The following is a 144,179-nucleotide window of genomic DNA, read 5'->3' on the forward strand; positions in this document are numbered from 1 at the left end:
ATCATATTTTTATTCTCATGGTTTGTTCAAGAAAATGGAACACTGTTTAGAAAACTGGTACCTGGTAGGCATAGAGTTCTTCAGCAGAAGGGGTGTCAGGGGTTATATGCAAACAACCTTCTGCCCCTTGCTATGAAAACTGGTAAAGTAGTCCTTAGAACATCCTACTAGTTCACTGAAACTGATGAAATGATGATGACACCTTGGGAACAAGTGGGGCAGAGGACACAGCTCTACTCTATCTGGAGAAAAAAAAACACTCAGAACTTCTCTCCCAGATGTTACTGATTCTAAGAAAATCTCTTTGAAGCTAATATTTCATAGCAAGCATATTTTTTAGCAAACATTCTTCTGAAGAAGTGAAAGGCTTTTGAGACAAGTTGTCTAAGAGTGGAGGCAGATCCCACTAGGAAAAAAGGCCTCTTCTCAGAGGATATATCTTTAACATTACTTTTAGGAATTGGTCAGCCAGGGGTTAATTTGCCCATTTGAATTTAATGACATCTGAAATACTGGATACCTGGACCGGGGTTGCAGAGTCGGGGTTGCAGAGATAGGATCAAAGTTATGACCTGTACCTAATGCCACAAACCTGTCCAAAATTCACATATATATATTATTAGTAAACATTTTGAAAGCCTTTAAGAGTATTGAACTGAACTTAGTTTCTAAAATCTCTCCTTTACACCTTTCAGGATCAAAGAGACAGCCTGTCGGGACCAGCATGCAGAAATTCTCCTTGAAGTAGGATTTATGGAAATGTTGGGAAAGGCAGATGCTCAATTGTATTGGTAGGGGAAGCCATGGCCTGCATGGCCAGTACATAAATATTGCAATGACAGTCAGTTCCGCAGCCTGCAGTTTAATTAAAAATAGGGGAGAGAGGATGAAAGGCATATACCAGACTGCAGGTCCATGGGCAGTTGAGTTCATTTACCCCTCTACTAGTTGGTGTGGAAGGAGTAGTTGAATCTGGGAAATCTCTGGTTGAACAGAGTAGCAAACAGATTGATCCGAGACCGACCCCACACACAAGTGATCTGATTGAAAATGTGGGATGAAACAGTGACTTGTTTGTGATCCAGAAAGTTCCTGAAATGGTAATCTGTTCTGATCTTAGAAAAGATATACCGCTTCTAGGTCTAGATGCGTTTTTTTCTGCCCAGGATGTTGTGGGCTTGTGGAGCAAATGTGGTCAAAGCCATAATAGACACCTGGGTATCCAACATGTTGGAAAATTTTCCCCTGCCTTACATTCTCGCCTCATTGCAAAGGACCACCAAACCCTTTGAGCTGGAATTTCTGGTAACAGTGATCCAAGGCAATAAAACTAATGGGTGCAACTGAGTGAGAGACCTCTTCTGCATCTGCCACCAGAGACTCTTGAGCATATGTGGTGAGACCCAGATAATCTGATACATGTTAATATAATCCACAACAGGTTCATACGCCAAGTCGCCATAATTTAGGAGGAGGAGATTGTGCTCTGAACTTTATTACCCTCATAGCAGGAACCTTCTGAAATGGCAAGGAGATTAAGCTGTTGAAGATGTCGAACTGGGCTCCCAGGTAATACATCTGCTGAGTGTAGTTCAGTCAGCTTTTCTTGTAGTTGATTATTGCACAAGCCCTACTCTCTGAAAGGAGCTAGAACTGCAAATGAGACTTTGGTGAAGGTCCTCAGGGAGGTGGAAACATCAAGCGACAGGCTCATAAATTGGAAGTGAGCTTGCCCTATTGCGAACCTACAAAAAGTTTGAAAGGCGGGTAAGATAGGAATGCGCAGATGCGCATATTGCAAATTTACGGAAACCATACAGTCTACTGGCTGCATGGCTAGAATTATAGTCTGTAGAGTACCTCAAGATGAATAGAATTATTGAGTTTCTTCAAATCTGTTCCAAGCCTCTGATCACTATTTCTTATTGACTAAAAAAAAAGTGGAGCGCAAAAGGACTGATGACTTCTGAGGAGACATTAAAACATTGGTAGGAGTGAAAGAATATGTAGTAGGGAGCCATTTGAAAGTTGCTAAATTGCCAAACTTGAATATCAAGACCACCCATAGGCACACTTAACAGATAAAGGACTGGGACTATACCTGATAGAGGCTCAACCCAGGCGGTCATTGCACAAGTACATTTGTAAGGGCTTGTATTCACTGGTCTGCAGTTCAGAGGTCTGAAAACAAAAAGAACAACAGGAGGGTTTACACTCAAACTTTTAAGTTAGTTACAGCTCCTGTAGTCAGGAACAAGGGAAGAGCTCTAAAAATAGTATGTTGCCATTTAAGCACAAGAAAAGGGAATTTACTTTGTATTGGAGTGATTTCCGCCCACTTCCTGTTGTAACTAAAAGACAGTAAGTGAAGGGAAATCTCTAGAGGTCACAGATAGCAAAAAGGACAGCAATTTTAAGCTTTCCCTACTAATCCAAAGTGGGAAAAAATGTGACTTTAGATATACTATAATTAGACTCACAATGAAAAAATGGAATACATTAATGTGTATGAACAGCCAAAACATTTTTTCTTGGATAGAGTAGGTAGGGTTAAAACCCCTGTCAGGTTTTTACTGTTATCTAGGGCTTGGTTAGAGAGGTTTACTCCCACTTCCTATCCAGCTGCCAATGTTTTACCAAACAGGAAGTGAAGAGTTATTCTCCAACAGCAACACAGACAGAAAAAAAAAGTTTTTTTTAGCAGAGAGCTGACAGATGTTTACTCCTGTCTGTGTCCCTGTTGCAGATTTTCCTTAATTCCTGTCCTGTTTGTTAATATAACAGGAAGTGAGGGTAATGATGCCCCAGATAGAAGTAAAAAGCCTGACAGGAATCTTGTAAATGGATAAAAATGTTCTTACTTCATTAAGCAGTCTTTCACATTGTTTTAGTGCATTAACACAGTCCATTTATTTTAACTGCCCTGTCAATGCATCAAAGTGCACTGAAAAATGAAACACAGTGTACCACAATGTACAGGTACAATTTACTTTACTGTACACCGATCAACCATAACTTATATACCTATGTGACAATGTGCACTGCAGTAACACATGGTATAACTTGGGTTTTTATTGCAATGCATCTACAGTGCATGAATTATGCCTGAAAATACCTCATTTTCGACCCTTGGATGCCATTACTAGGGCACTGTGCTTCTCTATGTAATGCAGGCAGACCATGGCTGGAGGAAAGGGCCTGCAGGGTGCTGTACACAGATTCCTGGACCCATCACATCATCCTGCCTTAGTAATCCTCTCAAGTATCCTCGGCCCTAATGCAAGCAGTCGGCTGACTCAATGGAGGAATTAGGTTGATACCATATTGCCTTGATGGGTGAATGTCAGTCTGGAGAAGCCAGCATTCCTAGGAAGTCTAGCATTGAATGCAGACTACCTTATGTAGCACCCACATGTGATGTTAAGTTTGACATTCAATGAATAAAAAAGGTTAGCCAGTGACAGTAAGGCTGGGTAGGAAAAGCTAGATGATGCTGGACATCCTGCATGCAGGAAATGAGGTGAGCTCTATCTGACTTGTTGCAGCTTCTGGCGCATGCTGTGGAAGCTCTCAGTCCCGGTTCACACAGGGGCGGCACGACTTGCAGGTCGCCTCACCGAGGCGACCTGCACACGACTGCCACGGCAACTTGCAAAACGACATCTGTATAGAAGTCTATGCAAGTCGCCCCAAGTCAGCCCCCAAAGTAGTACAGGAATCTTTTTCTAAGTCGGAGCGACTTGCGTCGCTCCTATTAGAACAGTTCCATTGTACAGAACGGAAGGCGACTTGTCAGGCGGCTAGGTCGCCTGACAAGTCGCCCCTGTGTGAACCGGCACTCAGTGTGCAGTGAATCAGAGTAAGCAAATTTAGCACAGAAAAAATCCTGTACAACTATGCAAGATTAAAGGTAAGGCTGGAGTTTAGCTTTAAGCATTGACATGCATACAGGAAGCCCAGCCTACTGGCTTAAAGCTTCAATAATTCCCAAACAATAACATACTCAAGGTTGTCAACAGCTGCTTTTTCTCAGATACAGTTGGTTCTAAAATCTATTAGAACTGAGTTTTATCAAATTGCCTCACCATGGCCACCAAGATGATTTACTTTTATCTTTGAGGATTGAGTCTGATTGGCGGTTCATAAAGCAGAGGCTAGGAACTTGCAAAGCAAGTAAAACTAAAAACTAAGTGTTGTAATTATGGGAAGGATAATATTGTCATACAAATGTATATTGCTATCACATGAGTTATTCCATATACACCAATAAGAAATCAGCTTTTACCTGTTAAGTGTTAATGAATCTTAACTAATACTGTTTCCATGGGGTCCTGCACAATGTCACTTATTGTTCCTTCATTAAGTAGAACCTGTGCAATGCTTTACTGGAGCAGAGTAATGGTTTACTTGAGAGCCAAGCCCATTAGTAGCTAAAAACACACCTTCTCCAAACTCCTCCACCCTGTTTAACTGCAGAAGCCTTGAGAATATGTGCTGTGTGAATGCCAAGTATGTCTGAGTTTCCATTTACACAGGGCTAAGGACCTTCTCTCTGCCCCTATGGGGCAATTCTGAGGCCCAGTGATTAGTCACTATGGAGCTGAACACTATATGATTTTAGCATTTTATGATCTGTTACATCCAAGACCTGCTTCGATCTGATAGACCACATCTAATATCCTTCTTCTTGTAGTTATTTGGAATGAAAAGTATTCTAGATAGAACACTGTGTTTCATTGGAAAACTATTTAGACAACAGTCTTCCAGGAATTTAATCATAGTTAATAATATATAAGAAGAAACTTGATCTGGACAGTTAATCTCCTAGAGCTACATTTTTGCGGACAGGTGCTAGGTGACATTCAAAGACAAACAGTTTGTTAGAGGTCCTGTGCTTACACAAATACCTTCCCACTAGAAAACACTTTGACAGCTTAGAGGCTTAAATTAGACCTGCTGTCTATGGACATATGACAGTTTTTATCTTGGTTGGAAATAATGTCTTGGTAGTGGAAAAAAAGCTTGGACAAAATTAGAGAATAATTGGAAACATAGAGGTTGATTCACTGTGAAGTTGCACAGTGCTAGTAGATTTTACCCAGAGTTTAGTGAATGTGGCGAAATCTCACTTTTCAAAGAATATCCAATCACATTCAAGGAAAACAAAAAGGAAGCTTGCACATGTATGGATGAAAGGCGTCAACGGAGCTTTACTTCATTCACTAAGTTCTGGAGAAAATTTCCCTACACCATGCAACTTTCCTTGCAAAGTTAACAATCTATATGCCCTTAGTAATAGTACCTTGTATTACAGAGTTATCTCTGATAGAATAAATAAATTCATGTGGGAAACCATGTTACATTTAAAAGCAACCAGTGTAAGTTAATTTACTTTTTTTTAGATTTGGGAATCTGTTCCATTGAGTGGGTTAGGAATTAATGCTTCTCTCCAGGCAAACATTTAAGTACATGGTACTCAGTATTGAGTAAGGATAAAACACTAGGAGGTTTAGCTGTGCCAAATTTTAAAAGGTATTATAATGCTGTACTGTTAACACAATTGGTGGAATCAAATGAAAAAAAGATGGGCAAAAGTGGAAAACACATTAAGTAAAGCACCTCTGGGTAAAGTTATATGGATTCCGCATCAGTATCGAATGTTAGATAAGGGCACAAATGTTTTAACACAGAAAGTATTAAGGATGTGGGATTTAATTTACAGACAGGCAAAATGGGATTTACTGGATTAGAGATTCTGTTTCATTGAGTGGGCTAGGGATTAATGGTGAACTCCAAGCATTTAAGTACATGGTAGAAATCCATATGTGTGAATTGTTTTACCTATCAAAAGATTTGTAATTATTGTAATTCAAGCACCCCTGACAAACAACCTAGTCAGATTCTGGACCATTATACAGACTACACTGCATATGAACAGTCCTCCTTGATCTGCAGACTACAATGCATTTAGCCATAATAACTTGGTGGAGGACCCACCCTAGCTAGCGACTAGATCTTTCTAGAGACTACAATCCATATCAACCCAGTCAGTAATTGTTCAAAAAATGAATGTCATATTCATATATGTATTGTGCAAAGCATTCAAGCTTTAAATGGCTCAAAGTGCTGATGCTCTGAAGTTAACTCACAGTCGGCACACATCAAGATAGATTTAGTTGTATATTATTATTAAATATTAATGTTGCATTTAAAAATACATTTAATGATTGCTTGCAATTAATATAGATACTGGTGTTTTTATATATGTCTGGAATTCTAATTTAAAAGTAATTAGCCAGACTCTGGTCTCCTTGCCTTCCTGGATTTAGTTGTTTAGCCAGTTGTTGATGTGTTTTGTCATTTCATCCATACATTCTGTATGCTGCAGGTTTGGTGCAATAAGCAATGGCACTGTGATCTCACCTGTAACAGCCAATCGGCTTTAGGTTTACTGAGTACATTCAGCTAAGAGAGAGATTCTAACTACCTGCCTTGAGTTACTTTGGATTGCTTTACCCTACCTAATAAGATCCATAGGGGTTGGTTTACTAAAGGCAAATAGACTGTGCACTTTGCAAAGTGCGATTGAACTCTGCAAGGAAAATTTTTAAAAAAATGTATTTTTGCTTGTACATGATTGGATGATGGAAGTCAGCAGAGCTTCTGCTCATTTACTAAGCTCTGGAGCCACTGCACAGTCTATTTGCCTTTAGTAAAGCAACCCCAGAGTGTTTAGCCAGTAGTATTTTTAAACAGAACTTCAAAAGATTTTGGTATTTAAAAAACAATGATTATAGTGATAGCAATAGTTATCCTGGTCCTACATGTATCAGAGGTTCATATACAGGTGCATCTCAAAAAAATAGAATACCATCAAAAAGTTAATTTATTTCAGTAATTATATTCAAAAAGTGAAACAAACTCATATATATTATATAGATTCATTACACACAGAGTGATATATTTCAAGCATTTCTTTCATTTAATTTTGATGATTATGGCTTACAGCTAGTAAAAACCCGAAATTCAGTATCTCAGAAAATTAGAATATAACATAAGACCAATAAAACAAAAAGGATTTTTAATACTGAAATGTTGGCTTACTAAAAAGTATGTCCATGTACAGTAGGCACTCAATACTTGGTCGGGGCTCCTTTAGCATGAATTACTGCATCAATGTGGCATGGAAGCGATCAGCCTGTGGCACTGCTAAGGTGTTATGGAAGCCCAAGTTGCTTTGATAGCGGCCTTCAGCTCATCTGCATTGTTGAGTCTGGTGTCTCTCATCTTCCTCTTGACAATACCCCACAGATTCTCTATGGGGTTTAGGTCAGGCAAGTTTGCTGGCCAATCAAGCACAGTGATGCCATGATCATTAAAACAGGTATTGATACTTTTGGCAAAGTGGGCAGGTGCCAAGTCCTGCTGGAAAATTAAATCAGCATCTCCATAAAGCTGGTCAGCAGAGGGAAGCATGAAGTGCTCTAGAATTTCCTGGTAGAGGGCTGCACTGACTTTGGGCTTGATAAAACACAGTGCACCAACACCCGCAGATGACATGGCTCCCCAAATCATCGCTAACTGTGGCAACTTCACACTGGTGTGAAAACAAAAGAGAAACTCCTGCGCTGCTGGCGGACTCCTAAACTAACAAGGGGACACTGCTGCAACACCTATAGTACTGCTCCAAACAGACAAAACAAAACTGAGTTATGGGGGGGGGGAGTGGTGGTTGCTGTTCATATGCTGTTCATCTTCAGATCCTCTGAAGAAGTCACGTGACGTGAAGATACGCGTCAGGAGCACGGGACGTTGCCTACACAACAGCTGATGTTACGAGCACGGCGCTCGCGGAATTTTATACCCCCCAGCTATCACCTTGTGTAAGTTTTTAGCGATCTTATTTATGTTAATAAAAGTGTTTTATACGGGATTACGCTATATGCGGTTTTCTTGTCTTGATACCACACTACCTATATGATGTATGACGGGCGGTGAGCCACAGGAGGAGTGAGATGGTAGAGGGTCCTTTGGCCAGCGTTTTGGATTATAGGAGTTCGGCACTCGTGGTTTGAGGCTTGCGCTCATCTGTCACAAGTGAGTGCAACCCCCCTTCCCCCCTCCCTCAGCCTGCCTGTTTTTATTTCTCAAACGGTATCACACTATATGCTGTTCATCTTTTTTCTTCGCATATGATACCACTACATTTGTGAGCTATACCATTTGCTGCAACTTCCTGGATTCCATCACCCTCTGGGTGCCTAATACTTATGCTGTATACCTTACAGCTGTAAGGTAAGGGGCCTGTGCACACTGAGGTGCCCCCATCGCAGATCACCCCTCTACCCCTGACACATCCATTGTTGTGGTTTTGGACTTTACTCAGAAGTGTCACATTGGTGGCGGGATTGTTTTTTATATATTTTTATATATTATCATTGTTTCACATGTTTTAAGTTTTATTTATCATGTTTATTAATGGGATCTATTTATATTACTCTACTCACCTATGCACTTAATATTGTATTCACCCATTGTTCACCATTTGCTATTATCTCATTGGCTTGTTTGCACCTTCATTATGTGCATTATTTATTTGGATGCCATTCTATTTCCTTCATGCTATACACTTATTTAGTGGTTATTTTAATCACTCATCACAGGCACTAGTCAGTGGGCTATTGTCATTTTGTGTGTTATAGACCCCCTTTTTTTGGGTTACTTGGCATGTGTGTTACATACACTCCAGTTTAGTATAGTCCCCCCCCCCCTTTCTTATCCTCTCCCCATCACAGCGCAACCACCACTCCCCCCCATAACTCAACTTCACACTGGACCTCATGCAACTTGGATTCTGTGCCTCTCAACTCTTCCTCCAGACTTTGGGACCTTGATTTCCAAATAAAATGAAAAATGTACTTTCTTCCGAAAAGAAGTCTTTGAACCACTGAGCAACAGTCCAGTCCTTTTGCTCCTTAGCCCAGGTAAGATGCTTCTGAAGTTGTCTCTGGTTCAGGAGTGGCTTGACACAAGGAATGCAACAGTTGTAGCCCATGTCCTGGACACCTCTGTGTGTCATGGCTCTTGAAGCACTGACACCAGCCGTAGTCCACCCCTTGTGAATCTCCCCCAATATCTTGAATAGCCTTTGCTTCACAATCCTCTCAAGGCTGCGGTTATCCCTGTTACTTATGCACCTTTTTCTACCACACTTTTTCCTTCCACCCAACTTTCCATCAATGTGCTTGCATACAGCACTCTACGAACAGCCAGCTTCTTTAGCAATGTCCTTTTGTGATTTACCCTCCTTATGGAGGGTGTCAATGACTATCTTCTGGACAACTGTCAAGTCGGCAGTCTTCCCCATGATTGTGTAACCTACTGAACCAGACTGAGAGACCATTTAAAGGCTCAGGAAACCTTTACAGGTGTTTTGAGTTAATTAGCTGTTTAGGGTGTGAAACCATGAGTCTACAATATTGAACTTTTTCACAATATTCTGATTTTCTGAGATACTGAATTGTGGGTTTTCACTAGCTGTAAGCCATAATCATCACAATTAAAAGAAAGAAATGCTTGAAATATATCACTCTGTGTGTAATGAATCCATATAATATGAGTTTCACTTTTGAATTGAATTACTGAAATAAATTAACTTTTTGATGATATTCTAACTTTTTGAGATGCACTTGTAAATTTTGCCTTGTTTTAAATTGTCCTTATGTCCTTTATTTGTTTTGTTTTTTTTTTTTTTTTCTTTTTTTTTTAAACATTTTTGCTTATATGTACACTGTATAGCATCAGCGTAGGAAGTGTGGGGGATTAATCTTCAAACTATCCTAATTATTAAAACATTTTAAGCTTGCTGCACTTGCAGTATCTAAATAGAAATGAGAACACTCAGGACCACAAACCGAAAACATCAAATCTGGTTGCCATCTGAATATTTGATTAGCTCTGGAAGTTCAAAGAAATATATGCCAGCTAAGCAAAAACACTGACCACAGGTTTTTACATGAGTGCTTAAATATAGAATTTACATACATATTTTAAATTATTATATCAAATAAACTGCACATTACAATCAACTCAGCTATTTCCTTAATAGCTGTCGCAAATTTGAGCAATTTTTACTGAGCTGATATAGTGAAAAAATACATAAGCACAGGTTAACTTTAGCCAAAATTACCAGTAGTTCCGGAGATAGAGCAATTTTTGACACTCTTGGTAAAAGTTAGGCTTGGACCCACTCAGTCTTACCTCTAGGCTTCTTGCTCCCCGCATTCAATTTGCATAGTAGGAGATTGTGACCGGCTCTATATGTGTGAGACGGATGCGGCTCATATGTGAACCGAGCCTTAATGTGACAGGTGACTTCACTGGCCTAAGGGGAACTGTAGGGTTCCAAAGTGGAACCATGCTTGATTTTTTAAGTTGAGGCTTTCACATAACTTCATTTGTATATACCTATGGATTCATTTTGCTGCTCTAAACTTTGCTTATGCATTTTTTCATAGTATGCTTGTATAGCTCTACCCCCGCAGGGGCCATTTGGTATTTTGGAATCTCTGTGCTGTGCTTTGTCTTAAGCAAACAACTTCAACCCCTTCAACACACCTGGTTAAGTAATGAGATGCTGCAAACACTCATATGAATTTAAGTATTAGTATACTACCCACAACTATACAGTATTTATTAAAGACACTGTATATAGTGCCATCAATTTACACAGAGCTTTACATATATACTGTATATTCATGTCAGTCACTGCCCTCAAGTGTGGGGGGAAACCGGAGCTCCCGGGGGAAACCAATGCAGGCAGGTAAAAGAATTCTGCACTATGGAATTATAAGGTAAATATATACCAGTCACCCAATAATTTACCTTAGGGTAGAATATATGACTAAGTGAATGGTGATGTGGTGCTACAATATTCCTAATTTTACTATCAAAGCAAAGGTAACATTTTTAAGAAATGTGAATCTGAAGATGCAAACTACAAACACCTCCCCCATCGATGCCTTATTGTTCACTTGCACCTATAGTGAATAAGTGTGTGACTATATTCTTATCAATCATAAAAAACATTAATAGTGCAAACTACAATGCACCTCCCCCTTTACTTAAAGGGTTAACTGCTAAAAAAACAAAAAATGTATACCACTCCACTGTAAACTCCTTAGTGGATATATACATTATATATATATATATATATATATATATATATATAGTAGCTCACAAAAGTGAGTACACCCCTCACATTTTTGTAAATATTTTTTATATCTTTTCATGTGACAACACTAAACAAATGACACTATGCTACAATGTAAAGTATATATATATATATATATATATATATATATATATATATAAATATAATGATTAAATAGTGAAACTACAAAACACCTCCACACAAAAAATAAAAAATAATAAATAATTACACTTAGTCACAAATACATGTGTGATGTTGTGAGATTTAATCCACGCTTAGTAACATATACTGTATCTATCAGTCTTTAAAGCATTCTCTAAAATGAGACCCCCCCCTCCAAAACCGCACTCACCAGAAATATATGACTCCTTATTTCTAAGTCAGTTGAATACATGTTAACTCCTTTGGCTCTAGGTGGTGTCTGCGGACTCCTCCTGGTTCACCTTTAGGACCTCTTTCTCGCTCATCACACAGTGTGACCATGCAGAGTAAATGAACAAGGGCAACCCTCCATAGTGTTATATCATACATTTATAAAATGAAAAGAATAAAATTGTACGTATTGTGCATTATGCGGGCAATGAAGCTTTGCAATTTCCACTATCCAGGATGCCCTGCATACCAGTAGTGACAAAACTGGAAGTGATGCAAGTGGCTCCACCAAACGCATTTTGTCATTGTCATCAGGCTTGGTAGAAGAATCTACATGCACACTGTAAACTAACTGATGTAGTTACTAGTCTATAGCTTAGCAGCCTAAATCACCATGGTACTAAGCTAGATTAACCTACTAACAGCAGCATCAGTTATGAGCACTATAAGCAGTGAACAATATAAGCAATGCACAGTGTAAACAGTTGATGTCTTTGCAGACGAAACGCATCGGGTGTATGATGCTACCCTAACCATCTGTCTACTGCGCTAAACTTATCTCTTTTCGTTTGTATGAACTTTGCTTTTACTCGAATTTTTATTGGAACTTTTTATACAATAAAATTTCCTGGTAATCCAGAATTTACACTATGTGGAGCCTCTTTTCTCCTGTTTCCTCCATCTCAATTACATGAGACTCAAGTGATCGCTGGAGGACGAATCCGGAGTACCGCTCAGGATTTGGGACCCTTCCAGGATTCTTTTGTCGTGGACCAAGAGCAGCTGTAACCTTACCGTACCTAACGGTGCAAGCTCGTATGACTCACCGCCAACGGCCTGTGAGTCCACCACGTCCGGTAAGGGCATTTTACATTACTTTTCTGCCTGGTCGAGTATTGGAAGAGTCCATCGGAGATAGGAATAGATGCTACTGTGATATTTACATCTATGCTCCAGGATTTCTCTGCTTGATTTTATGAACTGTCCAATTCCCCAGGGACTTGTCATTTATCCCCACCCCATTTCACACTATACATGCTTGTGTTTGATCTGAGGGTTTTGGATAATTTTTATGTGTACACATAATTCACATCGTTTATTACACATGATTTGTTGCTAGCATTGTTTTTCTTAGAACACTGGATCTCCCAACTGGTCCACTGTTTTTTTCTGCGAGGTCTAGCAGGACCTAACATCTGATATACACATAGGTGTGCTACATGATACACGTTATATGGTTGTTAATTGGCACACTATAGCGCTACACTTTTTTTCTTTTCATTTACAGTGTAAACAATGAACAGGCGCAACAGTAAAACCCCACAGTAACTCCTCTACAATAGATGATCAACAGGTGTCTCAAAGTACACTCTGTGTATATTCCCCTGATTGTTGGTATAAATTTATGTATGAGAGCCATATTCTGGGAGGCAGCTGTTCAGTATCTGGTGCCTGACCTGGAAATTCTAGCCAGCTAATTTGTGGGGCCCAGTCTGTACGGTGGTGCACCTAATTACCTATGTCCCTTTAAGCCTACATGCAGGGAATTCATTTGGGAGCTACTAGGCAAAGAGGCAGTCTCCTCCTTTCCCAATCTGATAAACAGTGGTAAAGTCAGCACATTCTCAGCAGCTCACTAGTCCTGACCCCCAGTGCACCTTGTCCTGGACACTTGCCCTTCTCTGATCCTCCGAAACCCAGTTCGCAGTGAGTTAGTCCCGCAGCACTCTGGTCCTTTAGTGGCGCTTTCTCTGGTCTCTGCACACCACGCACACAGTTGTGTACAGCTCATTGCTGCAAAGTGAGCAGTTTTCCCTATCACCCAGGAAAACTGCTCATCCTCCTTTCCTCTTAAAAGTCTCTCCCTGGGAATTGTAGTCCATTGACCCATTCATGACCATGGTAAGGTCCTTTCCCAACCCACATCTCCCATAATTGGGTGCAGCCTGTAGTGAGTCATTTTAGTTTCTCAAGTCCCACCAGCGTTCCATGGTGAGAGGTGGCTGAACGGAGCTGAATCCGGCATAAGAATCCTGTTTAGGTATATAAGGCGGCTGCAGCACAGTGTCCTTACAGCTGTTCTCTATCTCTAGGCAAGCACTTGACTACACTTAGAATTACCCAGGTACATTACAGGAGAAGACGCGTAAAACTGCCTCTAGCTTTGAAACAATGTAGCAATAACTTGTTATATGGAGGTAACTTGAGATTTTAATAAAATGCCTTTTTTTTTAATTTTTCTAGAATTAGTGCATGGTGTGGCTTGAATGCCTCTAGAACTAGAATAAGTAGGACTCCCATGATGTATGGTGTGTTCTGGTGGCTTGTGGCCAGTGACATGGTCTCACTAAGTACCAGTCCATCTTCAACAAAGCACCCTTCAAGGGATGATGCCCAAGAACCCTAGTGGCCCCCAAATTTCTTTGCTGCAAGCAGGCACCAGGTCACGCCCGCCAGGATTGTCTTACCAGGGGTTTGCAGGAACAGAGGAGCAACACCTGCGCATTCCCGTGCCAGGAAAACACAGACCTGTATGGGTCTGTGTAAATTGACCCTTACACAGCTCTGCAACACTTCACAGTCCTGCCTGGCAAGAGAGGGGACCTATGTTTTTTTGCCGCTGGTCAGAAACCCAGTAACCCTCAGCCTGAAGCAGCAGACTGATAATTTCACCTATCTGTAATTTTTCTGTCTCCTATCATCAGTATGCTACTTGCATTGCAGCAGAAGCGATTGGCTCATTGTGCTGCCTCTCCCTCTCCCAGTCTGATCTCCGCTAGTTACTGACTGCAAATACCATGTCAAATTTAGGTACACTGCTTAGACTGTAAAAAAAAAAAAAAATGCAGTAAAGCCTAACTCCATCTTTTCTTTCACTTTAAATAGTTTGTTTGGGCCAAACTGACCCAATCAAACTTTTTCTTATATTAATTGATGCAGCTCCTCTCAGCACTGCATAGGTGTGCGTAGCCTACTGCATTAATGTGTGCACTCCAAAGCTCAAACACACATGTGCAGTAGAGCAGTGGATATGTCAGAAGGACAGGGGCTGGTGTTAGTAGGACAGTGGATGGTGTCAGTCAGTAGAGCAGTGTCAATAGGGCAATGGACTTTGTGAGTAGGGTAGAGATTGGTGTCAGTAGGGCAGAGGACGGTGTCAGTAGGGCAGAGCCTGGTGTCAGTAGTGCAGTGGATGGTGTCAGTAGATTTTTATTATTTAATTTTGTTATTTTTTTTACAATTTCTTTAAAAATATTTTTTACAACTTTATTGTTTTACAAATTTTTTACAATAATTTTTATTTATTATATTTATTTTATGGTTAAAAACACTCACAGGAATCAAATGGTAAATAAGTTCATCAATTTTCAAAGCAAGATGTCCTGCAGAGGGATTTTCTTAGCACGATCATGTGTCCCACCACAGGCCAGCGGCGTGGATTGGAATGTCCGGAATGCAGAAAGAACCACTGCGCTGCGGTGAATGAGGTCACATGGAGTGGTGTCACCCGGTGATGTCACTGGGTGACCCCACCACTCAGTTATTTAAAAACTGTCAGACGGGGGAGCTTTGGACCCCCTATCAATACAATCACTATCCCCCTAGGGGTAGAGGGGGTTATCCAGGCCAAAATAATTACAGAGGGGATTTTCAGAGGAGGGGATATGGTGGCCCCCCATTGAGAGCGAGAGGGGGACCCAATCCAAGGGGTCGTGGGAGAGACTAATATCCTCCGGATGGGAGGGAGGAGGAATGGAGACCATGGTGTCCCATGGCACCTCCTCCACCACATCAGGAGGGAACAAGAAGAGAAGGACCAGAGGATGTAGCGGAAGGAAAAGAGAAACCTAACTGAAGAAATTTTCAATTTAAGCAATGCCATTTTTTGAGTAGATGAACTCAAGGTTTTAGAATTGGGTCTTAAATTTGCCATGGACAGAAATTTAAATAATGGTATCAAACATTGATATGTGATATACAATGTAAATATATCTCAAAATACACATAAATAAGGTAATTAAGTGTATATAAAAAACAAAATTATCAGAAAATAGTGACATAAAATTTGGGAATTAAATCTCCGAAGCATCCGTTAGGATGTGCACCTCTAGCACAAACATAAAGATAAAAATACAGCGCTGAGAAAGGATAAAACTTGGCAGTGTAGTGGTGTCAGCAAGAGGTCCCGACGTGTTTCATCCTACCGGACATCATCTGGGGTTGTCAGATGATGTCCGTTAGGACGAAACGCGTCGACACCGCTTGCTGACACCACCACACTGCCAAGTTTTATCCTTTCTCAGCGCTGTATTTTTATCTTCACAAATGTGAGTGTTTTACCTTCAATAAATACGCTTCATAGCTTTTTTATACAGTATCACGCTATGTGCCTTCATATTTTCTCCTTACATGCTGTGGATACTTGATTGGATTTGTCCTTACCATACATACCCTCTACAAGCACCTTGGCTACCCTTATTCCATCTCCAGGGATCTACAGCTATACAAGCTTAATTGACACAGTGGGTGTATACCCATCCATGTCCATTCGCTCTGGTAAGCCCCCACTTTTACCTACGGTGGTGGATCTGCTATTAACACTTGAATATCATGTTATTTACACTTCTGGGTGTTTAACATTGTTACATCATACCGGATAACTCATGGATTCACTCATGCATAATTATTTGTGCTAAATTTTGCTTCATAGCTTTTTTATACAGTATCACGCTATGTGCCTTCATATTTTCTCCTTACATGCTGGTGATACTTGATTGGATTTGTCCTTACCATACATACCCTCTACAAGCACCTTGGCTACCCTTATTCCATCTCCAGGGATCTACAGCTATACAAGCTTAGATGACACAGTGGGTGTATACCCATCTGTGTCCATTTGCGTGTGCAGCAGATCGCACCATTGCTGTTTGCAACCTATGTCTGAAGAGGATCAAGCGTGGCCAGAACAGCAGCTGCTTGGGCACCACATGCTTGACCAGACATATGACAACCTGCCATGCAGTCTGTTAGCAACAGCACTTGAAAGACCCACATCATAGAAATAGGCGGACTTCTCCTTGCTCTTCATCTGTGATCTCCAACCCTTCTATACCTCCAGTCCTCTCAAAAACCTGCACTGAGAGGAATGAAGGTATAGCAATAGGTGTCCCAAGTACTTGTAGCCAATCTGCTAGTAGTACACCACCAATTGATTTTAGCAGGCAAATTTCCCTACCCCAGTTGTTGAACCGTAAAAAGAAATTTGGACACAGCCATCCACATGCTCAGCCACTAAATGAAAGCTTGGCCAAATTGCTAGCACTGCAACTGCTGCTTTTTCAGCTGGTAGACTCTGCCCCCTTACGTAAATTTGTGGAATGTGCTCTACCACAATGGCAGGTTCCAAAACGCCATTTCTTTTCATGGAAGGCCATTCCAGCTCTCTACCGGCATGTAAAAGGCAATGTTTTGGCCTCCTTGGACAGGGTGGTCAGCAGTAAGGTTCATATTACTGCTGACTCATGGTCCAGCAGGCATGGGCAGGGACCTTACCTTTCCTTCATGGCGCACTGGGTAACTCTGCTGGCAGCTGGGAAAGATGCAGGACAGGGTTCGGTGTTGTTGGAGCTTGTTCCGCCACCACGATCCAAAAAGCTAGTGGTGATTCTGCCACAGCTCTCTCCTCCACCCCTCCTCTTTTTCTTCCTCTATGGCCTCTTCTGCAGAATTGTCCTCTGAACTAGTAGTGCTCTGTAAGTGTTCAAGAGGCTGTGCAAGCAGTCAGGCTAAAAGATGCCATGCGGTGCTTAAGTTGGTCTGCCTAGGGGACAGGAGCCACACTGGGGCAGAGATTCTGTCAGCTCTTTCTTGACCAGGTACCCAGGCTTACAAGATCCCTGAGGTAGGCCAGAAAAGTTTGTGGTCATTTCTGCCGGTCATACAATGCCAGTGCTCAGCTGACTGACATTCAAAGTGAATGCAACTTGCCCACCAACCGCCTCATTTGTGATATGCCCACCAGGTGGAACTCAACGTTGGCAATGCTGCAGTGGCTGCACATACTGCAGAGGGCCATCAATGAGTACCTGTGTGAGTATGGCACCAGGACAGGGTCAGGGGAGCTTGGCTTATTTTCGACATGCCAGTGGCTACTGATCAAGGATGCATGCACTGTCCTGTCACCATTTGAGGAGGCCACAAGGATGGTGAGCAGTGACAATGCATGCATCAGTGACACTGTCCCTCTAGTCTTTCTGCTGGAGCACACGCTTCATAGAATCATGGACAGGGCACTTGACGCAGAACAGCGGAAGGAAGAGGAGGACTTCCTTTCCTCTCAAGGCCCCCTTTATCCAGATAGCATTCCTGCGGGCCCGCCAAACACACAGTAAGAAGAGGAGGAGGATTATGTCAACATGGATGTAGAGGATAACACTCAGCAGCAGTCTTAAAGGGAGGGTTTTCAGTGCCCAGAAACCCAAAGAGTTGTACATGGCTGGGTGGAGGTATTTATGGCTAATGTGATCCTTAGTGACCCAGAGGACTCAGAATCAAATGTGTCTGCAAACTTACGCTGCATGTCCTTCCTGATTCTGCAAAGCCTGCAAAAGGACCCTAGGATTCGTGGTATCAAGGAGAGGGATCATTACTGGCTGGCAACGCTTCTTGATCCACGTTACAAGGGTAAAGTTGGAGAACTCATCCTGCCTTCATAGAGGGAGCAGAGGATGAAACATTTTCAGGAAGCCTTGAAGAAAGGTTTGTGCAATGCATTTCCAGACCCTGGGAGGTTACCATTTCCTGGTGCTGGACAACGTGTTGCAGAGGCTTTGTTCGGTCAGAGGAAGAGCGGTGGAGAAGGTGGCCTGCTGACCGATGCCTTTAAATAATTTTTCAGTCCTCAGCACCAAGGTCTGATCTGTTCAAGCAACCATCGCTAGCGTCTGCAATATATGGTGCAGGAATATCTAGGGGCAAGAGCAGACTTGGGGACCTTTCCAACATAGCATCCACTGGGTTACTGGGTTTTGAGGATGGACCACTTGCCAGAACTTGCTCAATATGCAATCAAGCTATTGGCCTGTCCTGCATCCAGCATGCTTTCTGAATGCACATTCAGTGCTGCTGGAGGGTTTGTAACAGATCAAACAGTGTGCCTGTCCACAGACTCCATTGATGGGCTCACATTTATAAAAATTAATAATTCCTGGATCAGCAGCTATCAAGCACCTGATGCTGATGTAACTGATTGAATTTGCTATGGATCTGGGATCCCTTGAAAACTGCCTATGCTGCCTATCCTATTCCTCCTAATATGTGATGATGCTAGCTTCCAACAATATTTTTGGTTTAGGGCATCACCACCACCACCCAAGGCCCAATTTTTCGGACCCTGTTTAACACAGGCATGTTATTACAATTTTTTATATATTTCACAGCAGGGCCCGTTCCTGCACCCGGCAAGAGTATCTGTGAGGGGTTACAGTGTTGTGGCACCACCACCACCACCCAAGGCCCAATTTTTCTGCCCCTGTTTAACAGGGGCATGTAATTACAATTTTTGATATAACATTTCACAGCAGGGCCCGTTCCTGGGCCCAACAAGAGTATCTGTGAGGGGTTACAGTGTTGTGGAAACACCACCCAAGGCCCAATTTTTCATGCCCCTGTTTAACAGGGGCATGTAATTACAATTTTTGATATATTTCACAGCAGGGCCATTCCTGCGCCCAACAAGAGTAACTGTGAGGGCTTACAGTGTTCTGGCACTACCAAAACCAAAGGCCCAATTTTTCTGCCCCTGTTTAAAAAAACTGTCATTTTTTTAAACTTTTTTTTGCATTGATACATGTCCCCTGCGGCAGGACCCAGGTCCCCAAATACTTTCTATGGCTATAACTTGCATATAAGCCTTTAAAATAAGCACTTTTTATTGTTCACATTCGCGTCCCATAGACTTTAACGGTGTTCGTACAAATTTTTGGCCTGTCCGCATATTCTGCTGCGAACTGAACCAGGGGGTGTTCATCTCATCCCAACTCTTGAACTTTAACCTCTTTTAAAGAGATTTTTACCAAAATAAATTATCCTTAGTTAATCATGGTTAAATGTTTAAAAATGCTATAATTGTTTAAGAAAAAAATATAAGACATCAATGATAAGTTACCCTTAACATGATGATAGTTAAGGTAGGACTGTCAGTATGGAAAAAAAGATAATATATTATAAGTACCGTATATGTGTCAGATCTACAAGTAGTTAAGTTGCTTCAGGTTTTGAGTTAAATCATTTTCATATATTAACATGCATGACTCCTTTGCTCTAAATCATAATTTTCAGACTTACTGTCACAATTTACACATACCATAACATAATTTGGTAAATCCAGTACATTCTGATTTTCCAGTGTAAAAAATGTTACATGTAAAAAAAAAAAAAAAAATCTATTTTCACACTTAAAGAAGATCTTCAGGCTGTATGAAAAAAATTAAAGTCAGCAGCTACAAATACTGTAGCTATTGTCTTTTAATAAAAGAACACTTACCTGTCTAAAGATCCAGTGCTGATCGGTTCTTCACTAGTCTGCATGTCCCCAACACTGGCATGTTTACTAAGGGAAGCTGGCTGTGACTCCTTGCGGCTTCACAGCTGGATTCCCACTGTACATGCATGAGCCGCTCTGCGATTTGTGAATAGTCCTGTTGCCTTTTGGGCCCTTTGAGATGTCCCAGAAGACAGCGGGCAAAAAGAGGGGGTGGAACTTCCGCTCAGATCACAGAAGTGGGAGCAAATACCTCTCAAAACCAGGTACCTGCTACCCCCCCAAAAATGAAATGTATCCAAAAGTAATTGAGGACAGGAGAGGTAGAAAAGCTTTAATGTTGTATGTAGTTTATCCAATCAGTGGAGATGTGAGGTTGACCTGCATTCATAAAAAACTTCACAGAATTGGAATGCAATATGGCCTGATCAAAAGAGATTTTTACAGAAACAGAGATATAATTTTAAAAACTCACACAGTAGGAAAATATTTCTAGGGGTTGAAGTCTCTATCTGGCAGATAGTTTACACATGAAAGAAATACAACACTGTTGGTACTTTTTCAGGAGTAAATATACTGCAAAGAAAGATACATAGATAGCCGGTCACAATCTCCTGTCATGCGAATTGGATGTGGGGAAACCCTCATCCAATTCGCACTAGTTTGAACCCAGCCTCAGGGTGGCATTGGCTGGTTCGAAAGAAACTGAACGATATTTGGCCCGTGTGTACTGCAGCCGGCTCGACAGAAGACAGCCTTTCGGCCAGCTCCTGTAGTAGGGGCATGACTGAAAAAGGTCTGCCAATGGCTGAAAGCGCTGACAAGAGTGTTCTGGTGGTGGGGGGGGGGGTTCGGGGGCGATCGCTGTGCCATTGTTGGATAGTTAGTACAGCAGCTCCTTGTAAATGTCAGTTTTCTTTTGTTCAGCCTGCTGGCTGAATGAAATAGTAGCATGTACTAGGCTTTAGAGTGGTGATCATGGATACCATGCCAATGCCATAAGGCTGGCCATTCAGGCATGTCATTTGCAAAAATATACATAATCCGAAATGGTTTTGTGTACAGTAATGTGACAAAAATGCCTCTTGACCATTGTAAATTTTAGTTCATTGGGTACAAAATGCATTTTGTTGATTATATATTGCAGGAGGTTCTTATGGGTGGTTACTAAATGCACATGTTACACTTTATTACTGTGAGGCATATTTATACATTTTAGGTTTAACCCTGGCACACATACCTATGACTGGCTCCACAAGATAAAGGTGTGCTGGCAACATTTTTTCATCAAATTGCTGTGGCACCATCCATTGGTTGCTCCAGTTCAGTGTGCAATGGAGATATATCTTTGGATCTAATCTCATTCATTGCAAGCTGCAGATGACAAATGCCTGTGTATGTAGGCAACAATTTGTATGGAGTCAAATATGTGCACAAAAAATTACTGTAAGTGAAATTAGGAGCATTGGGGTTGATTTACTAACCCTGGAAAGTGCAACATCTGATGCAGCTGTGCAAGGAAGACAGTCAGCTTCTAACTTCAGCTTGATCAATTAAGCTTAAACAAAAACTGGAAGCTGATTGGTTTCTATGCAGAGCTACACCAGATTTTGCTCTCTCCAGTTTTAGTTAATCAACCCCATTGAGTCTTTTATAGGAATCGGGAGTAAAAAATATAGGAATGGTAAAATCAATGGTTCCCCATTTGCAAATGACCAATGTTGAAAACTGATTGGGGCTGGAGCCTGACTCAAGTTATCTACATATGTATGATATTGATCTTTAATAAATTCCATTAATAACTGTGTATACATACAGGCACTGCCAAGCTTTTGCCTCTTGCAGCTAAGCCTCAAAAGCATTTTGTTATCAGGGGCAAATACAGTATATTACCTGTGTTGCTGGGGCCCAAAGGACAGTGATGACCATTATGATGGATTCCCTATCCAGGGCCTTACCTTTTTATTGCTGATTTCGTCCACTTATTGGACGCAAAATATCTCATCTCAGTAGGAGCTTTTTCACACGCATGGTTGAGGGGCAGTAAAACCCCGTGGTTGAACTGTGCTTTAGGCTTCATGTACACTAACCTAACCATTTTTTTGCCAAAGCTCCTAAACTGAATTCCATGAAAGCTTATGTGTCAACGTACACATATGCTTTTAGCAGAGTTTAGAAGCTTCTGCGTTTAGGTGAACTTCAACCTCCCTCTCCTGAATGTGAAAGAATTGCGATCAGGATAGGAACGTTTTGACTGCCGGCTGTGGGAAAATGCAAAACATAGCAAAATGATGGCAAAATCGCTGCATAAATGCGGCACATTTTTTGCTGCAATTTTGCCACATATTGTGTTTTCCCGCAGCCACGTTAAATGTAGGCTAGTATACATGAATCCTTAGAGTTAATATACACCAGAATGCATGCATGAAAGAAAGTTGTGTTAGCATACAATTTATGATGTTTCAAGTATGTGTTTCTACTGGCTTGAATAGCAAGGGGCACAACAATGGACCAAAAAAAAGGCATGCAGGACTTTGAAAAGCACAATTAAATAATGGAAAAAGGGATATTAATGAATGTGAGTGTGTACCAGAAGTGGATGTTTTATGTAATTGAAAATGCAAAAACGCAGGACAAAACATCTGGTTTGAAGGAGCTCTAATCACTATCACACAAAATCATTGCAGCAATACAAAACTAATAATCAGCCCCAGAAAAGCAGAATAAATGTTTTAACGAGGTTATGGTTTTAGACCATAGTCACAAGTGTGCTTAATATGCATGAAATAGGATAAAACTGGTGAAATTAAAGATAGAAAGGGATTTAGAAATATAAACAGACAGTAATCTCCAGACTGGATCTCAGTGCCAGACAGCAGAGAAAAGACTAATAATTCCGGCATGCATGAAAAACATCATAATAGAATGAGCACACTTAAGTATGTGTATAGTCAATGTTTTTCTTTTTATTTTAGTGAGAAAATGTTAAAACCCCCGCTAGGTTTTATTAAAGAATAAGTCCAGCCTAACACTAAAATCACTACAGCTCTAGGCATCCACGATCTAACACTAACCTATCTAGCCCTGTAAAGAAGAAATCGCTATACATACCTTTTCTGAAGCCAATCTGACCCGGTCCCATGCTGAGCTGTCAGCTGTGGATTCGCTGTGGAGGTGGGTGCAGAGGACACAGCCCACAATGGAAGCCCCATAGTAAGTGTATGGGTGATATCACTTCCCATTCATTTCACAGCAGTTGTCGGCTGTGTCCTCTGATACTGATTTCTTCTTTACAGGGCTAGATAGGTTAGTGTTAGATCATGGATGCAGGGCTGTCTTTAATATTGATTGGACCCTGGGCAAACATTTTCTTGGCCCCTCCCTCTACACTGACCACCAATGTTAGGGGGGATTTACACTGACCACAAGTGTAAGGGCAATTCTGCACTAACCACCAATGTAAAGGGAAATGTACACTGATTACCAATGTAATGAATAATTTACACCGGCCACCAATGTAACGGGGGATTTACACTCGCCACCAATTTTTGAGGGGGCGTCTACATGGACTACCAATGCAAGGGAGGATTTATAACTGACCACAAATGCAAGTTTGGATTTTTTTACCAAATACCAATATAAAGAGGAATTTAAGGGGGACCATCACACTGGCCACTAGTGTGAATGAAGGATTGTACACCAAGCCCCAATGTAATGATGTTTACACTGTCCACCAACGTAACTGAGACATTTAGCCTGCATTCATGTTTGTGTGTGTCAGGAACGCATGCAAAATTGCTTTCCTGACACCACAGAAACATGCTGCTCTTTAGCAGATACATAGCAGTGCCATCAATTGTTAATGACACCCTTGTGCATCTGCTGAGATGTGCATATTCGCATGCACAAAAAATTAATGGTACTTTGTGATGTTATTTTGAAAAAGGGTTCCACCTCCAATTTGCTTACCTTTGCAGAACAGGCTGATGTTAGGCTTAATGACTGCAGTTGTAGGCGGGACTTTCAGTCATGCCCCTTTACCTCCCCAGTGAGCAGCATTCAGCAGAAGTGATGGTGAATATACCTCGGGGGGGGGGGGGGGATGATATAGATATTAATGCAGCCTCTATTTACATATCAATGCCGATTAATTACATGTAAACCCAGGGTCTGCAGGTGAGTCATCTGTACACAGGAATAAGGCAGAGCTGGGTAGCATTAGTAACAGACCTTCACACAGATATTGGAACACAGCACGGGACTAAAACTTCAAGGGACAGGGGATGGGATAGTTGTCAAGTATGGGGCAGCTGCTTTGGGCCCCACAACAACGATGCGGCCCAGGGCAGCTGCCCCTTTTGCCCTGCCTTAAAGACAGCACTGCGTGGATGTCTATAGATTTAGCAATTTTAGTATTAGGGTGGACTTCCACTTTAATGTCTATGTCCCCATTTGGGAGACTGACCTCTATTTGACCTAATGACATTTGTCGTCAGTACAGAAAGCAACATGAAATTCAGTTAGAGTTGTCACAGGAACAGAAGCTGAGGAAAACCCCTGTATCTATGACTGACTAAGAGGGGAATTCCCCTTATAGCGTCAAGAATGTTGTGCCAGCTGACCAATTCAAGCACATGCACATGAAGCTAAATGGTCAATTTAAAGCTGAGACCTGGCCAAGCTCCTTCCTGAATACCCTGTGTATTCCTGTGTATTCCTGAATATCCTTCCTGAATATACTTCTGTGATCTGAGATTCAGAACTTTTGGTTGCCATTCGTTACTGGCCCATAATCCACCAAATTTGAGCTGAGATTTTCCTTATCTGCCTGTGTTTTCTTATTATCTTTATTAAGAACCTTGACCTGGACTTTTCACCAAGATTCTGCTTACTGATAGTGGTTGGCCAACCTGTCAAGGTTTAATTCTTCAAAGACAAATCCCATTGAAGTCTATGGGTGGAGGTGGAGGGGTCTCACCCTTTATAGAGCTAATAGGCAAATGATTATAGAAAAAAAAGCATGGGCAGGTGGGCACTGCCATGGGGGACATGTACTTATGCAAAAAAGTAAAAAAAAAATACTGTATAAAGTAAAATTTAAATATAAAAGAGAAAAAAAAACAAATGTCAACCCTAAAAACAAAAGCCAACTTTTTTTGAAGCCTAATGCCGCGTACACACGGTCGGACTTTACGGTAGACTTTGCCCGGCGGACTTTTTGACGGACTTTACGACGGACTTTCTGAATGAACAGACTTGCCTACACACAATCCACCAAAGTCCGTCGAATTCATACGTGATGATGTACGACTGGACTAAAACAAGGAAGTTCATAGCCAGTAGCCAATAGCTGCCCTAGCGTGGCTTTTTGTCCGTCGAACTAGCACAACAGACGAGCGGACTTTTCGACCGGACTCGATTTTGACGGATTGATTTAAAACATGTTTCAAATCTAAGTCCATCCAACTTTTGAGAAAACAAAGTCCGCTGGAGCCCACACACGATCGAATTGTCCGACAAAATCCCGTCCGCCGGGCAAAGTCTGCCGTAAAGTGTGTACGCGGCATAAGTTTATGTAAAAATAAAAACATTCAAAGAAGCTGTAGTATGGCGGATTCGGCAGGAAAGAGCGGGCATATTCAGGCTCTCTTGGTTAGAGCTCCTGATGGTTAGAGCTCCTGATGGTTCCTTAGCTGTATTAACCCCTTCCACACCAGAAGATTATGGTGCCGGGGCTCGGGGGGATAGTACAGAGAAAGATTTCTACTGAAAGGTGAATAATCAACACATGGAACACAATATACACACTGTGTGTTTTGTCCTCTGTACTGATTTTTTTGTTTTTATTTTTAGTTAACTTGGGCTTCTTTAAAGGGAAGACTCAGGACTGCAGTTACCATAATGGCACTCATAGACCAGGGCCTAGGCAGGACTGTATTTATACTTTCTACTTATAGACCTGTCTTTTGCCACTCCCACTTATCCAACTCATTAGCTAGCCTTAGTGTCATACTAAACACACACTATAACACTACGATCACATTTTACCTACCCTGATAAGTTTCCTACTTTGTTTCCCTCTTCTGAGGACATCTATGACTAAACATATAACCTGTGCATAAGGGATATTCAGAGGAGTCAAAAGCCTCATTATAGTTCAAAAAACACAAAACACTTCTTCTCTTTATGTTGGTCTGTACAATTAAAAAGTGCCAGTGAATACAAGTAGACCACAAGCTTCCTCTAACAGCACATTCTAGTTTTGACTATAATTCTCAAATGTTCCAATGGAAGAGCTTCGTAAAAGGGCATTGCCTTTCAGGCATGCATAGGACAGCCTGATCAAGTTGCCTGCTCTCTATTGGTAGTATATGACAAAAATAATATGTCTGTTACTGTTAGTGATAATATAAAACCTGAATAATCTCACAACTAAACCCATTATCTTTAAAAGTGTGTGCAATACCAAACTTTTTTTTGAGGGGGAAAGGTTAAAACCCCTGTGACATTTTATTGCTGTTTGTGTCTCCACTGGAGAGATCCATCCTCTCTGCTTGTCCTTTGATCATTGTCACTGAGTCAGAAGGTAATTCAAAAACCTAAATTTTCCAGTTGTCACCAGATCAGGAATTAAGAGGAAATCTTGCATTAGGAACAACTGTCTAATGGTGGCCAATACACGGGACTAGTTTATATACAATCATATGGTTGATGGCTTTGCTGTCCAGGAGGTAAAGAATGATCAGAAGACTGCAAAGAATGTTTGATGTGCCATACACTTAATGATTAGTTGACTCTATGTATTTTTCTGCAATCAGATTTCCTATCCAGACCAATCAGAATCATTTTGGTGAAATCAAATCAAAAACATCCAAAGCGAAAAATAAAGGTTTTAGATATTCATACTTGAACATCTAAGCTGTTAAAAGGGTGGTTGGACCAGTCTGCAGGTAAAAACACCCTGTAACTTCAGCAGTATAATTACAAAAAAATGCAAGGCAGCGTGGAATCCAAACTGCAACCTCAGTGAGCCATGATGGGAAATACGAGAACCTTGAGTGTTATTCCAGCTCTGTCAAATGTGTTCTATGCCCCACACAAAGCCAACAATGACATCATCCTTCTTTATGTCTGACGTAGTCAAGAACTGCTTCTTTCAATCCTTTATTTTTTTTTAATCCTTATTTATTACATTTTTTACAGAATACAAGTTTATTAAGTTTCAATAGGGAGACATAGAACAGATGCAGCCATTAGGATTCCAGTCTTAATCTGATATCAATCAGAGTATTCATGATTTGAATTCTTCTTAATTCAGTAAAGCTCACCCTATGAATTTTCTTTTTTTACAGACATAAAGATATTAACCTGTCCCCAGATTGATAATGAGATATGATACCACATACTCATATATCTGATTATAGAGGAGAGAAAACAATATACCACTTGTCTTTAGCAATCGAGAACATAGATTATCTATAACATACATTTTTATTCTCAACATCAATATTAAAAACATATATACGATATAATATGTGCTTACATAGAGGTGTTGTGATATCAAATAGGTCTCCAAACTCTTAAATGAATGAATAAGTAATTCCTTTCATCCACTAGTGCTTAGAAGAGCCCCCCTTACATCCAGGATTTCCCCGCAGTGTCCACTCCTTACATCCAGAATTACCCAGCAGAGCCCCCCCCTACATCCAGAATTGTCCAGCAGAGTCCCCCCTTATCAGGGCCGGAACAATGGGGGGGGGCACGAGGAGCAGCTGCCCTGGGTTCCTGTGGCATGTGAGGTGGAGAGGGGCACTGCTAAGAGAGTTTCTGCCACTACAAGCTGACAGGAGTAGTGACAGTGGCATCACTACTCCTGTCAACTTAGTGTTGAATGACATATGTCAAATCTGGAAAGGAGGAGGGAGCTGGGAGAAGGTGCGGGATGTGCTCTTCCTCCTCTCTAGCTTCACACTCCTGTCACTGTAGCGCTCTGGCATTGGGACTGTGAAATCAAGACTTTACAGCTTGCTTACCTGCTCCCATCTCCTCCCAGCAAAGAATGTGGTCAGGGTAAACAAACTTTGTAAAATTCGGATCTCCAGCAGTGTCCTCAAGCCGTGATCCTATTCCACTTCAGCAAGGGCATCTCCCCCTCCAGCTAGACATCTGCTACTCCTAGGCTCCTCCTCCGCTCTGACGTGTCAAGATGAGGAGTAGCCTAATGCCGTGTACACATGGCCGGACTTTTCGACCAAACTTGTCCGACAGAACGAATCCGTCGGACAATTCGACCGTGTGTGGGCTTCATCGGACCTGCAGCGGACCTTTTCTGTCGAAAATGCGACGGACTTTAGATTTAGTCCGGCCGAAAAATCCGTTCGTCTGTATGCTAGTCTGATGGATGAAAACCGACACTAGGGCAGCTATTGGCTACTGGCTATGAACTTCCTTACTCTAGTCTGGTCGTACGTCATCATGGTCGAATCCGTCAGACTTTGATGTGATTGTGTGTAGACAAGTCCGATTCGACGGAAGTCCGTCGAAAGTCCGTAGAAAAGTCTGACGTGATTCGGTCCATCGAAAGTTTGGTCGTGTGTACACGGCATAACAAGAAAGCATCACACACACATGTGCCACTCTGTATCTGAGGCATTTGTGTTTGAGAGAAAGAAGAACTGCACTGGGGTCAGGGTAGAGAAATTTGTGCTGAGGATAAAAGTATTTGTACTAGGAGGGGGAAGGTGATGGTTACTTCTAGGTGGGGGGATGGGGGGGGGTATTTGTGCTATTGTGAAAGGAAGGGATATCTGGGGGGGAGGGTTTGTGTTGGGGGATAATTTGTGCTAGGAGGGGTAATTTGGGGGGTGATGGGGTAGGATTTGTTCTAGTAGGGGTCATTTGGGGGATGTGCTGGGGGGGTGCTGGGGGGGTGATTTGTGCTGGGGGATGATTTGTTCTAGGAGGGGAAATGGAGTGGGATTTGTCCTGGGGGATGGGGGGAAGATGATTTTTGCTAGGAGAGGGAATTTAGGGTGTTGTGCTAGAAGGTGTTATTTGGGAGGGGGGATTTGTGTTATGAGGGGAAATTTTGGGGACTTGGGGGTGCTAAAAAGAGGGTTTTGGAGGGGGGGTATTTGTGCTAGTAAGAATGAATGGGGGTATTTGTACTAGGCTAGGGAAATTTGAGAGGGAGGAATTGTGCAGGGAGTGGGAAATTGGGGGATGACGGGGTAAGATTTGTTCTGAAAGGGGAAATTTGGTGGTTAAAGGGGGTAAGATTTATTCTATGAGGGGACATTTGGGGGGATGTGCTTGAAGGGGTGATCTGGGGTGTTTGTGCTGAGGAGATGAGGGGAAAGATTTGTGCTGGGATAAGGAGGAATTTTTGAATTTTCATTTGGTGAGAATTTGCCAGAACTTCAGCAGTCACATCAACCAACCACAACAGGGGGGGGGGGGCAATCTGCGCTTAAAACTAGAGAAGGGTCATGGCTGGGTGACAGTGGATTCACCGATCTCCATATTACACAGACACAGAGGAGATGAGGGGAAAGATTTGTGCTGGGATGAGGGGGAATTTTTATTTGGTGAGAATTTTAGATTGCAAAGGGAAATTATGCTTAGGGCTTAAGCATGCCGATTAGTGTTCAATTTTTTTTGTAGAGGGCGGATTTTTGCTGACACATGATGCTTATACATCTTGGGGGGGGGGGGGGCGCAGTTTGGCATATTGGGACTAGCTGTCCTTGTCCCGGCACTGCCCCTTACATCCAGAATTGCCCAGAAGAGTCCACCCCTTACATCCAGAAGTGCCCAGCAGAGTCCTACCTTACATTCAGGAGCACCCAACAAAGTCCCCCCTTACATCCAGGAATGCCTATCAAAGATCCCCTTACATCCAGGAGGGCACATCAGATGCTTGGGATGGGGCAATCGTGTCATTGGTTGCCAGAACTTTAGCAGTCACATCAACCAACCACAGAGGGGGGGGGATCTGCTCTCAGAACTAGAGAAGGGTCATGGCTGGGCGACAGTGGATGCACCGATCTCCATATTACACAGACAGGGTTGTTGTGGGTCAGATAAAATCTTGCAGAGGGCTAGATGTCACCCTCTAATATGAAAAAAAGCTGCAATGCAAAAGCTAACAGCCCAATAACACCCAGAACATAAAAGACAAAAAACAGAACAAGAAAAGAAAAGGTGCAAAAGAGACACAGAAAAAAACTCTAAGGGAGCCCCGTTTTTAAGAAGGGGTTCAAAAAATTTTTTTTGTAAACAAAATAAAACATTGGCACCCTCAAATTATGTGTTACACATAACGAACATGATAGCCATGGGAGAAGAATGACATTGATAAATAGCACATGTGAAGCTGAAGATGAACTATATAAGACAAATGGGAACTAACGACCCACATGTATCATATATTCCTAACCAATGTCACCACAAAGCTTCTAATCCACTCCCTGGTCATCTCCTGCCTCCACTACTGCAACTCCCACCTCATTGGCTTACCTCTAAGGCCCCTTTCACACTGGGGCGGGGGCGTTGTCGGCGGTAAAGCGCCGCTGTTGTAAGCGGCGCTTTACTGTCGGTATTGGGCCGCTAGCGGGGGGGGTTTTACCCCCCCGCTAGCGGCCGAGAAGGGGTTAAAACCACCGCAAAGCACCTCTGCAGAGGCGCTTTGCCGGTGGTATAGCCGCGCCATTCCATTGATTTCAATGGGCAGGAGCAGTGAAGTAGCGGTATACACTCCGCTCCTTCACCGCTCAGAAGATGCTGCTGGCAGGTTTTTTTTTTTCCCGTCCTGCCAGCGCACCGCTCCAGTGTGAAAGCCCTCGGGGCCTTCACACTGGAATTAAAGCAGCGGCACTTTCGGCTTGGTTTGCAGGCGCTATTATTAGCGCAATAGCGCCTGCAAACCGCCCCAGTGTGAAAGGACCCTAAATAGGCTATCCCCACTTCAGTCCATCATGAACGCTGCTGCCAGGCTCATCCACCTCACAAACCGCTCAGCGTCTGCTATACCCCTCTGCCAATCCCTCCATTGGCTGCCACTCAGCCAACAAATTCAATTCAAGATACTAACTACAACTTACAAAGCCATCCACAACCTGGCCCCCAGCTACATCACTAACCTAGTCTCAAAATACCAACCTAATCGTTCTCTTCGCTCCTCCCAAGACCTCCTGCTCTCAAACTCCCTTGTCACCTCATCCCATGTTTGCCTTCAGGATTTCTCCAGAGCCTCTCCCATCCTCTGGAATGCTCTATTCCAATCTGCCCAATTTTCTCCTACTTTATCCACTTTCAAACAGTCCATGAAAACTCATCTCTTCAGAGAAGCCTATCTGGCCCCCACCTAACAACTGTACATTTATCTTCTCCATCAGCACATCCCCCACAGTTATTACCCCTTGTATCTCTTGACCTTCCCTCTTAGATTGTAAGCTCTAAGGAGCAGAGCCCTCCAATTCCGTGTATTGTATTTGTACTGTTCACCCTCAAGTTGTAAAGCGCTGCGTAAACTGTTGGTGCTATATAAATCCTGTATAATATTAATAATAATAATAATAATAATAATGTATCATACCATTCACATATATGAATAAACATAAAAGCGTATATAGTTATTCATATAAATGGGAAACATCCCATTCAAAATTCATACCAGCTGGTTTCCTGGTATTGAAAAAAAAAATCCAATATACCTCTCTCTTACATAACCTCCTAAATGTATCCCCGCCCCTAATTGGCATAACTATTTTTTCTATTGCCTGAATAACTAGACTGGGTACATTTTTCTGATGTCTATCATTCCAATGCCTAGCAACATTAGTTTTTCTTTTTGTATCCAGTCTAGTTATTTAGACGATAGTAAAAATAGTTCTGCCAATTAGGGGCGGGGATAAATTTAGGAGGTTATGTAAGAGAGAGATACAGTATATTGGATATTTTATTTCAATACCAGGAAACCATGAATTTTGAATGGGATGTTTTCCCACTTTTATAAATAACTATATACGCTTTTATGTTTCCCTCAACTCTATTCTTAAGCAAAACCTGTACCACTCTGTGTTATTTGAGGCTAGGATGGAGGTTCACCTTCCAGGAGGACAATGCCCCCAAACACACTGTTTAAAGCAACACTTGAATGGTTTAAGGGGAAACATGTAAATGTGTTGGAATGGCCTAGTCAAAGCCCAGATCTCAATCCAATAAAATCTGTGGTCAGACTTAAAGACTGCTGTTCACAAGCGCAAACCATCCAACTTGAAGGAGCTGGAGCAGTTTTGCAAGGAGGAATGGGCAAAAATCCCAGTGGTAAGATGTGGCAAGCTCATAGAGACTTATCTAAAGTGACTTAGAGCTGTGATAGCCACAAAAGGTGGCTCTACAAAATGTTGAATTTAGGGGGTGAAACGTTATGCACATTTACTTTTTCTTTTATTTTGTCCTATTTGTTGTTTGCTTCACAATAAAAAAAAAAAAAAAAAACATCTTCAAAGTTATGGGCATGTTCTGTAAATTAAATGATGAAAATCCTCAAACAATCCATGTTAATTCCAGGTTGTGAGGCAACAAAACACGAAAAATGTCAAGGGGGGGTGAATACTTTAGCAAGGCTCTGTATATCTGTAGAAGGTGTTATGCGATTATCTGTATCATATCTATGCATCCAATGAGGCTTTTTTAGATTTTTGTGCACTATACAATTTTTGAATGTTTTAATGTTGTAAATAAAATGTATGCTTTATTCTAAATCTGTTTTCATTTCATGCAATGCCATTAAGGTGGTTGTACACCTTGTACAACCACTTTTACCTATAGGTAAGCCTATATTAAGGCTTACCTGTAGGTGCTGGAAATATCTCCTAAACCTCCACAGTTTAGGAGATATTTACGAAAAAGCCGAGCGCTGATGACTACAGCGCATGCGCACTTTAGAAAGGGCACATTGTGCCGTTTCTAATAGGGCCATGCTGTAACTGGCAGCAACCGCGCATTCGCGGGAGTGATGTCACGCGACTCCGACCAGTCACAGAGCCGGAGTTCGCGGCCCCGGAAGGAAGAGGGGCGATGATGGACGCTCCCTGCTAGTGGGGACAACGGTGACATCACAGGCTTCAGTTTCAGGTAAGTGACACACAATGGGCTACTATGCGATGCATAGTAGCCCATTATGCTTTACCTTTGCAGGGAAATAAAGAGGAAGTAAAACCCACAAGGGTTTACTTCCTCTTTAAAGTTCAGTACTAGCAGGGTAATTCCTTACAACCCCTTTTTCTACTAGAGATTTGGATGTGGCATGGGTAAAGGTTTTCCTTAAATTGTACAATTAATCATGCTTATTTTGGAAGGAAGAGCAATTGCTGTTCAGTGATACAGAATGTATATGGTATATAGTGGAATGTAAAGGGTAGATTTAGGGTGTATATGTTGGATTGTACCTTGTACATTTTGATATCACAACAGTCTCATAGATGCGTGTATTTTATGCATGTGTTTTATCATGATGTTGAGAATAAAAATTGATGTTTTTGATAATTGATATTATCTTTATTGAGGACAAGTACAACATTTTACATAGATATGCATACACTGCACATATAGCACTATATTACATTACTTTCTTATTATATAACTGTAACATTTATAATTTCTCCCTTGCAATACCCCACACATTCTTTTCATCTGAATTCATGTTAAATTCCTGCAGGTTTATTTATAACAAGTATATCATGCCATCAAATCTACCACTCTACTTTTATTCACTTTCTGGCAGTCTTTGGCAGTTTCACATGCATTCAGTCTCATGACACTCAGCTTGTATTTAAAACATTAATATTCTAACAAAATGTTTGAGTAAATGTCGGATTTATAATATTATGGATATACATTTTTGTAGATCTTGAAATAGTTCATGTAATCGGTTACTGTGTAAGCGGGACAGATAGGTCAGGCACTGTATTACCCTATATGGGGAGCTGATCTTATGGGATGACAGATGATAGACGTGTCACCAAAGCACAGGTGAACAAACTTTAACACCAAGTCAGTCTGTTACAGAGATGCAAAAGTAAACCTTCCAAGCAGGATTATGTGGCATGTGGTTATACAGCTGTTGTGGCGAAACAAGCGCCCAGTCACTGTGTGGCAGGGCATGCTGAGCATTATAGTCCCCCCAGAAGCTGTAGGTTACCTATGCCTGTTAAAGGAGGATAGATGACATCTGCCAGATATGTATGTCATATGGAGAGATGGGTATGTGTGTGAGACTGATGACATTATCAGTCTATGGGCAAAGAACTGTTTAGCATACTGGCTTGCAGAAGATCTGCCATAAGATAAGTAGCTGTCACTGCTAACCCCCCCCCCCACTGGGACATGATTATAGTTTGACTGTCATGCTAATTCTCAGATTAGGCATTCTGATTTAATTCTGACTTCCCTTGTATACTTTATCCAGTGTGGTGGCCAAAAGTATTTGCCATCAGTTTTCCATGACTCTAAGAAGTCACTGAACTGGTATGCGCATGCACCTAGTTAAAGTGGAGTTCCACCCAAAAATGGAATTTCCACTTTAAGTACTCGTGACCCCCTGACATGCCACACTTAGCATGTCATTTTTTTTGGGAGGGGGGAGCTGGTACCTAGTTTTCACAGGCACCCAGCTCCCACTTCCGCTCATGGTGTTGTTGTGCCGGAAGGAAGTTCACCTCTCCCCCCTCCCGCCCTGCAATCTTCTGGGACATGTCACAGGTCCCAGAAGATTGCCGGCCATTCATAATGCCCAGCGCGGCTCGCACAGTGCATGCCCAGCTGGGAAGCCACAGCCGGGTGCCCACATCTGCAATGCCGGCGCTGCAGATAGGAGGGGGAGAGAAGTGAGGCTTCGGGCGGCCGCATTGCTGGACCGTGGTGAGTGAGTGTTTGTTTAAAACCATGTCCTCATATTAACAATATACTTAAGACCCCTTTCACACTGGGGCAGTTTGCAGGCGATATTGCGCTAAAAATAGCGTCTGCAAACCGACCTGAAACAGCCGTTGCTGTGTCTCCAGTGTGAAAGCCCAGAGGGCTTTCACACTGGAGCGGTGCGCTAGCAGGACGGGAAAAAACATCCTGCTAGCAGCATCTTCGGAGCAGTGAAGGAGCAGCGTATACACCGCTCCTGCCCATTGAAATCAATGGGGCAGCGCGGCAATACCGCCGGCAAAGCGCTTTGTGGTGGTTTTTAACCCTTTCTCGGCGGGGGTAAAACCGCCCCCCCGATAGTGGCAGAATACCGCCGCTAAAACTACAGTAAAGCGCTTTGCGGTGGTTTTTAACCCTTTCTCAGCCCCCCGCTAGCGGCCGAATACTGCCGCTAAAACGACAGTAAGGCACCGCTAATAATAGCCGACGCACCTCCCACCCCAGTGTGAAAGGGGCCTCAAAGAGAAGTATGTTTTTTTTAAATTCATACTTAACTGGGTGGATGGATCATCAGATCGATGCTGCAGCTGTCCCCTGCCATCTCTGCGCTGAGAACCGAGCCACTGAACACCGCCGATGGCTCAGTTCTCACTCCACCCCTGAGCAGAGCGATGCTGACTGTCAGTCAGCATCACTCCTGGTCTGCTTCTTCACACTCATTGGAGCGATGAGCTGTGGAGGGGCAGGGAGAGGCCGTCTCAGCGGCTTGCTGAGACTGCCATCAATCAAGGCAGCTAGCGGATCCAGACTTGGGAAATCAGGATGACGCGCTGCCTTGACTGATGGCAGCGATGTCAGCGCAGTGCGGACTTCAGACTGCTCCCTGCTAATAACGGGTCACATTAGTGCAAAACAAATTGCACTCCTGTGATCCTTAGGAGAAGCCCAGCCTAACAAGCTCAGGTGGGACTTCACCTTTAAAAAACACACCTAATTGCTCCTTACTGTAAATTTATGCATGCTTGTAATGTCCTCCATGAGCTCCCAAACCTCTCTTTTTCCCCTCACTTGTTTATTTGGATGGATCACTGCACATTAGTTGCAGTCATGTGCACTGCTCTATGCACACCAAAATTCCCATAGTACACTGGGGGTTATTTACTGAAGCTGGAGAGTGCAAAATCTGGTGCAACTCTGCATATAAACCAATCAGCTTCCAGGCTTTATTGCCTAAGCTTAAAGTGGGAGTAAACTCCCATTCATAATTTTTACCTATAGGTAAGCCATAATAAGGCTTACCTATAGGTACTGTAAATATCTCCTAAACATGCACCATTTAGTAAATATTTATTGAACATGCAGCTGGTGGTCACCATGAACAAACCACACCCGGGCCGTTCCTATAGAGTCCTGTGCCATAAATGGTGACTCCTGCGCACATGTGTGGGAATTACGTCATTGCGGCTCCGGCCCCTCACACAGCCAGAGTTTGCAAACCCAGAAAGGAAGACTGAGTGAAGATAGAAGCACCTTCAGCTGTGCATACTAACACAGTATTCCCTTGCCTTGCAGGTTGCAAAAAATAAAAATAAAAAACAGCAGTTTATTACCACTTTAATTGAACGAGCTGAAGTTAGAAGCTGATTGGTTACTATGCACAGCTGCACCAGATTCTGAGTGCACTAGTTAGTAAATCTCCCCCATTGTCTCTAGTCCATCTTTTGGAGGGAGCAAGGAAGAGAGGGTGACTACATTACTACATACAGAGGTACCATGGAGAACGTATGATGCCACCCTCTAACAAGAAGTCAGATCACAACAGTAAAAGGAATTCAGAGACTTGGAGAAGTCTGAGAGCAATACAAGGTACTTTTTGAATTAAGACTATACAGTTTACTTAAATATAATTTTCTTTTTTTCTAAATCAGAGTTTACCGTCACTTTAAGGCAGAACTCTTGGTCGGCTCGGCATACTTGTACTGTGTCAGTGATTTAGATTGCACTGAAGCCTTTGGAACATCAGAACAGCCAGGTAACTCAAAGCAAGTTCTAAAAAAGCAGGGTTCATCAACGGTGGCTCATGTAATTTCTCAGTACGGGATTTCTTTAAACATAGACTGCACTCTCATCCACAACGATGCTGCACTTTTGCTTTCTGCCTAATTTACCCTTCCACCTGGGAAGCTATTAGGTTCGGTTTTCCCCAAAGTCACGCAATTTTGCCGTGATTTTTTGCTGCGACTTGAAGCAATGCCTGTGTATTCTTGAGGTCTATGGACCTCAAGTTGCATCAAAGTGAGACCAAAGTAGTGCGGGGACTACTTTGAAGTCGCTGCGACTTGAAGTCACACAGATATGAAAGATACTCATTGGAAATCATGGGGTACGACTTGTCATGCGACTTTTCAGTCCCAAGTCGCATGAAAAGTCGCACTAGTGGAAACCAAGCCTTAGAGTGTGCAATGACACCAGCAGATTTATTCAGTAAGAACAGCATACACAAACACTTTACACATTGCTGCAAAGTTTCTTTCTACACATGACTCCTTGCATCCTTAGATCTTAGGGGTTCGTGCTGGGACTTGTAGTCCTTCACTTTTGGGGGGTCACGTCCTTAGATCTCAGTGGTTCATGCTGGAATGTGTAGTCCTTCAATTTTGGGGGTGACATCCTTAGATCTCAGGTGTTAATGCTGAGATCCTCCCAAAAGTGAAGAATTGCAAGTCCAAGCATGAACCCCACAGAGCTAAGGACATGACACCCCAACTAGTGAAGGACTACAAGTCCAAGCATGAACTCCTGAGATCTTAGAATGTGACCCCTTAGATCTCAGGTCCCATGGTTATTCATGCTTGGACCACATAGCCATCAGAGACCCCAAACAGCCACCAGAGACCCCTCACAGCCACAAGAGACCACACACAGACACTAATGACCCCACATAGCCACCAGAGACCTCACACAGCCACCAGAGATGCCACACAGCCACCAGAGACCCCACACAGCCACCAGAGACCCTGTACAGCCACCAGAGACCCCACACAGACACCAGAGACCTCACACAGCCACCAGAGACCCTGTACAGCCACCAGAGACCTCACACAGACACCAGAGACCTCACACAGCCACCAGAGACCTCACACAGCCACCAGAGACCCTGTACAGCCACCAGAGACCTCACACAGCCACCAGAGACCCCACACAGCCACCAGAGACCCCTCACAGCCACAAGAGACCACACACAGACACTAATGACCCCACATAGCCACCAGAGACCTCACACAGCCACCAGAGATGCCACACAGCCACCAGAGACCCCACACAGCCACCAGAGACCCTGTACAGCCACCAGAGACCCCACACAGACACCAGAGACCTCACACAGCCACCAGAGACCCTGTACAGCCACCAGAGACCTCACACAGACACCAGAGACCTCACACAGCCACCAGAGACCTCACACAGCCACCAGAGACCCTGTACAGCCACCAGAGACCTCACACAGCCACCAGAGACCCCACACAGCCACCAGAGACCCCACATAGCCACTTGAAAATGAAGAGGTGGGACACATTTAGATGGGGGGCCCCCAATTTTAGTCTTGCCTAGGGCAGCACAAAACCAAAGTACACCACTGACCCCAGGGGCTATGTCCTTTGATACCCTTGGCCCACAGGAAGTAGGTGAATGCCACTGGGCATCATTAAACCCAGAGAAGGACTGGCCATGGATCACAAAGTGGTAAGTTACCAGGACAGTGTCAGAGATAGGGTGAGCATTGCTGAGAAAGCAGGTTTTTATTTTAACTACTGTATACAAATAGATTTAATAAAATTGATATCAATCTGCAATTGGGTATTAATTATTTTCTTGCGATTTCCACTGCGTGGAGTTTAGCTTTAGGCAAGCATGAAGTGAAGTTCTATAAAATATAGGGCTAAAGGCTCGTTCGCACCATACCTGTTAAGCTGCAGGGCATGTAGCAAATGATTGTTTTCTATATGTCCTGATCACACGCAGACATGCCGCCTTTTTGTTTTTCACAGTGCAACTAACCGTACCACATGTTACTGCACCACAGCTCGTTGCAACCCACTGCAGTTTGTAGAGTTAGAAGAAGTGTCATTTAAAAACATTTCAAGAAAGTAAAAAAAAAAGTAAACAATGTGATGCATTGTAACAACACATAGCATCTTCCTTCGCTACCCCTACATAAAACACGCTTGCACGCATGTGTTTTTAAACCATGACGGAGCCCTTAAAGGTCCTGTCAAAAATATGCAGTCAGTTGTCAGAAATGGGCAACAGAGCTTGTCACTCTATGTACAGAATAAAAGTAAAATAAGCCTACCCCACCCTGTTAGATTGTAAGCTCCTATGAGCAGAGCCCTTCTAACCGTCTTGTGTTTTATTGTAACTGTACTGTCTCCCTTTATATTGTAAAATATTTCACAAACTGTTGGCACTACTTCAATCCAATATATTAATATTAGGAGTATTTGCTGATGGCTCTGTCTGCAGACCAGCATGGACTAATGCAGCTGTTTGCTTACTCTTGCTTAGGTTTACTGCTTTAGGTTTGTTGGGATTGTCGTCGTGCCTTAGGGAATTTCTCTCTGTCTGTCAGTCTGATCTGTCTATAAGATCAGTTCATAAATAAAAAAGTTCATAGCTCCTTCCAGCATCCACAGAAGTCCCTTGTGTTTGCATCAGGTCCTTTCCAGGAGCAGAGCCTCCCACCAGCAGAGCCTGAGCTGCGCCCTCCTCCCTCCCAACAAAAGAAGGAGGGAGCAGGCATCCGACCTTACTTTAAGGTTCATGCTTCCAGCATTGCTTATTCACTACTATTTTGGATCACTGCTCAGATTGTACTAAGTGGATGCTATGTGATTGGGAAATGAAATTCTGCTTTAAACTTTACACATTCTCTTATTAATATGCCCAACTACACTGCTAGCTGAGGATACCTATGCTTTACATTGTGGATTCATTTTGCACAACTAACTTCAATGGATTTGGGGTTGTGTTTGCACTTATGATTTCTATACAGCGTTTCCATGTGGATGCAGTGACAGCATACCATACAAAACCTGCAGGACTAAAACTCTATCAGCAAAGGAGATAATAAAAATTACTCACTAACTTTTATTAACTCACTGATTTTGTTACATAGAAGATGGACTGTGACAGGCGTGTGTGATAATATTACCATCATACAGGTAATTTGTGATTTTTATTTCCAAACGTATTTGTTTTCCATTACTTGCACACTGAATGGGTTAGACTTAGCAATTTTGTACAGGTATTACAGTTATTTACTATATTTGGATATAATAATGAGCTGAGCTGTAAATACTGTAGACGATTGAGGTTTTCGTGGTTCATAAGATTTAAAACTATCTTCATTCATTCATTCAAAAAAATGTAATTAAAGATTGCATTTAATAAAGAAAAGTATTTCTGTGTAACAGGTACATTAATGCATCATGCTAAATTCACTGTCTATTGTTGCATTATATACCATTATATTATGTTATTATACATTGTTATATTTTTTTTTTATTTATTATTTTATTGCAATTTAATGTGATTCTAGTGTGTTTTTATTATTTGTTAGTATAGAACACCTGCAGTAATAGTAGTTTAGTAATATTACTATCTTATCAATATATCATACCTTTGTTATTGTACGTTATATTGTTTTATGTTACAGTAATAGGTCTGCATGTGATACGTATTGTAATAAATTCAATTCTAGAGGGTTTTTTTTTTTATAGGAATAGAGAGCGGTAGCTTTAGTACCACTATCTTACTAATATATCATATAGTTGATATTGTACAATATATTATATTGTGTTACAGTAATAGGTCTTCATGTGATACATATTATAATTGCATGTAGAGGATGTTATTATTAGTAGTATGGAACATTTGCAGTATTGGTAGCTTTGGTGATATGACTATCTTTCTAACAATACACCTATCACTACTGTACAGTAACCCATCAATCAGAAATCAGCGCCAATTAGTTTGCTACCATAAAGCTCCTTAGAGCCTCTTTCTGAATACCTACTATCTAATATTTACTGCTTCATACTGCTATTTGAATTGTTATGTGCCATAAATTACTTTTTTGCTATAGGAAGATAAAACCTTTCATTTAGGAAGAAATATTCTGTATAATCTGTTGAATGACAATTGCACAAAACATTTAAATTTTTCTGTTTCTCTTTGTTTAAGGAAAGTGTTAGTGAAGAGCAGGGAAGGGTTAATAAAGTTCATTAGAGCCCAGTTAAGTAGCAAAGTTTGCTAATGGGAATCATGTGTCAGTGAGTGAGATGGCAGGCAGGGGGCAGGTGTGTCCACAGTCTACATGCTGACTCTATCCAGACAGAGAAATTGGACAGTAAAATGGGATAGTAGGAGGAAAAAACTTCTTCTGCTGCTTATGTAGCTGGTTAAGTCATCAGCATATCAATGTGCTGCTGTATTCTCTTTAGTTGGAAAACGTTCAGGAAACTCTTGCCAAATAATTCCGCCTCCTACTGTATTAAATCAAACGCCTCCTTGATGTGTCAGCAGAGGGAGGAAGATGACGGTACCCATGTGCAAGGTGAACGGACTTCTGCTTTTAATCACTAGACCTGCAAAGCCTGAGCTGTGAAGTCAAGCCAAAGTAACCTGCAATCGGTATATTCATCAGTGTCTTTCAGCTAAGACCAGGAAACCCATTTTTATAGGAAGCATGTGTATACGTTTAAGGAATGATGATATCTCCTGGTGTGGAGGCTCAACAACCAAAATTACAAAATTATATTTTTTTTTTTATTAGAAAGAATTAGCTTCTTAATATTTGCATGGTTTTAAATTTGGGTGCCCAACAGAAATATGAAGACTCATTTTCATTTATATAACACTAAATATATTAGACCCTTTGTAGACACCATCTAGGAACTGCTAAAATTCCTTCTCAGATAAGACATAAACTAAACAGTTTCCAATATTGGTTAATATTGACACTTTGATCCCCCCGTGTAGTTACCATGTGTTGGGTTCATGATGCTTTCAGAGAACTATTGTGCAAAGCATGACCTAATACTTCTAGCAAGCACTAAGTGATGTGCATATATTTATACTGATCCTATTGCCAACTGCACCAAAGATGCTTCCAGATATATTTTAATGTCATTCAATGCATTTCGATGTCTTCAGAACTATAATGACCTAAAGGTAACATTTTGGCACCTGGTTGGCTATTAAATATATTATGTACCACAAATCTTTTTTTTTCTTCATATTATCGAATATTGTCATTGTAGAGTGGAAGGTAAAACGTAGTCAACATAATTGTTATTCAAATTCTTAGCAGTGTTTCTGTACATATAAATAGTCCGTGCAGTTAAATGTTCCATGGAATAATGCCAGTTTCTAGAGGTGGATGCTAGAACCTCAAGACTGCAGTATCATCAGGATCATTCCCACAATCGAGGCATGCCTGGTCACCTCATGTATGGCTTGATGATCATTTTTGCTATTGTATTAAACATAGGATATGTACAATTGACAAGCTTTGCACTGTCATATCTGTCAGTTTCTGAGATGGGACTATTATGTTACTATAGTAATAACCCTAAAGCATCATAAAAACATTGCATGTTCATCTGATGCTAGGGTATAGTCTAATAGTAGAGGACTGCAGACTTAATGCAGAAGAACATATTCCAGATGTGATATGCACCAAAAACAGTTACTCTGGCCTATTGTAATATCTTTGACTCCTTGCGGGGGTCAGTTTTCTATAAGGATGCTACAAATCATCATAGTATCACAAGGAAATGTGATTTAAATATATTTATACTTTAAATAATAACACCAAATTGTCCTGTTTATATCTGATACCTTTCTCTGTTGACCCACTACAGTTGTTGGTGTACAACTTCCCTCTGAACTTAGTTGAGGACCTGCTTGAGTATGATTTCAAGTGCAACCAGTCTTAAGTACAAACGATATAGGGTGTGTACTGTAGGTTTGTTCATAAGTTGAATTTGTTTGTAAGTCTGAACAGGTACATTTTTTAAGTGTAGCTCCAACCAAAAATAATAATTTTTGAGTTCTTTGGATAGCATAGGGAAGAGTTAACACCTGTAACATTTGCTTTGCTGCCTGTGCCCCTGTTCAGAAGATTTCAGCTCACTTTCTGTCTCTGTGACAATTGGGTTTTGAAAAATTTGGGTTGTTGTGGAAAAACATGGATTGGTGATACAGCTTCAGAGGAGACACCTTTTTCCCATGATGACAGAAGTGAATTTCTCTTCCTAGGGGTAGATTTCCTCTCACTTCCTGTTGTCTCCCTCCATTTGTAAGTAGGAGTCGTTTGTAAGTCAGATGTTTGTAACCCAGGGACCACCTGTTATTGAATAGATGATTTAATTAAGTGGTATCACTTTTTTTTTTTCAATGTTTCTTTAGGTTTAAATTAGAAGAAGTTCTTTGGTAGTTGGACTAGGGAATTTATCAGCATATGTAACAAAGTTAAAGGGAATCCCGAGTGTTCAAGGCTGTTGAATTATTTTACTACTGCATGCACTGTAAGTGTTGCATAGCAGGTCAACAAGAGACCTGGTGAAACCTGGCATTGTTCAAAGCAAGGTTTTGATAGGCCAAGGAAATGTGGGTTTATTAGTTCACAAACCTTTTTGGATGCTAAATGTGTTATGTGTTTGTTGTTATTATTAGAGATGAGAGAGGTTTCAAAAAAAAAAAAAAAAAACATCCACACACATTGGTTAAACCAGATTGGAGCCACTGTCATCAAACCATTCCTATCATAAATAGCTTTTTTTTTTTTAATGTTCCATTTATAATATCACCTAGTGTCTTATAGCACACAGGCTGATAAACCTTTCCCAATATTAGTGCTATCCAGTTGGCTTAGGACCGTGCTTCACTAGGGGAAGGAGACCACAAAAATCTTCTTCCCACTAAGCTTCTCTTTCTAAGATGCTGGCTGATGCGTAAGGTTCTTTTACTCCTCAAATAGCCACTCCCATGCCTGGTTACATAAGCCATGGAATTTACAGAGTAAGAAAGAGTTGCTTACATTTTATAGTAAGGCATGGGAACAGAGGTGCGGCGTGCCCTTATTGGTGATCGAGATTCTGAATGGGAGAAACCTCATACCATATAGGGAGAGCAGCAGTGAAGAGCCTTAACTACGATATATTGACTAATGCCAACACATATAAGAACCCTTTACTATATAGTCTTGTCTACAGTTGGTGTGATTTTTTTGGTGTTATCCATGTACAGTATCTCACAAAAGTGAGTAACCCCTCACATTTTTGTAAATATTTTATTTTATCTTTTCATGTGACAATACTGAAGAAATGACACTTTGCTACAATGTAAAGTAGTGAGTTTACAGCTTGTATAACAGTGTAAATTTGCTGTCCCCCCAAAATAACTCAACACACAGCCATTAATGTCTAAACCGCTGGCAACAAAAGTTAGTACACCCCTAAGTGAAAATGTCCAAATTGGGTCCAAAGTGTCATTATTTTCTGTGGCCACCATTATTTTCCAGCACTGCCTTAACCCTCTTGGGAATGAAGACCACCAGAGCTTCACAAATTGCCACTGAAGTCCTCTTCCCCTCCTCCATGACGACATCATGGAGCTGGTGGATGTTAGAGAACTTGTGCTCCTCCACCTTCCATTTGAGGATGCCCCACAGATGCTCAATAGGGTTTAGGTCTGGAGAAATGCTTGGCCAGTCCATCACCTTTGCCCTCAGCTTCTTTAGCAAGGCAGTGGTCGTCCTGGAGGTGTGTTTGGGGTCGTTATCATGTTGGAATACTGCTCTGCGGCCCAGTCTCCGAAGGGAGGGTATCACGCTCTGCTTCCGTATGTCACAGTACATGTTGGCATTTATGGTTCCCTCAATAAACTGTAGCTCCCCAGTGCCGACAGCAGTCATGCAGCCCCAGACCATGACACTCCCACCAGCATACTTGACTGTAGGCAAGACACATTTGTCTTTGTACTCATCACCTGGTTGCCACCACACACGCTTGACAACATCTGAACCAAATATGTTTATCTTGGTCTCATCAGACCACAGAACATGGTTCCAGTAATCCATATCCTTAGTCTGCTTGTCTTTAGCAAACTGCAGGCTTTCTTGTGCATCATCTTTAGAAGAGGCTTCCTTTTGGGACGACAGCCATGCAGACCAATTTAATGCAGTGAGCGGAGTATGGTCTGAGCACTGATAGGCTGACCATCCACCCCTTCAACCTCTGTAGAGATGCGGGCAGCACTCATATGTCTATTTCCCAAAGACAACCTCTGGATATGATGCTGAGAACTCAACTTCTTTGGTCAACCATGGCCGGGTTTGTTCTGAGTGGAACCTGTCCTGTTAAACCTTCTTTGGTCAACCATGGCCGGGTTTGTTCTGAGTGGAACCTGTCCTGTTAAACTGCTGTATGGTCTTGGCTAACGTGCTGCAGCTCAGTTTCAGGGTCTTGGCAATCTTCTTATAGCCTAGGCCATCGTTATGTAGAGCAACAATTCTTATTTTCAGATCCTCAGATCCTTCAGATTCTCAGAGTTATTTGCCATGAGGTGCCATGTTGAACTTCCAGTGACCAGTATGAGAGAGTGAGAGTGATAGCCCCAAATTTAAGACACATGCACCCCATTCACAGCTGAGACCTTGTAACACTAGCGAGTCACATGACATCGGGAGGGAAAATGGCTAATTGGGCCCAATTTGGACATTTTCACTTACGGGTGTACTCACTTTTGTTGCCAGAGGTTTAGACATTAATGGCTCTGTTTTGCATTATTTTGAGGGGACAGCACATTTACACTGTTATACAAGCTGTACACTCACTACTTTACATTGTAGCAAAGTGTATTTTCTTCAGTGTTGTCACATGAAAAAATATAATTACACAAATGTGAGGTACTGTATGTACTCATTTTTGTGAGATACTGTATGTATATATATTGCTACTATTAATTTTTTGATGAACAATTAACAAGTGATTGACTTTGAATTTTTTTAACATATTTCAGAAGGCTTTTAGTGACCAGAAGTTACGGTATTTCAATCAGGCTGTATCAGAAAAAAACATGTTGCATTTTATTTATTTATTTATTACAGGTACTTATGTAGCGCCATCCATTTACACAGCACTTTACATATATATTGTACATTCACATCAGTCCCTAAGGTCCCTAACTCACATTCATACATAAATATTTATACATAAATATACTAAGGCCTTTCACTTGTTTTTTCATATTAACATGGTAAGTTTGGCTACATGTACATGGGCACATTTGCCCATGCAGCGCAAAGACACTGCTTACTTCTGTGTCTGTGTGTTTCTGTCCTAGAGCTGTGTACTGCTGCCAATTGACATGAATGGGTGAAGGCTGCTGTATTCAGCTTTGCATCATTATTTGTATAAAGTAGTACATGTGAACATATATCTGTGCAGTGCATTACTTTACACAAATAGCAGTTCAACAGCTCATTGACATCCAGGACACTAACAAATATGCATATTTGTGCATATAACAATGTGCATATAGCCTTTGACGATCACTGAAGTCCTTTATGTTAGTTCCATTCCATGTGTGTTTTCTTGATGTGGTCTGGCAAGGAACTTATACAGTGGTAGAAATTTTTCATCTTTTTCTTGATTCTATTTCCCTTTTAGTACCATTCAGGATTGTTTTGGCCTTTACAGCATCTGCCTGGCATTGACTGCCATTATTTAGGATGTTCTTGTCTGCTATTTAAATCTTTTTTAGTTAAACTTCCCCAAGGCTTATATTTTTTTAATTATATTTGTCTTTGTTGTATAAGTATGTCTTAAATTTATTAACCCTGCAGATGAGGAAATTTCAGGGCAGGGTTGTAAGGGGTAGACTGTCATCTTTTTTGTTTTAATAACCTGAGGTCAGTTATCATCTTCTTGAAAAAAAATAGATCAGTTACTGTGGAAATTCATGAAACCCCTTCCAGTTTGACCACAGGTCATAGAAGTTGTTTTCTCTTCGGACTAGTAATGCATTTGTATATATTTGACATGTAAAATTTTATTATGTGAGAAAATATATTATCCGTAATTTATTCCTGACATATATAGGCCTGTTGGATCTGTTCTGTGATCCTCCCATAAAGAGCTTGAAGACATCTTTTCACAATTAATTGAATCTGCTTTCCAGCTTCATTCTTTGCTACATGTCTCATCATCATATATTATTAATTACAGAAGTAATTATGAATTATAAACAAAAAAAAATACATTACAGTGCAACTTCAGTATTTTTTTTTTCATTTTGAAAGCAATATGAACGGGCTTAGAATCTTTTTCTTTTTTTAATTGGAGCTTAGAATCTCTATTAAAGTGGCAGTAAAGGCAAAGTTTTTTACCTTTATGCATTCTATGCATGAAGGTAAAAAACCTTCAGTGTGCAGCTCCCCCCTCAGCCCCCCTAATATTTACCTACCTCCGATCTTGATCCAACGATGTGCAAGAGATCCGGTGCTCTCTTGGGTCTCTCCCTCCTGATTTTCAACCTTGTTGACGTCAGACATTTGCTGACGAAACGCATTGGGGGAACCTCCATCATACATCATGTGGAATGCAAACCGGCATTCCTAATGTTTTAATGCTGGATTTTGTCTACTTAAATGTAAGTGCATTACTGTTGGTTTTAAAATAAAAGTAAATAAATTAAATAAAGTAAAAGTAATACTACACCATGATAGCTCTCTTCTCTCTCCCCTCATCTGTAAACACATGCTGAGCTATACTAGGGTGCTAGAGTGCCGTGTTATACATCTCTAGAGGATCTTCTTATTAGGATATCTGGGTGGATGCTAGCAGCAATCTGCATTCGGATGTGTGGTGATCAGCCTGTGAATTTCCAGGAAATACCCCATTGCAGTTTTTGACTCCCTGTAATAGGGGTCAATAGAGCCTGGTGAATGTGCTGTACATCTATATATTGGTGGAAAGGACATTACTTTGTCTTCAATCTTGGATGATGATTACTTCTCTTTAACTGGATTTTATTAGGACTTTATTTTATGGACTATCATAATACAATATTTTTCTATACGTTTTGGTTTTTCATATTTAGTGACACCATTCACATCACCTTTGATGGAATTTTTGGAATGGAATGTTTATTACTTCACTGTGACTATATGTTTGCTTGTATATATTTGGGCGTGCAGTTTATATGAATCTTATTTAATCATTTATTGCATCTCCCTCCTGATTGGCTTAGATGCAGCAGCAGGGCCATTGGCTCCCACTGCTGTCAATCAGTGAGGCGGGAGTGGGGGGCAGGGTTGAGTCAGGCTCTTTGTGTCTTATGGACGCAGAGTGGCTTGCTACTGGGGGCACTGATCAAGGTGGAGGAGCCAGGAGCCCCTGCCGGGGACCCGAGAAGAGGAGGATCAGGGCTGCTCTATACAAAACCATTACATAGAGAAAGTAAGTGTGACACGTTTGTTATTTCTTTTTGATAATATTTTTACTTTACAATCACTTTAAGGGAGTTGTAAAGGCAGAAGGTTTTTTTACCTTAATGCATTCTATGCATTAGGATAAAAAAAAAAAACTATATGTAGCAGCCTCTCCAGCACCCCCTAATTACTTAGCTGAGCCCCATCTCTCTTCAGCGATGTCCACGAATGTCTTAGCCATCCAGGACTCTCCACCTGATTGGTGGAGACACATCAGCAGCGCCATTGGCTCCCACGGCTATCAATCAAAGTCAGTTAGCCAATCAGGGGAGAGAGGGGGCGGGGACAGGTCGGGGCTCCTTTTCTGAATGAACACACAGACCTGTGACTCGGCTGGTTGGTTTGATTAGCAAAGATTGGTCATGACATCACTTCCGGTTTACTCAGCTGCCAATGGCGCCAATTTTAAAAAATGCTTAGTATTACAAAACGCTGATTTTGTCGATTTGAATACTTTTAGGTGCAAAGGTGGGATTTGGGGTCTTATAGATCTAGAACCCTCCATAAAGGGTACCTGTCACCGCCTATTACTGTCACAAGGGATGTTTACATTCCTCGTAACAGCAATAAAAATTATCAGAATTTTTTTTTTTAACAGACAGTGTAAAAATAAAAAAATAAGATTTTTTTTTTTTAAATTCTCCATGCTCACGTGCAGAGGCAAAAGCATATGTAAGTCGCGCCCACAAATGTATACTTTGTTCAAACCACACATATGAGGTATTGCCTGCGATCGTTAGAACAATAGCAATAATTCTAGCAAAAGATCTCCTCTGTAACTCTAAACTGGTAACCTGTAGAAAATTTTAAAGCGTCGCCTATGGAGGTTCTTAAGTACCGTAGTTTGTTGCCATTCGTAGTTTGTGTGAGCAATTTCAAAGCATGACATGTTCGGTATTTATTTACTTGGCATAACATCATCTTTCACATTATACAAAAAAATTGGAATAACTTTACTGTTTTTTTTTTTTTTAATTCATGAAAGTGTTTTTCCCAAAAAAATTTGTTTAAAAGACCGCTGCGCAAATACCGTGTGACATAAAATATTGCATCGATCGCCATTTTATTTTCTAGGGTCTCTGGTAAAAATATATATTTAATGTTTGGGGGTTCTAAGTAATTTTCTGGCAAAAAATTAGTTTTTTAACAACAAATGTCAGAAAAAGGCTTAGGCAGGAAAGTGTTATGGATGAAGTAAGATTTTTATTTATTTTTTCTTGTAACTATAAATGTTCAATATAAATAAACACCATTCCCTTTATCCATTAGATGGTTAACTAGTTCCAGTCTTTTTGCGTTTATTAAAAGTCAGCAGCTACAAACAGTTTAGCTGCTGACTTTTAATAAACACACTCACCTGTCCCAGGATCTGGTGATTTTGCATGCCCAAACCCTTGATTCTCTCCCTCCCCTCGATCCTCTCCCCGGTTTGCAGCTTCACAGCTGGGTGTGCACTGCGACTCCTTAGTGGTCGGGCAAACTTCTGGGACCTGTGACATGTCCAAGAAGACTGCAGGGAGGCAGGGGGAGAGGAGAACTAAAGGTTGAATCGCCTAAGCGGTCTGACCGGAGGTGGGAACGGGTACCTGTCAAAACTAGGTACCCGCTCCCCCCCCCCCCCCAAAAAAAAAAAAATACATGCCAAAGTGTGGCATATGAGGGGGAAGGAGTGCTTAAAGCGAAACTTCCCCTTTTGGGTGGAGCTCCACTTTAAGGGACAGTGACTAAGAAGCTTGATTTTGGAAACTGTGAACGGGAGAGAGCAAAAACACTATGAAGTCTTCCATATTAACAGTAATATATGACTCTTTATAAAATGTGTACTTTTCATAAGCAATCTTAATATGTACATTATTTAGTACAGTTTCACATAGAAATAATTTTACATTGTTCTAAATGCTCTGAATTGCTTTCAGATTATTTTTGTTTGTTCTAGGTTACTGTACTTCCCATTCCATAGTATATTTAACTGCCCCTGAAATGATAAAAAAAAAACTATAAAAAAAACTGCAAATAAAAAGGATGTTTTGAAAAAAGAGAAGGGTGATGATGACAAGTAAGCAGTACTTTCCACAACATATGCTCTTCTTACAGTGTGTACCAACTGTACAATGCAGTGATGCTGAAAACAGTAGCTTTCTGTACACCATCTGGCAGACAGTTTATGAGAAGCTTGAACATTCTTCACTTTTAACAGTATGATCATGCTTATTAAAAAGCTGCATGTGCCTCTGCTGATGATTGGTCAAAGCAGTTGTGGGAAATGGAATATGGGGATCTTCAAAGCTGGAATACTAATTTGGCAAATGAAAAGGTGCAAAACCTTAGAAGGAAACAGACTTCTGACAAGATTATGTAACAAGGTGTCACTGTATTTTCTTTCATGTGACTACAACCCAAGTGTAATGCTTGCATGTTTTTTATGTCGAGATTCCATTTACCTAATCCTCCTCACTCATTGTAATGTTTATATATTGTACATCTGGAAAACATTTCATGTTATCCTAGAAACCTGCTGCTATAATGTAAAGCAGAATACAGTTATTATGGAGGCATTGAATGGTAAATATATATATATATATATATATATATATATATATATATATATATAGTATACAGGGCTTTTTTAGGTGCATAGGTGCAGGAACTCAAGCACGACCCCCTTAAAACCCCCACTTACACCCTCCAAACCGCATCAAATAGTGAATGTGGACAAATTTCACTAACAGTGGGAGGGTCTTAAAGGGGCGTTAAATACCAGGAGTGCATTACGTACAAAGTGTAGAGTTTGGGGGGGTGTTACTGTAGAGTTCAGGGATGCGCTACATACATAGTGAAGCGTTCAGGAGTGCACTATGTACATAGTGAAGAGTTCAGAAGTGTGCTACGTACATAGTGAACAGCTCAGGAGTGCATTATGTACATAGTGAAGAGTTCAGGGGTGCGTTAGGTACATAGTTAACAGTTCAGGGGTGCTCTATGTACATAGTTCAGGTGTGCACTACGTACACATTGCAGAGTTCAGGGGTGCATTACGTACATAGTGCAGAGTTTAGGGGTGTGCTATGTACAGAGTTCAGGGGTGTGCTACGTACATAGTTCAGAGTTCAGGGGTGCATTACATACATAGTGCAGAGTTCAGGGGTGTGCTATGTACAGAGCTCAGGGGTGCGCTACGTACATAGTGCAGAGTTCAGGGGTGCACTACATACATAGTGCAGAGTTCAGGGGTGTGCTGCATACAGAGTGCAGAGTTTAGGGGTGTGCTACACACAGAGTGCAGAGTTCAGCCTTCTTCCCCAGCTGCTTACGTTTGCATCCCCCCTCCACATTACACTTTCAGGTCTGACCTCCGCATACAACCATTCCCCTCCACTGCGCCCATCTTCTCTCCCCCCTCCTTAAAAGCTCCACCATCTCTCACTTGTCTTACTTTTGTTGCGGTATTAAACTGAAGCACCCAGTCAGCTCTAGCACCTCCTCACCCACTGTAGGTGGCTCTGCCACTCTCACTTGCAGGGAGATAATCCAGTGGGGGTGTTGGCATCCGCACTGCACCCCGGACACCTGCATCTCCCTTGTCCCCATTCTGCACTCAGAGGGAGCTGCTCAGGAGATCAGATCTATGGGAGCCATTGGGCGACAAGCTCAGCAGATCAGATCTATGGGAGCCATTGGGAGACAAGCTGTTATTTGTAAACACAGAAGCCAGACTTCTGTGTTTACTAGTGATAGTGATGAGCAAGGAGCAGAGGGCCTGAGCCAAAGGTGGTGGAACTGAGTTCCACCAATTTCCAGCTGAAAAAAAGCCTGACTATATATATCTTGAGAACTTGCATCAAATGTAGAGCTTTAAGGACTCTCATTTCTTATTTTTCTAGCCCACTTTTATTAAAAGAAAGAGTTACAGAAAATACAACACATGAGTTTTCTCTTACTGGGTTTTCAGCATTTATCTTCCATCAAAACAAATGAACATTCAGCCTCCAGGCTTATACATGCAGCACTCCTGCTATGGCATTACCCTTTAGGCCTTTGTCTGTCTCCCACAGACCATCTTCCTACGCAACTCTATGCACACAGCTAGCCCTGCTGCACTGGCTCCCACCTCTCTCCTAGGTGGAGCTCTCCTGACTCCCAGGCAACAACCTTCTGTCTGGCGGGGTGGTCATAGCCCAGCACTCACCTGACCAATTAATGTGCTGGTGGTTCTGAAAAACCTGGACCCAAGATTGGAGATCCCCCTCCCCCCAGATCACTTTGAAATCTTCAAGCTTCAGGTACCAAAATGGACTTTACGAAATGCTGAGGAAATTGATAAGCCATTTTCCTGTGCATGACACCCGTCTGGTTGGGAATCCTAGGTCATAACCTCTCTCTAGACCCTGGCAGGGCAACACTCTGCCACTATGTATATATATATATATATATATATATATATATATATATATATATATATATATATATATATATATATACAGTATATGCATATTGTACATGCAAGATATACAGTCTTAAGTTATAGAAGTGCTTTGTTGCATTGTTCATTGATTTATGCATTTTGTTAAGGGCTTACTAGTGAATGGAGCATGTAGGGTCAGTTAATGCCCTTGCTAGTATTTATGTGGATGTTCAATTAGATAGCATAAGTGTGCCATTTTCTACATTTAAGGCATTACCTTTGATCTTTATTGGAGCATGTCTAAAGCTGGCTGTATGTGTGTAGGGCAAAATCTTAGAGATCTGATTATTCCGCGGCCATACAAAGTATCTTTTTTATGGATGATACTTTCAAAGCATTTCAAGATGGCTGTATATTTGCACTAATGTAGTCCTCATTGGACTTCCCCTCCCCCTTAACTATATCCAGATGAAAAACCGGGTAGCAGTTGGCACAGATTACTAAAAAAATAAAACTTAAAGGAAAACTCTAAAGTAGACCATTGTTATCAGTAGAGAGAGTAAGGGGATATTTTCCTCCAAAGTAATTGGGATCTCTTCTAATGGGGACACGCATTCCAGTGATAACTGTCAGTGATGGGCTTCTCACTTTTTAGATGTTTCTACTTGTTTTTCTGCCATGTCTAAGGGACAGGAAGTAAATTAAACATCTCTCCAATGGAGACACGGACATACTTGCAATACTGGCAGGTGTTGTAACCCTTCCCCACACCAATCAAAGATAGAAAAAAAAAGGTTTAGGCTCGATCTTTACTTGAAACTATTAGGGCTGGTGCAAGGATTTTGACACCCTAGGCAAAACCTAAATTTTGCCGCCCCCCCATTGGCTCCACCCCTGGCTCCACCCCCTTTGCAATGCCCATGTATACCCCACCTTTTTAATGAAGCGCCCATCAAATGCAGCCCACCAGCGCCCATCAAATGCAGCCTCCCCAGCACCTATCAATGCAGCCTACTAAAGCCCATCAATGCAGCCTCACCAGCACCCATCTAATGCAGCCTCACCAGGGCCCATCAAATGCAGCCTAGAAGCGCCCATTAATGCAGCTTACCAGCACCCATCAATGCAGCCTACCAGCACCTATCAGTGAATGTTTGCTTGCTTCCATTCATTCAGAGTCGGACACAGACACAGTTCTCCTCCGCTGCTGACACAATGTGCGAATGAAACGGCTGCTGCCTGCTGATGCAGAGACTTAGTTGCTTGCTGCAGAGAGAAGAGAGTAGAAACACCAGTGGCCAGGCCCCCTAGGAAGCAGTGAGCCCTAGGCGGCTGCCTAGTTTGCCTTGTGGTAGCACTGGTCCTGGAAACTATGTAAATGTGGCAATTATTAGTTTAACAGGGAGTTATGGACAAGACAAACACACATATAGAAAAGCTAATTCGTAAGTGATGAGATTGATTGTAGTGGGAATTTGGCAGACCTGGTAAATCCTATACTATAGTAGAAAATGTGATTCTTCAGTTCTCCTTAATATGCACATACCTATTTGCCTGATCTGTGTAGAAGAACATAATCCTCCAAAGTAATTTTTTATATGCAAATTTAAAGAATTGAAGAACTTATCTATAAAAAGAGACAAATCTGACCAGTTCTTAGTAAATTACAACTTAATTCAACTCAATCATCCCTATTTATAGGGAATTGTAGGTTTACACTAAATGGATTCCACCTAATGTCACCTTTTTATAATTATTTAGATCACTCTTTCTCAAACAATTTGCCATGGAGGAACCCACAGAAACATTTTTAGGTCTTAGGCAAACCCTAAGGCCTCATGCACAGGATGTTTAATTTAACTCTCCTAGAAGCCAGCAGGCCTTAATTAGCTCCATAGCTCATGATAAATTTGTGTAATCAGCAGGTTGTAAGGTGCTTTAAAATAAAGAATGTGGTGTAATAAACTGTATCTAAATCCAAAAACGAAATGTTTATATTTGCAGTTTACCAATTCTCAGATGCGGTGACTGCATTTGTTTTCTTTTTTCTTTTTTTTCCTGGCCTTTCAACTTCCTTTAACAGACCAAGCTGTCCAGCAAAAGTGGCAGTCAATTGGTTGCGAGAAACTATTTAACACTGACAAGAGTGCTTACAATGGTCAGCTTTTTTTCTTTCAGGTAAAACCTTTATCCCAAAAGGGGAAAAAACAGTTGCTGTAACTATTTGAAAGTGTTAGCTGAAGTTCGACTTTCATTTATTAGTCAGGTCCACTTAAATCTGCTAGTACATCTAATGCTGCCCTCTTTCCAGATTGACAGCGTCGCTGTCCAAAGATAGCCTGCCTCTATCTTTTTGAGGTGCAAACAAAGGAGTAGAGAGGACCTTTGATGTCACGTACCCGGTGGAAGAGCCTGATACGATGGGGAAGGCCTGTCTTACACCTCTGACTCGGGGCCCCTGATAAAATAAACAGGAAGCGCAGGAATGCAGAGTGGCACAAGTGCCGGGTGGTCTTGCTACAGGGCTGGACAGGATCTCCCAGTCAAGCAGCATATGGTCGCCAGTGAATCACAGCAAGCAGAAATGTGGGGTAGCAGTCAATTAGCAATAGGCAGGAGCAGTCTGGCACTGGTGATAGCAAATAGGTGAACCACAGTTGGGTAGCAGGCAGATGGAGAAAATGCACTGGTGGATAACAGGCAGATGCTTGAAGCTTGGAAATCAGAGGGTCAGAGGAGCTAGGTCATATTCAGGCAGACGGATGAGGTACAGATGTGGAACAAGAAGCAAAGTCACGGTACAGCCCAGGTCAGTAACAAATCAGCAAAGTGACAGTAATAGGCACAGGCAGAAGCAAAGTTCAGGGACAAGCCAGGTCAGTACAGGCAGAGTTCAGGAGCAGACAAGGCAAGTTGGGTCAATAGCTGGAGACAGATGCAGAGTAACAGGTTGCAGGTTTGTATGGGAATGCTGTAGACAAGACAGCACTGATGCTGAGTATAGTTTAAATAGTCCATTTGGCACCAACATCTGTACACACCAATGCGAGCTTATGCATATCTATGCACACCAATGTCCATACTTGTGCGAGCACATCTGCATAAGCAAGTGCTCATCTCTTACATGCACAAGAAGAGCCGTGAACAGAAATCTGCCCAGGGAGCCATCTTGTCTGCTGGCATTCCATTTCTGACAATTGGTCACTTCTCAGACTCAGTGTTTGACATTTTTAAAAGAATGTGGGTAAAACAAAGGTAGGGCAATTTGTGTGCACAACATTAACATCATGCTATAATAACAAATTTACCCAAGTTGGCACTATGCACTAGCATTCAGTATAGAAGCTACCTTCAAAGTACATTTACATTGCCTCCCCTATTCTTGGTTGAATTCTCCAAAGAGCCTGAGATGCCTATGTTAAACTTTCTTATGTGAAGGGAAATCTCTGGATAGAAAACTGAAGAAATAAAAATTAAGTAAAAAAATATGCTTTACGCATGAAGGGCTACAAACCTAGTGATACAGCTATAGGAGTCAGTGTTATACCTCTTGGTCATTCCTCTAAAGTTAGTGATGATGGAGTATTCACTCAGTATAACTTATGAAAACCATCTGTGCAAATGCAAAATATATGGTTTATTCTAATCTAATACTACAAATGCTAGAACACATAGCATAGCACTTTTATGTAAGGGGAAGGAAGACTATACAAGCACACAAGTACACCCAGCTTGGAATTTTAGATACAGTTACTATCAATAAAGTGAGATAAATATTGGTGTGAATTGGAAAAAAAAATAAAAAAGCTGAAAGATCAGGATCACGGAACCAGCTATGTGCAGTAGCTTAGTGTCAGATAAAGGTCATGGATACTGTGAAAGATTTAAAGACTGACATTTTTACAATTTTTCTCCATTAAATTTTTATTGAGGTCTTCAAACAAAAGTGCAATACACAGGACTAAACATAACGTGTCCAAATCGGTAATGTACAATAGAACATAGGGCTAACAATTATGTACATCAATCAACACACCATCAAAGAATAGAGTTACAGGGAAAGTAAAAAATAAGTAATGGCACAATGGGATTGGGTGTCCTGGGGAGAGATGGAGAGAGAAAATGTTTTTTAGCCTGTGGTATCCCACATTTTCTTCTATGAGATTACTGTACCATAGTCTCCAATCATTTAAGTCTGGGTGAGATCTATTCCATGGTCTCCTATTTGAAGCTCCATGTACCCGTGGAATCTATAAAAGGTTGCATAGATATTCTACTCCCCAAGTCATCCAATTAGGCTCTTGTGTCAGTGAGAATAAAGGAAGGAATAAAAGGAGTCAAAGGAACTGTGAGAGGAAAAAGAGAGAAAAAAATGAGGGAGGCTTGAGCAGGAGCAAGGGGTTGAAGGCGTCATGGTGAAGTAAGCCCCAAACGGGATTCTAAAGCCTATGTGGTCTGTACTGACATTTCCATTACCTCAGTAGTTCCTTATGTTAATCATATACATAGTTAAAAATTTGAGGTACTTGTATTTGTGTTTGTTGTCAAGGCACAGTCATATGATGAAGAAGATATTGCGTGGGTGTGAAATCCAGCCCATTGCTAGAGAACACAGATTTATTGCAATGCACCTCTGACCAGCATCATTGTATGTGCAGGCATTACCACTACACGTGCACTGGCATGCACTTCTAGACTAGAATGTGTATCAAATACCAGTGAATGCACTAAACTATTTAGATCAGTGTACTAAAAACTTTATAAATGTCTAGAAGCATACATCAACAAATAAAAATGCCAAAAAATGTGAATATACAAAACAGTCCACACACCATGTGTATCTGGTGTAAATTTCTGTCAAGACGTCACTTCACACTTGTGCCAACTTCTGTGTTCCACCACTAGGGATGAGCTTCGAGTTCGAGTCGAACTCATGTTCGACTCGAACATTGGCTGTTCGCAAGTTCACCGAACAGCGAACAATTTGGGGTGTTCGCGGCAAATTCGAGTGCCGCAGAACACCCTTTAAAAGTCTATGGGAGAAATCAAAAGTGCTAATTTTAAAGGCTTATATGCAAGTTATTGTCATAAAAAATGTTTGGGGACCAGGGTCCTGCCCCAGGGGACATGGATCAATGCAAAAAAAAGTTTTAAAAATGGCCGTTTTTTCAGGAGCAGCGATTTTAATAACGCTTAAAGTCAAACAATAAAAGTGTAATATCCCTTTAAATTTCGTACCTGGGGGGTGTCTATAGTATGCCTGTAAAGGGGCGCATGTTTCCCGTGTTTAGAACAGTCTGACAGCAAAATGACATTTCGAAGGAAAAATTCCATTTAAAACTACCCGCGGCTATTGCATTGCCGACAATACACATAGAAGTTCATTGATAAAAACGGCATGGGAATTCAACACAGGGAAACCCCGAACCAAAATTTAAAAAAAAAAATGACGTGGGAGTCCCCCTAAATTCCATACTAGGCCCTTCAGGTCTGGTATGGATATTAAGGGGAACCCCCGGCCAAAATTTTTTTAAAAAATGACGTGAGGTTCCCCCTAAATTCCATACCAGAGGTCTGGTATGGATTTTAAGGGGAACCCCGCTCCAAAAAAAAAAAAAAACGGCGTGGGGTCCCCCCAAAAATCCATACCAGACCCTTATCCGAGCACGCAACCTGGCAGGCCGCAGGAAAAGAGGGGGGGACGAGAGTGCGGCCCCCCCCCTCCTGAACCGTACCAGGCCACATGCCCTCAACCTTGGGAGGGTGCTTTGGGGTAGCCCCCCAAAACACCTTGTCCCCATGTTGATGAGGACAAGGGCCTCATCCCCACAACCCTGGCCGGTGGTTGTGAGGGTCTTCAGGCGGGGGGCTTATTGGAATCTGGAAGCCCCCTTTAACAAGGGAACCCCCAGATCCCACCCCCCCGTGTGAAATGGTAAGGGGGTACTTACCCCTACCATTTCACTAAAAAACTGTCAAAAATGTTAAAAATGACAAGAAACAGTTTTTGACAATTCCTTTATTTAAATGCTTCTTCTTTCTTCTATCTTCCTTCATCTTCTTCTGGTTCTTATGGCTCTTCTGGTTCTTCCTGCGGCGTTCTCGTCCAGCATCTCCTCCGCGGCGTCTTCTATCTTCTTCTCCTCGGGCCGCTCCGCACCCATGGCATGGGGGGAGGCTCCCGCTCTTCTCTTCATCTTCTTCTTTATCCTCTTCTCTTCTTCCTTCTTCTCTTCTTCTCTTCTTCATTTTCTTCTACGGGCCACTCCGCATCCATGCTGGCATGGAGGGAGGCTCCCGCTGTGTGACGGCGTCTCCTCGTCTGACAGTTCTTAAATAACGGGGGCGGGGCCACCCGGTGACTCCGCCCCCTCTGACGCACGGGACATGATGGGACTTCCCTGTGGCATTCCCCGTGACATCACAGGGAAGTCCCGTCAAGTCACCGTGCGTCAGAGAGGGGCGGGGTCACCGGGTGGCCCCGCCCCCGTTATTTAAGAACCGTCAGACAAGGAGACTCCGTCACACAGCGGGAGCCTCCCTCCATGCCAGCATGGGTGCGGAGCGGCCCGGAGAAGAAGATGAAGAAGAGAAGAAGGAAGAAGAGAAGAGGATGAAGAAGAAGAGAAGAGCGGGAGCTTTCCCCCATGCCATGGGTGCGGAGCGGCCCGAGGAGAAGAAGATAGAAGACGCCGCGGAAGAGATGCTGGATGAGAACGCCAGAGGAAGAACCAGAAGAGCCAGAAGAACCAGAAGAAGAAGAAGATGAAGGAAGATAGAAGAAAGAAGAAGCATTTAAATAAAGGAATTGTCAAAAACTGTCTCTTGTCATTTTTAACATTTTTGACAGTTTTTTAGTGAAATGGTAGGGGTAAGTACCCCCTTACCATTTCACACAGGGGGAGGCGGGATCTGGGGGTCCCCTTGTTAAAGGGGGCTTCCAGATTCTGATAAGCCCCCCACCCGCAGACCCCCACAACCACTGGCCAGGGTTGTGGGGATGAGGCCCTTGTCCTCATCAACATGGGGACAAGGTGTTTTGGGGGGCTACCCCAAAGCACCCTCCCAAGGTTGAGGGCATGTGGCCTGGCACGGTTCAGGAGGGGGGGGCCGCATTCTCGTCCCCCCCTCTTTTCCTGCGGCCTGCCAGGTTGCGTGCTCGGATAAGGGTCTGGTATGGATTTTTGTGGGGACCCCACGCCTTTTTTTTTTTTTTTTTGGAGCGGGGTTCCCCTTAAAATCCATACAAGACCTGAAGGGTCTGGTATGGAATTTAGGGGGAACCCCACGTCATTTTTTTTTTTTAATTTTGGCCGGGGTTCCCCTTAATACCCATACCAGACCTGAAGGGCCTGGTATGGAATTTAGGGGGACTCCCACGTCATTTTTTTTTTTTAAATTTTGGTTCGGGGTTTCCCTGTGTTGAATTCCCATGCCGTTTTTATCAATGAACTTCTATGTGTATTGTCGGCAATGCAATAGCCGCGGGTAGTTTTTAATGGAATTTTTCCTTCGAAATGTCATTTTGCTGTCAGACTGTTCTAAACACGGTAAACATGCGCCCCTTTACAGGCATACTATAGACACCCCCCAGGTACGAAATTTAAAGGGATATTACACTTTTATTGTTTGACTTTAAGCATTATTAAAATCACTGCTCCTGAAAAAACGGCCATTTTTAAAACTTTTTTTTGCATTGATCCATGTCCCCTGGGGCAGGACCCGGGTCCCCAAACACTTTTTATGACAATAACTTGCATATAAGCCTTTAAAATTAGCACTTTTGATTATTCATGTTCGTGTCCCATAGACTTTAACGGTGTTCGCGCGTTCGAGCAAACTTTTTTCCTGTTCGCATGTTCTGGTGCGAACCGAACAGGGGGGTGTTCGGCTCACCCTATCCACCACCAGTGTACAGATATACTCTATACAGTGTACAGATATACTCTATACCTGAAAGACATGATCCCTAGAGCATGAGGTCAAAAAAGCACATAAAGATCAGGAAGCACCTATTTTTTAAGTAGGCTGATAGATATATAGGGTTCATTTAGGAGGCATGCGGAAAGTTGTTGCAATTGCAGAATTGACCCCCACTGAAAAAATGTCCTGCCAATATTCTAGGGGATTGCCAGCATTCCACTAGGAAGGTTTTGGACATACCAGGATAGAAGTCATGGTTCAAAGTTATCGTAAAGGTTCAAAATGTATTTCTTATACCTGCTCTGTGTAATGGTTTTGCACAGAGAAGCTCTGATCCTTCTCTTCTGGGGTCCTCGGACTGCGCCCCTGCCCCTCCCCCCTGCCGAATGCCCCCATAGCAAACCATTTGCTATGGTAGCACTTGTGCAGTCTCACTCCCGAGCTGCGCTCTGTGTGTCCATTGACACTCTCTGCTCACTGTCTGTGGCTCCCACTGCTGTCCCCGAGCCTATGGAGAGGGAAAGAGCAGAGAGAGACACAGCTCTCATACACAATTCTGAATGGAGATGGGGTGGGGGGGTGTTGGGTGGGAACTGCACACAGAAGGTTTTTAAACTTAATGCAGAGAAATGCATTAAGGTAAAAAACATCAGCCTTTAGTATCACTTTAAGCGTTCTGGGATTGGACCCAAAGTGGAAGAGATGAGATTCAGTTGGCAGTCTTGATGGAATGAGTAAAGTGTGGAGTCTATAAAGATATGGTCGTTTACAGCTTTCGAATGGAGTTTGAAGGAGATTCAGACCTTCTTAATATTTGTTCATATACATGTCAGTCTTCACAGCTTGCCGACTGGCTCACGCCGATATACGTCGGCAGAAGGGCACAGACATATTAACGTAACTGTACGTTGCCCTTCAAGAAGCAGTTTGTGGGCGTGCGCCCACCGCGACCTCTGTGAGTGTGATTGCGTGTCCCGCAGACTCAATGTCCGCGGGAATACCCGCGATCGTCTCGCGGAGAGGAAGAATGGGGAAATGCTGATGTAAACAAGCATTTCCCCATTCTGCCTAGTGACAAGGACACTGATCATCGCTCCCTGTAATAGGGAACGGTGATGAGTGTCGTGTCACACATAGCCCCTCCCCCCACAGTTAGAATCACTCCCTAGGACACACTTAACCCCTACAGTGGCCCCTAGTGGTTAACCCCTTCACTGCCAGTCACATTTACACAGTAATCAATGCATTTTTAATCACACTGATTGGTGTATAAATGTGAATGGTCCCAAAATAGAGCCAAAAGTGTCCGATCTGTTCGGCATATTGTTGCAGTCATGATAAAAATCGCTGATCGCTACCATTACTAGTAAAAAAAAATATTAACAAAAATGCCATAAAACTATCCCCTATTTTGCAGACGTTATAACTTTTGCACAAACCAATAAATAAACGCTTATTGCGATTTTTTTACCAAAAAAAGTAGAAGAATACGTATTGGCCTAAATTGAGGAAAAAAAAATTTTTTATATATTTTTTGGGGGTATTTATTATAGCAAAAAGTAAAAAATAATGTGTTTTTTTCAAAATTGTGGCTGTTTTTGTGTTTATAGCGCAAAAAATAAAAACCGCAGAGGTGATCAAATACCACCAAAAGAAAGCTCTATTTGTGGGGAAAAAAGGACGTCAACTTTGTTTGACAGCCACGTCGCATGACCGCGCAATTGTCAGTTAAAGCGACGCAGTGCCGAATCGCAAAAAATGCTCTGGTCTTTTGCCAGCCAAATGGTCCGAGGCTTAAGTGGTTAATGATATATTGCATTTCTGTTTGCATAAGTCATCAAAATATAAAAATATGACTTTTCAGAGGCTAACTTTCCTCACTACTGGCAATAGTTTATATTTTGGCTCAAAATAAGAAGCCAACCAAAAGTGAAGTGCACCTTTCCAAGTACAGGTAAGTGTTAACTAACTACATTTGAACTATACACATTTGTGGAAAAAGGACTGGTTTTAAACACTCTTGTGAAAAAATGAGTAAATGTCAAAAATAGATTTTAAAAGGAAAAGACACTTTGGCAATGGACTTCGTTTTTCCTTTGGCATCTATGAACAAAAAGGAAAACTCTCACTGTAACAAATTAAAATTGGCCAAAATCCAGAAACAGAGTTTTATGAAGCTTAATAAGGTGTAGCATACTTGAGATGTGACTTTGAGCCATCCATAGTTTACAGAAGCTCAAATCATACCTCATTTGCAGACTTTTAATTTATTTTTTTGGTGATTCATAATTTTTTTTAGATATTTATTAAAGCAGTAAAAATCAGGATGTTCATGAGGGAAGCCTACAACAGAAGTTTTTATTCTTTGAATCCTGAGTTACAGATTACTTCCGCAACTCATGATATATCTTGTGGTAATGCTTCATAGCCCCAGAATTGGTATGTTTTGGGTCAGAGAATGGTAGGGTCCCTGTTCTCTCCTATACACTAAAGTAGTGACTAATTTGTTGGGATTCTCTTTATACTCTGTGGGTTTAATGTACTAAACGCAAATAGACTATGGACTTTGTTAGAAAATTCCCCTGCATAGTGGAAATTCCCTATTTGTTTTATGAATATGTTGAAAAGTTTACTTTGCAAAGAATCACGTGCAAGTAAAATTATATATACACACACACACACACACACATATATATATATCCTCCCATGCTTGCCTCCAGGATTTCTCCAGAGCTTCTCCCATCCTTTGGAACTCCCTACCCCAATCTGTCCCACTGTCCCCTAAATTATCTATCTTTAGACGATCTCTGAAAATGCTTCTCTTTAAAGAAGCCTATCTTGCTTCTAACTAATACACTGTTTTACTTTCTCCATCAGCTCATCCCCCACAGCTATTACCTTTTGTATCAATTGACCATCCCTTTTAGATTGTAAGCTCTAATGAGCAGGGCCCTCTGATTCCCCTTGCACCGAATTGTAATGTAACTGTAATGTCTGCCTTCATTTTGTTAAGCGCTGCGCAAATTGTTGGCGCTATATAAATCCTGTATAATAATAATAATATATATATTTATACTTACTGGCCACTTTATTAGGTACACCTTGCCAGTATCGGGTTGGACCTCCTTTTGCCTTCAGAACTGCCCTTTGGAGTACAGTGAACTCATTGTTATATTCACAAAACCAGTTTTAGATGATTTGAGCTTTGTGACATGGTGCATTATCCTGCCGGAAGTAGCCATCAGAAGATGGGTACACTGTAGTCATAGAGGGATGGACATGGTCAGCAACAATGTTCAGGTAGACCGTGGTGTCCAAAGGATGCTTAATTGGTACTAAGGGCCCCAATCTGTGCCAGGAAAATATCCCCCACACCATTATACCACCACCAGCCTGAACCGTTAATACAAGGCTGGATGGAGCCATGCTTTCATGTTGTTTAACCACTTCAGCTCCAGAAGGTTTACCCCCCTTCCTGACCAGGCCATTTTTTGCGATACTGCACTGCGTTACTTTAACTGACAATTACGCAGTAGTGGGACGCTGTACACAAATAAAATCAATGTCTTTTTTTCTCACGAAAAGAGCTTTCTTTTGGTGGTATTTTATCACCTCTGCAATTTTTATTTTTTGTGCTATAAACAAAAAAAGGCAGACAATTTTGAAAAAGTACAATATTTTTTACTTTCTGCTATAAAACACATCCAATAAAGAAATGTAAAAAATCTAATTTCTTCATTGGTTTAGACCAATATCTATTCTGCTACATATTTTTGGTAAAAAAAAATCCCAATAAGTGTATATTGATTGGTTTGCGCAAACGTTATAGCGTCTACAAACTATGAGATATTTTTATAGAATTTTTATTTATTTATTTATTACTAGTAATGGCAGTGATCTGTGTCTTAGAGCGGAACTGCGACATTGCAGCGGACAAATTGCACGCTAAGTGACACTTTTAACACTTTTTTGGGGGACCAGTGACACTCATACAGTGATCAGTGCTAAAAAAATATGCACTGTCACTGTACTAATGACACTGGCAGGGAAGGGGTTAACATCAGGGGCGATCGAGGGGATAAATGTGTCCCTAGGGAGTGCTTTCTAACTGTGTGGGGGAATGCTTAAACTGTGGGAAGACAGAGATCCGTGTTCTTGCTTAGTAGAAACACAGGATCTCTGTCTTCCCTTGGGACCAACCCGTCTGGCACCAACAACCATGCCACATTCAAAATAATTTAAATCCCCTTTCTTCCCCATTCTGATGCTCAGTTTGAACCTCAGCAAGTCATCTTCACCACATCTAGATGCCTAAATGCATTGAGTTGATTAGCAATTTGTGTTACCGAGCAAATTGGGTGAACAGGTGTACCTAATAAAGTGGTTGATGAGTGTATATATATATATATATATATATATATATATATATATATATATATATATTTTGACCATGATTAGATGATAGAAGTCAGCAGAGCTTCACCTAATTCACTACGAGAAGGAAAATTCCCTTGCAAAGTGAAAATTCTTTGGCTTTGGTAAACAAGCCCCTGAGTCTTCGGGGGTTCAGCTTATACATAGATCTTTATAGATCTTTAGTTAGACCTCATTTAGAAAATTCTGTCTAGTTCAAAAGATCTCACTTATAAAAAGATATTGATAAGATAAAAAAAAGTTCAGAGACGAGTAACAAAAATGATGAAAGGTCTGAAGGATACAACATATCAGGAACTTCAGGAACTTACTATGTAAAATCTGAAGGAAAAAAAGGGAAAGGGGAGACTTGATTAAAAACTTTAAATACATAAAGGGTGTGCATAAGGTAAAAGAGGGCAGTATTTCCAGTATAAAGCGAATATCAAGAATATGGGGGGAATATTTGACCTCAAACTAACAGGAGGAAAGATCAAATTTAATCTTGTGTTGAGATTTATATAAATAATATCATTATAAAAAAAATGGGCTGACTCAATGGGCCATGTGGTCTTTTATCTGATGTCAATCTTCCAGTTTTCTATGTTTTTAACTGACAAAGGTTAGTGAATGAGGTGAAACGCTGCTGACTTCCATCATCCAATCATGAGCAAGCAAAATTACATTTTTATTTTCCTTGCACTTTATGGGATATTCAAAGGAATGTCACCACATCCACTAAGCTCCAGGGAAAACTCCCCTGCAAAGTACAAGTTCCTTTGCAGAGTTTACATCCGATTTGCCTTTAGTAAATCAATCTCTTTAAAATCTATTTCCAGGCAAAATTTATAAAGCAAAAAATTATAAAGCATTAAATGTATTTTTAAATATAACTTTTTTACATATGCACTTTATTTGTCAGTGTGTTAGCTCTCTGTAATCACCTGCACTTCCAAGACTAGGAGATCAAAGCACAGCACAATAGGAACTCAAATATTTGCTGTTCCTACTTCACTGTCCAGACAGGAGTCTGGAACATGGTGTTGTTTTAATGCAGTGGAGGTCCAGGCTGGGAAATATGATAGGGTGTTGTGGAGAGGTTAGATTACAAGATTGTCTAAAAAGAAATAGTAACATTTTCCCAGGTAAAAATTTTGCATTGAGTATGCTAACTTTTTATCTAGCTTCTTAGAATTTAAGGTTCTCTTTTATACTTTTCTTCATTTTAGGGTCCATGTTACTACTAGTTAACTCTTTGCTCCGTGAATAATATACTAAAGCAGACCTTCCATAACAATGGAAGATCTGCTTTTCTGACAACCTATTGTTAATAAACATCAGTGTGGTTTATGACACTTCTAGAAGGTAAAGATGATATCACTGTGCCTTGCCCCTGTCTCCTGTAAACACTGGGTGCTCCAAGTCTTACCGATAATGCACTTCTGCAATGTGCTGGAGCATATTCTGTTTGAATTGTGAGGGCCTAGCCATTCAGGATGCAGGGGTGAGGTGGTGAGGCATACAATTCAGCCTTGCATCCAAGGAGCCCAAGAAGCTGGGGACAAGTGGAGTCCCTTTTTGTTTTTAAATAAGATTTGCATTAGTTTGCTGTTGGTGCAAGTTGATAAAGAGAATGGACTTCCAGAAAAATGTATACAGCTTTTCTTATTTCTAGAGCATTTTCCATCTTCTTTGTAAGATTTCCATATAATTGGGAATGCTATAGGTGGAATGAGAGCATGCAAAGTTGGAAAACTTAAATTTCCAGCAGGTGGGTGCTGAACTATGAAGGGACATTGTCACCAGTGGTATTCCCAAGAGATATAAAATGTCAGGAAATGGTTCAGTCAATCAGACTCTAAAATATCAGTGTTCGATGGACTAATGCTATAATTTGTTTTGGAAATGAACATATATTCCAACTATATAAGATCTGAATGTTTGTAACCTGAGAAGTCCCAGAAAAGGCAGATGGTAATAGAAGGTTGCACAATATACAGTGGCTGTACATATTGCTAGATGAAGTTATCATATCAAAGTATTTTGATCTATTTTATATTTTTGATGATATTTTGAGAAAAAAAAAGCAAAAAGGGAAGAAAGCAACAGGCTAAGGTAGGAATTACACACCTAATAGGTTATGAGGAGGTTATGAGAAATCTAACTGAACACTAATGCCCCGTACACACGGTCGGACTTTGTTCGGACATTCCGACAACAAAATCCTAGGATTTTTTCCGACGGATGTTGGCTCAAACTTGTCTTGCATACACACGGTCACACAAAGTTGTCGGAAAATCCGATCGTTCTAAACGCGGTGACGTAAAACACGTACGTCGGGACTATAAACGGGGCAGTGGCCAATAGCTTTCATCTCTTTATTTATTCTGAGCATGCGTGGCACTTTGTCCGTCGGATTTGTGTACACACGATCGGAATTTCCAACAACGGATTTTGTTGTCGGAAAATTGTATATCCTGCTCTCAAACTTCGGATCGGAACTTCCATCCGATGGAAAATGTGTGATGGAGCCTACACACGGTCGGACTTTCCGACAACAAGGTCCTATCACACATTTTCCGTCGGAAAATCCGACCGTGTGTATGGGGCATAACAATACAGCAGATAGCATGGTTGTTGTTAAAACCTAGATTCACAATATTGCGACCTGCTCTACCCACAAAAATGCAGGAAAATAAGTCAATGACCCTTTCTTTAAATTGTGTATCATGAGCCACATGGTGCTGCGGCACCATGTGACTTGGCATGAATGAAAATGCAGTGCGGGTGCCAATACGTGGGGATGCCATTGATGATTAATTGAACCCCTGCACATCTGCTAAAGTGCAACACGCTTCTCTGTGGGTTGGAAACACCCTCACAAATATAAACCTAGCCTAAAATATTGCTGGTATTAGATGGGCGCCTGGTATCTATGAATAATGACTTCTCTTAACTTTACATATCCTGCCAATTGGACTTAGTCTTATGGTCTGCTGTTTATGCCTTTACTGTTGATGCTGTGAATGGTGGATATCTTTAAGACTTTGGCAGGTTTACTGGGATTAGTATTGTGGTCTACATACTTTTTCCAATACTTTCAAAAGATTTTAATGCACCCAACTTTGAGGGAAAATATGTAAAAAAATAAGTAAAAAATAAGCAGTATAAGCATAAGTTTTAACAAAAGATCTGTGAACTTCCTGCCCTTGCAACAAGTGCGAAGTGCTTAGATTTTGACTCTCAATAGTTTCTTTGAAACATTTAAATGATTTCAAATCTTTTAGTCTGTTGCATCTCTTTTAAAGCTAGCATAGCATATTGTCATCATAAATTGGACTCCTGGTACATTGAGATCTTTCTTGTCAGAATTACAATTTATGGCTTGCAGAACGTACCCATCAGTTTTGTATTGTGTTCTGCAAAAAGATCTTACTTTATCCTTCAATGGCAAAATATCTTGAAATACTACCTTTTCACTCTGTCTCCTGGAAACATTTTGTTTAGGGATCTCCTAAATTAAGTTTCCCATTATAATTCAGATTGTGTAATGGTACTAGACAGTCATTTCAACCTTTCAAAATAAAGAGAATGATTTGGTCTGTGTATGTGGAGTACAAATGTGACAGCAGACTCAAATATTTTTCTTTCAACATTGCATTCCATTTAGGTTACAGTAGAATGTCTTCCAGCGATATAACAAATGTGTACATATCTTGCCAATCAAATACAGTATAAGCTGCACGTGTTAAATAACATACTATAAAAGTGATAATTGCTAAATAAGGAATTTACATTTTAATTTATACCTGGTATGTACTTGTAAATTGCATGCTTTAAAATAGAGGATATCAAGTTTAGGCACGATAAGTGGCTCATTTGATTATGAAGCTCTTAGTGTGTTTTGGAAGTGTCATATTTACAGTTTATTACCCTGCCAGTACCAAGAGATTAGGATAGCGAGAGCTAAATGTGACAACCTAAGCTGTTATCAGTCATTTCAATAAAAAGAGGTGCTAAATACATTGGAGCTATTAATTGGCAGGAATAAATGCATAACATCAACCCATTTAAAGAATAAATACATAAAACTGTTCAACTAAAAAAAGAAAAACGTCTACCTTCCTTACTCTCCTAATTCACATCATAATGTTGCTACATGGCCAAATGTGGTATCTGTATGAGACTGAGTTATGTTGTAAACACTTAGTTTTGCTAAAATTTGGAGCTGCAAATGCTTCTGCTATGCTCTACAAGTGGAAACAGACACACCTGATCCAATTAGATATACCAGAAATCTATGAGAACCGTTATGGCTACATATTTGGAAGTCAACCAAGGAAACATAGAAAAAAAAAAAAAAAACAAGGATTAAATGACTCCATATTGCAAACCTTCCATGGAATGTCCATCATACAGACTGCCCCCAAATGCAAACTGACTAAAAGAGCCATTGAATTTTTTTTCTCAAAATAGGCTCTGCTTGATGCCCCGTACACACGGTCGGATTTTCTGACGGAAAATGTGTGATATCACCTTGTTGTCGGAAATTCCGACTGTGTGTGGGCTCTATCACACATTTTCCATTGGAATTTCCGAAACACAAAGTTTGAGAGCTTGCTATAAAATTTTCCGACAACAAAATCTGTTGTCGGAAATTCCGATTGTGTACACAAATCCGACGCACAAAGTGCCACGCATGCTCAGAATAAATTAAGAGAGGAAAGCTATTGGCTACTGCCCCATTTACAGTCCAGACGTACGTGTTTTACGTCACCGTGTTCAGAACGATCGCATTTTCCGATAACTTTGTGTGACCGTGTGTATGCAAGACAAGTTTGAGCCAACATCCGTCAGAAAAAATCCATGGATTTTGTTGTCGGAATGTCCGATCAATGTCCAACCGTGTGTACAGGGCATTACAACGCTTTCAGGAGGCGTTAAGCTGGGCTTGAATTTTAAGCATCCTGTTCTCCCCGGTGACACAATCACATCATTCTCACCTCCCTGATGCATCTGAAGCCAGGGCAGAGTAAAGTTTTTTGTTTTGTGGAGAGGCTGTCAGTAAAGCGGACCTTTCATTTAAATGAGGTTCAAAGAGAGTCTAATGCTAAGCATCACTCCTAAACTTGGTTAAAACCATGGGATGGTGGATCTTCTGTGGTTTAACTAGTGACCATTGATCCTGAAAAGGAGAGTAATGTCAATTACAAAATGTAATATTTGTTACCACAACAGGAAGTATAGGGAAATCTAACAATGGGGACACCCATTGTGGTGACAGATGTCTAAGATGGGATTTTCTCTTACAATGGTTGTAAAGGCAGAAGGTTTTGTTTACCTTCATGCATTTAGCCCTTCTTAGGTTGTATATTCATCTGAACCCAAATTTCAGTTCAAGTCGCTCTGATAAATTAAAACATTTAACAGTTAGCTAAGCTGATGAACCAATAATTTTATGGCATAAGATGAGTGATCCTTCACTTACAGGAAACATTGAGAATGATTTTGTTACTCCAGACCTCACTTATCTTCCTTTAATGGATCCCATGAGTAGGCTTTTAGATACCTTTACCACCTTAAAAATCTTGGACAACTTTCTTAGCAAGGGTGTACTCTATTCTAGGTCTAGTCCCTTAACTCCACTGTTTGGTAGTACCTTGTTTCCTCTGACTCTTTTCCCAGTTTATCTCCTGGAAGAGCAGTAACAAGACCCTTTTATGCCATACCTTATGAAAGGGAAAACATCTTTCCCTACCCCAGATACTCCTGGCTTGTCATAACCTGTCCATTGCTTGGCTTATGACAAAAATCCCAAATGATATATTACCTTGGGACCATGTTGCCTTTGGACTTTCTGACCAGATCCCACACAGACTTTGAGTCATTACTTTACCCATCCACTAAACCTGATCATTCTTTATCACTAATATACAAATCCTACTATAGGAATTCTATCCATGATGACCACATTTTATACCTAAATTGGAACATGAATTAGGTATCTCTCCCAAAGAGCTAGATTGACACAAAATATTGGCATTTACATACAAAACGTCTATTTTATTATGTGGGCAAGAGCATAGTTACAAAATTCTATCCAGATTGTATCTCTGCGCTTGAGTTTTACATCATATGGATCCATTCATCCCTGATGTTTGCTGTAGATGCTTACATGACCCTGGTACTATGACACATACTGTATATATACTATATATACTATATATACATACTGTATAGTGTTCTACTTTAAAAATAAATTGCTCTATCAGAATTACGCTATGGCTGCTTTCTCTTTACCCCTATGACCTGTGATTTGGGTTGGTGTGTGAGTGGAGGTACGCTGCACAGAGGGATATCGCTGACAGGATTCTGGATCCAGCCTTCACGCGCTTGAGACGTTTATCATCTACTGAGATATCAGGAGGAGTGTGTCGGTGTTAGTTGTCCAACCTGGATGCAATTCTGTGATGTGCCTGTTTGCGTTTGCCATCTGGTAAGCGCATATTTTTGGTGGTGGAGCATCACGGTGTATGGTGTGTTGTGTTTCCATTTTCCACTTGATTTTCACGGAGAACTGTTGGGGGACTCTTCCCATCCCTTCACTGGACCTTTTTCTTCTTTTTCTATATTCACAGACTTTCTTATTATGTATGCACCGTTTAATGCGATTTGATGCTTTTTTTGTGATATTTGCATATATTAAGGTTTTATGCACTTTTTATCTAGAATATAGCGCAGTTTTTTCTTTGTTTATGTCGAAGTCAAGCTTGGAAGTCTAAAGCCTACCTAACTCCAGTCAAAGATTTTTTATTTTTTTTGCTTTGGATACAGTGAGTAAAAGCTAAAGTTTCTGTCAGATCTTTATTTCTCCATGTGACCCTACTGGGGAGATTTTCCCTTATTTCCTGTCCCTGTGCCACCTGTGCATGGGTGGAAATAACAGCATTGTCAAAAGTTTTAGCCCTTCCTTAGTGCAATTAAAGTGCATTTTTCTTTTTTTTCTGTGTCTCTATTGGAGAGATCCTAATATCTTTACTTCCTGTGCTGACAATAAGGTTAAAGACATACAAAAAACATTATAGACACTCCAACCTTTCCCTTCTCTATCCAAAACAAAACTAAACATCTTTGTTGGGGGTTGAGCTTTCCCAAGACAATGGGGTTGATTTACTAAAGGCAAATAGGCTGTGCATTTTCCAAAGTGCAGTTGCTCCAGAGGTTAGTAAAGGAGCTAAAGCTTCACTTTGCAAAGAATACACAATCACATACAAGGAAAAAAAAAACAGCATTTTTGCTTGCACATGATTGGATGATGGAAGTCAGCAGAGCTTTTACTTATTTACTAAGCACTGGAGCAACTTGCAAAGTGCACAGTCTATTTGCCTTTAGTAAATAAACCCCTATAGGCTTGGAATGTACTTTAAGTGAAACATGCCTTGATAAGATAACATAATCCAATTTTCTAACTTTATTCACAGAACGTACTACTTCAGTAGTTTTACGGAGTACAATTTTTTAAAATGCATTATTACTGAATATGTAAGATTTTTAAGTGGCTTTATTACAGGTGACACAAATTGCTTACCTCATAAATATTCAGGAACTATTGATGTCTGAAAATATTCTAATTCAAACCACACATAGAAATAACCTATATGCAATGCTGTACCCCGAAAATGTTAAAATCTTTAAATCTTACACATGCTAGCAAATTTGACATTTTTTTTGCAAGATAACAATACTTTTTAATCAGTCTGCAGTCATGCAGTAAATAGATTAATAGAACACCAGTTTAATATGTACACGTATATTTTTCCACTTGATAATTGGATGGATGGCTGTTGTTACTTGTCTAAGCGAACATAACCTAAGCCCAAAGGCAAACCATTCTACAGCTCTACTTAGATTACCTCATTGGGGAGCTCAGACAATCAGTGAGTTCTGCTACATATGTGCATGGGGGCCTTTCTTTAAAGACATAATTTTTTCCTTTCACTAGTAATACTTTTCAGACCTGAAATTGGCTCATTCAACTATGTTGTGAATAATATTGTGAAAAGAACAATGTCTTATTATTATTATTAGATACCTTTAAGCTTATATCGGCTCCTGGCAACTACATGGATAATGTTTCTCCAGAATGATCTGTCTTCTTTTGGATCTTAAGTCGTCACAACTGCTTAAAAATTCCTTTCACTGGATGCAGTCACCTTATTTGTGGCCACCCTTATCCTCTTTTTCCTTCAACTTTTTCCAAACATATATAACAGAACTCTTTTAATGGTATATTTAATGGACTATTATGAAGCAAAGGTTAGGGTTTACTTACACTTTAAGGCAGTAAGTAATATTTTAGGGCCAGTAAAAGGGTTACATTTAAAGGTTAAGTCAAGGGTTGTGTGTCAAGGAGGAGGATATGTGTTTTTTGGGGGGTTTTTTGGGGGCTAGGATTAGGTTAAGTGTTGTAGTCAGCATAAGAGTTAAAGGTCAGGACATGTGGGATACATTTCGTGTTAATTCTTTTTGGCAGTGAAATTCAAGAATTGCAGTGGTCAGTACTGAAACCAACATGCTGATGGATCCTTTATTTGAAAGCACTCAAAAACTAAGAAAAACAAATAAATATACAGTTAAAATGTATATTGGAGAACTTATTAATCTGCCAAATGATGTGTTATTCTATGCAGCCTGTCCTGTTATCTAAGTACTGCTGCCAGATATGCTTACTAGACTACTTTTAAGCTTTGAAGCCTGATCTAGAACCTCCTTTAACCTGTGAATGGACAAAAATGTAGTCACCCTGTGCTCTTCCCTATTGAGGCTGTGTTCTATGAACATTTGACATATACATCAAATGATATAAAACTTGGTATAAGAATCATGATGTGAATATGATATTTAACTTCCTATGGATTCTGTATTTAAACATCTTGGACCATAAGAATCTGATTATGAATAAAGGACTGTTGGCTTTAAACCTGTGACACGCACCTAAATACAGCTGCTTTGGAATGAAATGAATACTGATATAAGTAGATGATTGCACAATCGTCTGTAGGTCAACTGGACAAGATGTATTTGTATCCCAGCTTGACTGAGTGTGTGCCAAAACTTTCACCTAAGGCCCCAGGTATTATATCTTAAAATAAAGCTTTGCTTTGCCCATGCTGATCAAACCAAAGGGTTTGCTTTAATAACCTCTCTCCAGCAGATCATTTTGCTCTATTTAGCTGCCTGTAGCAAAGAAAATGTCCATTACTTCCAGGTATGGAGAAACATGTGGCTACTTCCCCTTACTGTTATATGACTTGTTAATTAGCCTAGATAGCAACACAGAGAGAGAGATAGAGTCTTCAGCCATGCAGTCACTAAGACTCACTAATGACTTTCCCAGGGCTTCCATTCCTTGCTCTTTGCAGGTGACTGGAACACTAAGGGAGCAAAGTAATTATGTGGTGCTCAGAAGGAAGGCAAGGAATTGAACACTCTAATTTTACAGACCCCAGGAACAACACATGCCCCTGATCATTTTGTTCTTTCTAAATTGTCCCAAAAGCATGGCCAATGACTACAGAGAAAAGATACCAAATAACACAATAAAAGCAAAGATAAACATAGATCATCAGTAATAATGCAGCCTTCATTAACATATTGACACATTTGTAAGCAGGTGCTTACTTGCATCTATTTTTTTAAGTCTCTAATATAGCTGACCTAGTAAATTCATTATTAGGTTTGTGAACCTCTAGCCCCAGTTAGATTAATTGTTAATGAAGAAAGTATGGCTTACTTGGTGGAGAGAATTCAGGTTGAGGATTGGACAGAATAGGTAATAGAAGATTGTGATGAATCCCTTTTTCCAAACTACTAGGTTACTCAAGCAAGCACCAAAAAAGCTAAGCAATTACATAAACAGTTGCCCTGTTATACATATGATCTTTAAATATGGTCATTAACTCATTATTTCTTCTAGATATAACATGGGGGGGGGGGGGGTCAGAAGAACAGATGATAACAGAGGTATTATATTACTGAATTCCAGAAAAAATTGTCAAGTTGAGTGGTCACTAGTGGTCAGTAAGGGCCAGTGCCACCAATTTTTGTCTGCTTCAGAACTGCTTCTCTGTCCATTCAAGTCTATGTGGAATACAAATGCCATGCTAAGGTACAAGGGAGGTTAATTGCTCCTGCAATGAATTCTTAACGATCTCAGAAGTGTCTCAAACTGATGTCAAAGACACACTGCATTTTCCCATCCAATCTTGGTGACCCTAGCCCTAACCCTCTAAAAAGGACCATAAGACAATCAGAAGAGATTCTGTTTTGTTCTGTTATAATTGGTAGGGCAGTAATATTACATGTGATAGAAGGTCTTTTATGCCCAACATGCTCTAGAAAAAAACTGGAACTTTGACTTATATTTGCATTCAGGGTTGCAAAACAATTATGCTTTTTATGTCGTTTCTGTAAATGCAGGAGAGATAGACACTTTACAAGTTGCAGTAAATATTACATTCCAAATGCATACCTAAGTTCCTCCTCCTATTTATGTTCCTAGTTTGATATGGGAGCTGTCCTAGGTTATGACTTTTAACTATGTCGGGACAAAGGAAAGAATCTCTACACTGACACCTCTTCTGAAAGAGGTGTCAGAGAAATCTGAAGTCACAGTAGAAGAATATTTCAAATAATATTTATGTAGCTTGTCAAACTGTACAATAGCTTAATAATTCTGAAAAAAACATAAATTGTGCAATGTAAGGATCTTTCTTTCCAAGGAAATAGGGATTATTAGTAAATATTGTAAAAAAGAATGAGCTCTAAATTTGCTCTTGTGTCAGCCACAGATTTATTGAGTATAAGCTGTTATATGCTTAACAATAAGCCATCAATATTGTTTGCCCATAGGATTTCACTTAAGTCCTGAAAATATTAAGAGTACAGGTGTACTTTCCAATTTCCAGGAAATTACTTAACCTCCCTGGTGGTATGATTATTTCGGATTTTAGGTGCTGAAAGCGGTACAATTATTTTGCATGGAAATTTGGCGTTTTATATTGTAGGTCTGTAATTCTTAACAATAACACACTTAAATCTGTCCAAACAAGAGTCTAGTAGATATCCCGGGTATGATAAAGTTTGAAACACAAAAACATAAATTATAATATAATAAATAAAAATAAATAATTAAAAAAAAATAAAAAATGAATAATAAAATAAATTTCCCCACGATTCACTATCGCTCAATTCTGCAAGTGTTCTAATTTACTATCGCTGTTTTCTAGCTGGTCTAAAGCCACTTTTGATGTAAAGGGACACTTTTTGGTTGCTATGGACAATCTCCAGTTTCCAGGCAGAAAGAACAGTATATATAACATAAAACTGCATGCAGGGCATAGGACAAAGCACTGGGGACAAAAGGGATGTGAAATAATTTCATACAGTACTGTAATCTGTAAGATTACAGTACTGTATGTGTTATGATTTTACACCTTTTTGAATTCGCCGCCAGGCTCCGCCCCCTGGCACAGAGAGGCTTCGGAGGAGGACGGAGCCCGCAGACACAGCGGGGGACATCGCAGGATCCCGGGGACAAGGTAAGTAAAGCCACACCAGGATCCTGCGATGTAATCCCGAGTGTGGCTCGGGGTTACCGCTAATGGTCCTGAATTTTAACCCCGAGCCACACTCGGGAAAACCGCCAGGGAGGTTAAAGTGTAGATAAAGGCAACATATTTCCTTTGTATTTGGATACATACTTTTAGGTATTAAACACCTGTCAGTTATTTAAGGGGTTATTTACTAACAGCAGATCGTGCAAATGTTGGTGCAGCTCTGCAAAGAAACCAATCAGCTTCCAGGTTTTATTTTCAAAGCTTAATTGAACAAGCTGAAGTTACAAGCTGATTGGCTACCATGCACAGTTGCACTAGATTTGGAGTGCACCTGTTTTAGTAAATCTCCCCCAAAGTTCTATATAATAAAGAAAGTGGAGCACAAGTGTGTGTCACATAATCTATATCTAAACATAAAAATTCTGTATTAAAAACTATGGTTGACATTAAGGGGGTTATTTAGGAAAGGCAAATCCACTTTGCACTACAAGTGCAAACCACAATTGCAAAGTGCACTTGAAATTGCAGTTGCTGTAGATCCGAGGGGGACATGCAAGAAAAATAAAAAAACAGCATTTTAGCTTGCACATGATTGGATGATAAAAACAGCCGAGTTTCCCTTCATTCCACCCCTCAGATTTACAGCGACTGCACTTTCAAGTGCACTTTCAGTGAAATTTCAAGTGCACTGTGCACTTGTAGTTTGCACTTGTAGTTCAAAGTGGATTTGCCTTTCGTAAATAACCCCCTAAAAGTATAAAGTGTATTGGGAATCTAATAAAATAATGTGGAATGCAAAACACAGAAATAAAGATATATAAATAAAAATGTAAATAAGAATAGTCTGAAGCCAAATTTTATCAAACACTTGACTGCCAAAAAAAAAATAAAGCAAATATCTATTGTGGATCAAAACAATAGTATTGTAATAAATTGAGAAGAATTCACGTGGAATAACGGAGAAGTAAAGCTTGTTTTTCATTCATAGAAGCTGTAGTATGACTTCTATGAATGAAGCAGCTGGGCGAAGATGTTAGGCATAGTTAACCCATCTTGATGAGAGCTAACAGAACAGGCATCAGCACAAGGAACACATTTTACTGGCTATTATTGATGTGCTGACTTTAGATTTTTTTTTTTGACTGCACATCTGCACAGGTTTTAAAATATACAAATTTTTATTTCTGGAACTTTCATAATGTCACATATTATTTAAAAATTCACTCAATTTCACCTGTAAAAAAACTTTCCTTTTTTATACCCGCAGGAAAAAAATGAAGACATTAACCAGAATGTTTAGCCGGATACATTTATGGTTATTGCCAGTAATTATTATAACCTTAAGATTTCCGCAAAGTGTCTTATCCTGTCCTCACCCATGTGCCTGTTATGTCAACACTGAAGTTCATTGCACTTTTCGATCACTAGCAACAGTACCAACAAGGATACCAAAACATGTGGAAAGGATTAATTTGGGGTATGTATAAAAGCGTTATCTTCATTTGTATCCTAATTACAATTTTATCAGCAATTTACATATACTTGGTAAAGGATGAATGACATAATCTTAAAGTTGCCACCACTGTTGCACTCCCTGGAGCAATCTTCCTTTAAAAATATTCTTACCTGAAACAAAACTTTCTTTGATTTCCCACTGGGAGAACATTTGCCACAAAGCACCAAGTAACACTAAATGATAGCCTTATTTTCTGAAAATAACCCATACACATCCACTACTTAATAGCCCTGTAATCTATTTTTTCATTAAATCATGTTACTCTGTCTTTCTGGCTGTTCCTGCAATGTGAGTAATCGAACCTCTCCTTTTCTCTCTCACTTCTGTTTGTTTGGAATGAGCAGTGCATGCTAATTTCGATCATGTGCACTGCTCTATGCACACTTCAAATCCTATAGTCCATAGACCCTAGTCCATCCCGGGAGTGGGCAAGAGAGGGTGGCTACATTCCTCTACAGTGGAACCAAAGAGAAAGAACGTAGGCACCCTCTAACAGGAAGTCAGATCACAACAGCAAAAAAAGGGAATTCGTAGATCTGGAGAGCAATAGAAAGTACTTTGTTGCGTTAAAATGTACATACTTGAATAGAATTTTTTTAAACCAGAGTTTATTGTCACTTTAATTTCTACCGTGGCAAGACACACAGGTGTAATAAATTTAAAGTGTACTTTTTTTTGTTTTGTTAAAACCCCTGTATTCTGGTGTCTCTTTCCCACAGGGGATAGTTCCTTTCATTTTCTGCCTTTAAGGCCCAACATAAAATGGAAGGAACCTTTTTAAAAGAAAATTCACATTCTAGACAGCTGTCACATGAACAGGTGTCCTCACTGGAGGGGTTTCCCTTGCCTCTTGCTCCAGTAAAAAATACTAGAATTTTAAATATCCCCTCATATTTTGCCTCAGGGATAATGGTGAGCAGGACAATAGAGATTGTTATTCTCCCTGTTGGCGACAGAGTCAGCAAAAAAATTGAAAGGGGTTTTTAAGATGTAGGTTTCAACCACTGCCAATCTAGGGGCTTGTTATGGTAGTGGAAACAATTTTGGGTAATACAGGCATACCCCACTTTTAAGTACACAATGGGATTTATTTACTAAAGCTGGAAAGTGCAAAATCAGGCTCACTTCTGCATAGAAACCAATGAGCTTCTAACCCCAGCTTGTTCAATTAAGCTTTGGTAATAAAACCTGGAAGCTGATTGGTTTCTATGCAGAAGTGAGCCTGATTTTGCACTTTCCAGCTTTAGTAAATAAACCCCATTGTGTACTTAAAAGTGGGGTATGCCTGTAACTTTCTTTAGTGTCATAAAAGGGACACCAGTGGGGGCTTTAATTTGTTATCCTTTAAATGGCATTGGGGTTGATTTACTAAAGGCAAATCCACTTTGCACTACAAGTGCACTGGAAGTTCACTTGGAAGTGCAGTTGCTGTAGATCTGAGGGTAAGATCTGAAATGAGGGGAAGCTCTGCTGATTTTATCATCCAAACATGTGCAAGCAGAAATGCTGTTCCTTGCATGTCCCCCTCAGATCTACAGCGACTGCACTTTCAAGAGCACTGCAAGTGCACTTGTAGTGCAAAGTTGATTTGCCTTTAGTAAATAAACCCCATTGCTTGTTTGCCTTTTATAAAAAAAAGGGCACAAAAAACTTAGGGTTCTCATAGTTAGCCCATTGTACTTTTCTGGCTTATTAAAAAACGGTTTAACAAATCACTGGGCCATATGGGTTAAAGTTACATTTACAGTAATGTAATGAATCAATATATTTGATTTCAGCTCAGCACCAACAGTTTTTAACGCACAGCTCTGGTAGCTAAGCACATTAACCTCTACTAAGACCCACCCTTTCACTTTCCCTCCCTGTAGCCTAACATTAATCTTAAACACTAACCTCCTCTCTCTTCACACTAACCCTCAGCTAAAATGAAGCAAGTTTGAACCCACTCTAATATATAAGGAATCCCTTATTTGCATACTCATGACTCCTTCAATATGATTTTATGTGTTGAAGACCAACTTTTCTTGCATCAAAAGATTACAGTGCTGAGATCCTGGTATGGAAATCTGCTGTTGTGATCATGTATTTTAGACTTACTGGTTCAAATTATTTTTCTAGCCACATAAGCTAAACCAGTTAAAGGGCCAGGACAGAAAAAAATATGCAAAAAACATATTTTTTCCTTCATGGTCCTGCAAGTGGAGAAAAATACCTGTTAATCCTGACATAAATGCCACCCATAATTTTTTTAGTTGTAGAATGACATCAAAGAGCGTTTGCTTAAAGCAGAAATAAACCTCTACAAAAAATGTTTCTCAGGCCAAATGTACTTGTCTGCACAGTATATTAGCACATCATGGCAGACTTACCTGGCTGGTGATCCCCTCCAATGCTGCACTGTCAGTGCTCGCATTAGGCACGATTTCCTTTTGAGCATTAGGATTAGGGATGAGCCGAACACACCCCCCCCCCACCGTTCGGTTCACAGCAGAACATGCGAACAGGCAAAAAATTTGTGCGAACACCGTTAAAGTCTAAGGGACACGAACTTGAAAAACCAAAAGGGCTCATTTTAAAGGCTTATATGCAAGTTATTGCTATAAAAAGTGTTTGGGGACTTGGGTCCTGCCCCAGGGGACATGTATCAATGCAAAAAAAGTTTGAAAAACTGCAGTTTTTTCAGGAGCAGTGATTTTAACCACTTCAATACCCACCTATAGTAATATGACATTCGCAGATGGGATCTTCTCCCATCCTGGGCGGGTGTCATATGACGTCCTTGGCTTCCCGGCGGTGCGCACGCCAGTCGTGTCACCGAGGAGCTGATGCGTGTGCACGGTGGCTGCGATGTCCGCCAGGCACCTGCGATCGCTCTTGACAGAGCAGGAATGTGGATCTGTGTGTGTAAACACACAGATCCATGTCCTGTCAGGGGAGAGGAGACAGATCGTGTGTTCCTAGTATATAGGAACACCGATTGGTCTCCTCCCCCAGTCAGTCCCATCCCCCCACAGTTAGAATCACTCCCTAGGTAACACATTTAACCCCTTGATTACCCCATAGTGTTAACTCCTTCCCTGCCAGTGACATTTATACATGAATCAGTGCATATTTATAGCACTGATCACTGTATACATGTCAATGGTCTCAAAATAATGTCAAAAGTGTCCAATCTGTCCGCCGCAATGTCACAATCACAATAAAAATCACAGATCACCATCATTGCGATTTTTTTTTAACCAAAAATATGTAGAAGAATACATATCGGCCTAAACTAAGGAAAAAATATATGTATTTTTTTTCAATTTGGGATATTTATCATAGCAAAAAATAAAAAATATTGTGATTTTTTTTTCAAAATTGTCGCTGTTTTTTTTGTATATAGCGCAAAAAATAAAAACTGCAGAGGTGATCAAATACCACAAAAAGAAAGCTCTATTTGTGGGGAAAAAAAATTTAAAAAATGTCATTTGGGTACAGTGTTGCATGACCACGCAATTCAAAATATTACAGCGCTGAAAGCCGAAAATTGGCCTGGGCAGGAAGGGCGTGAAAATGTCCAGTATTGAAGTTGTTAATGCTTAAAGTAAAACAATAAAAATTAATTATTCCTCTAAATATCGTGCCTGTGGGGTCTCCTTAGTCTGCCTCTAAAGTAGCGCATCTTTCCCATGTTCATAACATTACCACAGCAAAATGACATTTCTAAAGGAAAAAATTTAATTTAAACTTGCTCACGGCTGTAATGTATTGTCGGATTCCGGAAATATAGATAAAAATCATTGAAAAAAATGGTGTGGGTTCCCCTCTCCAGTCCATAATAGGCCCTTCAGGTCTGGTATGAATATTAAGGGGAACCCCGCACCAAAATTAAAAAAAATGGCATGGGGGTTCCCCCAAAATCAATACTAGACCCTTATCCAAGCACGCAAGCTGGCAGGCCGCAGGAAAGGGGGGGGCAATAGAGCGCCCCCCCTCCTGAACCGTACCAGGCCACATGCCCTTAACATGGCTAGGGTGCTTTGGGGTCCCCCCAAAACACCTTGTCTCCATGTTGATGGGGACAAGGGCCTCGTCCTGACAACCCTGGACTGTGGATGTGGGGGCCTGCAGGTGGGGGGCTTATCGGAATCTGGAAGCTACTTTAACAAGGGGACCCCCAGATCCTGTAACTGGGTGACCCCGCCCCTTCTGACATCATGTGACATCAGAGGGGGGTGTGGTCACCTGTTTACGTCACTGGGTGGCCCCACCCTTGGATATATAAGAGCTGTCATTGCAAAAAGGCTGCAGTCGGTGGGACGCCTTCCATCGAGGCAGTTTTTCCATTTTTTTTTCTCGGGACTGTCGGGGCTGTGATTGCAGATGAATTTACATTGCAAGACACTTTTTTTTTAATAAAGGAATTGTGGGGGCTGTTAAAGGGGGCTTCCAGATTCTGATCAGCCCCCCCGCCCGCAGACCCCCACAACCACCGGGCAAGGGTTGTGGGGAAGAGGCTCTTGTCAAAAGCACCCAAAAGCACCCTCCCCATGTTGAGGGCATGTGGCTTGGTACGTTTCAGAAGGGGGGCGCTCTCTTGTCCGCCCCTTTTCCTGTGGCCTGCCAGGTTGTGTGCTCGGATAAGGGTTTGGTATGTATTTTGGGGGGACTCCCATGCCATTTTGTTTTAAATTTAGCACGGGGTTCCCCTTAATATCCATACCAGACCTGTAGGGCCTGGTAATGGACTGGGGGGGAACTCACGCTGTTTTTTTCAATGATTTTTATGTTTATTGCCGTTTTTTCAATGATTTTTATGTTTATTGCCGGGATCCGACAATACATTACAGCCACAAGCAATTTAAATTTACATATTTTCCTTTAGAAATGTCCTTTTGCTGCTCTCATTCATTACAGTATGTATGGCCGCTATGTAAGCAGCCTTACATAGTGTGGGGCATGGACTTAGCCCCCTGAGCCATGATTGGCCAAAGGCACTCTGCCTTTGGCCGATCATGGCTCTCACAGCAGAGCATGCTGTGACTGGCCAAAGCATGAAGGTCAGGTGCATGTTTTGGCCAATCAGCAGCTGTCAATGCACTGCGATCTCGCAGTGTATAATAGAGCATTCCACTTGCACTCGAATTTCCCGCGGAAATTTGTTCCTTGTTTGCTTGTCCAAATTTGTTCGGAATTCAGCGAACAGGCGAACACCCGATGTTCGAGTCGAACTTACGTTTTACTCGAACCGCGGTCTCATCCCTAATTAGGACAGATGTCACATCATCAAGGAACAGACTGATGTACATGTACGCTGAGCCCTATCCAGTTTTCTTTTTATCTGAACTAAAGAACACCTCTCCTTCTTCTTACCTCCACAACATGGGGGTATTTTGTGGTTCAAGGAAGTGAGCTAGGCAGAGCTGAAATGGCTTTATGAGTTAACATTGGCAGAGAGCATAGGACACAAGACAGCTCTACATTTCCAGCAGGATCAACAACTACTTTTCTGCACTTGTCAAACAAAATACTTCCACTATTATATTTAATAGACCAAAAGAGAAAAATAGTTCATTGTTAGAATTTATATGCACTCTAATTTGAGATTGTAACAGCAAGGGTGAAAATAATACTCCTTCAACAGAAACAGGATCCACTGTTGGCAATCACAAAGCTGGGGACCATGGCAGGGAGATGCCATTGCAGACATTCCCAAGAAAGATAAACCAAAAGTAACCTAAAAATCGTACTTGTGGAATATCACATTTTGGTGAATTGACGTTTCAAAAAATCCAATACTTCCTGCCTGAGTTTAGTTTGCAATTGCATTGAACTTTTAGAATAGGAGATCTACATTTCTCAAATATACTATCTTCTGTTTCAGCTTTAACAGCATTCAATCCATACCTGAAAATTCATTTGTTGGACTTTCAAAACTGGAGATGCTTTTGATTCATAGCAATGATGTGCAAAACATTCCCAATGGTGCTTTTAGAGACCTGAATTCTCTACAGGTAATATGCTTGACTTACATTAAATGTCTACAAATGTAAGTAAGTAAAAATGTCACTTTAGTTCTAACCGGATAATAAAGTTCACAAAGAATCTGTTTAAACTGGGTTCAGTGTATCCTTATAGCTTGCTCTGGTGTAGTACTGTAATGAGGTAATGTGCTTGGTCAATATTTATAACACTTATATCACTGTATTCCTACTCCTTTCCCTGTGGGTAGGTTTACCTTAAAATCTTTGTTTTCTGTGGCATAGGAAATCAGTTTAGAAAACTACAAGAGTTTGGAGAACTATAAAAGTGTAATATACAGAAAATTTGTACTATGAAATGTTAAGTCTTAAATGGAATTTACATTTGAGCATCTACCAAATGGTCATACAGTTATTAGAAGTTTGAAATAGCTAAAATTTTGGAACAGATATGAGTCCAAAGAGCAGACAGTAAATGGTACATACTCCTTTTTTCAGATTTCAGAAAAAAAATTTTTGTGGCCCAAGGATGCTCCCAACTTGAGTACATTGTATACACAACCCTTGCCTATGTTCACACTGCCATTGAAAACAGGTATTTGAGGGGCAGTTTTAATGCCCTTCTAACACCTATGCAAATGATACTATGGACAGCACACAGTGCTGTTCAGATTATCAAAACACGAAGTGTTAGCATTGCTTGGCATCGCTTTGCTTCAAAATGTAAGCCTCATATCACGTCAGGAGGTGTTTAAAGCCCTTCAAAGCCTCCCATTCAAATCTATGGTAATGCTACGCAGGAGGAATATAATGTCCCACAATGCCCTGTAATAATAGAGGAGAGCATAGAGTGTCCTGAAGTCACTTCCTTCTATGCACTTCCAGTTTGTGCTGCTTGAAGATGGCTGACATCAACGTGCCTCTGCTCAGCCAATTGTTCATACATCAGCATCATCTGCAGGAGGCCAAGCATGAGAAAAAGCACAGTAAAGGAATCCATGCTGCTGCCTTCCCTGCAAATGAAGTGTACACAGGAAACATTCACCATCACAAGCCACACCTCAAATTGTTTTTTTCCTGTAATGTAACTTCCCTTTAAAACCACGCATAAGGCATTTGGGGGGTGTTTTTAAAGTGTCATTAATGCTTGTAAAAAGTCACTTTAATGCCTATGCTAAAGCACATTAGTGCTCAAGGAGTGTTTGTGTATAAGTTAAAAAAATGAGTCAAGTGTGAACAAGCCCTTAATGTGGACACTACAAATACAAGATTTGCTTGTTTACTAAGCCCACCTACCCCAATGTCAAATTGCTGTACTAAATAAGTTTGCTGATATACTTATCTTACCCCTGGCTTCTGCCTCCTGTGCCTTGGACTACACAGCATTCCGCAGTATCTCATCATGAGGATAGTGACATCAACCACCACTTGACATGCATAGGGTGGAAGGAAAGGTAAATATATTCTGTACCCATAGATTTCTTTTTTATTGTAGTGCAGGATTTTGGCATTGCATCCCACAATGCAAAATGAAACTTTTAGCAGACAGTAGAATAAAGCAATAAAACTTTGAGGAATGTATTTGTTTACACAGAGCTGGCTCCATGGGGTATAAAAAAAGTATATGCATGCAAAAAAGTATGGCTCCCTTCCACACCATCAGCGAGGTGAGGAGATGCTGGAAAATAAGGAGATCTTGTGCATCAAGTTGCCATCTCTTGCCCTGGAGTAGTAATGAAGAGTTCCCTTAGCCTTGCACTATGACTAATTTAAAGGGGAAGTTTAGTTAAAAATATAAAATTTGGCTCTTCTGCAATAAACAATTCTTACCTCCCTTCTATTAAACTCTTGCAAATACACAGCTCACTGTACAATCCCAGCATGTGCCATGATTAATTAACTTCCATTCACATTTTTGGGATGTATCCCAGCCTGATCAAGCAAGATGGCCAAAGATCCCAAAACTGGAAAAAGCTGGCAAGAACATGTCAGCACCAGTGATGAAGAGGATGTCCCATGACTGGAGCAGAGGTGGGTATAGTTCTGTTTTAAGTATTTATTTAAAAACTCCAACACTGCTCAGAAAAAAAGTTTAAACAAGTAAATACAATTCTGGGATTCATCAATATCCAGTATGCCCAATACCATTGTTCATGGACATCCTAAAAAGAATAACTAAAGAAAAAAACATTTCAGACAAACAGAAATAGAGGGAAAGACAGAACAACACATACATAGGATGCAAAAAAAAGGCTAATTTTGTACTGCAATGTAATTGTATTGTATTATTATTGGTTTAACCATATTTATTTATCTCTGCAGGTTTTCAAAATGAGCTACAACAAGCTGAAAGTGATTACCAGTCATACGTTTCATGGACTTTCTAGCCTAACAAGATTACACATTGACCATAATAAAATTGATTCCATCCATCCTAATGCATTCAATGGTTTAACAGCATTAAGACTACTTCATTTAGAAGGAAACTTACTTCACCAGCTTCATCCCAACACCTTCTGCACTTTCAGTTTTCTGGACTACTTCCGACAATCAACATTAAAACATCTTTATTTATCAGATAATATGCTACAAACACTTCCAGCTAGTATGATTCAAACAATGCCATTGCTGGAGAATCTGTACCTCCATGGGAACCCCTGGGCCTGTGATTGCCAGTTAAAATGGTTACTTGAATGGGATGAACAATCAAACGGTAAGATTTTTTCAATATGTATATTGAGGGCCAACCTCAAGCAAAACTAATCTTTTATTCCTTTACTCTTTAAGAGATTAGGTTTTTTAAAATATGTATGTCATTTTATTAGATTTGCTGACAGCCATACAAAACTTTAATACCTCTGGTCCCTTTCTCACCACATATAGCAGCTGTACAGCAAAATAAAGTAGGGAAACATTTTGGTATATATATTTACCTTTAGTCCAGCTTTAGTACTGCAGGAGGTGATGTCATGCTGCTTTCGGTAAGATCCCAGAGAATTCTGAGTACTCAACATGTTGCCATAAGTTGCTGCACCACAGTGCATGATTGTGTTTTTGCAAGATTACGGATACTCCATATTTCCCATTAACTCGCAAGAAGAAGGATGACATCACCCCCACGTAGGCGCCACAGACAGAAACTGGGAATGATCTTCCGACAGGTATTTTCTTTTTTTTTTTTTTTTTAGCTTTTTGTAGTGGGGGAGGGGCCCAATTGTATTAAAGTAATTGTAAGGGTTCATTTTTTTTTTAAATAACAAACATGTTATACTTACCTGCTCTGTACAAGGGTTTTGCACAGAGCGGCCCTGATCCTCCAATACTGGGGTCCCCCGGCAGCGCTCCTGGCTCCTCCTTTACATCGAGTGCCCCCATGGAGAGCCGCTTTGCCTGGCGGCATTGGTGCGGGCACGCTCCCGAGTCCTGCTGCTGCATCTATTGACACAGACAGCAGGACTGGGCCCCGGGCTCCCGTATCACTGTATTTGATTGACAGCAGCGGGAGCCAATGGCTTCTGCTGCTATCAATCTATCCAATGAGGACTCGAGATAGCAGATGAAGCTGCTGTGCTCGTGCTCGTCGCTGGAAAGATCGGGTTCAGGTAAGAAAAAGGGGGGCTCTGAGGGGCAGCTGCAGCATAGAAGGTTTTTTACCTTAATACATTAAGGTGAAAAACCTTGAGGGTTTACAACTCCTTTAAGTGGACGATTTTAACTGTAACATCTACTATAATTGACAACCACATACACTAAAACTTTTTTGCCTTTAGGTTGGAGAGAGTGAATAATATTCTAAAGGTCAGTCAGGTTTTTATTTATGTACTCCCACTGCAAAGTTTGCCTCTCATTTTCTGTTCCAATGACACACTGTAAGGTTGATTTACTAAAGGATTCGAGAATGTTAATACAATAAATTGAGTACATTTTCACTTCAGTTATCCAATGATGTACAGTTAAAATATGTAAACAGGCATTTTCTTTTCACACTATTGGATAATTAAAAGTCTTTTTTTGTGTGAACATTATCAAATTTTTTAGTAAAGCAGCCTCTGCGTGCCAGTGTAAGACTAGGGGTTGATAAAGGCAAATAGACTGTGCACTTTGTAAAGAGTAGTTTCGCTATGCAAGTGCAGTTGCTCCAGAGCTTAGTAAATTAGGTAAAGCTTCACAAGGTTTTACTAGGGAAAAAGTGAGAAAGTATCCCACACCCAAAAAACTTTTTGCTATTGGTTTCATTTTAGGTAAAATTTGGTGATATTTGATGTAACTAGGCAAGGTGGAGGACGTACTGCACATGCAAACTTTACTTCCTGCTTTTGTGAGGAAAAACTAATATAAATTATATTAAAGCAGTTGTATACCCGCACATTTAAAAAAAAAAAACCCTGCAAGGCAAAGGCATAATGAGCTAGTATGCTAGAAATGCTTACCTCAGAACAAAGCCCCCGTATCGGAGCCTGGTCCACGCCGAGGGAGCTGACATCTTGCCCTCAGTGTGTCTTCCGATTCCCGGCTCTGGTGCTGTGAGTGTCCGGAGCCGCAATTACGTCACTCCCACGCATGCGCGCAGGAGTTTTCCTCCCGGCAAGGTCAGTGGGGCTGACATCAGTGGCTGCATGCAAAGGGAATATCTCCTAAGCCGTACAGGTTTAGGAGATATTAATTTTACCTACAGGTAAGCCTTATTATAGGCTTACCTGTAGGTAAAAATGTCAAATTTGTGTATACAACCACTTTAAATTATTTGAAATATTTCTAAAATGTTCAGCTTGCCATAACTTCATAAAGTAAAACTCCATGTCTGGGGTATGTGGTAACTCCATGTCTGGGGTATGTGGTAACTCCATGTCTGGCGTATGTGGTAATTCCCCATAGTTATTTATATTCCCCACACTAATTTATACAGTGCTCTAAAAGGTGATTTTATTACATTACTTTTTAAGCTGTTCATATTAGAAAGTTGATAGATTTTGAAATAGCAAGCTTTATATACACCATGTGATTGTTCGCTTTGCACAGGAAGTTGTATTTTGAGGAGAATTTCCATCAGAGCTAGTGAATGTGGTAAAATTTTGCTTAACAAAGAATACCCAGCTATGGGTAAAAAAATACAGCATTTTGCTTGCTCATGATTGGATGATAGAAGTCAACGGAGCTTTACCTCTTTCCCCAAACACTGGGGACAATTCACTTGCAAAGTAAACAGTCTATTTACAGTAGGCAAACCAATCCCTGTGAAGACTGTGACTACATATTCCAATATGAAAAAGATAATGATGTACTTGTTTTCATTTAAGAGCTGTAATTCTTTGTTGAGAAATACTGTACTATATATATAACATGATGTAGAGCAGGTGCTTTTAAGTTCAAAGGATGTAGTTAACCAGATAATTATGTCTACATGTAGCTTGTATGCTGTTCCTGCTTTGAAGTCTCTATGTCTTTGTATTGATGTATTGTTTTTACTTATCCAGATGTGGGATATTACATTTGTTGTTTCATATCTCTATAGGTGTTTTAAAATGTAAGAAGGATAGAGCATATGAAAACGGACAGCTGTGCCCAATGTGTTCTACTCCAAGACATCTCCAAAATCAAGAAATTCAGGGTTTGAAGGATATGTCCTGTTCGCGTCCTTTTATCTCCTCCCCATTCAGGATAAATAGCAGTGACACCTCCTCTGAAGATGATGATAATGATTTGCCACCATTAGAGCTAAATAAGGGTTTTATTGGACATATAATTTTAAATATGACAGATGAACATGGGAATACAGTCAACTTGGAATGTCAGATGAAAGAAACAGAAGACTTCAGCAAAATACAATGGAACCAACTTCATCCAGAAGAGATTGACATCAATGCAACCTTTGCGGTGGATTTTGAATGCCCCATGACTCGGGATAACTATGAAAAATTATGGAAACTAATAGCTTATTATAGCGAAGTTCCTGTTAAGCTGGAAAGGGAGTTGTTGTTTACAGATAGCTCCAAAGTGACTTATAGATATAAACAAAATTTAGATCATGATTCATATTATTATACAGGAGTAAAGGCTGTAATTTCTGCTGAGCCAGAGTGGGTGATGCAGTCTGTTGTCAAACTTCAGCTGAATAGAAGATTGAGCACCTCCAAGAAAGTTACTCTCTCTTTTTCTACACAACTTTCACAATCACTTCACACAAAAGATATTCAATATCCAAAAAACAGTTGGGTTATGATAAACAGGAATGATCGGACCAAAACGTCTTACAGTGTTATCAAAGGACAAGTTTGCCAGTTGAACTGCAATGTAAAGTCTTCAGAAGCCCCTACATTTGAATGGACTCTACCAGATGGGACAACAGTAAAAGCTCCACATAATGACCCTAATAGTAAATATTCAGTAGCAACTGGTGGCCAGTTGGTAATCAAATCAGCAGATTTTTCTGATTCTGGCATGTACCATTGTATTGCCCGGGTAAAACATGAGGTAGTCACCTTACCTATCAGAGTGGTTGTGCAGCCTCCATCAAATGAGATCTCTGAGAACAATGTCAAGGTAGTCACCAAAACCATTGGTGAACCTATAACTTTAACTTGCAATGCACTCGCCAATCCAGATGCTGATGTTAACTGGATTTTACCAAGCAATAATATTATTAATTCAGGGACAAATAAAACTGGTGCATATTTTTTAAATAATGGTTCCTTATTCATTTCAAATACAAAGCTTACTGATAACGGTCTGTATAGATGTATTGCTATAAATCAATATGGAGAAGACCATTACAGTGTGCAAGTGGCAATACTGAAAAAGCTCTCTGAGCAACTAAATAAGGTGACAATAATTAAAAAGCGGCCTATTGTAAAAGTATCAACAAAAGCAAAGTATGATCTAATAGATGATGATAGGGGTTCAGGAGAGAGAGTTGAAGAGGAGAAAGATAAGTATTACAATGTACAGGACAAGGTCAAATATGGCAAAGATAAAAGTTCTTCTGTAGGACGGGGTGAAGGCAAAAACAACAGAAAAGACCGTAAAAAAATGAATACATGGAAGAATACAGAAAAATATAAAGAGAGTAATGTGGCAGAAGGGAGAAGGAAGTTTGAATCTAGGAAAAGATTAATTGGAGGCAATAAGCAAATTGATCCTAAGCAATGGGCCAGCATTTTAGCCAAAGTCAGAGGGAGAAATATTCTAAAAACCACAGAATTCCCTCTTCTGACCAGCCCAAGAGCAACTACTGCACCAGCAACCACTCACGACCTTACACCTCCGTCTTCTCTTTCTAAGCCATCATTCATTACAGAATCAGCAATTGTTGAAGAAGCATCAGCTGATGAAGATGAATTATTATATATAACATCTTCACCACAAGTAACCATAAGGCAATATGATGATTTGACAACATCGCCAGCTGATATAACTACAGTAGGGACTACAGAAGAGTCAGATGATTATAATGAAATTTCCTTTGAAACAGAGGTTGAAAAGACTTTGACAGCAGAACCACCTGATACAGTGACTACACTTGCTACATCAAGTGTTGATACCACAACACTTGACAACACTGATATTGAGGACTCCATCTATTCAACGGGTGAGGAGGACTTAAGACCTTTTACAGAAGAAGAAGAAGATACAAACATACAGTTATATGATACAGATGACCTAGCTGGAACTGTCAGCACTGAACAAGAAAGCCTTATAGATGATTTTTCTACCATGGGAACTGAAACCTTTACTATAGAGCAAAATGTCCGAATTCATGATACGGAAAATCACTTCATTGACATTACAACACCTTCCTATGCTACAACAGAATTTAGCACATTTGTGAAGTCCACAGCAATACAATCTACACCCTTTGCCCTTGATGAACTGGTAACTACAGAAAATGAGATTTCATTTACAACCGCACCTAACCTTTCAGGAGAAATATCTAATAATGATAACATAAATTTTTGGGATGTGGATAATGATATCTCTTCTCCATCTCCAACCAGAACTAGTATTCCAGAGAATGAACAAATTGTTTTTAAAGCCATAGACAGTATAATACCGAAGTCTACTGGTTCTTTTCCTACACAGTCACCTGCAACCACCAGCAAAAATTATTTTGTGCCTATATCATCTGCTCCAGTCACTGAATTCTTCAGAGAGGATTCTATTAGGCCAACAGAAAACATTGTGGATACATACAATTCACATGAATCACAAGCATTTTCTGTGGAAACAGGGCAGCAATTAGTGACCACCACCCTTAGTCCCCATACTCTGATTATTTCCAGTGACAGAAAAGAAGTGGTAACATTTGCTGTTCCAGAAACAACAACCATCAGAACAACACCTGAACAAAGGCAATTAGCCACCACAACCTCACAGCCCATAACACATGGTAATGTCCAGTATCCTCGAAGAAGAAACTATGGAAGACGAAAATTCAGGCCAAATCGTTTTAGACAGAATCAGATTGTCCCTACAGTGCCTTCTTATAGGGATGCAAATGTTATCACTCAAAAACCTTTTGTGATAGAATCTGAAGACAAGTCCACTAACATAGTCAGTTACCCTCTTGATAACATAATTTATCAGCATGTTGAAATAACACAGCCAGCAATTAAATTAGCAACATCTAGTCCTGCAGTGCCCCAAATTTCAGAAAAGGGTGTATTAGTACACATTCCATTTACTACTCCTGCGGCTGAAACACAAACATCCAAAATTTTGGAATTGCCAATTGTTGCACCTGTTACAACAGCTCAAACAGAACAGAAATCTGATGGCATACATAGCACAAGACATGCAGAGGATTATGTAACAAGATCAAATCAATATATAATACTGAGTAAAGCTGACAAGCCTTTTTCTCATAGTACCACTCCAAGGTATTTCATTACATATTCACCTCCATCAAGGCCTGCAACAAATTTAGATACTTCAAAAGATCCTGATGAAGAAGTTTATACAGCTGTAGATCAATCAGTCATAACAGAGCCATCACCAGTACTTGTAGAGGAACCACCATCTGCGACTACTGAAGCTGCTCACATTGAAAACTTTCTAAAAGAATTAAATAATAGACAAAACAAGGTTCCTGAAAGGGCCATAACATTGCCAGTACAAGTTACACAGAAAACTGACCACTTCATAAAATATTTTAACAAAGCCCAAAACGTACCTAAGCTGTTCCCTACTACAACAACAGTACAAACAATACAAAAAATGACAACCACTGCTAATAGGGAAGAAAATGATCACACAACAGTGCATATACATTCAGGAAGCAAGGAAAGTCCTGGCAGGCCAGTTCATCAAACTACAACATCTAGTTCTGGAAAATATGCCACTGTATTTCCAGTAACAAAAAAAGTTTTTGTTCCCACTACACATTATCACTTAAGCTTGCCAAGTATGCCGTTTGTGCCTACTCAACCTCCAGTTCCCACAAGAACCACTGATCAGGAAGCTGTAAATGAACTAGACCCTAATACTTCTATCAAAAACAAAATATTTGTTCAGTCAAAGCAAGAAAACGTTAAAGATGTCTATACCACAAGATTAAATAACAGCCTTCTTTATAACACCAAATATTACCATAAACCCAGAGTAGTGAATAACCATCATCATGCAGTAGTTCCACCCTATTACAATCCTTCAAGAGCTACTATAAGACCACCTTTAATTGGTACCCAGGGACCTCTTCGCTACTTTATTACTAATCAGCCCCTTTCAGTAACAAATAAACCAGAAATAACAGCTTACACGGCTCAAGAAAGAAAAACGTATACACCATATATATCAACAACCCCACCAACTACAACAACCACAACAGTAATACCATTATTCAGGCCAAGGCCAGCGACACCAAATAAATATAACCAAGGACAACGAATAACACCTTATTACAGACCATTTGGAAATAACGTTATTACTGATGGAAAAGGCACTGCGATGAGATTCCCTTATCACGTAAATCCATACTATATAAACCCAAGAAACCCTTATCGTTTAAATAGAACAAGGCATTTTCAGTTTGCTGCAACTCCCAAACCAAATCTGCCATCTATTGTAGTCCCAGACAATGCAACACCTAGAACCTGGACTACAACATTGATTCCAACAACAACAAGAACTACTACACCCCCTGTTCCAGCTATGACCAAAGTTTCAACAATCTCAACAACCTTGGCTGTGACAACTTCCCCTTATATTGCACAAACCCGAATGTCACAGACACTACATCCATACTGGTATTATTTTAATGTCAATCAAAGACCTCGACTTACATCAAGCAAAGCAGAACCAACACCACAACCTCCTATAATTGCCAGAGTCCAAGAAAGCAAACCAAGGATTATAACCACTGGCTTCCAGTTTGTATCACTGCCATATGAAATGGATGCAATTTTCCCATGTGAAACAACTGGTGAGCCAAAGCCCACCACTACTTGGACAAAACTTGCCACAGGTAACTTGTCAATATAAATTTACCTTTACTTCGTACAAAATTAAATATTTTATCAAAAATTAATGTGCAGTTTAGATGCTATATTAAAACAACTATGTCACTAAGGAATGAAACTAACAATTTGCAGGCACCTGTTACAGTCTCCAAATTCCTGACATCTTACCGGAATGCTGAACTCTTTTGACAGATAAAGTTCTAACACTTGTAGTGTCAAAACTTTTCCACCTCATCCTGCCTCCTACGCATTCTTTTTGGCCAGTTAGACAGCCAGTCATAATGATGGGCCAAAAAGTAAGGGAATAGACAAGCTTCAACACTACCAGGAAATGTTAAAGCATTCCGATTCAGGACAACCTGGTGTTCTGGTTGTAAAGGCTGTTGCAGGTATATGCGGACACCTCTAAGCCAATGGACTTTATTGGCGTTTTTTTTTTAGTTTAGAAAAAGATTTTCATTAGGGCTGCAGGTCAACAGCTCAGCACTGGTACTATTTAGTGCTAAGAATAAGTATATGTCCAGCAGCTGCAATGATGCTATTTAGTGCTGAGAACAAATATACATCCTGCAGCTGCCCTAACCACCTCTATTGTTTACCAAGTGGGATGGGGGCCATACCTTAAAGGAAAACTTGCAACAAAGGTTCAGTTTTCCTTTAGGTTCACCTACCGCATTCATTGTCTAGTAAGCAAGTTAGAGACAGAGAGGGTGACATAGGATTCTGAATTCCTGTACCAAGAAAAAAACGACCTGATTGTGCAGTGTGAAAGAATTGTCTATAACAAAAAACTGGCTGCACACAGTTATTTATCCATTGAACAGGTAAAACCATAAAGATATACAGTATGTATTTAAACCATGTATTTAACTATTTGCCAGAAGTTATGCTTTAAAGCGGGGGTCCACCTATCTATCGTTTTTTTTTTTGGAGTTCATTCACAAACTTTTCTTCTCATGATTATCTACTCACATGTTCTGTGTAATAAGTCCGCCTGTGTCCGATTTCGTTGTAAAGAATAACTTATAAAATTCACTGAAGGCGGTTTCCATCTTCATTGTGGGCATTTGAAGCCCACAAGCATGTATTTCCTGGATGCGGTGAATGCTGGGAGCACAGATGTTGTGATGACGCTGTTGCACAATGCATGCTGGGAAGCCTGAGACTAGCTCCCAGGGGACTGTGGGAGGTCTGGGAGAGGCTAGAAACACGCCTACTCCCATGGGAGGAAAACCAGGAAGTGCTAAGAAGATTAGAAAAAAAAGGGTAATTACGGCGATTTAAATTTTTTTACACAGCATGTCAGCATCTAGGCAAGGAAGAGAATGCATAGAGATAATGTTCAAAATTTGGGTGGAACCCCGCTTTAAGTTCCATATGAATGCTATCTTTTCCAGGAGCATTCTGCGCTCTGTGTGTGAGGAACTTGATAAAATATAAAATGTCTTGCATTCATAAATTATACTGCTTCAAGCTCATATTAAAAACTGTTACTATTTACTATTTTAGTCTTGTACATTTATTTTTTTCTGCTTTTGATTGAAATAGGTGCAGTCATGACTTCAAGCACCAGAATACAGCGATTTGAAGTCTTGGATAATGGAACTTTGCATATCCAGAACCTTCAGCTGCAGGACCGTGGACAGTATATGTGTACTGCACAGAACAAGCATGGCATTGACAAGATGACTGTTACTTTAGCGGTCATTGCCAATCAACCCAAAATGTTATCCTCTCGATACAGGGATATTTTAATTTATCTTGGAGATACGATCACATTGGACTGTAATGCCACTGGAATACCAACCCCTCACATTTCTTGGATATTGCCTGATCGTAGAATAGTACGGACAGTTTCTACAGCAGAGTCTCATATTATGCTTTTACCTAATGGAAGTTTGTCTATTAAAGAGGTTACTTTCCCAGACCGAGGAAGCTACAAATGTGTTGCAAGCAATGTGGCTGGAGCCGACAGTTTGACTGTTAAGCTTCAAGTATCACCTTTGCCCCCAATAATTCAACAGGAAAAGGTGGAAAATATTTCTCTGCCTCAGAGTCACAGCATATTTATCCATTGCTCAGCGAAAGGTGCTCCTCCACCCACTATTCGATGGGTGCTTTCAGATGGAACCCAGGTTAGACCATCCCAGTTTGCAAATGGAAACATATTTGTTTTTCCCAATGGAACACTCTACATAAGAAACAGCTCACCAAGAGACATTGGGAAATATGAGTGCATAGCTGCAAATGTTGTGGGTGCAGCCAGGAGAATAGTACATTTAGATGTAAAGAAATATCCATTAAATGCTAAAATTACTGCAAGCTCTCCCCAGAAAACGGATGTGTCTTATGGTGGAACCCTACGCTTAGAGTGCAGTGCAGCAGGAGATCCTTGGCCAAGAATAATGTGGAGACTTCCATCTAAACGTCTGGTTGATTCTTTTTTCAGGTGGGTTGATAATCAATACAGTATATTCTATGTTAGTCCAAAACCCTAGTATATATCAGTGACAAAATAACACTAAGTGTCTCGACTTTCATTGCTTATTTGAAGCATTTTTTTCTGTCTATGAACAATATTATATTCCCATGCAATGTGCCTTTGAGCTTGCTGCCAAATTTGACTTCTTCAGAAAGAGCAGATTCCCTAATACAGCCCAAAGTTTCTTGCCATGTCATAACCTTCTCATCCTCCAACTCCTGCACCCCTCCCCTTACAATCTCTACCTAATCTTTTTTTTTTTTAAAGTTGGTGGGGTCGAGCAAAGGGGTTTAATATAGAGTGTGAAACTGAAACTAAGAGTTTGCACATCTGTATGTACAGGGGTTGGGCACTTTAGCAAGGTACATAAACGACTGCTGCTGTATAATAGCCATAAGGATACAGAATTTTGCTCCAAGGGTCGCCGAACAAGATGAGAAAGATGTTTTAACATGGTAAAACCAGTGTGATTAAACCATAATCAGTATGTTAGATTCTTATCATAACCAGTATTTGTTCTGGGAACTGAATTTAAAACTCATCATGTCTGTGGATGATTAAAAAAAAAATTAAAAAGTAGGAAGGTGATAAAGGAGTTAAAAAATAAGCACTCTCTCATGTAAAACATTTAAGCTCTGCTGTTACTTTAACAGATGTGCATTTTTTTCTATGTATCAGGATAGATGATACAGAGCAACAGCTGGCATGTTGACAGCAGAGCTCTGTTGATTACATTGGCGCATTGCCAGGTGATATACAGGCAGGAGATGCTCCCTCCATGCCAGCAGTGTACCTGAGGTGGGTGCCTCTATGCTATTTTCCTTGGCTCAGCTCTGCCTTTAGAGCCCTCAAGAGATGTTAATCTTCTTCAAGCTTTGACACAGGTCCCCTAGTGCATTCTGTTATGAATTTAATAACCTCAGCTGCTCAAGCCCTGAAGAAGGGAAAGGCTTTTTTCCCCTCAAAACACATTGGCTGTATTTGATGCTTTTAACTGATTCAAAAAGTCCCTCAAGTGAGAACTATTGTACTAGGTGCTCCCACATACACATCCAAGGATTTTCTGTCTGACGAGCCCCTCATTTGTTGCTATCAGAAAGGGAGGAGCCTAGGACCAAAAGAGAGTTTTGAAGGAAAAATCACTTTACGGTAGATCCATTGGAACCAATTTCACTTATTTTTGGCCAATGCTACCACACATACAGTATCAGTCTTTCATTGTAGTAGAATCCAACACAAGGCACAGCAGTGGACTACAATGCATATACCGTGCATTATGATGTGCAGTGTTGGTAAAAAAGATTAATACATGTTTTGGGTTGCTGGCAAGCCTTTTAAATTAAATGGGCTACTTTAATGTAACACCTGTTAATGTGTGCAATAACACGTGTGATAACACACTTAGCACTGAACCCCGGGCACATTTTTTTCACCTTGCTTTGGGTCTGTGCCCACACTGCAAAGGTTAACTGCTAGTTTTTTTCTAGAGGAGAGGAGAGTGGTGATATACTTACCTAATCCTCCTATCCTCCCAGCACAAGAACAGTCCCTGCGGTCTTGCGGCCTTGTGCGGTGGACTGCTCCTGACATCACCACACCCATAAACCTGCTTTGAACATGAGGAAATCAGGGACAGTCCACCGCTGGATTGTGGGGGTGCACCGTTTGTCACTGGAGTGGAGAATCGCATGAGTCGCTTTCTGATCACCTCTGGACAAAACGAGCAGTTAATGCATGCAGTGTGCACACTGCATGCAAAACTTTGGGAAAACTTTTTTTGCCCCCAGTTGGGCTTTAAGTTCTAGCACTTAAGTGTGGATGGGCCATAAAATATGAAAAGTGTATGAAAAGTTATTTTTATATAGTTTTGGAATGAGTAGGAAAGGGTAAATCTCTACAATAGTTTATCTATGTCGATGTCCTGCTAGGAAGATTTCCCTTTTTTTCCTGACCAAATTTTCCCAAAGTAAGAGGAATTCATAGTTAGCAAGGTTGAATAAAGACACCAGTCTATCCAGTTCAACCTGAGTGAGTGCGGGTGCGTGTCTACAATTGCCCCTATCCCTGTACATTGCGTTTAATTAAGATGCTCATCTATTATATTATTATTTATTTAAGGTACCCATATAGCGAAGTCAATTTACACAGCGCTCCACACATACATCATACACTCACATCAGTCCCTACCCTCAAGGAGCCCACAATCCAAGGTCCCTAACTAACATTCATATACTAGGGCCAATTTTGGACAGAAGCCAATTAACCTACCAGCATGTCTTTGGAGTGTGGGAGGAAACTGGAGTACCAGGAGGAAACCCACACAGGCACAGCGAGAACATGCAAACTCCAGGCAGGTAGTGTCATGGTTGGAATACGAACCAGTGACCCTTTTTACTGCTAGGTGAGAGTGCTACCCACTAAACCACTGTGCCGCCCTGTGTGTCTTCCTGTCTTTGATAGCTGTCAATGGAAAATGTGTCTCCCTCACCACTTGCTCTAGTAAAAAAAAATTCAAAAGTTTCGGATTTCCCTGCACATTCTGCCTCTGTAAAAATGCTCTACAGGACAAATAGAAAAGGTGAATCCCCCTAGCAAGGACATAGACAGAAATATAAACTAGACAGAGGGCCTAACGCTTTTCATATATAGATAGTACAGCCATGGCCAAAAGTTTTGAGAATGACACAAATAAAAATTTTCACAAAGTCTGCTATCTCAGTTTTTATGATGGTAATTTGCATATACTTCAGAATATTATGAAGACTGATCATATGAATTGCAATTAATTGCAAAGTCCCTCTTTGCCATTATAATCAACTTAATCCCCCCAAAAAAATTTCCACTGCATTTGTGAAGAAGACTTTAGGGCACCCAAGAAAGTCCAGCAAGTGCCAGGACCGTCTCCTACATTTGATTCAGCTGCGGGATCGGGGCACCACCAGTGCAGAGCTTGCTCAAGAATGGCAGCAGGCATGTGTGAGTGCATCTGCATGGACAGTGAGCTGAAGACTTCTCAGTCAAGGGAGTGGGCTCACTCACAATTTTACCTAAGAACATGAGTAAAGAATGGTACAAATACATCCTCCGGGAGCAACTTCTCCCAACCATCCAAGAACAGTTTGGTGAGGAACAATGCCTTTTCCAGCATGATGGAGCACCTTGTCAAGTTGTCATAAGGCTACCTATAACTTAGTAACTTAGTGATAACTAAGTTACTTGGGGAACAAAACATAAAAATTTTGGGTCCATGGCAAGGAAACTCCCCAGACCTTAGTCCCATTGGTCAATCCTCAAGAGGTGGGTGAACAAAAAACCCCCACAAATTCTGACAAATTCCAAGCATTAATTATGCAAGAATGGGCTGCCATCAGTCAGATGTGGCCCAGAATTTGATTGACAGAATGCCAGGGTGAATTGCAGAGGTCTTGAAAAAGAAGGGTCAACACTTCAAATATTGACTCTTTGCATCAACTTAATGTAATTGTCTTTAAAAGTCTTTGACACTAATGAAATGCTTGTAATTATACTTCAGTATACCATAGTAACATCTGACAAAAAGATCTGAAAACACTGAAGCAGCAGACTTTGTGAAAATTTATATTTGTGTCATTCTCAACATTTTGGCCATGGCTGTACTAACAAAAATGATTATACAGATTAAATCTCTTATGCCGCATACACACGAGCGGACTTTTCGACCAGACTGGTCCGACGGTCTATCCGACGGACTTTCGGCAGACTTCCGACGGACTTTCCGAACAAACGGACTTGCCTACACACGATCACACCAAAGTCTGATGGATTTGTACGTGATGACGTACGACCAGACTAAAATAAGGAATTTGATAGCCAATAGCTGCCCTAGTGTCGGTTTTCGTCCATCGGACTAGCATACAGACGAGCGGACTTTTCAATAGGAACTGGGTCTGGCGGAGTTCTGACGTAAAGATTTGAAACATGTTCCAAATCTAAAGTCCGTCAGATTTTCGACCGAAAAAGTCCGCTGCAGGTCCGATGAAGCCCACACGATCGAATTGTCCGCCGGACTTGGTCCGTCGGACCAGTCCGGTCGAAAAGTCCGCTCGTGTGTACGTGGCATTAGGTTTATAAAAAAATTGGCTTAATAAAGAAATAAGAGAAATAAGAATCAGTTAGAAATATACATATAACATATACAGTATAGATAGACAAATTAAATGCAGAAGGGCTCATACATGGGTAGGTAGGCCAAGTCCCGTTATTCTCTAATTTATGTTGGCCACATTTTCCTAACGGAATATTTCAGCATTACTGCTGTAACTCTGCTTTTTATTGCTTGCCACCTTTTCATGGATCAGCGTATTCATTTTGTTTGTTGTTATTTTTTTTGTAGTTTTGACTCCAGAATCAAAACCTTTGCAAATGGAACTCTCATCATCTACTCTGTTACTGAAAAAGATGCTGGAGATTATTTGTGCATGGCAAGGAACAAGCTTGGAGATGACTATATGGTGCTTAAAGTAAATGTCATGATGAAGGCTGCCAAGATTCAGTTTAAAAATGACATTGACCACAAAGTCACATATGGAGGTGATCTAAAGGTTGACTGTGTGGCTACAGGAGTTCCAAATCCTGAAATTTCATGGAGTCTCCCAGATGGAAGTATGATTAATAATGTTATGCAATCCGATGACAGTGGGACAAGAACAAGAAGATACGTTGTATTTAATAATGGAACCTTGTACTTCAATGAAGTTGGAATGAAAGAGCAAGGTGACTATACATGTTATGCTGTGAACCAAGTTGGTCAAGATGAGATGAGGGTAAGCGTCAAAATACTGCCTGAGAAACCAGCCATTAAGAACAAGACTTATTCTATTATTAACGTGCCTTATGGTGATGTTATCACGGTTTCATGTGAAGCCAAAGGAGAGCCTGTCCCAAAAATAACATGGCTCTCCCCATCCAGTAAGCCTATACCTGCATCATCAGACAAGTATCTTATTTACCAAGATGGTACTCTTTTAATCCAAAAAGCTCAACGATCTGATAGTGGAAACTATACATGTCTAGCACAAAATAATGGTGGAGAGGACAAGAAAGTGGTTCAAATTCAGGTAAATGTCCTCCCTCCCAAAATTAATGGCTATTCTGACAAAATATTGACAGTTAAACAATCTGCAATGAAAGATACACGCTTGTTGATTGACTGCAAAGCTGAAGGAATTCCGACACCCCGTGTCATGTGGGCTTTTCCGGAAGGAGTAATCCTTCCTGCTCCTTACTATGGAAATAGAATTACAGTCCATCGAAATGGAACCCTTGACATTAAAGTTCTTAGGAAAACAGATTCAGTACAGTTGGTGTGTATTGCAAGGAATGAAGGAGGGGAGGCAAAATTAGTTGCTCAGTTAACAGTCAATGAACCAGCGGTAAAACCTCAATTTACCAGCGAAAATGAAATTGTTGTTGTGTCTGAGGGTCATGTTGCTAAGCTTAATTGCTCAGCTGTCGGGATACCAGAGCCTCATCTTATATGGATTCTGCCTAATGGTACTGAGATCAACAGTGGCAGTCACCTCCACAGACTGTTTCACAAGCAAGATGGTACATTGCACATTGGCTCTGTAGCAATGGCTGATGGAGGGACCTACCGCTGCAGAGCTCTTAACATAGCTGGATCTGCAGACAGACTGGTCATTTTGCAGATTGGACAAAAGCCACAAATGAGTAGCAACTATAATAACCTAGTAAGCATAATCAATGGAGAGACTTTACAACTTCACTGCACTACACAGGGAGAACCAAGACCTCATATTTCTTGGACACTTCCAAATGGAATTGTTATTGATAGGCCACAGGTTAAAGGCCGCATATCTCTTTTGCAAAATGGAACCCTTATAATAAAGGACACTTCCGTCTATGACAGGGGAAGTTACCAGTGTAAAGCAACTACACAGTATGGTTCATCCACAATGAATGTTCCTGTCATTGTTATAGCATATCCTCCTCGTATAACGACCAGTCCTGCACCGGTGATCTATGCAAGACCAGGAAGCTCCATTCAGCTAAACTGCATGTCAATTGGCATACCAAAAGCTGAGATAACGTGGGAGCTTCCGGATAAATCTCAGCTAACTGCGGGAGCACAGTCTCGTCTTTATGGAAACAAATTTCTTCATCCTCAGGGGACTTTAGTTATTCAACATTCTTCAAAGAGAGATGCAGGTTATTATAAATGCACTGCAAAAAATATACTAGGCAGTGACACAAAATCTACCTACATACATGTATATTAAAATACATAAAATCAACTGTACAGGTAAAATGCCCGTGACTGCCATGCAAGTGCAAAGTATACTGTATCATTGTTTGCAATGGACAACTTCTAATTAATCATATCTGATGTCATAGTATACTCTACAATCAATAAATCATACTATCTTTTGAAACAAGACATATAAACTAACCAAAGCAAAGATGTAAATGTATGATAGAATTAATGGTTATAGTTTTAATACAACATTTTTTTAGCTCTTTAACATTTCATGTGTGCTGATTTTCTGTTCATAGCTCTGAGATCAGATCTTGTTGATGTGCGTGGATTGGTCTTCATCAAATTCAATTTCAAACCTATATACCATTGTAATAGCATTTGAATAAATATGTATTCTACTTTGGGGCTTTATCCCAACATAAAACAAGCTGAAAAGTGGGTGCACAATCCTTGGTTCAAACAGCATTCATTAACAGAAATTAATTGAAAATAGTTGCTAGCTACCATCATTTTCTTGCATTGTATATACTGTATAGGGGATGAAATCGCTCCTTTATAAAGCATTTCTTTACCAAATATTTTTCTACTTTTAAAGATTACCTCCACTTTAAAAGACGAAAAGAGGATTTGTGGAGGAGTATTGTAGTGTTGAAGCACTTAACCCCTAATTTGTGAATACCCAATTTTCTGCCTCTAACTTAAAATGCCATCTACTTCTGGGACTTTTGACTGGACCCTCTCTCTACCAAGGTGTTGGAAAGGTTGTGGGGATGTCCTATTGAAAGATGTAGATTCAAATTGTTTTTATGACACGCAAACAGCAGATTTGGGATCAGAAGCAAAGGGGTGGGTGTATTTTACATATCGCGCTCAACCCTCATACACAAATAATCTCTTGATTATTTCTATTTTAAACTAGAGCTGCCTTTTAAGGACCATTTTGATTAAAAGAAGATACTTGGTAAAGTAGTAGCATGTTTCTCAAAAAGAAATACAACAGATGAGTTTTGTTATTTTTGCATTCGCCAGAGCATATTGGAAAGGCTGGATCAAGTTGAATGAAGACAAAAGGGTTTTTGCAATAATTTCTTTTTTCTTGGCGTTCACATCTATCTTATCTACACTACCTAATGAGATCTGTCTTCAGAGTGACAAGCAGAACTTAGCACCAACAAAGAGGAAAGAAAATGTCCCTTGTGTACAATTTCTCAATGTGACGTTTGTCTTAACATTAATATTTTGGAATGATACAGTATCACATTGACTTAATCTGCACCTTACTACCAAAGAAGTATTAATATTATTCACATGTTACAGCGATATGTGCTCTACTCTTTGAAATTGTTCTGATACCACTATTCTAGAAAGGAAAAGTATCTCCAAAATACAAGGTGCTTCTTCTGAACAGCATAGTATGCTATACTAGAAGAATACTATGGTATGGACAATTTAATGTCTTTACGGTTGTGAAACCAATGTTTTCATACAGAAGCAGTTTGCATTTTTGTTATAATTTTTCCTCTACTGAGTCTTATAAGTGCATCCGTGTGCTGGATAACTAATGTAGAAAGCTAGCCCAGACAGTTCAATTGTGGGCTTTCATGAACTTGTTAATAGGCAACAAAAAACGATGTTCACCTTTCATGCTTTTGCATACGTTCTATTATTAATAATGTAACCATGAGACACAAATAAGTACGATACATGTCTCATTTTTTATAAATTATTGGTCTTTAAAAGACTTTGCTGCAGAACTGTGTTTATATTATTATTATGATCCTTGTACTGTACATTTTATAATAAATATTTTTTCCAAACAATTTGATGTATGTTAATGCTGCACAATTTTGTGGAAATTTGAATTTGTTTTGCACTCACTTTTATAGTGCATGTGAAGCCAAAAGAGTTTTTTTTTTTTAAGTTTAGGTTAGAAAAGTGAATAGTTAAAATTTTTGTAGGATTTTTTTTTTTTTTTTTGCTGTTTGCGTTCCAATGGGAAAATTTCTTTTCACTTAGGGGGTTATTTACGAAAGACAAATCCACTTTGTACTACAAGTGCACTGAAAGTGCATTTGGAAGTGCAGTCTCTGTAGATCTGAGGGGAAGATCTATAATGAGGGGAAGCTCTGCTGATTGTATCATCCAGTCATGTGCAAGCTAAAATTATGTTTTTTATTTTCCATGCATGTCTCCCTCAGATCTACAGCAACTGCACTTCCAAGTGCACTTGCAGTGCACTTGTAGTGCAAAGTGGATTTGCCTTTCGTAAATAATCCCCTTTGTGTTCCATAGATACAAAGCAGGAGGAGATCTCTCCAAAGCAATGGAAAAACCCCTCTTAAATACCCATCACTAGAACTTGATTCACCATTGGAAGGTTTTCCCTCTATTTAACTCAAAAGTATTGCCTGTCCAGCGCATTTAATCAGTGGACCGCTCCTGACAATGCCCACTGATGAAATGCATTGTAATCTCATTTTGCACAGTGGAGAACTTGCACACACCAGAGGGGGGTGAGCTGGAGGTGTTTAGCTCCACAGATAATAAAGCTGTAATAATCCCCAAACTAAAAATATAATATATTGGAGAATACCAATCAATACATGTGGTGGCAGCATTTGTTTTCTTTTGTTAGACTTTTTAAAATCTCTACATTCACCTGGTGATCTGGCTAGTAACACACAACTGTATTAGAGTGCCCCCCACTCTGGATGAAGGAGCACAGGAGGCACCTTTGGACAACAGCATTGTCAGTCTGAGGGCAGATGAGTGTTAAATGGAGAGACAGTATATACCCAAAGAGCACAGAATTGGAGTTTTAAGGTGCAGAAAAATCAATCAAAAACAGTATTTGCAAAAATATATAGAAAATTTTAATACATAGATATTAATAAAACAATTTGTAAAATTCAGGCCATATCAACCCAAATGATCAAGGTACAAAAGTGTGATTGCCTCTACATGTTTCACCAGACACATGGCTTCTTCTGGAGCTTTTGTAAACTTTGCGGTGTTAAATGGACTAGCAGATTTAGATGTGCTAAAAAAAAATAAACTCAAATTCCAGCTAACACTGCAGTTACACAAGCAGTTACAGTAACTTTTTTTTCTTTTTAGATAAAGGTAATACACAAATAAATAACAGCTGATCATTGTAAGCACCCCTGGCAGTGCTAAATGGTTTGGCGCAACACTCTTAAAGGCTAAGTTCACCTTTTATAAAAAGTAATAAATGCTCATCTTTTTGCAGGTAAAAAAAAAAAGTGCATTTATTATTTTTTTACTCTGCAGCCTGTAAGGTATTGCAGTGTTGATTGCACCCACAATCGGTAGATCATGGGTACAGTGCCAGGATCCTGCAGACTCCCAGTATACTGTCTGCCTGTACCACCAATATGGGCAGGCAGTTACTGAATAGCAGGGAGAATCAATGGACCATGAGAGTGTTCACAAGCACTCGTGCCGTTCATTGAGAACTACAAGCCGCCAGCTGCGAAGGCTGACAGTACTTGTAGTTCATTCATTCACAGAACTCCCACATGGCCATGCTGATTTAAATTCTGACAGCGAGTGCAAAGAGAAGTCCCCCCGCCTGCTGTCACAGGGAGGGGGGTAGGAGTGGGAGGAGAGGAGGCAGAAGCTGGAACAACCTAAATAAGGGTCTAACATGTAACATGTTCCAAAGCTGTACGTATCCTTTAACTGATACATTTGGAGGATAGCTTGTTCTGTTGAAAATAACAACAGACTTACTGGCTGGATCACCAGATGAAAATAAAGCAAAGAAAGCCTAAAAAAAGAAAACTAATGCAAACACCACATCTAATGCCGTGTACACACAAGCGGACTTTACGGCAGACTTTGCCCGGCAGACTTTTCGACGTACTTTACGATAGACTTTCTGAATGAACGGACTTGCCTACACACAATCCACCAAAGTCCGTTGAATTCGTACGTGATGACGTACGACTGGACTAAAACAAGGAAGTTCATAGCCAGTAGCCAATAGCTGCTCTAGTGTGGTTTTTTGTCCGTCGAACTAACATACAGACGAGCGGACTTTTCAACCGGACTTGATTTCGACGGATTGATTCAAAACATGTTTCAAATCTAAGTCCGTCCAACTTTTGAGAAAACAAAGTCCGCTGGAGCCCACACACGATCGAATTGTCTGACGGAATCCCGTCCGCCGGGCAAAGTCTGCCGTAAAGTCCGCTAGTGTGTACGCGGCATTAGGGTTAGTAAGTTGCAATATATGTTTGCTTTATTTATTTTGTGGCTTAATTCACTTTAGGCTTTACATACCTGAGTGCTGGGCTTATCACAAAATGATGTAAGTGCGTTGATTCTTTTTAATAATGTATTTTAAGAAACAGTTTTATGCAGTAGGGATTCTCCCTTTTTTTCCTTCTGCATCCCATTTAACTGAGGGCTACCTGAGGTGAAGGAGGACATTTAGTGCTGTTTAGGAAAATTATACAAGCGCTTTTTGACTTGCTTTGATAGTAATTCAAAGCGAATCTGGTGAGTTTATTGCACAAGGGGAAGGTATTGGCAAGACACAGGAGAAAGAGGGCTTCCAACTTTTTATTTTGCAGACTGCAGTGTTGATGCTTAGCACAGATGGACAGAAGACACCCTAACTGGGCAAATCTTACTGCTGCCAACTGACTGGAAAGGTAGGGTGGGGCAGAATAGTTGTTATATTTATTGATAGGGTGAGGCAACAAAATAGAGATGAAAGGAATGTCAGGTACATATAAGAGGCCAGTGCTGTGGGGTGCCATAACAAGCTCAGATAAGAATCAAGCATATACAGAATAACATGTATACAAAAGCACAAACACACTTAAGCCGCATACACACATTTGGATTTTACAATGGGAAATGTGTGATGACAGGCTGTTGGCAGAAAATCTGACCGTTTGTACACTCCATCAGACAATTGTTGTTGTATTTTCCACGGACAAATGTTGGATGCCAGGCTTTAAAATTTTCCGTGGACAAATGTCTGTTGTCGGATTTTCCGAGCGCGTGTACACAAGTCCATCGAACAAAATTCCAAAGTACAAACACGCATACTCGGAAGCAAGGACGAGCTGGAAGCGGTCAGTCTTGTAAAATAGCGTTTGTAATGCAGAATTAACATTCATGACGTGGCAAATTATGAAATCTCGAAATGCAGCGCACATTCTCTTCTTCTTTAATGGGATAATAATGAAGCTGCTTTGCTGGTGATACTGATGGAGTTATTGCAAACAAATTTTCAACGGCTTTTTTTTTTTAGTGATATCAAGAATAATATTATTATGCTTTTTAATCTTTTTTTTTTTTTTTTTTTTGGTGCAAGTTACCACAACACCATTATCCTGTATTTTTAAGATCAAAGTTACAACAAAGTTGATGTCCCTCGTTAATTTTGTATTTTTTTTTTTAAATATGCCTACTCCCAAACTGTCATTTGAACTAGAACACATAGCCAAGTATTATTCTCCACATTTTTTTCATTGTGCATTAAAAAAAGAAAACAAATAAAATTAGACATGCTATCTGCCAATAGAACGTAACCAAAAAGTGCATTCTATGCATCCAAAAATATAGAAAATATACCAAATAAAATCATTATTCAACCAAAAAATAAAATAAAAGCCTCATGCATGTGTCCTGCTTCTTAATATAGGGGGTCAACAATGCCAAAAGTTGGTGAAAGCAGGGGTCCGTCATCCAGAGATAATTCCGAAAATCATCTGGATTATTCTCCTGGAGCTCCCACAGCAAAGGCATATGACATAATTGGTCATGATTAATAAAGCAACCAATTTTTGGTCCAAGAAATCCTCCTCCTCCTGTTCCTGGACTGGACTTGGGTCAAAGCAATAACTCCAAGGCCAATAAAAAATAATATGTTATCTCCTCCAATTCCGCAACATGACTGGTTAACGAACGGCCGTTCAGAAATGAACTAAAAAGTGCGAAATGAAAAGTGTGAAATGAAAAGTGCGAAATGAAAAGCATGAATCAACACTCACCAATAGGGATGAGCCGAACACCCCCCTGTTCGGTTCGCACCAGAACATGCGAACAGGAAAAAAGTTCGTTCGAACATGCGAACACCGTTAAAGTCTATGGGACACGAACATGAATAATCAAAAGTGCTAATTTTCAAGGCTTATATGCAAGTTATTGTCATAAAAAGTGTTTGGGGACCTGGGTCCTGCCCCAGGGGACATGGATCGATGCAAAAAAAAGTTTTAAAAACGGCCGTTTTTTCAGGAGCAGTGATTTTAATAATGCTTAAAGTCAAACAATAAAAGTGTAATATCCCTTTAAATTTCGTACCTGGGGGGTGTCTATAGTGTGCCTGTAAAGGGGCGCATGTTTCCTGTGTTTAGAACAGTCTGACAGCAAAATGACATTTTGAAGGAAAAAACTCATTTAAAACTACTCGCGGCTATTGCATTGCCGACAATACACATAGAAGTTCATTGATAAAAACGGCATGGGAATTCCCCAAAGGGGAACCCCGAACCAAAATTAAAAAAAAAAAATGACGTGGGGGTCCCCCTAAATTCCATACCAGGCCCTTCAGGTCTGGTATGGATATTAAGGGGAACCCCGGCCAAAATTTAAAAAAAAAAATGACGTGGGGTTCCCCCTAAATTCCATACCAGACCCTTCAGGTCTGGTATGGATTTTAAGGGGAACCCCGCGCCAAAAAAAAAAAAAAAACGGCGTGGGGTCCCCCCAAAAATCCATACCAGACCCTTATCCGAGCACGCAACCTGGCAGGCCGCAGGAAAAGAGGGGGGGACAAGAGTGCGGCCCCCCCTCCCTCCTGAACCGTACCAGGCCACATGCCCTCAACATTGGGAGGGTGCTTTGGGGTAGCCCCCCAAAACACCTTGTCCCCATGTTGATGAGGACAAGGGCCTCATCCCCACAACCCTGGCCGGTGGTTGTGGGGGTCTGCGGGCGGGGGGCTTATCGGAATCTGGAAGCCCCCTTTAACAAGGTGACCCCCAGATCCCGGCCCCCCCCCTGTGTGAAATGGTAAGGGGGTACATAAGTACCCCTACCATTTCACGAAAAAAGTGTCAAAAATGTTAAAAATGACAAGAGACAGTTTTTGACAATTCCTTTATTTAAATGCTTCTTCTTTCTTCTATCTTGCTTCATCTTCTGGTTCTTCTGGCTCTTCTGGTTCTTCTGGTTCTTCCTCCGGCGTTCTCGTCCAGCATCTCCTCCGCGGCGTCTTCTGTCTTCTTCTCCTCGGGCCGCTCCGCACCCATGGCATGGGGGGGAGGCTCCCGCTCTTCTCTTCTTCTCTTCTTCTTTTCTTCTTTTCTTCTTTTCTTCTCTTCTTCTCTTCTTCTTTATTTTTTTCTCCGGGCCGCTCCGCAATCCATGCTGACATGGAGGGAGGCTCCCGCTGTGTGACGGCGCTCCTCGTCTGACAGTTCTTAAATAACGGGGGGGCGGGGCCACCCGGTGACCCCGCCCCCCTCTGACGCACGGTGACTTGACGGGACTTCCCTGTGACGTCACGGGGAATGCCACAGGGAAGTCCCGTCAAGTCACCGTGCGTCAGAGGGGGGCGGGGTCACCGGGTTGGCCCCGCCCCCCCCGTTATTTAAGAACTGTCAGACGAGGAGCTTCGTCACACAGCGGGAGCCTCCCTCCATGTCAGCATGGATTGCGGAGCGGCCCGGAGAAGAAAATGAAGAAGAAGAGAAGAAGAGAAGAAAAGAAGAAAAGAAGAAAAGAAGAAGAGAAGAAGAGAAGAGCGGGAGCCTCCCCCCCATGCCATGGGTGCGGAGCGGCCCGAGGAGAAGAAGACAGAAGACGCCGCGGAGGAGATGCTGGACGAGAACGCCGGAGGAAGAACCAGAAGAACCAGAAGAGCCAGAAGAACCAGAAGATGAAGCAAGATAGAAGAAAGAAGAAGCATTTAAATAAAGGAATTGTCAAAAACTGTCTCTTGTCATTTTTAACATTTTTGACACTTTTTTCGTGAAATGGTAGGGGTACTTATGTACCCCCTTACCATTTCACACAGGGGGGGGGCCGGGATCTGGGGGTCACCTTGTTAAAGGGGGCTTCCAGATTCCGATAAGCCCCCCGCCCGCAGACCCCCACAACCACCGGCCAGGGTTGTGGGGATGAGGCCCTTGTCCTCATCAACATGGGGACAAGGTGTTTTGGGGGGCTACCCCAAAGCACCCTCCCAATGTTGAGGGCATGTGGCCTGGTACGGTTCAGGAGGGAGGGGGGGCCGCACTCTTGTCCCCCCCTCTTTTCCTGCGGCCTGCCAGGTTGCGTGCTCGGATAAGGGTCTGGTATGGATTTTTGGGGGGACCCCACGCCGTTTTTTTTTTTTTTTTTGGCGCGGGGTTCCCCTTAAAATCCATACCAGACCTGAAGGGTCTGGTATGGAATTTAGGGGGAACCCCACGTCATTTTTTTTTTTTAATTTTGGCCGGGGTTCCCCTTAATATCCATACCAGACCTGAAGGGCCTGGTATGGAATTTAGGGGGACCCCCACGTCATTTTTTTTTTTTAATTTTGGTTCGGGGTTCCCCTTTGGGGAATTCCCATGCCGTTTTTATCAATGAACTTCTATGTGTATTGTCGGCAATGCAATAGCCGCGGGTAGTTTTAAATGAGTTTTTTCCTTCAAAATGTCATTTTGCTGTCAGACTGTTCTAAACACAGGAAACATGCGCCCCTTTACAGGCACACTATAGACACCCCCCAGGTACGAAATTTAAAGGGATATTACACTTTTATTGATTGACTTTAAGTATTATTAAAATCACTGCTCCTGAAAAAACGGCCGTTTTTAAAACTTTTTTTTGCATTGATCCATGTCCCCTGGGGCAGGACCCAGGTCCCCAAACACTTTTTATGACAATAACTTGCATATTAGCCTTTAAAATTAGCACTTTTGATTTCTCCCATAGACTTTTAAAGGGTGTTCCGCGGCATTCGAATTTGCCGCGAACACCCCAAATTGTTCGCTGTTCGGTGAACTTGCGAACAGCCAATGTTCGAGTCGAACATGAGTTCGACTCGAACTCGAAGCTCATCCCTACTCACCAAACTTCTACTAACATGAAATTAGCAGAAGGAGCACAAAGGGTGGCATCTGACAATTGAACTTCCTCTTTTTCTGCTCGTAGTACATCTAGTACATCACTACGTTTGTGTTTGTTGTCCGACAATTGTGTACCGTTTGTATGCAAGACAAAATCCAGGCACGCGCCTTCGGACAAAAGTCAGAGGTTTTGTCAGTGGAAAATCCGATCGTGTGCACGAGGCTTTAGAGGTGAACTGCTGGCAGCTGTAGCAACCTGGAGCAGGTGAGGATCCCACAGTTGCTCACCGATCATTTTACCGTCTCTGCAGAAACATGAACCGACTCCTTTGCTGCATCTGCATGTTGGCCGAGTACAAAAGACTTATTGCATGGATACCTAAGCATTAAGCATTATTCATGTCATAATGATCTATCTATGGGTTTGTAAGAGTAACCTACAGGCTTTTATTAGCTGTTATTTTAGATTACGGAAAGCCTGAGAGGACGCTACCATCATTGTCACTCAAAAGCAAAACACTGAACAATACAAATATTTTCCAGCACTAAGTTCAACCAGTCCACATTGTTAAACTGTTTTAGCATTTAAGGTAAAAAGAAAGGTTTTTGTTGCATACATTTGCAAATACATGTAAATCCATACCACAATGTGAGGATACATCTACAAACTGTGGTCCATAACTCTATAAAGCCTAATGCCGTGTACACACGACCGGACTTTTCGACTGAACTGGTCCGACGGAACAAATCCGTCGGACAATTCGATCGTGTGTGGGCTTCATCAAGCCTTTTCTGTCGCAAAATCTGACGGACTTTAGAAATAGAACTTGTTTCAAATCTTTCCGATGGACTCGAGTACGATCGAAAAATGCGTTCGCCTGTATGCTAGTCCGACGGACAAAAAAGGATGCAAGGGCAGCTATTGGCCACTGGCTATGAACTTCCTTATTCTGGTCTGGTCGTACGTCATCACGTTCGAAACGATCGGACTGTGGTGTGATCGTGTGTAGGCAAGTCCGTTTCATTGGAACTCCGTCGAAAAGTCCTTTGGTGTTCAGTCCGACGAAAAGTACGGTCGTGTGTACACGGCATAAAAGGTGGCTTCTTTAGATTTGGTTCAGACATAGGATTGGATTGGGATTATCAGTTTCATTGAGTGTGTCTTGGCTTCTAGTGTCCTTCTGTACTTTTAAGAAGGATGAACTGCCTCTGGGTAAGCCTGCTCTCAATTTATGATTGTGAAATGTTTTTATTTATATTTATATATATATCCCAATCTGTAGGCTTAAATACATTTGAATTAGAGACCACACTTTACTGGGGTCTTTTAAGTGCTCATATTGTCTGGGTACCAATAAAAAGCACATGATGCTTTTCTTAAAAACACTTATACTTTGAAGGCTTCCATATGCTACACAAAACTATATAGGTATAAACAGAAAAGATATTCTCCTACGCTAGTGCGGAGGGCCTTAGTAAAGGTGGTAGTATTTCCTGGTGGCATAAGTGTAGAGTGATCATGCATGCCCCGCTGCCTAGGCTGACTAGGGGAAGTCCAAAATGCTAAAGAAAAGGAAAGGCGCGTGGCCTGATGCATGAATCGTTATAAGAAAGTTTATTATAAACAAATATATAATATTTATTTATACAGAGATAAATACTACATATTCGTACATATGAATAAATAACACTGTTAACATTTGATAGAATAATATAAAATGATGCCCATACAAGGGATAAAAAGAATGATTAGCTTACGCATTTCGGGGGGTTTGCTCTTTATCAGAGCCTTGGAGACCAGTTTTTATGAGATAAATACTACAAATACATAATATTTATCTCTGTATATAACAATTTTTTTATAATAAATTTTCTTATAACGATTCATGCATCAGGCCACACAGAAAACTATATATAATGAAATTGCTGAACATAGTCCTGAGTTTCCAAATGTATTGATATACAGGCAAACCATCTCAACACATTGCACTGTTTTCTTTTTTTTTTCAACAAACTTTATTGAAATGTCACAAAGTGGTTGCATCGTGGTTCGAGGAGGTGAATGGTGTACTTTTTTCAGCACACACCATTACAATGTGGTGGTGTGAACTGGCCTGGTAGGAAACCAATAATTTTGCCTTGTCTTGCAACGGGACTTGACTAGAATAGCTTCTCGGCACAGTCCTACTGAACCTAGTGTAAAATGGGCTCTAAAAAGCAGTATTTTTCTTTTTTAACCTGATCACTTGGTCCTGTAGGCTTCCTTCTCTCTGTGCTCATTGGCGCTCCATCAATTGTGGGGTTCTCTAATGGTCTCATGCATACTGTAGGGCCAGCAGCCCTTCACTGTAAGTGAGGATGCTGAGGACCCAACCACAATCGGGTGCACTGGAAGAAAGAGTGGAACACTGGCTGCTGGGAAAGTTAGGAAATAATGTAAGAAAAAAAATCTCTTTTTAATGGTACCATAGACAAAAATGAGCATTAATCGCTTGCTGACCAGCCATCGCAGTTATACTGCGGCAACATGGCTCAGATGCGCGAGTCGCCGTCATGGTACGTCCATACCATTGACGGCCACTAGGGGGCATGGAGCCGACGCGAGTGCCCGGCAGCTGTGATCACCGCCGGGCTCCCGTGATTGCTCGGGCAACACGGAGAAACGGGATCTGTGTGTGTAAGCACACAGTTTCTGGTTCTTTGAGGGGGGAACAGAAATATCAGCTGTTCATGCAGAGTATGAACAGATGATCTGTCATCTCCCCTGCACAGTCCCATCCCCCCTTCAGTTAGAACACACACTAGGACACACTTAACCCCTTCACTGCCCCCTAGTGGTTAACCCCTTCACTGCCAGTGACATTTTTACAGTAATCAATGTAATTTTATAGCACTGATCACTGTAAAAATGCCAATGGTCCCAAAAATGTGTCAAAATTGTCCGACGTGTCCGCCATAATGTCGCAGTCCCGATAAAAATTGCAGATCGCTGCCATTACTAGTAAAAAAAAAATAATAATGAAAAAGCCATAAAACTGTTCCCTATTTTGAAGACACTATAACTTTTGTGCAAACCAATCAATAAACACTTATTGCAATTTTTTTTACCAAAAATATGCAGAAGAATACGTATCGGCACTGAGGGGAAAAAATTTTTTTATATATATTTTTGGGGGATATTTACTATAGCGAAAAGTAAAAAATATTGCTTTTTTTTTCAAAATTGTCGCTCTTTTTTTGTTTATAGCGCAAAAAATAAAAACCACAGAGGTGATCAAATGGAAAATATTTTTGAGCACGAACCCACAAGTTTGATTTTAGCACCACATCCCAAGATGAAATATATTAGCGACCTCAAAAATGGGGATTTTAAAGGTGCGAGTCAGTTGAATAGATATCAAATATTTTATATAAAAGGATTTTTCTTTATTATGAAATTATTATGAAAAATACAATAAAAATTTACATATAAAAATGTAAAAGGGAGATTGAATATGAAGATCAAGTATTTGCAATTAATTACATGTGCCATCTTCATATTCAATCTCCCGTTTACATTTTTATATGTAAATTTTTATTGTATTTTTCATAATAAAGAAAAATCCTTTCATATAAAATATTTGATATCTAATCAATTGACTCGCACCTTTAAAATCCCCATTTTGAGCTCGCTAATATAGAGGTGATCAAATACCACCAAAAGAAAGCTCTATTTGTGGGGAAAAAAGGACGTCAATTTTGTTTGGGAGCCACATCGCACGACCGCGCAATTGTCAGTTAAAGCGACTCAGTGCCGAATCGCAAAAAGTGCTCTGGTCTTTGGCCAGCCAAATGGCCCGGGGCTGAAGTGGTTAAACACTTACAGTGTGAGGTAAGTCCTACTGTAAGAGTAGTTTTGACATTTCCCTGGAGTTCAGCTTTTACCTAAATGCTAAAACTGTTTAATAAAGTATTTTGTGCTGACTAGCTGGACTCATTGGTGGGGGAATTTTTGAAATGATTATTGTCACACAATGAAATTGCTCAGCAGATAGCAACCGATGACTATGTTAGTTTTACCAAACACCTTCAATTATGATATGCTTCAGAATGTATACATCTACAGTACTTACGAATGTTATAAATGGCTCCTTCACATAAGAAAGTTTTAGAAATATAGGTTCTTTAATAATTACATGCAAAGCATATTTTCCATGATGCTCCCCTATTTCTGTACACCTTAATCTCAGCAGTATGTTGTAAGTTGAGGATACATCTTTTCTTAATTTATTGTATACTCTTCTATGAAAAGACCATTTATTATATCTTACTTTTTGAAAATTCTGAAATATGAGCTGCTGTAATAAAGTTCACAATCTTTTATGAGTGATTTATCACAAAACATTTTTTTCATTGTGATTTTGAGAGGACCATACAAAATAAACTGACAAACCACGTATTTAAACAGAGCTGTATTTAATTTTCATCTCTTATGAACAAAGAATCCACTATAATAGATTTAAAGTGGTTGTAAACTCTCACATATACCCAGTGAAGTAAACAGCCTCAGATGATTCACAAATTTCACAAACAGATTAAACAAATCCTCCTACATAGGTTTTTCTGCAGCCCTCTCTTCCCTACACTCCTTCAAAAGTGCTGAAAAGTGTTAAAATCCTTCTTCATCTGTCAGGAGCATAGAGGAGAGAGGGTGGAGAAACTGCAGTAACAGTGTGTGAGAGCTGATTGGAGGAAAGGCACAGCCCCCCTCCCAGTGGAGTAACTAAAACCTTCAGGGCCCCGGTGCAAGAAACAATGATGGCCCCCCCTTCCATCCGAGCTCCAGGCTTCCAATTTTGGAAGGGTATCCATGGACATCCTCCCAAAACTGTGCTTCCCGCATGCCCCCTGAGACGTGCATCCAGCGCAATCACAGTGGCCCTTTACCATGTGATGTCAGCTGATCACATGTAAACAGACTTGCCGGTTATCCGCAGCCCTTTACTCCCACGCTGTGTCTGTGTGAGGAAAGGACTGCCATTAACTGTCAAGAATGTCAGTAAATTGTTTACACTGATAATCAGTGCCCCAATCATCAGTGCCATGTATCAGTGCCCATCAATGCCGCCTATCAGTGCCCATCAATGCCGCCTACAAGTGTTACCTATCAGTGCTCATTAATGCTGCCTATTAGTGCCCATCAAATCTGCTTATCAGCACCACCTATCAGTGCTCATTATTGCCGCATCCATCCGTGCCACCTATCGGTACTCTTCAATACTGTCCATCAGTGCCCATCAATACTGCCTTAGTTCTGCCTATCAGTGTTCTTCAGTGCCCATCCGTGCAGCCTATGAGTTCTGCCTATCAGTGCTCATCAGTGCCCATCAATGCCTCCTATCAGTGCAGCCTATTAGTGCCCCCTATCAGTGCCCCCCTTCAGTGCTCATCAGTGCCTCCTATCAGTGCCCCTATCAGTGCCTCTATCAGTGCCTTCTTAGTGCCCCCTATCAGTGTCCCCTAGTGCCTTCTCATTGCCCCCTATCAGTGCCTCCCTTCAGTGCTCATCAGTAAATCCCATTGGTGCCTCCCATCGGTGCCCCCTATCAGTGCCCCCTAGTGCCTTCTCAGTGCCCCCCATCAGTGCCTCCTATCATTGCCCACCAGTGCCTCCCATCAGTGTCCCCTATCAGTGCCCCCTAGTGCCTTCTCAGTGCCCCCTATCAGTGCCTCCCTTCAGTGCCCATCAGTAAATCCTATCAGCGCCTCCCATCTGTGTCCCCTATCAGTGCCTCCCATCGGTGTTCCCTATCAGTGCCTCCCATTGGTGTTCCCTATCAGTGCCTCCCCTTCAGTGCTCATCAGTAAATCTTATCAGTGCCCCCTATCAGTGCCCATCAGAGTCCTCTATCAGTGTCCATCAGAGTCCTCTATCAGTGTCCATCAGAGTCCTCTATGATTGTCCATCAGTGCCCTCTGTCAGCGTCCATCAGTGCCCTCTATCAGTGCCCATCAGAGTCCTCTATCAGTGTCCACCAGTGCCCTCTATCAGAGCCCATCATAGTCCTCTATCAGTGTCCATCAGTGCCCATCAGAGTCCTCTATCAGTGTCCATCAGTGCCCATCAGAGTCCTCTATCAGTGTCCATCAGTGCCCTCTATCAGTGCCCATCAGAGTCCTCTATCAGTGTCCATCAGTGCCCTCTATCAGTGCCCATCAGTGTCCTCTATCAGTGCCCTTCAGAGTCCTCTGTGTTCTCAGGACAGCACGGTTCTGAGCGGAGAGCGTGTCTCTCCAGTGGCATCACTAGGGTTGGTGTCACCCGGTGAGGAAAAAATTGGTGTCACCCCCCTCCACAAACTATAGCCCCTCCTCAGTACAGACCCCCCTCCACTAACTTCAGACCCCCCTCTCAGTATAGACCCCCCACTAAGTACAGACCCCCCCTCTTGCAGTATAGATCCTCCTCACTAAGTACAGACCCCCCCTCTTGCAGTATAGATCCTCCTCACTAAGTACAGACCCCCCTCTCGCAGTATAGATCCTCCTCACTAAGTACAGACCCCATCCATCAGTATAGCCCCACTCATTGCAGACCCCCATCTATCAGTATAGCCCCCCTCTATCAGAATAGACCCCCATCTATCAGTGTAGACCCCCTTAGTGCAGAACCCCATCTATCAGTATAGACCCCCCTCAGTGCAGACCCTCATCTATCAGTATAGACCCCCCTCTATCACTATAGACCCCAGTGTAGACCCCCCCTCCATCAGTGCAGACCTCCCCTCCCTCATTGCAGACCACCCCCCTCCATCAGTTCACATCCCCCCTCAGTACAGACTCCCCCTCCACCAGTGCAGACCTCCCCTCCCTCATTGCAGACCCCCTCCAACAGTTCACACCCCCCTCAGTAGAGACCCCCCTCCATCAGTGCAGGCCACCCCACAATGCAGACCACCCCCCTCGATCAGTGCAGACCCCCCATCAATGCAGACCCCGCTCATTGCAGACCACCCCCCTCCATCAGCACACCCCCCCTCAGTGCAGACCCCCCATCAATGCAGACCCCACTCAGTGCAGACACCCCTCCCTCCATCAATGCAGATCCCCCTCAGTGCAGACCCCCACCCCATCAATGCAGACCCCCCCTCAGTGCAGACCACTATCCCTCCATCAGTACAGACCCCCTCCCATAGCGTTCCCCCAGCAAATGTTTATTTGAATAAAAACTTTACAGACCTCAGAACAGCGCGGGATAGGCACAGCTGCATGTGTCCCTCGGACGCCTCCTCCTCCCCCTCCATAAACAGAGAGGAGGGGGAGGCGGCTTCGGTCCGCTCCACTGTATGCAGTGCTGTGTAGGGGTGAAGACTGTGCGGCGCCGCTGCCCACAGGTGTCACCCCTCTGGCGGGTGTCACCCGGTACGGCCCGCCCCCCCGGCAACGCCTGTGTGTCTCTCATCTAACAGCAGCACAGAGACACCGGCATTGTTTGTTTTATTTCCCTCTCCGTGTGTCCTCTCTCGCATGGGATGACAGAGGACACGCAGCTGATCTTCTCCCCCTCCTCTCTCCTGTGTGCTCCGCGGGAAATGTGAGCTCCTTAGCTTCACACTTGACTGCCCACGGAGCACAGAGAGGGGAGCGGGGAGAAGATCAGCTGTGTGTCCTCTGCCATCCCATGCAAGAGAGGACACACAGAGAGGGAAATAAAACAAACGATGCCGGTGTCTCTGTGCTGATGTTAGATGAGAGACACGATCTCCGCTCAGAGCCCTGTGAAGAGCAACCCCGCTGGGTCCCCCCCCACAGTGGCGGAATGCCGGGCCCCGTCGCAAGTGCGACTGTTGCGACCCTGGTAATTCCGCCACTGCCCCCTCCACACAGCAGAAGAACTGTGTTCTGATCTGAATAGGCAAGCTGTCTGCTGAGCTCTCCCCCCACCCCTCCTGTCGACACAAATTTATCTTGTGTGTTGGTAAAACTTCTCAGAAGTGACTCATGCTGATAACAGAGGAAGGAAGCACCAGAGAGAACGACACTTAGAGCTTTGGCGAGAGCTAAGTAACACTACAGATACACGTGCTTTGCTCAGATTCCATGACTGAGGTCTACAACCACTTTAATGCATGTAAAACCAAATCATATGCATTAGAATCCAAGATGTATCTCTAGCCATTTTTTCTTTTCAAACACAGCTGGAAAAAGTGGACTTCCTGCCCATTTACCTTCACTGGCTGTCTTGTTGGTGTGTCAGGAATTTATGGCATTTTAAGGTGCATACTTAGACTAAGTCAATAATGTTCATTATCTATTGCTTTCCAGGGTAATTCTTTTTTCCCCACACATGTTAAAATCAAAACTTTTTGTTAGTAAATTACTTAGAATAGAATCCCAAAAAAACATTGAATATTTTTAAAGGCAGAAGCCCCAGGAGAATAAAATGGTGGCTGTTGCAATTTTGTATTTTACATGGTATTTGTGCAACTGTTTAGCATCTAACTTTATTCCCATCACAAGAAGGGCAACAAGCCTCCAATGTGATAGCTTTGGAGAGGTGACAAATCCTTTTTGTGTCTCCACTGCCCTCCAATGCAGCCAATCAAGCACAGATTGTGTTTAAATAACTGCTTCCCTGGCTGTAGCAGGCAGGGAACAACAGCGCTGGAACCGGAGGTGAAGAAATCATATTTGTTTCTAGTTTCATTAGTCATAGAGGAGATTGGGAAGCTGATGTTCCGCGATCACCTCTGTGTTTAGCTAACCTGGCCATTTACCGTGGTCATGGGAACCACCACAGGATGTTCATTCTCACTTTAGTAAGTGATCGGGTGGCTGTAGAGTGCAGTCCACTTTTACTGAACAGCAAATAGCCGGCTGTAAAAATGACACCAAGTTCATGACTACAGCTGCAGCTAGGAGCTTGTTATACCCACTTGCTAACAGAACGTATATAAACATATGTAGTCAGCAAGTGATTAATGATTGCACTGCAACTAACTTTTTTGCTTTCTGTACAATAACACTGACTTTTGAACAAAACAGGTACACTATAAAACCAAACCACCATGCAATGGATATTAACAAAAGCAGACAAGTTTGTAGTCCAGCATGAGTGACAATCATGCCTCTTTCCATTGATACTATCAAAAAATGAGTGGGGAATGAACGGATGGGAAGTGTGTTATTTGCAGCATTACCTGGTGAAAATAAAGATAAAAGGCCTGAAAAAAAAATTCAGCCCCCACATCCAAGGACCGATAAGCTGCAATATATACAATTTTTGTTTTTGTAGGATGGATACACTTTACATTACCTTACTTTCCGGCCAGTACCCCCTCATCACCCTTTTTACCCACTTATCTACAAATGGGCAAAAACCCCACTGTTCTGCAATGGGAAATGCCACAGACACTGCTTTAAACCCTTGAGCTGGTTCCTCAGTTCTGTGCATGAGCTGAACAAATCAAATTGATCCCTATGAAAACATCAACCATCAGTGGTATGCATAATAGATGGATTTTTTTCTTTAGAACAAATGGTATTCTGTTCATACATGGATAGAAGAAAAGAGGGAACAGCCAGAGGGTTTGCAGCAGTGGCTGCAAAGCTTGGTGGGGGCCACAAAGTGTAGATCTTGTAGAAGTGTGGACAGATGACTATAAGTCTTTGGGGGGGGGGGGTGTTGCTGGGTTGAGGGGTAGGTAACTTAAAGTGCTGGGGGTAGAAGGGTATTAACACTTAAAGAATAACTATACAAACTATAATTAGCCTTTAATATTTGCAAAGTCTAAAAGGAGGCATTTGGTTGTTCAGCTTCTTCTCTTGTCTGTGGGGTAGACACATATTTGCATGTTCTGTTTTGCCACCATCATCCACCATCAAATGCTAGTCTACTAATCCATGTACAATATATTTGTATGGCATTCCAAATAATGTAAATACAAAGGTTGTGAGGCTACAGGGGCAAACAGATCCCAGGGGTCGGATCAAGCCTTAAAGTGTAACTAAATGCAAAACATTTTTTTCTGTTTTGAATGGAGTGGAGAGGGATTAGAACACCTGTCAGGTTTTTATTGCTGTTGGTCTCCCCATATGGGAGATTCACCCTCTATGTTTGTCCTGCTTATTATTATCATCAAAAGTGAAAGTAAAGTAAAATTCCAAATTTTGGTTTGACTCCCGAAACAGTTACAGAGGGAAATCTTCAAATGGGGACACCAGTACTGGTAACACTGGTGACACCTCGGGATTACCTCACTTTCAAGGGATCTCTCACTTCCTGTTTTGGTATGGGACAGGAAATAAAGGGATATTTTCCCTATGGGACACAGATGTAAAACAAAAACAGACAGGGGTTATACCCTTCCTTACGCTATCCAAAATGAAAAAAAAAATGTCTTTAGTTATATAATAGTATCGGTATCGGTGCCAATACCGAGCATTTGCACAAGTACTTGTACTCGTGCAAATGCTCCGATGCTTAACCTCCCTGGCGGTATGATTATTTCAGATTTTAGGTGCTGAAAGCGGTACAATTATTTTGCATGGAAATTTGGCGTTTTATATTGTAGGCCTGTAATTCTTAGGAATAATTCACTTAAATCTGTCCAAACCAGAGTCTAGTATACATCCTGGGTATGATAAAGTTTGAAAAACGAAATTATAAATTATAATATAATAAATAACTATAAATAATTATACCAAATAATAATATAATGATAATAAAAGTTATTCAATAATGTAATCAAATCAAAAACTCTGAAATTTGCTCAGTTGCAGAATTGTCATTGTCATTACTTTTCAGTGTTTGATGACGGATCTCGCCACAAATCACTATCGCTCAATTCTGCAAGTGATTCTAATTCACTATCGCTGTTTTCTAGCTGGTCTAAAACCACTTTTGATGTAAAGGGACGGTTTTGGTTGCTATGGACAATCTCCAGTTTCCAGGCAGAAAGAATATTATTTATAATATAAAACTGCATGCAGGACACTAGGGACAAATGGGGTGTGTAATTATTTGATACAGTACTGTAATCTGTAAGACTACAGTATACTGTATCTATACTGTGTGTTTTACTTTTTGAATTTGGCGCCAAACTCTGTCCCCGTGAGTCGCAATGCTCGCAGGGAACGGAGCTTGGTACTGTGAATCGATCGAGACACGGCGGCTCGCAGATTACAGCGGGGAGACATCGCAGGATCCAGGGGACATGGTAAGTAACCTCTACATGGATCCTACGATGCGATCCAGAGTCTGGCTCGGGGTTACCGCTTTTGGTACTGAAAATCCACCACGAGCCAGACTCGGGAATACCGCCAGGGTGGTTAATGCAATACCTCCCGGCAGGGCCACTGATAGGCCAGTACAGCTGGCCCTGTTTTAAAGGGCCTGGCATCCTTAGCCTAGCGGGGAGGGGCAGGCAGCCACACAGATGATCAGTGCAGTGGTGGGGGCAGTTATAAGCACCAATCTCCCTGTATAGCTTTCAATAAAGCAGCTGGTAGCTGCTTCTCCTCCTCTCCCTCCCACGGATGTCAACTACTTTATTAAAAGCTGTACAGGGAGATTGGTGCTTATAACTGCCCCCACTGCCAAAACAGGTAACCCCCGACTGTCCCCCGTGTCCTCCTCCGGCTCCCCAGGTCCTCCTCTGGCTCCTGGTGTCCTGGCTTAATTTGCCAAAGCTGGAGATTGCAAAATAAGTCTCACTTGTGCATAGAAACCAGCTTACATGTTTAAGGTCAACCTAGCATAACAAATCTTGTCTGACTTTGACAAACCTTTTTAACAGAGCACCCTTAGGTACATGTATAGCGTAAGCTTTGAACTTTATGGAAAAATAACCTAACCCTTGAAGTTCACTTTTTGTGGGTGATGTAGTGGGGAAGGTACATTGCAAAAATGCTATCTAATTTTTTTTTCTTTTGGCAGGTGATTCCGGTTACCTGCAGCTGGCGTGGCTGATGGCTCCAATCCGGTACCCCCAGAGCCAGGCATAGCACCTATACAATAAGGCACATCAAAAAACAAGAAGCATTGTGGAGACCACATTTGACCTTCTCAAGAGCCAGTTTTTGTACCTGGCCAAGCCTGGCCAAGCCTGGGGGACAAATCCTGTACTCTCCTCGGAAGGATGCCAGGATCATTCTTGCCTGCTGTGTGTTACACAACATCTGCTTGTTAAGAAATTAATCCTGGGAGCCTTCTGTGGATAGGGAGCCATCAGTCGGCAGTCGCCAGAAGGGTGAGTACTGAGGCAGGATTGGCTACTCAAGCTGAGCTGATCAGCAGATACTTTACATGTAAGTAGTCATACCTAGTTATGAATTTGAAATAAAAAACACATTGAAATCTCTCCATGACATGGACACTAAGAAATATCTGACAGCTGTTCTTGGCATTATATGGAGTCTGTCGTCAACATGATGCCACTGGGCAGCACAATCCCAAAATAAATGGCAAGCATTGTTTATTTTCTGACATGGATTGGAGAGGGAGTAGAACAGCTGTCAGGTGTTTGTGTGTGTGCCCCTGTTAGAGAGAGCTAACCTGTATATTATGAAATGACTTCTGCTATGTTTTTGTTGTTTGTAATTATTTTTTGTTCTTTAGCCAAATAAGCACATGAGCTTTTTGCTTAAAAACCCATTCAGAAGATTGTCTGGAGTCACAGGTGTGTGCCTTAACCAGTACAAGGGAAATCAAGGGAATGATTTAGATGGATTCAAAATCTTAGACCTTCTAAATAAAATGGGAACTGTTCTATCTACAAATAAATGGTTTCCTAGGCCTGGGCTTCAGTTTATGGTACAGTTACCATAAAAATGTGAATGGACTGATATGCTGATTTACTGTATACTCATTATTAGTGACTTCATTTTTCTCTATTGTGAACTGGAGAGTTAGATCAGAGGTCTAACAGTGTTTGGCATAGTGCCCAATTGTCCCTCCTTTAGGACCAAATCCCTCTGTCCCTTATGCAGCTTCAGTTGTCCCTCGTTTTGGTCTGATGTGCTCATCTCTATACAAAATTTACTATTTTACTGCCAAAAGTGTTATGCTGCACTGAACTTTTTATCCAGATTACTGCATTTGGTATTTTGAAAAGAAAGAGTAAAGATAAAAAAAAAAAAAATCACTTGTGTTGTTTAACCAATCATTTTCTGCATATTAGATCTTTGAGGTCTCTGTAACCGGGGACATGTCCTTTGCTACTTACTGTGTAAAAGGGTGTCCCTCTTTATAATTTCAGAAATTTGAGAGGTATGTTTTTGGTACATTTTCTCAGTCATTGGTAAGGGCATTTTCTATGCTGGATTGTAAAGAGCAATTGTTTAGGCCGCGGTGGTGGGGTGGGGCCAGGTTGGTAATATGGCTTTTGGGTAATGTCGCCCACTTTGTGGGTGGACAGTGGTTGGTAAACTGTTATTTGATTGGTATAAGATATTCCTGCTTGAGTCTTAGTGACTAAGCATGTTGGTCTGTGGTCTGTGGTTAACAGCGGTTCGCTTTGCTATTAAAGGTTAAAGTTCATTTCATAATTAAAATTGTTTTAAACTCAATAAAGGGGCGTGGCCTAATCTTTTCCACAATCTTTGTTGTGTGTTTATTTTATATTTTAGGTATGTTCTTATGGTATTATGGTTGTTAATCGGGTGTACAATCTCATGAGATAGGCGATCAGTACATCAGGATTAATCAATTTTCAGATATACAGTATCTCACAAAAGTGAGTACACCCCTCACATATTTGTAAATATTTTAAGATATCTTTTCATGTGACAACACTGAAGTGATGACACTTTGCTACAATGTAAAGTAGTGAGCGTACAGCTTGTATAACAGTGTAAATTTGCTGTCCCCTCAAAATAACTCAACACACAGCCATTAATGTCTAAACCACTGGCAACAAAAGTGAGTACACCCCAAATTGGGTCAAATTAGCCATTTTCCCTCCCCGGTGTCATGTGACTCGTTAATGTTACAAGGTCTCAGGTGTGAATGGGTAGCAGGTGTGTTAAACTTGTTATTAGTTGTCTCTTTCACTCTCTCATACTGGTCACTTGAAGTTCAACATGGCACCTCATGGCAAAGAACTCTGAGGATCTGAAAAAAAGAATTGTTGCTCTACACAAAGATGGCCTAGGCTATAAGAAGATTGGCAAAACCCTGAAACTGAGCTGCAGCATGGTGGCCAAGACCATACAGCTGTTTAACAGGACAGGTTCCACTCAGAACAGGCCTCGCCATGATCGACCAAAGAAGTTGAGTGCACATGCTCAGCGTCATATCCAGAGGTTGTCTTTGGGAAATAGACATATGAGTGCTGCCAGCATTGCTGCAGAGGTTGAAGGGGTGGGGGGGTCAGCCTGACAGTGCTTAGACTATACGCCACACACTGCATCAAATTGGTCTGCATGGCTGTCATCCCAGATGGAAGCCTCTTCTAAAGATGATGCACATGAAAGTCCGCAAACAGTTTGCTGAAGATAAGCAGACTTAGGACATGGATTACTGGAACCATGTCCAGTGCTGTCACATGAAAAGATATAAGAAAATATTTACAAAAATTTAAGTGGTGTACTTACTTTTGTGAGATATTGCATATACCATAGTTTGTGAATTGTATAACTTTCTTACAGACTAAATAATATACATGAATTTGGGTTATTTTCACAAAAGAAATGTAGCAGGATACATTTTGGCCTAAATTTATGAAGAACAATTATTTATTTGCAAAATTTTATAAATTTTATAATAACAATTTATTTTGCAAAAAATTAAAAACCCTGCAGCAATTAAATAACACTAAAAAAAAACTCTAGTTGTGTGAACAAAATGATAAAAATTTCATTTGGGTACACAGTTGCATGACTGCACAATTGTCGTTCAAAGTGTGAGAGCGCTGAAAGCTGAAAACTGGCCTGGGCAGGAAGGGGGTAAAAGTGCCCAGTATTGAAGTGGCTAAGTACTGGATGTGTATGGGTTATTTTTGGAGACTAAATTCATTGTTTAGTGTCACTTAAACTTTTATAAATGCAAATTATGCAAAGAGAGTAATGTTTAGTAACTGCTCAATCAGACATAATCTACCACTTTGCTGTTTAGTAGTCAAAATCAATCAAAATGTTGTTGAACTTGCATTACTGTAAAAAACTAAACAGTACATACTCATACATATGTAACATATGTGATAATAGGTCATGCATCAAAAAATCTGGTATTGCTAGGCAGACATAACCCTGTGAATAAGAAGGTAAGTGAAAACATTTGTTTTTCTCCTTAATTAGGAAACACCTCACTGGATGTCGTGGAATGTGAGCTGGAAATACCTCTCAGTCTCAGTTACTGGAATCCGACTACAGTTGTTTTCACCTCACCGGCCAACTGCAGACCATCTGTTTTGTTAGGTTTCTATTTCTAAACTTTGTGTATAAACAACATAAATTTCTGTTCTCACTAAATCTAAAAGCTGTGAAAAAAGCATGTCAGCAGCATAGTAATGGAGGAGCTACTGAAATGTGTTTTCTTCATGCTGTGCTCTGTGGTTTTGATGTACTTGAGACAGAAGAGTTAGTAGGAGCCACTGAATGTTAACTGGACATTTTTCCTAAACAGTGCCTTCCAATGGAGACAAAAAATGGAGGGGACACTAGAGAGAAGAAAAGAAAGTTGCTGCTCACCCCTTAAAAATTAGAACAAAAAGGAAAATTTCCCCACATTGGGGTTTTTAGGCAGCACAATAACAGATGTAGTCAATGTTGTATGAAAAAGTATAACAATTTTATTGGATAATGTACCATCAGAGTTAAAAACAATGAGCGCCAGTGGGAATTATTTTAAAAAAAGAAAAATTATTGGCTGAACATACATAAGCAGACATGTGTTCATAACAATACTTTATATCATGAACATTAAACCTGACGCGTTTCAACCCCTAAGCTTGGGGTCTTCTTCAGAGGATCAGTCTGCTGGGGAGGACATGAAAATAGAGTTGATATACACATATAGGTTCCATTCGTAAATATAGTATAAACTACATTGATTATGTGATACATCAATACAGTATAGTTACCAAATGAGTGTATGTCCAACGAAAAACACAGATTCCCACAAGGAGATCCCTTTAAAAGATATATTGCTTTGCCCTCTTCCCCAGGGGAGAATTCCAGTCTCCTCTACTGCCGTCCCAGCCCAGACCAGGATCGTGAGAAGCAACGTGGCTTACGAGAGGTCACACTTTTTTCAGTACCGCCCACCAGAGCAGACAACCGGCCAAAAAGCACCAAAACACCTGCGATGAAAGTTTGCAAGGAAAAATAAGTAATAACCCATAATAGGGTAGTTAGATTTGATCTATGGGCTAAAGAAGCCACTGAGGGATCAAGGGCATTGTAGATATAATATGTATGGCTCAAGCCAAGAGGGGTCAGAACCATATTTAACTGGTGTATGTTTGAAGAGAGATGCCCTATAAGGTACGAAGCTGCAAAAATATTGATAGATATTCTATCTGTGCTAAAAGAAAAATGGTAGTGACAGAGTGAAAAGAAAGTAAAAAAGAGTGAAAAAAAGAAAGTAAAAAAGAAAGGGTGGAGGAGTGAAATGAAGCATGCAGTCTGAGTGTGATAAAATGTAATAAAGCATAATTGGTGCAAACAAATGCAAATGAGTGGAGGGGGGGGGGGGAGGGGGGATAGGGGGAGGGAGAAAAGGGACTGTAGGGGAGTAGTGGTGTGGAAAAAAAAAAAAAAAAATTATTACCTCAAAAAGTGCTAAATAGCGCATGTGGATGCATCAAATTGTCCCATATGGCTAGAATGTTGCCTGTTAACCAACCCGGGATTGGTAACAGGCTGCATAGGACTCAGGGGGTGATATCCAAAAACTGAGTCAACCAGTCTAAGAATAAACAAAGTATATAGTTGTAAGGAATATGACCACATATATTATCAGTAGTCAAAAGATAGTAACAATAGTAGGAGTCGGTAAACCCCGACTGTATGGGGCAATACGATGGTATAACAACACATGGCTATGTAAATGTACTTACTATGTGGTAACCAGAGTGGCAGCAGGAATGGTAGCAGACAGCAGGGTGTTTGCAGTTCGCCAGATAGGAAGAGACTAAGAGCATACATCAAGTATCAGTTTTTATACCCATAATTGAGGGGGTGTGTATATCTTGCATCAATCCATCCAGGTGTGCGCGATCCGCCGGTAATCCCATGGCGGGCGGCAAGGCGGCCATCATGGCATCCAAGTGTGGTCTCCCCGGCGTTCCGGAAAAGCGTTGCTCCGAAATCTCGTCATCCTCGTCGAAATCTTGCGATGTCTATGACATCACGTCGTTCGCGCGGGGCCCCGCGCATGCGCAGTGACGGAAGGCATCCGAGGATGTTCCGGAATGCCGCCGGCAAGGAGGGAAAGATCCCCAAGGCGGCGCTCGGTGGCCAACCAAGCGCCCAATGGGGAAACATGGGGGGGGGAGCCGCCTAACAAGGGCATGCCCGTCCACCCCCCCCTTGCCGGGAGTGATTTGTGACGTCCCTTCCCGGCAAGGGGGGGGTGGACGGGCATGCCCTTGTTAGGCGGCTCCCCCCCCCCCATGTTTCCCCATTGGGCGCTTGGTTGGCCACCGAGCGCTGCCTTGGGGATCTTTCCCTCCTTGCCGGCGGCATTCCGGAACATCCTCGGATGCCTTCCGTCACTGCGCATGCGCGGGGCCCAGCGCGAGCGACGTGACGTCATAGACATCGCGAGATTTCGACGAGGATGATGAGATTTCGGAGCGACGCCTTTCCGGAACGCCGGGGAGACCACACTTGGCTGCCATGATGGCCGCCTTGCCGCCCGCCATGGGATTACCGGCGGATCGCGCACACCTGGATGGATTGATGCAAGATATACACACCCCCTTAATTATGGGTATAAAAACTGATACTTGATGTATGCTCTTAGTCTCTTCCTATCTGGCGAACTGCAAACACACCCTGCTGTCTGCTACCATTCCTGCTGCCACTCTGGTTACCACATAGTAAGTACATTTACATAGCCATGTGTTGTTATAGCATCGTATTGCCCCATACAGTCGGGGTTTACCGACTCCTACTATTGTTACTATCTTTTGACTACTGATAATATATGTGGTCATATTCCTTACAACTATATACTTTGTTTATTCTTAGACTGGTTGACTCAGTTTTTGGATATCACCCCCTGAGTCCTATGCAGCCTGTTACCAATCCCGGGTTGGTTAACAGGCAACATTCTAGCCATATGGGACAATTTGATGCATCCACATGCGCTATTTAGCACCTTTTGAGGTAATAATTTTTTTTTTTTTCCACACCACTACTCCCCTACAGTCCCTTTTCTCCCTCCCCCTATCCCCCCTCCCCCCCCCCCCCCTCTCCACTCATTTGCATTTGTTTGCACCAATTATGCTTTATTACATTTTATCACACTCAGACTGCATGCTTCATTTCACTCCTCCACCCTTTCTTTTTTACTTTCTTTTTTTCACTCTTTTTTACTTTCTTTTCACTCTGTCACTACCGTTTTTCTTTTAGCACAGATAGAATATATATCAATATTTTTGCAGCTTTGTACCTTATAGGGTATCTCTCTTCAAACATACACCAGTTAAATATGGTTCTGACCCCTCTTGGCTTGAGCCATACATATTATATCTACAATGCCCTTGATCCCTCAGTGGCTTCTTTAGCCCATAGATCAAATCTAACTACCCTATTATGGGTTATTACTTATTTTTCCTTGCACACTTTCATCGCAGGTGTTTTGGTGCTTTTTGGCCGGTTGTCTGCTCTGGCGGGCGGTGCTGAAAAAAGTGTGACCTCTCGTAAGCCACGTTGCTTCTCACGATCCTGGTCTGGGCTGGGACGGCGGTAGAGGAGACTAGAATCCTCCCCTGGGGAAGAGGGCAAAGCAATATATCTTTTAAATGGATCTCCTTGTGGGAATCTGTGTTTTTCGTTGGACATACACTCATTTGGTAACTATACTGTATTGATGTATCACATAATCAATGTAGTTTATATTATATTTACGAATGGAACCTATATGTGTATATCAACTCTATTTTCGTGTCCTCCCCAGCAGACTGATCCTCTGAAGAAGACCCCAAGCTTAGGGGTTGAAACGCGTCAGCTTTAATGTTCATGATATAAAGTATTGTTATGAACACATGTCTGCTTATGTATGTTCAGCCAATAATTTTTCTTTTTTTAAAATAATTCCCACTGGAGCTCATTGTTTTTAACTCTGATGGTACATTATCCAATAAAATTGTTATACTTTTTCATACAACATTGACTACATCTGTTATTGTGCTGCCTAAAAACCCCAATGTGGGGAAATTTTCCTTTTTCTTCCAATGGAGACAACCTCATTGTGTACTCCATCTCCCAGTGTGTCCAAATATGAAGAAAATGAGCAACAATGGAGAGGTTGTGGACCTTCCTCTATATCAGGGGTCTCCAGTCTTTCCAAACAAAGGGCCAATTTACTCTCCTTCAGCCTTAAGACCCCTTTCACACTGGGGCGTTTTTCAGGCACTTTTCAGGCGCTTTAGCGTTAAAAAAAGCGCCTGTAAAGGGCCTGAAAGAAGCCTCATCTGCAATCCCAATGTGAAAGCCCGAGCCCTTTCACACTGCCAAAGCCCGAAAAACTCTGGTAAAGCACCGCCTAAGACCCTTTTCACACTGGGGCGTTTTTCAGGCGTTTTTCGAGCGCTGGCAGTGTGACAGGGCTCGGGCCATCAGCGCACCCAGTCTGGTGGCAAAAACATGAAAGCGCTGCAAAGAAGCTGCTTGCAGGACTTTTTTTGATGCCCTGCCAGTGCAGCACCCCAGTGTGAAAGCACTCGGGCTTTCACATTGGGATTGCAGATTAGGCTTCTTTCAAGCGCTTTACAGGCGCTTTTTTTAATGCTAAAGCGCCTGAAAAACGCCCCAGTGTGAAAGGGGTCTCCGTGTGAAAGCACTCGGGCTTTCACATTGGGATTGCAGATTAGGCTTCTTTCAGGCTCTTTACAGGCGCTTTTTTTAACGCTAAAGTGCCTGAAAAACGCCCGAGTGTGAAAGGGGTCTTAGGGCAGCCTAACTGTGGCCATTGGAAGTATAAAATGTCCAGTGTCAGTGGAAGTGATCAATGTCACTCCTCCAGACCCAACAGACAGAAAGGAGGTGGAGTTGGCTTCCTTCTGTCCCCACAAAGCACCTTCCAAGTCCTTCCTGTCCCTCCCTCTCTATCCCTCTCTTCTTTCGAGATGCACTGTATTCGTCTGTTTTCTCCCATTTCTCTGAGGATTGCAGCAATTTATAGGCCTCCAGGACCGGTATCGCGCTTTCTTGATGACTTTGCTGCCTGGCTACCCTACTTTCTCTCCTCTGAAATACACCATTATTCTTGGTGACTTTAACATTCCTGTCAATGTTAACAGCCCAACTGCAGCTAAACTTCTCGACTTAACCTCATCTTTTGACCTAACCCAATGGACACATACTTCCACTCACTCCAATGGTAATACTCTTGACCTTGTATTCTCCCATCTCTGCAACCCTGGCAACCTCACCAACACCCCCTTTCCTCTATCTGATCACAACCTCATTACTTTCACTGTATCCTTGCCTCCAACCACCCATCCCTCCAAGCAGCAAACAATTACTTGTAGAAACCTTCGCCACTTTAACCCTTCTCTTCTCTATTCTGCTACTGACCACCTATATGACATAATCTCTCCCCTGTCCTGACCTGGCCACTTCTGTCTACAACAGTTCACTCTCATCATCACTAGATGCACTTGCTCCTCTAACCACACACAGAATCAGGTCCCGACCGTTACAACACTGGCAAACTGACAACACTAGAAATCTCAAGAGACATTGCTGTGCTCTTGAACGACTGTGGCGTAAAACCAAATGCCTGCAAGACTTCACCCTATATAAATCTGCCCTTCTAAAATACAACTCATGCCTCCATGCTGCCAAACAAGCCTACTTTGTCTCTCTTATTAATTCCTTGTCATCTAGTCCCCGTCGGCTCTTCTCAACCTTTAACTCTCTGCTTCGTCCACCACCCCCTCTACCCACTAACTCACTCACTGCCCAAGAGATTAACAATCACTTCAAAGACAAGATCGATGCAATTCGTGAGGACATCTCCACTGTGCGTACGTCTTCCCCACCCATCATACCTTGCCTAGCAGCACATTCAACATTCTCCTCTTTTGAATTGGCTACTACGGAAGAGGTTACAAAAATTTTCTCGGAAGCCCACCTAACCAATTGTCCCTTGGATCCTGTTCCCTCACAACTACTACGGTCACCCTCTTCTTCTATCCTATGCTCCCTCACCCACATCTTCAATCTCTCCCTCTCTAGTGGCATTTTCCCCTCCCCTCTAAAACATGCGCAGATCACTCCCATTCTTAAAAAGCCCTCACTGGACCCTACCGACCTGAACAACTTAAGACCCATCTCATTACTCCCATTCACCTCTAAACTTCTAGAATGCTTAGTCTACAACCGTCTTAGCTCCTACCTCAATGAAAATAACCTTCTTGACCCCTTACAGTCTGGCTTTCGCTCGCAGCACTCCACAGAAACTACCTTACTAAAACTCACTAACGATTTACTAACTGCTAAAACCAACAGCCAGTACTCCATACTCCTACTACTTGACCTCTCTGCGGCCTTTGATACTGTTGACCACCCGCTCCTTCTCAATAAACTACATTCCCTTGGCCTCCGAGATTCTGCTCTATCCTGGTTCTCTGGCTATTTATCACAGCGCTCCTTCAATGTCACCTACAACTCTGTGTCGTCCTCTCCATTGCCCCATTCTGTGTGGGTCCCCCAAGGCTCGGTTCTTGGACCCCTTCTCTTCTCTTCTCTATCTACACCTCCTCCCTTGGTCACTTAATAACTGCCCACGGCTTCCAATACCACTTATTCGCTGATGACACCCAAATCTATCTGTCTACTCCTCACCTCATTCCTTCAGTCTCCTCTCGCATTACTAACTTACTAACTGACATATCAGCATAGATGTCGCACCACTTCCTTAAACTAAATCTCTCTAAAACTGAGCTATTAATATTCCCCCCCGCCCGTGCCCCCCTCCATGACTTTTCCATCAAAATCAACAATGCAACCATCAGTCCCTCCCCTCACACCAGGGTACTAGGTGTAATCCTAGACTCTGACTTGTCATTTCAGCCTCAAATCCAATCGCTGTCAAAAGTTTGTAGAATTCACCTCCGTAACATCTCTAAAATTCGCCCTTTTTTAACAAATGAAACCACCAAGCTCCTCATTCACTCCCTTGTTATCTCTCGCCTTGACTATTGCAACTCCCTTCTCATTGGCTTACCTCTCCATAGGCTATCCCCTCTTCAGTCTATCATGAATGCTGCTGCCAGACTTATCCACCTTACCAACCGCTCAGTGTCTGCCAACCCTCTACTTCAATCCCTACACTGGCTCCCAATCACCCAGCGAATTAAATTCAAAATTCTAACCACAACATACAAAGCCATTCACAACTCTGCCCCAAGCTACATCACTAATCTTGTCTCCAAATATCAAACAAATCGACCTCTCCGCTCTTCTCAAGACCTCCTGCTTTCAAGCTCTCTCATCTGCTCCTCCCATGCTCGTCTCCAGGATTTCTCCAGAGCCTCTCCCATCCTCTGGAACTCGCTACCTCCATCTATCCGGCTATCCCCTACTCTTGCTACCTTCAGGCAATCCCTGAAAACTCATTTCTTCAGGAAAGCCTATCACGTCTCCAACTAATCTCCTACCACTTCCACCAGCTCCTTCCCCACAGTTACAACCTTTTGTACCACCTGCCCCATCCTATTAGATTGTAAGCTATTCTGAGCAGGGCCCTCTTAATCTTATTGTATTGTATTATAACTGTATTGTCTCCCTTTTATATTGTAAAGCGCTGCATAAACTGTTGGCGCTATATACAGTACCTGACCGCGAGATTGTGTTTCCAGCGCGATACCATCGCGCTGGTTCTCAGCGACAGGGTACTGTGAATGTCGCGCTGGCTCGCTCATCGGGAAAGGAAAACTTTGTTTTCCTTCCGCGATGAGTGACAGGCAGTGCTGACAGCTGTCTGGTATGAATCCTGAGGCGGGAACACCGCGCCAAATTTTAAATGAAAAAACCGGCGTGGGTTCCCCCCTCGGAGGCATACCAGGCCCTTAGGTCTGGCATGGATTGTAAGGGGAACCCCCTATGCCGAAAAATCGGCGTGGGGGTCCCCCCCAAATCCATACCAGACCCTTATCCGAGCATGCAGCCCGGCCGGCCAGGAAAGGGGGTGGGGACGAGCGAGCGCCCCCCCCCCTCCTGAGCCGTACCAGGCCGCATGCCCTCAACATGGGGGGGTGAGTGCCTTGGGGGAGGGGGGCGCCCTGCGGCCCCCCCACCCCAAAGCACCTTGTCCCCATGTTGATGAGGACAAGGGCCTCTTCCCGACAACCCTGGCCGTTGGTTGTCGGGGTCTGCGGGCGGGGGGCTTATCGGAATCCGGAAGCCCCCCTTAATAAGGGGGCCCCCAGATCCCGGCCCCCCACCCTGTGTGAATGAGTTTGGGGTACATGGTACCCCTACCCATTCACCTAGGGAAAAGTGTCAATATAAAAAACACACAGTACACAGGTTTTAAGAGTAATTTATTAGTCAGCTCCGGGGGTCTTCTTCCGACTTCGGGGGGTCCCCTTCCGACTTCTCCCGGTGTTCGGCCTCTTCTCCCGGTGTTCGGCCTCTTCTCCCGGGCCCCACCGCTATCTTCTTCCAGCTCTATTGCCAGCGAGGGGCCCGGTCTGCTGCCGCTGTCTTGCCGCCGCTGTCTCGCCGCCGCTGTCTTGCCGCCGCTGTCTCGCCGCTTCTTCTCTTCTTTTCTTCTTCCCCGATGTTGACACGACGCTCTCTCCGGCTCGAATGCTGTGTGCGAGCTGCGGAGCCATTTATATAGGCGGTAACCCCGCCCCCTTACGACGTCATGGTCCCAGCATGCGCAGGGACTCTGGGGTCACGCCCCCTTATGACGCCAGAGTCCCTGCGCATGCTGGGACCATGACGTCGTAAGGGGGCGGGGTTACCGCCTATATAAATGGCTCCGCAGCTCGCACACAGCATTCGAGTCGGAGAGAGCGTCGTGTCAACATCGGGGAAGAAGAAAAGAAGAGAAGAAGCGGCAAGACAGCGGCGGCGAGACAGCGGCGACAAGACAGCGGCAGCAGACCGGGCCCCTCGCTGGCAATAGAGCTGGAAGAAGATAGCGGTGGGGCCCGGGAGAAGAGGCCGAACACCGGGAGAAGAGGCCGAACACCGAGAGAAGTCGGAAGGGGACCCCCCGAAGTCGGAAGAAGACCCCCGGAGCTGACTAATAAATTACTCTTAAAACCTGTGTACTGTGTGTTTTTTATATTGACACTTTTCCCTAGGTGAATGGGTAGGGGTACCATGTACCCCAAACTCATTCACACAGGGTGGGGGGCCGGGATCTGGGGGCCCCCTTATTAAGGGGGGCTCCCGGATTCCGATAAGCCCCCCGCCCGCAGACCCCGACAACCAACGGCCAGGGTTGTCGGGAAGAGGCCCTTGTCCTCATCAACATGGGGACAAGGTGCTTTGGGGTGGGGGGGCCGCAGGGTGCCCCCCTCCCCCAAGGCACCCACCCCCCCATGTTGAGGGCATGCGGCCTGGTACGGCTCAGGAGGGGGGGGGCGCTCGCTCGTCCCCACCCCCTTTCCTGGCCGGCCGGGCTGCATGCTCGGATAAGGGTCTGGTATGGATTTGGGGGGGACCCCCACGCCGATTTTTCGGCATAGGGGGTTCCCCTTACAATCCATGCCAGACCTAAGGGCCTGGTATGCCTCCGAGGGGGGAACCCACGCCGGTTTTTTCATTTAAAATTTGGCGCGGTGTTCCCGCCTCAGGATTCATACCAGACAGCTGTCAGCACTGCCTGTCACTCATCGCGGAAGGAAAACAAAGTTTTCCTTTCCCGATGAGCGAGCCAGTGCGACATTCACAGTACCCTGTCACCGAGAACCAGCGCGATGGTATCGCGCTGGAAACACAATCTCGCGGTCAGGTACTGTATATAGCGCCAACAGTTTACGCAGCGCTTTACAATATAAGAAGTGAAGAGAAGAAGCGGCAAGACAGCGGCGGCAAGACAGCGGCGGCGAGACAGCGGCGGCAAGACAGCGGCAGCAGAATGGGCCCCTCGCTGGCAATAGAGCTGGAAGAAGATAGCGGTGGGGCCCGGGAGAAGAGGCCGAACACCGGGAGAAGAGGCCGAACACCGGGAGAAGTCGGAAGGGGACCCCCCGAAGTCGGAAGAAGACCCCCGGAGCTGACTAATAAATTACTCTTAAAACCTGTGTACTGTGTGTTTTTTATATTGACACTTTTCCCTAGGTGAATGGGTAGGGGTACCATGTACCCCAAACTCATTCACACAGGGTGGGGGGGCCAGGATCTGGGGGCCCCCTTATTAAGGGGGGCTCCCGGATTCCGATAAGCCCCCCGCCCGCAGACCCCGACAACCAACGGCCAGGGTTGTCGGGAAGAGGCCCTTGTCCTCATCAACATGGGGACAAGGTGCTTTGGGGTGGGGGGGCCGCAGGGCGCCCCCCTCCCCCAAGGCACTCACCCCCCCATGTTGAGGGCATGCGGCCTGGTACGGCTCAGGAGGGGGGGGGCCGCTCGCTCGTCCCCACCCCCTTTCCTGGCCGGCCGGGCTGCATGCTCGGATAAGGGTCTGGTATGGATTTGGGGGGGACCCCCACGCCGATTTTTCGGCATAGGGGGTTCCCCTTACAATTCATGCCAGACCTAAGGGCCTGGTATGCCTCCGAGGGGGGAACCCACGCCGGTTTTTTCATTTAAAATTTGGCGCGGTGTTCCCGCCTCAGGATTCATACCAGACAGCTGTCAGCACTGCCTGTCACTCATCGCGGAAGGAAAACAAAGTTTTCCTTTCGCGATGAGTGAGCCATCTCGGCGCTGGCCCCTGCGACGGGGCTCGTAGGTGTCAAATCTCGCCGAGAAGTGCGGCGAGATTGACACAATATCGCGGTCACCTACTGTAAATCCTGAATAATAATAATAATAATAATAATAAGTCACATCATAGGTGTCAGTGGGAGGAATAGTGCCCCTTCATTGGTGTCAGTAGGAGGAATGATTCCCCCTCATTGGTGTCAGTGGGAGGTATAGTGCCCCTTCGTTGGTGTCAGTAGGAGGAATGGTGCCCCATAATTGGTGTCAGTGGGAGGAATGGTGCCCCTTCATTGACTGTCAGTAAGAGGAATGGTGCCCAATTATTGATGTTAGTGAGAGGAATGGTGTCCCATCATTGGTGTCTGTGGGAGGAATAGTGCCCCATTATTGATGTTAGTGAGAGGAATGGTGTCCCATCATTGATGTCAGTGGGAGGAATGGTACCCCATCATTGGTGTCAGTGGGAGGAATGGTGCCCCATCATTGGTGTCAGTGGGAGGAATGGTGCCCAATCGTTGGTGTCAGTGGGTGGAGTGGTGCCCCATCATTAATGTCAGTGGGAGGAATGGTGCCCCATCATTGGAGTCAGTGGGAGGAATGGTGCCCTGTCATTGGTGTCAGTTTGCAGATCACTGCTCTATATTGAGACCAGCCTACCAATCAACATAAATTTCTGGTAAGTGCTTCATTTGTAAAAAATGATATTTAATAACATCAAGTCACTTCTATGCAAAGCCTACCAGTCCAAAATTCACTCAGACTAGATATGCATCTTATTTTCAGATGGAGCTAGTCAAAGTAAGCTGGATGGTCAGATGGATCATGTACTGATTTCTCTGATTCAGCGAACCCATATCATGTTGGATGTACAAAGTATTTGGGGCTTGTTCACACCACAATGCACAGATAATGCTTGTTTAAATGCATTTTGCTTTGTTTGTTGCATGCTGTGTTTTTTTACTGCTCATTGACCTGTGTTTTTAAATGTGTATTTTCTGTACGTGACACATTAAGGGTCAAAATACTAACATCTTTTTTTGTATTTTGATAGGTAGGTTGCATTGCATTCATGCATGTTGACATTCTTTTTTGTGCACTAGTGTGCAGCGTACGAGTGTGATATAAATGCGACACATAGACAGTAATTGTTTTTTGAGTGTCAGTGCAGTAATCAACGAAGTGTGGATGGCCACAGAGACAACAACTGTGTCAATGCAGTGCTCAACACACGATCAACACACCTGGTGTGAATGAGTCCTAAATCATTTCAGCTGAACTCGCACGATTTCAAACCCGCCCTCAATGTGAACTGGGCTAAGGGCCTCTTCACAGAAGGTTCATTGGGATTGTGCTGGACAGCGTTTCTCAGCGCAGTCCTAATGCCTGGTACACACAATCAGAAAATTATACAAAAAGAAAAAACGCTTTTGAAGCGATCGTACGATAATCAGATCGTTAGTACAGAGCTTTTGAGAGCTGATCAGGACAGTTCATCTGATATTATTTGATTGGACATGCACGAAAATATTTTTCGTATGATGCCAGATCGCACGATTTTCGTTTAATCAATACAGCTGTCGTTCGAAAATACAATACTAATGCATTACAGCACATGACATCACTTCCGAATTTTTATTCTGTCGTACGAGAATTTTCATGACTTTAGTAAACTCATCAGATTCGATCTGAGATTTGCATGCAAAAAAAAACAGACGATCATTTGTCCGATAATCTCATCGTGTGTACCGAGCTTAACACTAAACAAGACAAGTTCTCTCCGCTGATCCCCACTGAGCAGGCAGAAGACAAGTCTGTGTCCACTCCACTATGCAGAGTGGACACGGACACAGCCCGCTGTTCTCTATGGGGCGGTTGAATGGAAACAGATTGCTTGTCCATTTCCATCCGACTGTCAACCAATCCGATTTGCTGGATGGATGGCGAACGTATCCCTATCGAATAGTGCTCGCTGTCGAAAAGTGCCCACGCATGCGCAGTACGCAAAATCTCTCCAGCTGATTTCCTGATCAGCTGGCATGACGTCACCAAAGCGCATGCACACATCGTAGGAGGCATTTTTCAATGGGAGATACCATTTGACAGGCACAATTGAAAGCTATGCAAACAGAGGAGGGAGACCGTAGTTGTCAGCTTGTGCCATGCTGTTGCAGGACCGGGTTTACAATGTGCTCAAGGTTGGGTTTTGTCTGTGTTGCAGGGCGGGTTTTGCCTGTGTCTAAGGGTGGGTTGCAACACAGACAAAACTCGCGCTTCAACACAGCCACAACCCAACCTGCAACAGCGAAGCACAAACTGACAACTACGGTCTCCCTCCGCTCTTTGCATAGCTTTCAATTGTGCCAGTCAAATGGTATCTACTGTTGAAAAATGCCTCCTACAATGTGCACATGCGCTATGGTGACTTCACGCCAGCTGATCGGGAAATCAACTGGACTGCCCTTATGTACTGCACATGCACGGGCACTTTTCAATGGCAGGCACTATTCGATAGAACACCGGATTGGATGCTGGTGTCCGCCGCTCCATATAGAACAATGAGTGGTCCGATCGGGTCCACCTGTCCGCTTTTCAGATGGACCCGATCGGTCCGCTGGTGTGCAAGGGGCCTAAGGTGGAAAAGCACTTCCTTGTTATTGTTTATTTTATGTTATTGTTTATACTTTGCCATGGCTTCGGTAATGTGCTTATCGGCTAACATAATGCAGCTTAGGTTGTTGTATCCATGGCAACATATAAACAAATATAACTCAACCAGATCTTGCGTTGCACATGTGTGAGATATGCCACAGATGTCATTGGTGGGTTATTGACGTTATTTTTAAAACTAAAGGCGCAGGAGCGGGGCACAGGCAGAACATACCCCTTGGCAATTTAGCAGGAGATGACAAATAAAGGTGTATTGATATATGTAAGTGAACATGTTTAATCATATACTTCTACAATGTGTTGGCAGTTTAGAAAGATGAAGGGGAAGGGTCCGTTTTAAGTTTTATTAACTGCATTTTTATTACAGCAAAAAAAGCCACAATCTGTTATATGTTTTCTTCAAAGTATATCTGAAATTAATTGCAATGCACTTGGCAACAAAATAAAGGGTTTTATTCCTAAACAAATGTCTTGTCAAATACAAGATTTATTTTTTGTACTTTGGAAAAATGTATGTGTCAAATATACAACATGAATTCAGAATTGCAAAGTAATAATAGTGCTATAACATTTGCAACAGAATAAATACTGTCCAATAGAGATTTCAAAAGGACTAATCATATTTCCTGGACCTTCATTCCTCAATTTGCCAATATATAAGACATAGAATATAATTAGCTGTCAAAAGGTGGTATATAAATAATAGTACCATATAATCATCTTATATTCTATTGTTATACTGTCTGTATTTCTATTACTTCTTTTTTTTTTTTGCTGTCATTTTCTAGCTGAGATTAGAATAATAATACTAGTATTTATTGCAGGAAAGCGCAATAGGCTGAGAAGATGTCGTCGGTCTGCTGCAGGAAGGATGAAGCATCTCCTCCGCTGTCAGAATACACTGATCAGCGCTGCGGTCTATTGGCTGCAGAGCTGAATAAACACATTTTCCAACAAGCCCCTTCATGTCATTATGTTGACTTTTCATGAATGGAAAAGTCCCTGCTGAACTGGTCAAATTTGAATCTATCTATGGCCAGTTTAAGGGTGTCTCCACTCAAGTGGAGAAGCAATGGAGACAACTTTGGACAGCAGCATTATTAATCTGGGGAGAGGATGATATTAAAATAGCCATACATTTGTTAATTTTGTTTTTTTCAAATTGGCATTTGTAAAAAAATTCTCAGTACCTTCAATGACTTGACAAATGTCATTCAAATTTTTCAAAATTGTATTTGTTTTAACATTCAAATTTGAAATGAATGGACTTTCCCAAAGGAAAATGACATACATTATTAGAATTTTGCTCATTTCAGAAAATGTTTACATTCTGATCCTTCTAATTTTTTCATCACTGTGGTCAAAAAGAAAGTCAATTCAACCCCACTAACGATTAGAACATCAAACAAATGTTCTTAGAGTGAAAACTTTCAAATTAAATTCTACTAGACCAGCTTTAGATGCACTAGCAGATTTAGATGAACTTGACTAATAAATTAGAAAAAATGTGAATACCCCCTAGGTGGGACTTTGAATGGCAACAACACGAAAAAGATATATATAAAAATGGTACTTATTGAAAAATATGAGATTAAAATTCATCAATCACATATATGATGATTCGTAAAACACAAAAAGACAATTGAGATATACATCATCTCTTGCATAGAATATTGGTAATGGTTACTCTCCAATGTCCAAGAATAACTCTTTGGTATTTTTCAATAAATATGATTTTTATCTATATCTTTTCTGTGTTGTTGCCATTCAAAGTCCCACCTAGGGGGTATTCACATTTTTTCTATGTATATAGGGATGTGCAACTCACTATTTTGTTCTGTTATGGTGAAAGCATTTTTCTATGACTAACAAATTAAAGCCGAAGTCCAGTTAACACTTTATAAGCAACTACAGCAACATTTTTTCCTTTTGGGATAAAGGAATAAAAGCTGACCATTGTAAGCAGTTTTAAATCTCAGAAGTTAAATGGTTTGTCTTACCCCTCTAACTGACACTTTTTCTGGACAGCTTGGTCTGATAGATCAACAGTTCAAAATAAAGGAAAAGAAGCCTAAAAAAAGAAAACAAATGCAGCCACCACATTTAAGAATTGGTATTATATAAACATTTTGTTTTTGGTATTAATACTACTTTAAGCTTTGTGAATAGAGCCTATAATGTCATATCTGGGCCAGCATCTCAGTCCAGGATGTAGGTGTTGGCCCTAAAATATTTAATCTAAAAATGTTGTATTCTCATATTCAGCCAGGAAGTGGAGCTCTCAGCTACTTTTCACAAGTTTTCTAATTTCTTTTTACTGCAAAAAAAAAATTCTATTGTTTACAGAGCTCAGCAACACCCACAATGCACCGTTTTTGGTGTAATGCTCTGCAGGCTTCAGTGCAAAAAAGTAGTGAATGCATATTGATCATATGATTAGCACTGTTGCATTTAATACTTTTTTTGCAAAACGTGAACTGTCACTTTAAGGAGAAATTTCAGAAATATTCTGAAGTACTATGCTTGGAACAACATTAAATAAAAATCATGTTACTAGATTTCCTTGGGATGTCTGTAAGGTGTACTACATTTTTTTCTATATGTAAGGTACGACTAAAAATCTTTGTTAAATTTCACATTAAAGGCAAAAAGTAGACAATATAGAATCCTTTAAAGAGCAGAAAAATCTGCCTTAAGTATTTCCATATGTTTTCCAAAGCCTTTAAAAACCTAAACATTTTCTATTATTT

At 41.6% G+C, this 144,179-nt stretch overlaps 1 protein-coding gene across 1 annotated transcript; it reads left to right on the forward strand.

Annotated features, from left to right (window-relative positions):
* Positions 1-39,758: 39,758 nt before the first annotated feature.
* Positions 39,759-105,447, forward strand: MXRA5 (matrix remodeling associated 5). Its single transcript, XM_073616385.1, has 7 exons — positions 39,759-40,267; positions 78,227-78,436; positions 84,342-84,471; positions 86,761-87,151; positions 89,951-94,894; positions 96,438-97,338; positions 101,744-105,447. The coding sequence occupies exons 2-7, from the start codon at positions 78,234-78,236 to the stop codon at positions 103,647-103,649; spliced, it is 8,475 nt and encodes a 2,824-aa protein (XP_073472486.1). The 5' UTR covers positions 39,759-40,267; positions 78,227-78,233; the 3' UTR covers positions 103,650-105,447.
* Positions 105,448-144,179: the final 38,732 nt, after the last annotated feature.

Source organism: Aquarana catesbeiana, linkage group LG02, assembly GCF_042186555.1.
Source record: "Aquarana catesbeiana isolate 2022-GZ linkage group LG02, ASM4218655v1, whole genome shotgun sequence".
Taxonomy (NCBI): Eukaryota; Metazoa; Chordata; class Amphibia; order Anura; family Ranidae; genus Aquarana; species Aquarana catesbeiana.

Excerpts from the sequence above, each read along its gene's own strand:
- MXRA5 (XM_073616385.1), top strand. The coding sequence starts at position 78,234 with ATGAAGACATTAACCAGAATGTTTAGCCGGATACATTTATGGTTATTG. Across the intron at positions 94,895-96,437 it reads TTGGACAAAACTTGCCACAG|GTGCAGTCATGACTTCAAGC; the intron begins GTAACTTGTCAA and ends TGATTGAAATAG. Across the intron at positions 97,339-101,743 it reads CTGGTTGATTCTTTTTTCAG|TTTTGACTCCAGAATCAAAA; the intron begins GTGGGTTGATAA and ends TTTTTTTTGTAG.